General features: G+C 32.2%; 4 protein-coding genes and 4 long non-coding RNA genes across 8 annotated transcripts; 2 read left to right on the top strand and 6 right to left on the bottom strand.

Moving 5' to 3' along the window:
- Positions 1–25,440: 25,440 nt before the first annotated feature.
- On the bottom strand, positions 25,441–30,284 carry LOC134249368 (uncharacterized). The gene is made up of 2 exons (XR_009988262.1): positions 30,187–30,284; positions 25,441–25,822 (listed from the first exon to the last, which is right to left on the bottom strand). It is a non-coding gene; the product is annotated as an uncharacterized LOC134249368 (long non-coding RNA).
- A 12,891-nt stretch (positions 30,285–43,175) lies between these two features.
- On the bottom strand, positions 43,176–45,175 carry LOC134249369 (uncharacterized). Its single transcript, XR_009988263.1, has 2 exons — positions 45,122–45,175; positions 43,176–43,590 (listed from the first exon to the last, which is right to left on the bottom strand). It is a non-coding gene; the product is annotated as an uncharacterized LOC134249369 (long non-coding RNA).
- Positions 45,176–66,124: 20,949 nt separating this feature from the next.
- LOC134249363 (IgGFc-binding protein-like) lies at positions 66,125–67,171 on the bottom strand. The gene has a single exon (XM_062731721.1). It carries the CDS (start codon positions 67,169–67,171, stop codon positions 66,125–66,127), a length of 1,047 nt encoding a protein of 348 aa, XP_062587705.1.
- Positions 67,172–70,564: 3,393 nt separating this feature from the next.
- Positions 70,565–73,295, bottom strand: LOC134249365 (uncharacterized). Its single transcript, XR_009988261.1, has 3 exons — positions 73,243–73,295; positions 71,312–71,443; positions 70,565–70,635 (listed from the first exon to the last, which is right to left on the bottom strand). It is a non-coding gene; the product is annotated as an uncharacterized LOC134249365 (long non-coding RNA).
- A 10,729-nt stretch (positions 73,296–84,024) lies between these two features.
- On the bottom strand, positions 84,025–99,197 carry LOC134249362 (uncharacterized). The gene is made up of 9 exons (XM_062731720.1): positions 99,166–99,197; positions 98,845–98,876; positions 98,567–98,666; positions 98,312–98,423; positions 97,885–98,058; positions 85,846–85,939; positions 85,508–85,590; positions 85,303–85,396; positions 84,025–84,297 (listed from the first exon to the last, which is right to left on the bottom strand). Exons 1-9 carry the CDS (start codon positions 99,195–99,197, stop codon positions 84,056–84,058), a joined length of 963 nt encoding a protein of 320 aa, XP_062587704.1. The 3' UTR covers positions 84,025–84,055.
- On the top strand, positions 93,241–94,308 carry LOC134249364 (uncharacterized). The gene is made up of 3 exons (XR_009988260.1): positions 93,241–93,350; positions 93,558–93,667; positions 93,935–94,308. It is a non-coding gene; the product is annotated as an uncharacterized LOC134249364 (long non-coding RNA).
- Positions 99,198–99,416: 219 nt separating the features above from the next.
- On the bottom strand, positions 99,417–104,879 carry LOC134249367 (uncharacterized). Its single transcript, XM_062731723.1, has 9 exons — positions 104,793–104,879; positions 103,617–103,749; positions 103,178–103,287; positions 102,965–103,043; positions 102,732–102,839; positions 100,717–100,845; positions 100,334–100,394; positions 99,605–99,696; positions 99,417–99,470 (listed from the first exon to the last, which is right to left on the bottom strand). Exons 5-9 carry the CDS (start codon positions 102,786–102,788, stop codon positions 99,450–99,452), a joined length of 360 nt encoding a protein of 119 aa, XP_062587707.1. The 5' UTR covers positions 102,789–102,839; positions 102,965–103,043; positions 103,178–103,287; positions 103,617–103,749; positions 104,793–104,879; the 3' UTR covers positions 99,417–99,449.
- A 164-nt stretch (positions 104,880–105,043) lies between these two features.
- On the top strand, positions 105,044–113,890 carry LOC134249366 (uncharacterized; the record flags this gene model as incomplete). The annotated part of the gene is made up of 16 exons (XM_062731722.1): positions 105,044–105,455; positions 106,943–107,068; positions 107,154–107,251; positions 107,712–107,886; positions 108,024–108,091; positions 108,951–109,026; positions 109,177–109,324; positions 109,817–110,015; positions 110,199–110,346; positions 110,588–110,760; positions 111,562–111,757; positions 111,848–111,925; positions 112,054–112,197; positions 112,471–112,667; positions 113,021–113,324; positions 113,643–113,890. Coding segments are annotated over exons 1-16 (2,717 nt in total), but the record flags the coding sequence as incomplete, so codon positions are not given.
- Positions 113,891–114,986: the final 1,096 nt, after the last annotated feature.

The following is a 114,986-nucleotide window of genomic DNA, read 5'->3' as shown; positions in this document are numbered from 1 at the left end:
TTCATGTTAAAATTTAATATGAAATACAAAAATAATTGTTTCTGGTATATAATCTTTATCCTAGGGTTTTAATTCTTGGTTAAAGTCTTCACGTTTCATGCTTCGTTCATAATAAAGAGAAATTAATATACATATAATGCTTTTTAAAGTATAAATTTCCCTCCATTTCTCTCTCTCTCTCTCTCTCTCTCTCTCTCTCTCTCTCTCGCTCAAAATAAAATTTCTTTTATAAGATATTTTCCACACGCAATATTAATTAATAACGTTATTTTCACCCCCTCTGATACATTTGTCACACATCATTTTAACACGTTAAGGAGTAAGGAAATTGAGTGAAAATCCCTATAATAGCATATGTATAACCCATTTACATCCATGTTAATAAACTCAGGTTTCATTTATTTATTTTAATTTCATTTACTATTATTACTCGAATGAATATGTCATGAAGAACATACATTTGTCAAAGTCTTGAATACAAAATCAATACTATTAGTTAAAAGATATATCTATCAGGAAAGTGTTAATCCAATTTTATATACATTTGAAATATATGTTCATATTCTACAGGTAATTGAACGCATATGACCTTAACAGTTTTTTTCAGATGTTGAGGTTCTTTCTTCTTCTCCTCGTTATCCTCGTCGTTTGCAGCGCTCAGTCTTGTAGACAATGCATTGTCGGAGGACAGCGATATCGTGGAAATTCCATCTTCAAGTCCAATGATGGATGTCTTCAGTATTCGTGTCAATGCTTTTGCAATGGTGCGTACTACTGTCCCGCCTATTTAACGAAGGATATCTGCAGAAATCAGGGAGGAAATGAGAATGGCTGTCGAAACTGCGAGGTTGATGGTAGGAGATACGGGCGTGGGCGGTTTCAGTTTGATAGGGGTTGCTTCCGCTTTGATTGCGACTGTAATTGTGACGGCTCATTCAACTGCCCTTCGTCAAGGACCAGAAACAAATGCTAATCAATAATGGACAAAGGCTTTGATATTTTTGTCATAAAAAATAAAAGTTTGTGCTCTTCAAGTCAAGTTAATTTGATTTATATAGTCGCAAAAAAAAATCAGTGTATAAGTTCTTTCATTTCTATAACTGTATTTAAAGATGGATCTAAATTACTGTAAGTTTACTATTGATTGGATATTTAAAAGTTCATCAGAAGATGACCCTGAATAGGGTTTTCTCATATCCTTGTGTAGCGCTCTATGTTAGTGGATCAAATGATCTGATTTTACTTAGATTGTAAATTTTCCTGTCTAATAATCTAAGTTAAAGTTTAGTATTTAGACGAAAAGAATTAAAGAATGAAAGATACTTGTAGAGAAAAACTTATATCTAGCCCTCTCATGTTACTTGAACTTGCCTTTTTCCCAGCACAACTTAAAATCTTTTCCTGAAAATCTATTTTTAACCAATTTTCTTTGTTCGTTCAATTTCTAAAGAGAAAAATTATTTTCAAATAATAGAATATCATTGTACACTTTGTTTCAGACTATACATGTATCTATGCACCAGTTTCGTTCATTCTGGGTAATTTTTTTTTTCATTCATCTTTCATTTTTTTTTGTTTATATAATTTAAGAACAATGTCGAAGAAACGACAATCATATGTTCCAACAATCATGAATTCTAAATCCGTTTTCGGAGTTCAGAGAACCATTAGTATTTTTTGTATAAGAACCATTGATAGGAATCAGACTTGGAAAAAAGGCTAGCTGTACACCATACAAAGCATATGGTTTGAGATGATCTCCACTTGACATAGAGAAACTTTCAGCAATAAAAACCATAAATGAAAGGGATAAAATGAGATCATTATATGTTGAAAATGAATGTCAACCTATTGCTTAAACATTATAATACCCACTCTATTATTGTTCTCTGACAATTGTTAATTATAAATGTCAGTTAATTTAAAAAAAAAGAAAAAAGAAATATACCTCAGTTCGTGATAATTAAAGCGGCACAGTATGGAATACGGATAGGACCACGCAGTTCACTATCGCATCATCGTACCATCGAGATTTGAGTTCATAGTGCGATGACGCAATAATGCGATGACGATGGAGCGATGAAGCGATAACGATGAAGCGACGGTGCGATAGCGCGATGACGATGACGCGATGGCACGATACTGCGATGACGATGAAGCGATGGTGCGATGGAGCGATAAAGCGTTGACGCGATGGCACGATAGCGATGGTGCGATGGTGCGATAGCGATGATACGATAACGCGATAACGATGAAGCGATGCTCTATCGTGTCATCATCAGTGCTCTATCGCACTATCGTCATTGCATTGTCGCACTATCGCGCTATCGACTCTTTTGCGCATGCGCCATTGAAAAAAGAGATGGCGTCATGTTGTGAAAGTATGAACAGAATACATATCGGAAATAGATCTTACTGGTTGAATTAACTTAACTTGGCATAAAAATTAACCATGTCTTTATTGCCAGACATATAACAAGTTAGAAGATTGTTAAAATATAGTCTGATAATCAAAATAAAGTTGACAATACACTCATGTTGTGAATGATGTAAAAGAAATCGAAATCCGCGTGATCTAGATTTTGGTTTCTAGACGGGGGGATTAATACTGTAGATTGGGAAATAATTACGTGGGAAATAATTACGATGGTTTAACTTTCACTATGTTCGCGATTCATTTTTTTCCGCAAAATTAAACCCATCGTGAATGCTATCATTAACTATTAAAACAAGTAAATGCTTATACGAAATTTATATTAATTTCTTGCATCGTGAAATATGGGACTTATATACTAGTATATAGGTCCCTGGTGAAATTAAACCCATCGCTATTCTACTTTCTGAGAAAGCGTGAAATGTCACTATGTTCGCGATTCATTTTTTTCCGCAAAATCAAACCCATCGTGAATGCTATCATTAACTATTAAAACAAGTAAATGCTTATACGAAATTTAAATTTATTTCTTGCATCGTGAAATCAGGGACCTATATACTAGTATACAATACTAAAATACAAAATAAATACAAAACAAAAGTCTTCCTTCCTCTCTCCTCTTGGTACTTTGTGTTTGTTATTTAAAATATTATCAAATACAAAATTAAAGTCAGTTAATTATTATCACTGGGCAATAAAATCTTTGCTCGAATTAACTACTAGTATCTGCTGAGAATGCCATCCTATCTATATAGTCGATAGAGCGATGGTGCGATGACACGATGTCGATAGCGCGATAAAGCAATAACGATGGCACGATATAGCCTCGCATCATCACTGTCGCGCCATCGCATCATCGCTATCGCATCATCACAGCATCGCTATCGTGCCATCGCGTCATCGCTTTATCGCTGCATCGCACCATCGTCATCGCAGTATCGCGCCATCGCGTCATCGTCATCGCGCTATCGCACCATCGCTTCATCGTTATCGCTTCATCGCTCCATCGTCACCGCATTATCGCGTCATCGCACCATCGACTCAAACCTCGATGGTGCGATGATGCGATAGTGAACTGCGTGGCCCTATCCGGATTCCAAAGCACAGTGAGTCAAAATTATATCTTAATTCTAAGATATCTGTAGCATATAGAGAAAGACTTACGAAAACTATGAGTATATAGCGAAGATATCACAATTTAACTGCAAGAATTGACTGCACAATATAAGTGCCGGAAAAACATAAGGTTGTATCTACGGTTTCGTTGTTTCGTATATGTCAAGGTCGCGCTACTCTTATTTTTAGCTCAAACTTGTAAACAAAATTCAACTGGAGCATGCAAAGGTGAGAAATATGTTCTAACAACTTTTCAAAAAGATTACATCAAATTTTTTGGTCTACTTATATTCATTCGTGGATACCTGAGACCATGGTAACTATGGAAACTTATTCAACACTTTTCTGCGCACGCGTATAATAGGGAGGAAGGAGTACCAGGGTATTTTGCAATATTTTCGTTTTCGGGCAGACAGAAATTATTTTTTCTTTTATTTTTCCCCATTAAAATTTAATTTTTAGGTTCTGAAACCTGTAATTTTCTGAAACCTAATACTTTAAGGAATCGAACAAAATTTACAGAGGTCATGCAAAAATTCTACATTTGTCAATTTTCCCCTTTGTGAGTCACTGTGCCGATTTAACGATTTCGAAATTTCTTAATTATTTTTATAGTTACATTTGAAGTGATATTCAGTCAGAACAAAACATTATTACCCCTTGGTTTGAGTATCATATTACTGATATTTGAAAACCTTGCATAACAAATTTTAAAAAGGAAAAAATCAATCCCTGTTCAGTAACTACCTTATAATTATGATTTTACAGTGGAGCTGCTGTGATCAGTCAGATTTATAGACAATTTTCTAAATTCATTATTAGTTGACCGTAATTGGTCATCATTAAAATGTCATTGGTAGTATAAGTTCAGTTAGATGACATGGGAGATATGCAAGGTGATCGAACATTGTTGCTTCCAAGTTGGATCTAGAGGTAGGCATGTGACTTTATGTTCGAAAGCATTTGTGTAAGCGAAAAAGTATAAAAGCCTCAGATATTACATGCAATCGTAATATTGTACCTTGAATTAAATACATAATATAAAATGTTATCATGGGATCATTTTTTGTGCTTTAAAACTCGTGCATTTATATGGACATGCTTTTTTTTCTTTTATCTGAAAATTCATCTTTAAGTTAGATTTAATTAAGGATATTGATGCACAAACATCAAAATATCAGGATGCCTCACTCTACTATAGAAGGACTTTGAATCATTATAATAGGGCAATTTGCGCCCTTTTTTCGTTGATTATCGTACTCTGGTTTGTAGAAATGAAGTACCTGGGATTATAGATGTCAGAAGTCGGTAACTTGTATTTTTACTGAAAGTTGAGAGTTTTATTTTCTATTCCCGCCAAAAACAGCTGCCAGTTGGGTTCTGTATGAAAATGGAAGTGATTAACCATGCATAAGAAAGTGCCCGATGCATGGTTAATTTGTACGTTGAAATGAGCAAACAAGAAAAACCAACTTTAGATAAGATTATACAAACATTGAAATTAAATTTCTTTAAAAGTTGTAAACGAAGGTTGGTCCAAAAGTAATGTCACAACTTCTATGAAGGATATGGAAATAACGAACAGAATTCAATCTCAACGTCCATTAAAAAATATACAAAATAAGAGCAGAGCAAACACGGACCTCCGAAACATCAGAGGGGGGATCAGGTGCCATGGAAGAGTGAGCATCCCCTGCCGACCGGTCACACCCGCCGTGTGCTCGTTGTCATAATCAGGAAATAACGGAAAAAATCCGTCGTCAATTCAGTGTATAAATAATGGACTAACAATTGGTATGAAAAACGTCAGTCAGCATTTCATTCAATAATAAATTGTAATTGCTGACAAGGTCTTTATATCGACCATAGAATTTACGAAATGATGACTTTAAACGAGACTGTTAATATTCTTATTTCATCAACTTGCTTGTCAATAATTTACCTCGTTTAAGAAATTGTTCATACGTAGAGCATGCTCTTGCGTATCGAATCAACTGAGATATATATACTCCGTATGCAGGTGATAAAGGTATATTGCTGCATAAGTAAGGGAAGTTGACGATAGAAAAGTTAAAGTCATCACGTTTATCATATAGCTTTGTTGTTAGATTACCATTAGTGTCTTTTTCAAGTAAAATATTCAAGTATGAAGCAGAAGTGTCGGACTCTGTGGTATCTTTTATCTCAAGCTCACCAGGATATATCGTGTCGACGTAGGAATGGAAATTATCCTTATTAATTGACAATACGTCGTCGATATATCTAAATGTCGAGTTGAAGGCCACATCAAGTGTTTTCTTCTTTTCACACATAAGATTTTGCATAAATTCTGCTTCATATGAATATGAAAATAAGTCTGCTAATAACGGAGCGCAATTTGTACCCATGGGAATTCCATTAGATTGTTGGAATACCTGGTCTCCAAAAACCACATAGATATTGTCAATCAGAAACTCAAGCATCTTCTTGATGTCAACTTCAGAGTACTTATGTGTGCAATCAGAATCTGTTTTAACAAAATAATTTTTCAAATGACCAATGACGAGGTAAGTAAATTAATGAGTTCCATTTTTGTTGAAGAAGCAGCTGTCATTGATATCAAAAAGCCTGGATTTTAATTTGTCGTGGGGAATTGTGTATAAAGTTGAAAAGTCGTAAGTTTTTAAGCTGTTGATTTTTGTACATGTAAAGTCTTGTGATTTCAAATTGTCCAAAAGTTCTTTAGAGTTTTTAAGTATCCACATCTGATTTACACCACTTCTTGAATATATAGTTGTACAGTACTCTTGAAGTTTTTCCTTCACTACTGTCAATATTTTAGTGAGAAGTAACGAAAGAGGCTTGGTTGAACATTTACTGGAACCTGCAACGTATCTTTGTTTGTAAGGATTCTTATGAAGTTTCGGAATCCAATATATATAAGGTAGTTCAAATTCATTTTGGCTCTGTGGAATATTAAAAGTATTTAAAACTGACAGGTGATTTTGAAGGATTTCTTCCTTAGAAAGAGAAGTATGAGTATAAGTAGGATTACCACTTGTAGAATTAAATCCAAGTTCTTCTAGAATGCAATTTATATAATGATAAAATAAAAATCTATAAAATAAATAAATAATAAATAAAAAAATAAATAAATAAAAATCAATAAAATCTTTACCAGTCGACATAAAACAACTAAATTATTAATGATGAAAGCTACCTTTAATTCAAATCAGAATTTTTTTTTCAATTCCATATGATTTATACTTTTCAAAATATCGGATTTTATAAAATTTGCAATGAAGATAGTTGCCGCACCTAAATAAGGTCATATGACGGAAACAAGCCGTCATACTTTTAACGACGTTCGATCCTGATATGTAAAGTCTTAAACTTTTTTTACCAAGTGTATTTTTAGTTTCTACATACATAGCTTAATTAAAATTCAAATCCAAAAATGGGGGACAATACGTTTCTTTTGGCGCTACAGTACATTTAACATGACCTTTTTGCACTGAAATGTATGTCTTAATTAAAAATTAAATTTTTGACGTTTTCCTTCCAATATCTTTATCCAAATAAAGCATGAAACAAAATGAACTCTAAGTTTGTTTATAAAAAGACACTTAAAAATTGTGACTAAGAAAACGTTTCAAATTGCTTCGCATAATCAAATATTTGACCTTTCTGCACTGATAATAAGTGATTTTTCTGGCATTGAAAATTTTATAAGCAAGAAAATTATTTTAAAGTCTTAAACTTTTTCTGATTTTCAGCAAACAGGTCAAATTTATCTTGAATATTTAGAAAAGATCATCAAAAGTGGGGGTATATGATGTAAATTTTTAGATATTACTAAAAAAGTGTCAATTTTACGTTAAAATTGGCTCTATTTTTTCCCGGATTTTCTGAATATATTTACTATATTTGTCACACTTTGTTGGCAGAATTCATAAGAAATAATTGAATAGATATTTCAGAACCAGCATAACACATTTCACTGCAAAAAAACAGGATTGAAAAATAGGAATCCCAAATTAACAGTACTGTTATAGTTCAAAATGGAAAAACTGATCATTTTCGTCTAAAAGACATTCCGCCACAAAATATAGTCCCTAGCTTAATTCTATTTGAATGGAATTTAATCGCGGTTTTTTCATTGAATATAGTTAAATTTGCACTGTAGAATTCAAATTTAATGTTAGAACTTAAAAATGATGCAGAATTTTACAGATAAAGGACCTGACCAAAATACGCTCAAAATCTCAGGATCGAACGTCCTTAAATGCTTCCCTTCGTTTCATCAAAAATATTTGAGATTCACAAACATGTTTACAAATGCTCTTTCCTGAAGTAAACTTGGTCCCTATCGTACACTCACTCTTTTCATGATTAATTCCTTTGAAAAAATTCTTTGAACAGTAGTACTTAAAATTTCATTTATCGCTCTAACCGTGTTTTTTGACAAAGATACAAGCTATTAAACGTTTCCGTCCACCCTCCTATCTTTTGGTCTTCTTGTCATTTACTGAGCATTTAATAACCAATCAAAAACCTGAATCGCTGAAATCATCTTCACAAGTCTTTTATTTACATTATTTCTCCTGTGAGCCTGTGAGTTTGCTAAAGATTTTCCTTGTAATACAATGCTGATAAAACTGAAATTCAATTTTTAATGACATGCATTTGGTCATATGATCAGACTTTCTTGAGTATTAAAAGCAAACTACACGATGTATTTGGAAAATTCCAATTGTATCGTCACATGACGTCATAGATACGTTATATTGCATTTCTAGAGCAAAGTCTAAATAATGCCTATGTTTCTTTTGTAGCACGACTAAAAACGTCAAATATAAATATGAGAAATATTATTTTACCTCTGTTAAACTTTTACCTATATAATGTTGAGAAGGTAAAACAACTATCGTCATAGTTCACGCATAGCAAAGCAATACCACGGGGTACAGTTTTTGCTATCTACCCTCGGAAAATTTCCATGCAATTTTTGCCTCCAATTTTGATTTCCACGATTTATCTATTGACTGATGATATCATAATGACTTCAGTAGCATTGTGACATCATCAGGATTTCAGATTATTCTTGCAGTATTATCTTGCTCCAAAAAAAATTCAAACCTCAGAAATTATATTATACATCAGTATAATAAAACGCTTATCTACTGGTTGTACAATGTAAGTTGGATAGCTCTTTTATCAAACCCTTGACAGGAACTATTCCCCTCAGGTTTGTTTTCCGTCAGGTAATAGTTCCCTGTCGCGGGTTTAATAAAAGAGCTATCCAATTCACAACCAGTGTATAAGTGTATAAAATATCATTTTTAGAGTTTCATTGGCTACATGTTTAACAAAGTTTACAAATAAATATTGATATTAAATTCTCCAAGATGGGATTTTTTATCTTTTTTCTATCTTTTCGAAACATAACGTTGCAATTTTTGATCGATTGCTACATGTTTTATCGGATGATATACTATAATTCCTTTAATGAAGGGTTGAAAGTTTGACATTTTTGTTACATTATGAATTAGCGAGTGGAAACGTGTGTAATGTAACAGTACTTAAGGAAGCTCTGATCAGTGACAAAAATGCTTTTTGAACTTGGAGAAACATACAATGTATATCATAAAAAGATGTGCATATTTAGTATGATGCATTTTCAATATATGGTACCTGCTTTAATTCTGCAGGAAAATGATCAAAGACAAGAGACTTTGCTATATGTGAGCATATACATTGTTGTTTACTTACACTGAAGGAATAACGGAAATAAGGAATTCAATTATGCCTTTTTAGTCTAATAAGAATATCTTATTTTTGTCTAATACACATTGTGTAATAACCTTAAAGAAGCCATTTTTTTATCTCAATACGCAAGTTTTGAGATTATCTCCCTTGGTGTGCTCTCTCGTTGAGAAGGGGAGTTGGTTGCCGCGTAAACAAACAGGTGGGACAGTTATTTATCATTGGATATATTGCATAATATATATACTGGTTTATCGTAACTATATAATTGTAAGGATGCACTGTTCAACTCGAGAATAATCGAATTAAAGTATAGATGTCATTTTTTTAAAGTAAAAAAAATTGAAACAAAAAGAAAATTCAGTGGATGTGAGACTTTTCAGACGAGGGAAGAGATATATGGACCTCTAATAAATACGGTAAACATGAAACTGATCATTACATGTCGGCAATCTAAATGACACATTGATTTTTTCCCTTATTATAACTTCAAAAAACCCACTAACTTTTGAGAGAATGTTTGACGTACAATCAAGAACATCTTTTAGTTTTTATTAAGACCACGACGTTTATTACGTTTTAAAGTACCCCATAATTGAAAGTAGATATGTAAATATTCATAGTTGAGCTTGATGAAATTATAAAAGGCATCACTGTTTAACATTTTTATCTTTCTATAACATTAAATAAATTTTAAAAGCCATAAATATCGTTCATTTATTTATGCACGTTTGTATACATAAACAAACTGTCCCACCTCCATGCTGAAATGGATACTTTTTGCGCCTCTATCGCAGGAGAGTAACAATCTCGAAACTCGCGTATGCAAAGGGTAGATCACACTTACACTATAGAAATAACCTACATTATACAAATAAAATTCTTAAGTTTGCAAAAGCTTAACTTTTGTTAAACAAATTACATTCTAAAAAGAAAAAATCAAAACGAAATTTGCATGTTTCTGACGACATGATCACGCACGATTACAGGGATTGAGCCTTCTCAATGATGCACACACAATCTCTCTCGTTACACGCACTATCTCTAACGTTACACAAACCATTACGAACATCACACGGACGACTATACACGATTGTTTTGTCAACATTAACGTTGCAGACACTATGATCAGATACTTTAATTGTTTTTTTTACTCCATATGTATTGCCATAACTAAAAATTAAATTTGAACAGATCAAAATCTGGATGATTCTCTATAAGGCCGTTTTGCAGCCTATAATGACTTAAGAATTTTAGATAATTTTTTTCCCTTAAAAATGCATGAATCACTAGGGTAATGTTCCAATTTAATGATAAATGTTGGTTGGTTAATGATACAATAGTGTTTTTAATGATATAGGGTCACAGAGTAAGGAACTATCGGTCCGTATTAGGATTAAAGTAATGGGAAAACTCAAGAAGATGGCTGTGTTAGATAACTCCTACGTATGTCTTAACCACCTTTAACCAACACCAAAATTTGCATGTAATTTCTTATACACATAAAAACTGACTACCAAATAATTAATTTGGTTAAAGGTGGTTATGACATCTAAATAAAAACTCTTCATTTAATTTTTACGATATTTGCAGAAAAGCTAACTACTCACAATGAAGGATATCAATTTATGTAGATTATTTCTTTTTATAAACTTTTGGGTAGAGTACAATTTTCTGTTGATTTACTAAGATGTATATCAGTCAAGCATATTTACTTAAAAAATGTGAACTTTTTACGTAAAAAATCTAAAAATCAAAGTACTGAGAAGACTGGATGTCATGAAATTACAAGTGGAGACGTTTCTTTGCAATGTCTGATAAAAATTTTTTTTCTGTGCTATAATATGTGAATATGAGTTATCTTCAATATTTATAATGATAGTTAAGCTTATATATATATGCTACTTCTTTGAATTCCGTTATGAGTACTACATATATTCTTTATATTTCCTTATGAGTACTGTATATGTTCTAGAAATGATAAAAACCATCTTTATTGAAGTAGTAATATGTATTTATTATTTGTGTTATAGACTTTTTTCCTATGGGTACACAAATAATTTTTATATGGACATTTCCGTAGGAGTTTCATGTGATCGATATTTTGTTAACTGGGTCTAAATGTTGAGAGGACTCAATCTTTTCATCACACTTCTTTGACAGCATCTATTTAAGTTACGAGAAGAGTAGTCCTGTCTTAGAAAATAAACTTGTAAAGAAGAGAGGGATTCATAAATGTAATTTGTATTGATACTTGAATGTTGCTTTTCCCCATTTAAGGATTTTCAACCGGATAAAATGATCATCCACTTAAAGTCAAGTGATTAAGCATAGTTGCATTACTGACCAAGGCCTAACGCGGGCCGGAACCTTTTAAAAAAAATATCAAGCGGACCGGGTTTCGCTTGTCAAAGAGCTCATTTAATGTTGTATAACCAGTAATGCACAACTATAATTATTGGATTGAACTTTTAAATTTATGTAAAAAATCACGTCTTCCCCACACTGTTATGGCGCCATTTTGAAATGCGTTCGATTTTCGATCCCGATTCATATTTTGATTTGTAAATCGCATACATAAAAAATTTTTGTATTTATGTTATTATGTGGTAAAATGAGTTAAAACAAGGTTAATTTTTTATTTAAATTGTAATTTAATAATACAATATTCTTTTAAGCGGGCTGTGTCACCGCCGCATTTCAATGAGTTCGTCTCATGGCACTATGCTAATGTAAACACAGATTAGCACATCCACCACGAAAGGTGTTAATTGCTTTGAAGTAACTCAGGTGTGGCCGGATTAGGGGAAATAATTACCGTTAATTATGAGCAGTTTGGACCAGTATGGCCGTTCGGAATACAGAATAGACAGAATACGGACTACACAGAATTTTTTCTAATGAATTTGTTAAAGAAGTGCATGGGACTAAAATTTATAGACGGAATGGACAAAAACCCGGAGTACTCAGAGTCCGGATTGAACAAATTTTACTGTATATACGAAAAATTCTGATATGAATAGTTGAAGGAACTGTTAAAATTCTACTCCATTTTTGTATGTTTTACGGTTAGACAACGGGGAGGGGGGTTCTCAACTTTTATACATGTAAATGATAAAGTTTAGATGGTATTTTAAACTGGATATCGTGCAACGATACTTGGACACCTCATTTCTAACATGGTTATTTTATGCATAAAATAAGTACCACATCTATACCACATCTATAAAAATAATATATAATTAACTTTACAAAATCTTCTTATTTATTCCTTAGGCCTGATGTATTTCCGACATAAATAAAAAAAAATTGGATCATTTACATTTAGAAACATGCATAGAATCTTGATTTAAATAAACCTACCCTCAATTTTTCAGTAACTGACGCCATTTTTTTATTTCTAAATCACGTGACTTTGATGATCGATTTGAAAAACAAACATCAAAATCATGAACTAGAATGATTATAGTTATATAAAATCACATTTTCAAGTAATTTTATCGTAGGCTGGAAAATGGCCTTATAGAGAATAATCCTTTATATACCCCTAGTTTAAAAATTTGACAACAGATACTTCACTAATTTAATCTTCATCTAATCTTTAATATGAATTAAAAACTAATAGAAAGTATATGTTTCCTTCAAACTTGATGTTTTTTTTTTTCAAATCTTTATAATAACCTTAAATTCAATTTATCATTAGATATATAGGCATACGAAATTAAATACGCAAAGATGGCTGATTGTATCTTTTGCCTCTTTCAACCTTAATTTTTCAATAAAAAGCATAAAATATTTCTTTCATAGTTAATTATCTATATTTGTCAAAGTATTTGTCATTTTTAGAGCAAATTATCTTCAAGTCATAATTGGAAAATAATCATCAAATGTCAGTTGGGGTAAATGCTTACATACACTCATTTGTCCCTGACACGTAGACTTCATTTTTTTTCATTTAAACTTTCGAAAAAAGAGCACGCTAGGGTTATATTAGTGTAGACAGAGCAACATCCTCTTGCTCTTTTAAACTTAAATTCATAATATAACATATGATGTTTGAATCAATTTATATCCACTGAATATTACTACTTTTATTTCTTAATTTTTTTTTTTGAAAATCATGGATGCTAATGAATGCTGTTTTGTTCAGAGATACACTAAAACATGGACACGGCAATTCTAAATATTTCTATATTATTGAAAGGTACCCATTTTAATTCGCAACTCCTTTTTACCACAAAATTTAATGATTCTTTCACAAATTCTTAATTACGTAAATCTGAATCCGATACTTATTTTGGAGTTCCCAAAGCAAACCATTGACATATGGAAGGCAGGAGTATCATTAAATGTGTTCAGTGCTCACAATACCTCTACTTAAAGAATGTATTCTGTTTGAAATGATAAATGATATTAATGATAAGTTTTGACCAAAGAAACATTTTTGTGGATTGTCAAGTTCTTTTATTCAAAATAAAAGGGGTAGAGCGTTGACAGGGCAATATGTATCTGTTAGCTGATGAATCACTTCAGAGGAATTTGTTCCTTTTAAAGTCGAACTTTAAACTTTTATCGCCATTTGTCAATACATGTAACTTCCATGAATTCGGGTCAGACTCCTACGTTTTTTTCGGCAGGGTAAGTCCTTAGAGAGATTCAAAGGGCACTTGATTATTCCATTGCATCTACATTCACAAGTGTATTGAGTGCACCCGAGGTAGAAACTAAACATTTTATTAACTCGATATCGTTTCCCATAGCCATAGCAATCCGTACAGGACTGAACAGTACAGGCGACGACCGCAAGAAAGACAGGAAGAAATAACAACTTCATCTACAAAATTGAAGTTTATAAGTAAATAAGGACAAACATCTTACAATATCAACTTTCAAAATAGGAACAGTATAGATTTTACACGTAATTGACATACAGAATATCGCAAAAATTCAATTACACATGCATATTGATGTACGTTTTGGGCTTTATTGTTCTTAAAATTCATTGATTTCAAAATATTATGAAATTGGCTCAAATACGAGTTGAGTATACATGTATGAATGTAATGATCAAAGAAGAATACGGTATGTAAAAAGAACTTTTCTGGAAAATTGATACATTTCTTAGCTTAAAACAGAAAAAAAAACATCCAAAAGGGCTTTTTTCGGGGGAATGTTCCTTTAGAAAGCTGTGAACACATATAGTTTTCCGTCACTTCCATTTTAAGCTATATATTGTCGTAAAATCCTTTTAAAAATCACACTTAATATATTTGTCAGCGATACATATGCTCCGTATCATCCAGGGTTTTATACAAGGGGTTTTACCATGCTCTGTTTTTTTTAGCTTTAACTTTATTATCTGCAAAGGGCCTGCGTCTCAATCTTCTTCTTAGTTTAAAATTTAGAGTTACTTTCTGTTGTTATGAAACGTCGTGTGGCGCTATTTTTAGCTCTGACCACGTATAGTAGTAAACAAAACTGGGTGATTAATGCAATATCTAGAAAAATAAAACGTTTAGAAAAAAGTACACTGGTCCAAATTTTCTTAAACTTGTGTGTTAAGTTAAAAAAAATAACTTTTTTCTGTAAGTTCCTTCAGAAGGTTACCACCGTTTTGGGCAAATTTTGGTACATTTGTGAGGTAAGATACAGAATAAATACTTTTCAATTTATTATATTTTTTTAACTTTAAAGGGTGTTAGTTATTTCATTGTTTTGTGTTGCAAGATATGGATAAGTTTAAAAATTGAAGATTTGGAAGTGTAAGATGCATTAATGTTTTTGGCTACATTTCGTATTTGAGTAACTTCCTCCATGGTTAAATTTTCAAATGTGGAGAACTCTGATCACCTGTAAAATGTGCACTAGAAAAACTGTTTTGAATGTTCTTACGACACGGAATTCTTTTGATTCAGATGGAATTAGTTTAAATTTCCTACATCACTTCTATTTTATACAATATTTATATTTGCAAATGTTTTCCTTTACATAACACTGCTAAACGAAATGCGTATCTATAACTGTATAATTACTGGTACGGAGTCAAGAGATCATAAATGTGCGTATGGATAAACGTTTGACGTAATTACTCAATGACGTCATAAAGGGTCGACGCGAGTTCAGTGGATTACAACATGTCGTTTGTTTTGAAAATAATGCATTTCACACGTTTAAAGTTACAATCAGGCAAATATAAAGTTACAAATACAAATATAAGTGATAAGGTATCATTTTAAAACATCTATCGGGCTGGTACGAGATCAAATTCATCATAAAGCCCTTCAGACTTTATGGAATTTAATCCCGTGACCAACCCTTATTTATATCTCGATATATGTTTTAAAATGATATCTTATTTCTTAAATAAAAGATAAAGTGCAACATTTGCATCAAAAATATACATTTGGCGAATTGTTTATAGATTATAATGTTTATTAAAGCAGTATTCTTGCATGACTTATCTTTAAGTTTGAAATCATAAACATGTACGATCACAATCCATCAACGAATTTCGCTTTCTAAGAACGAGTGCATTGATGGGCACTTGAAAAACTGACATAAAAATTATTCATAAATAATTCGATCATCATATGGTGTTTTTTTGTGTAATATAGATAACATTTTTTTGGAAAAGAAAGAAATGGAATGATATTTTTCTGAGAAGAAAATGCAATGCACCTACAGGTGTAAATAATTTAACATTTAAAAAAAGATTGAATAATTCATTTTAAAATAATAAAATATACATTTTTATATTTCTTTGAATTACTACAGAGTGTAAACAATTATTTGTATTTCACTTACTGAAAAATCATTCATTCAAAATATTTGACTGATGAGTATTAATGTCGATCAATATGATATTTGCAGAAACCTGTGACTTTATAGCCCTTAAAATGTGTGTGTGTTTTTATGTTTCCGTAAACAAAGTTTCAGGGGTATATAGTTTTTGTCCTGTCTGTCTGTCTAGCTGTCTGTCTGTCTCTCTGTTTGTCTGTTTGTCCGCAAAAACTTTAACCTTGCCCATAACGTTTGATTTAGTGGAGCTACGACTTTCATATTTATATGTCTATTCCTTCATTGGATACCAAGAACTTTGATCCTTTGACCTTGACCTTTGCGATTGACCTACTTTAAAAAAAAAACCTTGACCATAGCTTTTAAAGAGTTTGGACTAGTGCTTTCATACTTTACATATTTGATTCTTATGACAAGACCTTTCATTTGATAACAATAACTTTTACCCTTTGACCTTGACCTTGGAGTTTGACCTACTTTTTAAGAAATTGAACGTTGACCATAACTTCTGAATGGTTAGGGCTAGGGCTTTCATGCTCTACATAAGCATTTTATGTGGCAAGACCTTTCATCTGATACTAATTACATTGACCTTTTGACCTTGACCTTGGAGATTTTTGTACTTAATCTTTTCTATGTTGCCATACGGGGGCATAAGTGTTTTACATACACATCTTGTTTTTAATAGCTTTAATGATATTTTAATTTTTACCAAATTTCATTTAATTTATCAATTATTACAAGGAACATAATATAGCAAAAAAGACAAGCATAATAACCTTACCGGAAATCAAGGTTTTATTTGACATATGCATACCTTTATTACAAGGTCCAGCAAAAGAATAATTGTAAAATGTTTGGGGCTCTTTTATAGTTAACAATTTTCATCTAATATGTATACTATCTGTTCGTTATTTCTGTACATAATTGTATATGTAGAAATTTCCCACCATTCATTTCAAATATATCTCTCAAAATTATCTTATTATAAACTTAATTGAAAAAAATGCATGAATTAACTTAATTTTTCTGTGAATATTTTAACCTTTGCTTTTTCCACATAGAACCTCTTGGACAAACTCAACCTAAATTGTACATGAAAATGGACAGGAAAGCAATGACTGATAAGGCTCTTCCCGTCTCTTTTTCTCTCTTTTCACCATCTTTTCGCTTCTTTTTTTTTTAAATTACTTTGTGTTGAGGACTTCCTCTGAGAATTTTTTTCTGTAACTTTCTTTTCCTACATTATCAGCTAACTGTCGCCCGCGTGGCGCAGTGGTTAGAGCGTCTGCTCTAGAGTCGCGAAGTAAGGAGTCAATCCTTACGTCGCGGGTTCGAATCCCACTGCGGGACGTGGAGACCGGTCCTTAGGGTGAGACTGTATAAACCGATGCCCCGTGTCGCAGTAGGTGCTGGCACGAAAAAGATCCCTAACTGCTCAAGGGCCCTGAAACCGGTCACGGTATCCTAGTGGTACAGCGTTCGCTTCGTGATCGGGAGGCCCGGGTTCGATTCTCGTTCGCGGCGCCGCGTCATACCTAAGACGTAAACAAATGTAGTGAATTTTCCTTCACCAAGCGCTCGGCACTAGAAATGAAAGTCACGGGTCTTTCGGATATGACATTAAAAACGTAGGTCCCGTGTCACGGTAGGCGCTGGCACGATAAAGAACCCTAACTGCTCAATGGCCCTGAGTGCTGAGTATAGGTCTAAATTTGAAGCCCTTCACCGGCATACGGTGACGTCTCTATAATGAGTGAAAAATTCTCGAGAGGGACGTTAAACAATATACAATCAATCAATCAAAGGCCCTGAGTGCTGAGCATAGGACAAAATTTTTAGCTCTCCACCGGCAAGATGTGGGGTCTCCATATGAGTTAAAAATTCTCGAGAGGGACGTTAAACAATATACAGTCAATCCACTATCAGCTAGCTTGCATATCATATGAAGTCTCTTTTCTAGTGTTAGGAGCGATATACTATAACTACATGTACAATATAAAACATACTTTAAAAAGAGATCATTTATAGACAACGTTACTTCGAAATCTTTAATAAAAAAGTTTCTTCTTATTGTGTGGTTTTATTTCGTGTTCATTTTGTATAAAACATGCATAATAAACCTCTCTTCTTTGCAAAAAAGAAAGTTTTTTTGTCCGAAAAAGAAGTGCATATATGTAATATTAATGATTATTTTTGACAAAACACAAATTTGATTGCTGATTGCAAAGTTAATTTATTAAAACGGTAAGAAAATGTAGCTTTTACAGAAAATCAATTGAATCAGTTGTGTCTGTTCACTGCTAAAGGGCAGCAGAAGGATTCGTGTCGTTTGCAGACGTTGCAATATCGCAAATGCTTCACAAACGGATCCACGCTTGTCATTAACTTTGTCCGTCAATCCCCTGACTCCTTCGTTTTCTTCCGCAGGGTATTTTCCTAGTTAGCTTTTTGGGACAGTAGATTATCCCATTGCATCTGCATTCACAAGTGTATCGAGTACATCCAAGGTCAAACGAGTAAGTTTCATCTACTCGGTATCGCTTTCCTCTGCTGTAGCAATCCCTACAAGACTGGACAGTGCAAGCGAGAACCGCAAGGAAGACAGGGAGAAACAACAGCCTCATCTGAAAAAGTTTTAAATAGGTAACTAAATAAATGTATAATTACAAAATCATCCTGCAAAAAAGGAACAATATAGAATATACATGTATTTGACATATAACGCAAGTTTCAATTACAAATTCATAATTATGTACAGTTTTGGTTTTATTTGGCCTTAAAATTTATTTATTGTTTTTAAATATTTATGAAATTTGCTTACATATGATTATATAAATGTGATTATAAGCAAAAATATATGGCATGTTAAAAGATCTTTTCTGGAATAATGGCACGTTTCTGCGCTTTAAAGAGAAGAAAAGCTTATTTCAGGGGTATTTTATATTTGGAAAACAATGACCACTTACAAGCACCGCCCATTTCATTTTTAAGATAATTGTAAATGTTCTTGTAAAAAGAATCACATTTTAGTACGTTTTTAAGCGATGCATAAGCTCTATGATATTATCTATAAGAATAAAAATTGCTGTTTTATAGAACTCATAAAGAAAATATGGAAAAATACTAACAAGTTCGTGACAAAAAAATATGCATGAAAATAATTTTTGTTTATTCATACGACAAGCATGGAATTTCTTTGATTCGGAGAGTGTGAGATTAAATATATTACTTCACTTTCATAAAAAAAAATATAAAAAAAAATAAAAATTGAAGGACCATATTAGCATAAAACTGTATATTCGGCGAATTATCGAATCGGTTTTTGTGTCGCCTGCAGAGTATATCCATTCGGTAGTAAGGGATCACTTTCCCCGGTATCTGTCTGTTTGTCTGTCCGTATGTCAAACATTGTATCTCAAAAACTGTAAGAGATTTAGACCTGATATTTTGCACAACGGTATTCATTGCTTGGCTCTATGGTCATCGACCTCGTGCACCTTCATCTTGTCCTTTGACCTACTTTACTAAAAGGTTAACAGTGCCAATACACAGCATATTTTTGACATTTAAGGGGTAATTCTATGCTATTTAGCATGTAAACTGATTTTCATAAAACGATATGAAAAACACCAGCGTTACAATTCAATTGGCTTTGTCCTTAAACCTACTTTGCAAATAATACCCAAGACCATGTAATGTAAGTGAAGACTTTAGAATTTTGAGAGGGATGTGTTGATAATTAGCATCGATAAATGTTTATAAGCTCATAACACTGTTCTTTAAAACTGTATTATATTCGATAAGCATACAAAGTGATATCTAAATATCATAAAAATACATCTGAATAGGGACCCCACAACGGATCGTGTAAAGTGACAATCGGAATAGACTTTGATTCGCAAAAGACCTAAAATGAATCCAGTTACTTTAGGATTATGAAAACAGGAATTACAACTTGTAATGTGACAAATAATTTTTCATAATGATTTCCAATTATTTATTTATTTGAGGTTTGGGTATCATATTTTTTAATGACAGACTCAGTCTTTGTTTTAAACTATGTGTAGATGTCAGAATTTTTATTCAGTCTTTGTTTTATACTATGTGTGGATGTCAGGAGTTTTATTAGTGCATTTATGAACTACCCTGATAGGTTTTATTGCATGAAATACTGTATATGCTAGTGGCGTATGAATAGCTGACCACTCGTAGATTTCATTATATTTTTAATGAAGCTAAAAGCACGCGACACATGCGTTCCCTAACATTTTTCAGTGTACAGTATTTGTTAGAATAAAATTGTAAGTTTTTTACTGAACGGTATTATGAGCAATGGGTAAAACTGATTAAAATACATAATTCTGGTGCTAAAAGTTCCAGATTACGTACTTCTTTATACAATACCAAAATTTTAGATATCAGGGAGAGCAATTTACATAATATGTACTATAATTATGATAATTCAAAAATGATTCCTGAATGCATGACGAGTTTTTTCCTTTGGTAACATTTTAAAAGATTGAATAATTGATTAAATAAAGAAAATATACATTTTCATAATTCTTTTACTCAACAATTACAAATTTATTGCATGAAACTTACCGGTATTAAAAAATCCAAAGATTTCTTTTTTCTAATTCAAAAAGTACGATTAATATATATTTTTTGTCAAAAAACATATGACGTCATAGGGGGATAGAACTGTCATCAGATAATTTTAAAAATTCTTTGATGATATTTATACTTTTACCATTCATAAATGATTACAAGAAACATAAAATAAAGAAAAAAGATAAGCATAATAACCTTACTGGAAATCTAGTCTTTACTTGACAACTACATACCTTTAATAACAGGGTTCCACAATGAATGAATGGAAAATATTTGGTCATTTTTTTTATAGCAAACCATTTACATTAAATATTCATACCAATTAGTTTATTATCACTATTTCTCAAAAAATAATAGCATATGTAGAAAAAATTCCCACTGTTCATTTCAAATAAATCACTCAAAATTACCTCATATACTTATATGTAATTGAAAAATTGCATTGATTCGTGTAATTTATCTCTAAATAGGTTAACGTTTGCTTTACCGCATCATTCTTGACAAAATTATTACCAAAACATCCCCAAAAAGGGGTTTTATTCGTTCATGTAACTCTCTGACAAACTCAACTCAAATACTTGCACATGAAAATGGTTAGGATAGCAACAACTGATAAGTCTCAAAATATTTGCAAGCTAAGCAATAGTGTGTTTAAGACTTCATCTGAAAACATCTTTTTTCAATAGCTTTCCTTCCCTACGTAATCTTGCATATCATACAAAGTCCCTGTTTAGGTGTTAAGAGGGATACAAATCACTACTACAAAATTGAATATTATTAAAAAGACCTCGTTAAGAGGCAATTCAATTTTTGATGCATAATTTCGGTAAGGCATGTCTTTGTACAAACACAAACAGGAAAGATAAATATTAACTCAGCTTGATTTTTTTTTTGTCATTGAAAAAAGATAATTGCTGAAAGGAGGTGTGGATGAAAGACGCTTCTCGCTACAAGCCGCTAAATAGACTCTTTCTACCAACATATATCTGTGTTTGTAAGGGTTGGGGATCGGATTCCATCAACATCTTTCGGCTATTTTATTTTTAAAATCAAACAACTTTAAATTGAATAGCTCTCTCTTTATACTCGTGCATTTATATATGCTATGAATATGAACGAATATTCGAAGACTCGACTATCTTTTGTTTATACATGTATGTCAACTTTCCACTAAAATTTATTTTAGTCTGTTATTTGTAAAAATTTGATTTTCAGATTGAACCTAATTCCTTTCTTAGTTCACCTGTGTTAGATATATATGTAAAAATGTTTATGAAATTCATAGTTTCTGAATATGATATTTTCAAACTAGATGTATTGATTTTGTTATCAATATCTTGACAAATTTATGTAATTTTTCCCATGTCGAAAAATTAAAAATAAATGAAATGAATAAAAATAAATTCAAATCATGAGTTATGTCACATGAATGTTAATGCGTTATTTTGAGTGAAATATGTTTCATTTATTTGAATGTTTATTGTTATAAGGATTTCTACTCTATTTCCTTGTTCGTTGGCGTACTATAATGCAGAGTGACAATTTATAATATCATTTTGAAATAATCTTATTCATTTGAAGATTACTTTTTTTTAAATTTATTTGTTTGTGAAAAATATTCCCTAAATGAAATTTCAATCCGAGAAAGAGAAAGAGAGGGGATATAAGGAGAGATAATATGTTATACTTTTTTAAGTTCATATTGTTCTTATTATAAACGAAACATTAACGTTAAGCTTTGAATTGCAAACAAAGTTAGAACTTTGAGCTAGAAATTGTACAACAGAAACAAATAATTTCACATTAAAATCTACATTAATTCGATTATGATGACATTTACAAATTTCTTTCAAACATTCTTAAAGACGACTGCAATTAACGCTGTGTTTTGGGTCTTTTTTGCTAGATTTTTGCTTTTAAATCTTTTTTAAACCAGATTTCAGTTCTATATATTTACTACAGAAATCTGTCAATTTGACACCGAATTTAAATGATTGTTAAAAATAATTTTAGACTGAAATACAACAACTAATGTTATGTGTTTTGCCCCTACGGTTTTCCAAATGTAAGAATAGATCTAAAATTTAGACTGGATGAATAACAATGACATGTAGTGAAAAGATCACTATTTTCAATCTCCTTTTTTTTCTGTGTGGTACTAGTACATTTAATTTATTAAACGTGTGAGTCCATCCATGTAAATAAAGGTATTCTTAATCGATGACTGACTATTTAACGGGTTAGACCACAGTGTCCTAGTTAGAACAAAACATGGGAAATATAAGTCACGTGATGGAATTTATTATTCACAAAACTACCTGATAATAAATATCACTTGGTGAATTGTAATATTCAACGTGTCGCAGCCCTTACTACAGAGAGAGCGAGTGTAAGAGGAGGCAGTTTTTGCTCTTTTACACCAGGAGCGCATGTTTATTTATTAATCTCCTTTTAAAGGCGAACACTACTCATAAAAACGAAGTCCGCCATATTTCCCGTTCTTCAACGCTCTCCCTACAATAAGAAACGCAAAAAATCTAAAACCGCAAAAGGAGAATTACATGAGATTCTCAAATGATAACATGTATAAAAACATGAGTAAAATATTTTAAAAACTTGCTTTAACCTAAGTTTTAATCGGTGTTATTATGCTTCAATTTCATTATCATTTTGCATCAGATGATTGATAATTCATGGTTAAAAAAAGAGTTTACAATAGGCACTCCCTATTCAGGGAGTGTGTAAGATACGAAAGGAAATCGTCGTGATTTTCCAGATAATAATGACGTGCACGTGGTAAAAGTGCATGGTGAATGAAAAAATTGAAAAGTTGCTCAAATAGGATAAACTTGTTTGAAAATCCTACAGCTGCGAATGACACAAAGATTATTTTTATACATTGTGCATCGCGCCATGCATCATAGCCTTCTCTGCAAAAACCATATAGGCATCATCCCGTGACAAAAACCCGGTGTATCAGCACGTGCTTCATCTTCAGAGGCCTTCATCTTCACTTTGATGCCAATAATTTCTCATATTCATGATCATTGACTTTTTTACATGGATAAATCCATTGTATGAGCAAATGCATTAACATTTCTTTTAAATTTAATTTTTTTTATATATGTTTTCCTTTGAAGACGGTCTGAAATAAAAATGATCACTATTTCAGCTCTGAATATCCTCTGCTTGCCAAAACATGCGCTGACTATGTATAAAGTTAGGTAAAAAGTGGGCGTCCTCATAATATTACTGAAAAAATTAATATGACCCCAAGAAAACGTATTCGTACATCGTAAATACAAAATTTTATTTATTATAATTAAGTAAAGTTGTAGATTAGATGTTAATCATTCTTGAAATGAAAAGAAAAATGTCTGTTTTGAAAGTTTATTTTTACTCAAAGTTCGCATATCCTTATTAGGTACAATCATCCTTTGTCAATCTTTCATATCAGCTAAAATTTCACCTTATCATTAGGAATGGAAGCATTAAAAAAGCGAGGTCCAATAAACAGTGTCCAAATAAAAGCATGAAGCCTTATTCAATAGAAAAAACATATTTAAGTACTGTAAACCAACTTTTATTCGCGTGCGAGAAATTTTCGCGAAGTTCGCGAGAGCCTCATATTCGCGAATATTTCTCGCCGCGAACTGGCCCTTTGAGTGTTATGTGTCTATGAATAACAGATCCAAAAAGGCTTGATCGCGAAAATTAATCGTCGCAAACTAGTTTACCCCTGCTGAATCGCGAAATAAAGTCGTCGCGAATAAAAGTTGGTTTACAGTATATCATCAGCTCATTACCTATATTTGTCCAAGTAATTACCATTCATAGAGTAAATTACCTTCAAATCAGAAACTTTTAAAGTTCATAACCTATGCAAATTTCATTTGTAAAAATTCTTTAGATGTGTATATTTTTATCCCTGACAGGAAGAGAGAAAACATTTTTTAAAATGTAAGCACGCTAGCATAATATTGAAGAGAGAGAGAGGGGGGGGGGGAGTACAAAACTGCTTTGGTCTTTTCTGGTACCACGGGGTTTTCAAATGGGTAAACACTGCTTTATTCAACCTTTATAGATTTTTGAGTTGTTGCTCTTCTCTCATTGAAATATGCAATGACGTATATTTCAATGCTTAAATTATGACGTACTTGATCATACTTTATATAGTTTATAATATAAATGTGCACAATAAATATAACTATTCACAGTAAAATAAATATTCCTTTCACAGTAGATTTGAATAATTTTGATGCTGTTGTAGAAGAAATTACTGCTTCTAGATCAAAATAATTAGGTGTATTTTTGGTGTATGATTATGCACGATGTTGAAAGATTCATACATGATTACAGAATAATATGACATTGATTTCGACAGAGATAATTTGTTTCAAATTTACAAAACAGCAGATTACAACTTCATCTGAAAAGGCTACAAATCAGTACAGTATCAAGATGTTATTAATAATGTACTATTGTTTCGATATTTATTTTTGTTTTTTTTAATCTGTGTGATACTAAAACTGCATATTTAAATTGTATTCGATATCTGTTTTCTTCTTTTGGGTGGTTTTGTTTCATATCTTCGCATGAAACATGCACAAGAATCAACCTTATCAAATTCTCTTCTTTGCAAATGAAGTAATCCAGATTTTGTTTGAAAGAAGAAATACATATACATGTATGTTATATTAATGATTATGTTTAACGAAATGAAAAAAAAATCATTGAGGATTGCAAAGTTTCTTTATTCAAACTGTAACAAAGGAAAACTTTACGGAAGAAGAATTGAAGCACTTTTGTCTGTTCACTGATGAGGGAAGCATTCTAGGATTAATGTCGTTTACAGGCTTGCGATATCGCACGTTAACTTTGACCACCAATCCTGTGACTCCTTCGTTTTCTTCCGCAAGGTATCTCCCTAGTAAGATTCTTTGGGCAGTAAGTTACACCATTACATCTGCATTCACAAGTATATCTTGTACACATGAAGTCAAATGTGAACCTCTCGTTGACTCGATATCGCTTTCCTCTGCTATAGCAATCCCTACAAGACTGAACGGTGCCAGCGACGATCGCAAAGAGGACAAGAAGAAACGACAATTTCATCTGCAAAAAATAATAGGTTCTGTAACTAAAAATATATGCACTTCAATAAAATATAATGATAATAATAATAATAATAATAATATAATTGCAATAACTTAATTACAAATGCATTATAATCACAGGTAAATGTTAGAAAATAAAATGTTAACCCATAGTATAATAATAACACAAGGTATTTAACTCAGAATTACACTTAATACCCCCTTCTCAAAAACGCATTCATTTATACTTTCAAAAGAAGTGCACTGGTAAACTGTTTATATCCATTGTCTTCTACGAAAATTTATCTAGTACACTACCATATATGGCATGTATGTCTTTGTTTTTTTCCGTAAACAGCGTCAAAACTCTTCTCGCCTAGTGGAAAAGTCGACTCAACCATAAAACGGTATGTGCTGATCCCGCATAGAGATTTTGATTGGCTAAAAATCTATTTCTAAAATTATATCAGATAAAGATTGCAATGTTTTCATGGAAAATCGGATGTAATGAAGTTTTATTTACTCACTACAACATTTAAACACAGGAGATGGATTTTTAAACCCACTCATTTTTTTCGATATTAGCACATACCATTTTATGGTTGAACTCTACTTTCCACTCGGCGAGCAGAGTTGTGACGCTGTTTACGGAGACAAAAGAAAATAAAGATAAGCATACAATATATGGTTGTGTAGATAAATTATCGTAGAAGACATAGCAATAAACAGTTTGTCAGTGCAATTTCTCTGAAAGTTTGAATGAATGCAATTCTGCGGGAGGGGGGTTTTCCGTGTAATTCGGAGTTTGATACATTGTGTTATTATTATATACCCTGGGTTAAAATTTTATTTCCAAAACAAGTGCTTGTAATGATAATGTGCTGTTTGAGATTTCATGTGCCTTAAAGAAAATTTGGGGGAAAAGCGAGCCGAATGACCATGCCTTCTTTTTAGCTTTGCAAAAATGTTTCTTGGGAAACATTAAAAAAATGCGTTATAGAAACACCATTTTTTACTTCAATGGCATAATTCTTGCATGTGAAGAAGTCATACTGCTTGGTGTAACTTTTGATTTTTGTTTGAACTTTTGATGCTCGTATATCATGTGTCAGAATATGAAAATCTTTACCAAACCATGATTTGGAACTCTCAACCCTAAACTGCATGTATTATAATTGTATCTTCATTGACACATTGTTTGTAGGGGATAAATGCAAATGTAGTTCTCGTGAAGACACAGAGTGGGGGCTTTATAGATGATGAGACACTTTTTAATTCATAATTATTGTTTTTATTTTTTTTATATAATTAATTCTTTCACAAGTTTTCTGTCGCCTGCATGGCGCAGTGGTTAGCGCGTCTGCTCTATAGTGGCGAAGAAGTTGAACCTTACGTCGTGGGTTAAAATCCCACAGGGGGACATGGAAACTGGTTTTTCCGCTAAGGCCGTATAAACATACCGAGGTTCTGTACATGTATCGCAATAGATGCTGGCACAAAAAAATCTCTCCCTGCTGAATGGCCCTGAGTGCCGAGTAAAGGACAGAAATTTGCAGCTTTCCACTGGAAAGTAGTGGAGTCTGCATATAAATGAAAGTTTTACTAGAGGGGCGTTGAACAACATACATACCAAAAAAACACAATTTTTATGCGCCCGAATTTATTCGGGGAGTATATTGTTCCTGTCTGTCTGCGTGTTGTCAACTTTAACCCTCGCCATAACTTTTGAACCGTGAGAGAAAGAGACTTCATATTTGGTATGCATACTCCACTAATAAAGCACTTACAACTGACACCAAGGTCAATGACCTATTGACCTTGACTGTGACCTACATGCCAAAAATATCTTTTTCGAACTTTCGCCATAACTTTTGAACAGTAGGAGATAGAGACTTCATATTTGATATGCATACTCCACTAATTAAGTTCATTCAAATAATAACAAGGTCAATGAACTTTTTACCTTAATTTATATGCTAAAAATAGCCTTTTCGAATTTTCGCCATAACTTTTGAACATCATATTTTGCATGCATACTCCACTAAATTAAGTGATTTTAAATGACAGCGAGGATTCTGATCGTGTGACCTTGACTGTGACCTATTTGCTAAAAATAGCTTTTTCGAACTCTGTTGCTTCCTAGTGCATAGTGTTTCACAAACTCAACTTGTTCTTTTTAATCTACAGTTTTTCATTGAATTTTTTAAAGCCTTTTATCTGCTATACAGTAATACTTCATTTTTAATCATTTTCTGAACTTCTTTTGTATCGTGATATAAAACTTTATTTTGACATTACGGCACTTTTTTCTACCTCATTTAAAAAGTATAACAATTTGCCATTTTTTCATAACATGTACTGCATTACTACGATGTCATTTTAAGGTAGTCCGATCCTCAGGTTAATAAAATTAGCAGTTAAGTAATCAAAAATTATCATTAAAATATCTCTGAATCCAAAAAGTAATGTAAATTTGTCCACAGTATTTCTTTTAATTTACACATTAAGGTTAATCATATTATATAGGGAAAATTGTCAAATCTCCAATATATATTCCAAAAAAGCGAATAGAAATATCAGTTATGCATTTTCTAATTGCAAATTGATCAACGAAAATATTTTAGGTTAAATAAATAGGTATCCAGGCATTCAGAGAAATTGTCGTGATTTTTATACTTTTTTGGTATTTTATATCTTTGATTTCCTTCATGTATTATATAATACATAATGTAGAAGGTTTTTGCTATCTTTGAAATAGCACAAATCACAAATCACTTCTAATTTCATATAATGCTACAAAGTATTGATATCTAAGGCTTGATTCAAGAAAATATTACATGTACTTCTCTAAAACTGTATTTATTTTTTTTTCCTTTTGGGGGCGTACAAATGTCAACTTTTTATAAGACCTTTTCTAAGACTTCTATAAACCTTGACTCATATAAAGATGAATAAAATAAAAATTGTTGCATGTTGCATGTTTATTTTTAAGCCTTATCTTTACGCTTTTTAAATTAAATATTAATGTTTGGAGTCATCCTTCCTGGCTGAGAATCGGATATCCTTAAGCTGTTTCTGTCGTTTAATGTTGTGCTCAATATGCTTGTAATATGCTACTATGTCTATGATATTTATCATCACTTTTTAAATTCTTGTTTCTCTTCAAATGCAAAAATGTGGATGACATTTTTAAAAAAAAATACTCGGCTGTTTCGAATTTTGTTTTTTAAAATATAATATATATGTGGAATATTTGAACAACGTGTTTTGTATACCTTATTAATTAATGATGCATCTTTGCCATTTCTTTGATATTTTTAGTTGTGAAAGTCTATTTAAACGTCTAAAGAGCACATGCTATTTGTTGCTCATTGTACAAAAGCCGGCTGAAAATAAAATGTACTTACTTACTAACACACTGACGTCTTCTGCTGTTTGAAAAACTAAATATTAATCGGAATTAATCGGAAAATATTTAAAATGATCCAATTATTTAGAAAAAAAAATCTTTGAACTGCATTTGAAGATATCTAAAACATTCATTAAAATAGTCTTTATTTGTTTCTTTTTCATGATGACGTTCCATACGTTAAAGTGATTTTCTGTCAGAATAGGCTCATATTTAGACTCAGTTGTTGATTAATCGTTTTGCCCTTTTGTCTGCAAAGGCTTGTACAAATATTTTAGAAATAGATGGACATTAATCAACTGTAACAGTGCTTTCAATTAATTAAAGTCCGATCACGGTAGTCTAGTTGTAGAGCGTTCACTTCGTGATCGGAAGGCCCTGGTTTGATTCTTGTTCTCGATGCCTCGTCAAACCTAAGACGTTAATATGGTTAGTGACTGTTCCATCGCCAAGCGCTCTGCACTAGAAGGGAAGATCACGTGTCTTTCGTATATGACCTTTAAAACGTAGGTCCCGTGTTACGGTAGGCGCTGGCACGATAAAGAATACTTGATGTTCATCATCCCTGAGTGCCGAGTATCGGTCTAAATTTAAAGCCTTTTACCGACATGACGTCTCCACATGAGTGAAAAATTCTCGAGCGGGACGTTAAACAACGTAAAATCAATCAATCAATTAATCAAAGATATACGCAACGTATTCTAACTTTAAAAATCTAGCAGTACTGCATATTCTTAGACAAAAAATCAGCATGTGTACATGTACCCAGTGTTTTGAACATACCCAGTTTATCAGATAATGAAAAGTTTTGCATTGTTCAATAAAAAAAAATAACTCAAATTATCAAACATAAATTATAGAATGATATTATTTATTCGATTTTAACATAAAGTTAACATAACGTTAAAAGAATAAGATACGCAATATAACCTCATTCAGAGTTTAGATTTTACTTGATCATGAAATATACATACCTTTATTACAAGGTCCAGCAAAAGAATGAATGGAAAACATTTGGGTTTTTTTATATAATAGATCATTTCCACCTAATATTCATACCATCTGTTCATTATCAATGTTTGTCAAAAATAATTGTATATGTAGAAAAAATTCCCACCATTCACTTCAAATAAATAACTAAAATTTATGTTATACTTAAATTGAAAAATTGCATAAAATTGTGTAATTTCTCACTGAATAGGTTAACCTTTGTTTTTCTACATCATCCTGGACAAAAATACTCAAATATTAGCGGTAAAAATAAATTTCTATTGTTATTTGTGCAATGACCTCTTTGACAAACTCATCCTTAGTGGCACATGGAAATGGTTAAGATAGCAACTACTGAAAAGTCTCCAAATATTTTTAAAAAGCTAAGCACTTAAACTTTAAACCTCTCTCTCTCTCCAGCTTGTCTTGCTTCTTTTTTTAACATTTCACGGTGTGTTTAAGACATCCTCTGAGAACTTTTTCAAAAGCTTTCCTATCCAACTTAGTCAGTTTGCATATCATACGATGTCCCTTTTCAGGTGTTATAAGCGATGCATAACTTCAGCAATATTAAATCTATTTTAAAAGAGCTCATTTAGAGGCAATACTATTTTGATATATAATGTGGATGGGTCCATACCCGTTTAAAAGAAAAATTAGACTCAGATATTTCTTTTTTTTGGAACAAAAAGAAGAAAGATAAATATTATTCAGTGCGAGAAGGTTTATTATACAACTTGAAAATCCTTTGTCAGGAAAACAAGCATATTTCCTGAAAGGAGGTGTGGTTCTCGTTTCAAGGCGCTAAATAGACTCTTTCTCCAACTTTTTTGTGTGTTTGTAGGATTGGTCCACCGACATCTTTCGCTAAATCTAATAACTTTGAAATTGAATAACTCCCGAATCACCCTCTCTGTACGTTCGTGCATACGTATACAGAATGCTAGGGTACCGGTGTGATCGAATATTCGAATGCTCAGTATTGTATACATTTGTACCAACTTTCAGCTAAAATTTATTTTAGTCCATTATTTGTTAAAATTTGGTGTTCAGTAGTTATTTAGATTGAATCTTATTAATTTCTTAATGTATCAATGTTCATTTGATAATACGCTCTGTTAATTGTACAAAAAGAATAAACTGCGTGTGTATTTTTGGTCTACGTTTGGACACATTTTAAAAGATGCCATAATAGGGAAAAAAAGTTATGTGTACTATAACAGCTCTCATATTACAAACAAAACATTCATTGACAACTACAGGTATTATAAGCTCTAAGCTCACTGAGTGATACCCTCGTCTCCCATATGAATATAATGGAAATGTCCATGTTTTTTTTGACGGAAATCCAAAATGTGTAAGATCAAAAAGTAACATGGGAGGCGCACAATGACAATATGTAATAAAGTTCAAGTGAAAGTTTCATCAAATTTTATTCAACGGTAAGATATGAGTTGCGGATAAGAAAAGGGGTACCCCAAAACGTAACAGACAAATGGACCGAGGGACGTTCATACAGACAGACGGACGGTTCTAATAAAAATAAACTGTGTCATACTGTAAAATTTCTTTTTTGAAAAAGTATTGTACATGTATGACATGTGTTTAACATCCGAAATAATAATAATGAAAAGCTAAAAGTAAGCAGTATCTATATAAATTTCTTATTTATTTTGGCGAAAAGACACATCTCGATTGTCAGTAACTCTAGCTCTTTGTTAAAAGGACAAGAAACCTGAATCCCTGAAAATACAAAAAGTGGATCCAAGTACAAAAGAGTGGTACATACAGGCATCCTCTGTTTACTAATCTTAACCACTTTGAATTTTATGCATTATAAGTTTTTGTACGTTTCCCCTGTATGATTTTAAATGAATTATTAAAAAAAATATATTATTAAAAATAGACTGCATTCATTTTAATACGAATAATTAAAATATAGATTGTGTATATAGGGCTGGTACGATTGATTAATTGATTTTATGTTGTGGAAAGTCCCTCAAAGGAATATTTCACTCATAGGGAAATGCTATCGCTTGCCAGTGAAGAGCTACAATTTTAGACGTAAACTCATCTCTTACTGCCATTTAACAGGGAGGGGTCCTTTTCGTGCCAGCGCCTACACGGGACCTCGATTTATAAGTCTCATTCGCAGGAAAAGTCTCCACGTCCCACAATGGATGGTTAGTCAGAGTACCAAGAAGCATATTATTTCACCTTGAATGATTCTTTAGTGTTAATCTAATATAAACATATACCCAAATTATAGTTATCAACATGTTTCTTCCTTATCATATACATCAGCAACAGCCGGAGGATATCAGTAAAACACCATGGACAATATAAGATGTCTTTCAATTTTATTAATTAAATGTTGATTTCAAAAAATGTAATTCAGAGTAATTAAACATAAAATTAATGTAGTAATTAATTAAACATATTGTTCTTTTTGTTGAAAAGAAAAACTTCAAAATCCCGACAGTTATATATCAACACAAGTATCTAGTACTCCATGAAGGACAATTATAAGATCCATCACAGTTGCAGTTGCAATCAAATCGGTAGCAATCCCTATCGAACTGGAACCGACCACGTCCGTATCTTCTCCCACCAACCTTACAGTTTTGACATTGGTTTTCATTCCTTGGCGGACTGCGGCAGTTGTTCTTAGTGAGGAAAGCCGGACAGTGATATGATCCGTCACAACTGCATTGACAGGTATAATGAAGACACCCAATATTGAACTTAAAAATTGAGTCCCCTGAATAAAGTTGTCCTTCCACATTGCAATCTCTACAGGACTGTGCACTGCAGATGATGACGAAGGAAAAGCAGAGAACAAGCAACTTCAACATCTACAAACATTTATTTTCACAATAAGAGTCTCTTTACTTATATTTTAACTTTATAACTATAACTTTATAATTAAGTGTACTTAAAAATCAATACAATATAGAATGTTGGCTATACATATAGTACATTATTCCTCATTCAAAAAGACAGGCGGATGTAACGTCTTTACATGTATAATTTTCACAAAACATTGGAAAGTAGATATCTAATTTACTTAGCCCTAATATGTGACATGAATGCAATTTTGTTGGAGACTTCTTAACAGTCATTTTTTAAAATCAAATTACGAGTACACATTTTGATATATGTGTAAATTTTTTGCATGTAAAAATATATATTTGTAAGATGACAAGGTATTCAGAGTTTAATGTAAGTTTGGATTTCCCTTGCGCTTACCTTTAATTTTCACGAAATCTGTCCAATGTTCGGATTACATACATTTTGCCATCTTTTATAGAAAAAAAGTTATCAATCATTTACCATAATTTTATTTTATGTATGTCATAAAAATTATAATTGGAGGACAAATTATCAACATTTTATTAGGCTATGATATTCGACAAACAATATAAACCTACAAAATAGACAGTTCATATAAATGTCAGTGGGGTAAATGCTTTCATAACAATTTCTGTTTTTGATATTTAGGAAATATTTTGTCATAATCATTATCATGAAAGGTGCGTGTGGTGGTACTTGAGTGTAAATAAAGCTATAAACAGATTAAATGATAGTTGTGAATGTGCATCCAATAAAAATGCCTAGTCGTCAACAAGCTCTTAATAGACATTTCCAGTATAGCGAGCTCGAACTCGGACTGGGACTCGGACTTTACCTGCTGATAACAAAGAGGGGTCGTATGAAAGGTTGAAAAGTTTGAGACGTATCGTTTGTCAAATTGTTATATATAGTGTAAATATTCTGAACATTTTAAATGTCTTACCCTCATTAAATTAGAGAGCGGTAGCATATATTTACTTATGAGTGTTAATACGATTATCTATTCAACATCATTTTTTTTTTTGACACGCACCCCTAAGAATCCCTATATCTATGTACGAGTACGAGCTCGAGACCGCGAACTCTGGAAATGTCTAATTAATCGTCAACTGATTAGGCGGGAATTGCTGTCCACTAATTTGATGTATATACATGTATGAAAAACATACTGAACTGCTTTCCATAAAATGGTTAAAAGACTATAGGTTGAATGCTTTTCAACGAATTTACCATTAGTTGAATGCTAATAATTTATCGACTTCATGCAAGAAAACAGTTGACCACAGTTAAAGACTCCAATTCTTTGTGAAATCTTGAAGAATGTACTTTAATTTACATTTCAGAGTTAGAAAAATAAATCCGCTATATCTTTTCTTTGCTTTGAAATATTAACATAATTATATAGATCCTGGCTGCACTTTCAATGATTACAAGGAATATAAAATACGCAGAAAAAGACAAGCATAATAACCTTACTGGAAATCTAGATTTTACTTGACGTATACATGTGATTACCTTTATTACAAGGTTCAGTGAAAGGTTGATTGTAAACAATTTGTTTTGTTAATAGTTAAATATTTTCATCTAATATGCATACTATCTGTTCATAATTACTGTTTTTCAAAAAATATTTGAAAATATAGAAAAAATTTCCCACCATTCATTTTGAATATATCTCTCAAAATTATCTCATAAATATACTAATTTAAAAAAAATGCATGAATTAGCGTTATTTCTCTGTGAGTAGGCTAACCTTTGCTCTTTCAGCATAGAACCTCTTGGATAATCTCAACCTTAATTGTACATGAAAATGGATAGGATAGCAATGACTGATAAGTCTAAATATATTTGCAATCAAGTTAAGCACTTAAACGTTAAGGCACTTCCAGCCTCTTTTTCTCTCTTTCCCTCATCTTTTCGCTTCTTTATTTTAACATTTTACGGTGTGTTTAGGACTTCCTCTGAGAACCTTTTTTATGTAGCTTTCTTTTCCTACATATTAAGCAGCTTGCATATCATACGATTTTTCCCTTTTCTGGTGTTAAAAGCAATATATAAATTCTACAATATTAAACATACTTTAAAAGAGCTCATTTAGAGACAATGTTTTCTTTAATACCAAATGGGGGTGGGGCAATACCCGTTTAAAAGAATAACACGACTCAAAAATTTCTTTTAGCCAACACAAAAAGTAAAAAAAAAAAACAATGCAAGGGGCAGAGAGGGGACTATAACACAGCTTATTTTTTTTTTGTTTTGTCAGGGGAACATAATTCCTGTCATTTCATGCTTTGCATCTATTTGAATTTCATTAAGTTTTCAAAATGTTTTTCTTTTAATTTTTCCTAAGCTTTTGCAATGTTTATTAGCAGTTGGATTCTTTTCTTAAACTTCAGTTGCAAAAGATTTAGTCTGTAAAAGAGAAAGCAATAATAAAATCTTATAATAAGGTAAACTATCATGGATTTAGTACACAAATACCAATAATAGTTGCTTAAAGAGGTATCACAGCTCATGTGATCTGATACATCGTTTTTACACGCCGACTATAAATAAAATTTATTTTACTTGAAGAGCATAAACTATTAGTTTTGATGCGAAAAATCTCAGAGCCTTTGTTTGTTATTGTTTAGCATAAGTTTCTTGTCCTCGATAGTTGTAAGAGCCGTCACATTTCTGACATTTCTGAGTCGTATTATTCTTTTAAACGGGTATGGCCCTACCCACATTGGGTATTACAGTAGCAGTCAAATTGGTATCAAATTTGAATCGTCCATGTCCGTATTTTCTTCCATCGACCTGGCAGTTTTGACATCTGTTTAGATTTCCTGGTTGATTTTGACATATGTTCTCTCTTAAATAGGAGGGACAATTATAGGAACCATTGCAATGATATTGACAGGAAATCTTTAAACATCCACTGTTCATGTTAAAATAAGAATTTCCTGGATATTGCCACCATCTGACAGCGCAATGCCCACACGTCTGAGCGCTGCAAACGACGAAAGCGACAAGAAGAAGAAGAAGAAGAAGAAGGAGAAGAAAGAACCTCAGCATATGAAAGAATCAAAAGTTGAACGTTCCCACAATTAATAAAAATACTTTTTTTTATTAAAATTATAGTTTTATTATATTTGAAGAAGAATGATTTTATATAAACTAGAAGGTAGCTAACACTTTTTGTAGAGACCATATGCGTGTAATTACCATATTTTCGTAAATATGTAAAAATGTATATGAAATTCATACATTCTGAATGTGATATTTTCACTAGATTTGTTGATTTTGTAATCAAGAGTATGAAAAATCTATGTAATTATTCATATTTCCATGCGGAAAAAATTAAAAAATAAGTGAAATGAATAAAAAAAAATTAAAACATAAATTTAAATGCTTTATTTTAAGTGAAATATATTTCATTCGTTTGAATGGTTGCTGTTATAAGGATTTCCACTCCATTTCCTTGATCGTTGACGTACACATGTACCATAATAATGAGTGACAAATTATGAATAATAGTTGAAAATAATATTATTGATCTGCAGTGCTTGTAAAAATAATTTCTTAACTGAAATTTCATTCTGAGAGATACACAGGTACGATAAAGTTTCCCAGAGAATATCGCAGTGTACACTGTGCATGCACTTCTCTGAACTACAAATGCATGACGTCATAATTGAAAATGACGTCAAGTCACTGCAAACTTGAGCTGTAATGATGGGGAGAGTGTCATAAACTTTACACCGTATTTCAAACTGCATATAAAGTTTCAAAAAGCTAGTGTAAAATAAACGTGTCTTAATCTTTTTCAAAAAATCTAATATATCCGAATAATTTAGATAACTTTGTTTTATTTGTCTTCCTTACAAGACAGCGTGTTTAAGATATGTATGAGAATATACGTTTGATATTTGCCCTTTTGTATAAATACTCTTGGATAGAAGCAGGATTCATAATTTGTGCAAAAAAGAGCCCGACGCAGGTGATAAATGAGGATCAATTTGAGGTCTCTTGTGAAAATTTGTTAGAGAGGTTTTCCCTCCAACTGAACATTGCTTGGGAAAAATGTATGATGGTTTTGATTTTCAGCAGGTGTCGACGTTAGGTGGAAAATACCCTCAGATTTGTAGGTAAGTTGAAGTTATTGTAAAATATTTTGTACCAGAGTAATAGTTTAACTTTTCCCAAGCACATTTATTTACAAAAAAGGTATAAATAATTGTGTTATAGGGCTGCGCCGAAGCGATTTATGTGAAGCACTTTACCAAGATAAAAATGACCGTCACGTGATCAACGAGGTCATGTGATATCGTAACAAATATGTTTATATATAGCCTTGGGAACTCTCTATATGAATTGGCCATATAAAGCTAGGTACATAACTTAAAAATAAAACTTAAAATCGACCTTGCAATGCAGTGAGAGAGAGAGACAGGGAATATGTTGTACTTTAAAAGCATTATATGTATAGAACTTCTTAAAAACGAAATATGAAAGTAAAGCTTTACATTGTAAGTCGTTAGCAAAGCATGCGAAACTCGGGATAAAAATTGTACAATAGAAACGAATTATTATATCCGCACTTTCTAAAGAAAGTTCGGGTATATTGTTGTTACTCATATCCGTCCGTCCGTCTGTCCGTCCGTCCGTCTGTCACACTTTTCTTCCCTGAACTCCTCTTACATTTTACACAGTAGCCTAATCATCTTTTGGGAGATGGTTGGTGGTGTCATGTAGATGTGCAGTAAGGTTTCGGAATTTTGATTTTTCCCCAGGGGGTCAAATGGGGGTCGAAAAATGACGTTTTTTATGCAAAAAGCCCCGTCTTCCCTGAACTCCTCTTACATTTTACACTGTAGTCTAATCATCTTTTAAGAGATGGTTGGTGTTGTCATGTAGATGTGCAGTAAGGTTTTGGAATTTTGATTTTGCCCCGGGGGGTCAAATGGGGGTCGAAAAATGACGTTTTTTATGAAAAAAGCCCCGTCTTGCCTGAACTCTCCTTACATTTAACACAGTAGTCTAATCATCTTTGGGGAGATAGTTGGTGGTGTCATGTAGATGTGCAGTAAGGTTTCGGAATGTTGATTTTGCCCCAGGGGGTCAAATTGGGGTCGAAAAATGACGTTTTTTTTATGCAAAAAGCCCCGGCTTCCCTGAACTCCTCTTACATTTTACACAGTAGCCTAATTATCTTTTAAGAGATGGTTGGTGTTGTCATGTAGATGTGCAGTAAGGTTTCGGAATTTTCATTTTGCCCCCAGGGGGTCAAATGGGGGTCGAAAAATGACGTGTTTCATGCAAGAAGCCCCGTTTTCCCTGAACTCCTCTTACATTTGACTCAGTAGCCTAGTTATCTTTTAAGAGATGGTTGGTGTTGTCATGTAGATGTGCAGTAAGGTTTCGGAATTTTCATTTTGCCCGGGGGGTAAAATGGGGGTAGATTTTTTTTTTTAAATATTTGATATTTTTAATCACCCTGCATTCTAGAACGTCCCTAATATTTTATGTATAAGCTTTAAACTAGAAATATGTCTATAGGACAAGAATGTCCCACTGGATGTATATTACTTATGCTACAGGAAAATTTGTATTAGTGTATAAAGTTTGTTGAAAATATCTCGAACAGTTTCTTTAGAATTGAAACTAAAATCTAAATAAATTGGATGTAGATTATAAATTCTCACCAAATTATGTATAAGTGTATGCTAAACATAAAAATGTCTTAAATTATTTCTTTAAAACTGAGTGAAATACAAGTTAAAAAGGATGGAGGTCAAGGTCAGAGAAATGTGCAAGGTGAAGTTTTTGATGAAATCATCAGCATATTATGTATGAGAAAAATATCTTGAATGATTTAATGAAACTGAGCTTAACACTTTTTCTAAGAAAAGAGAGGTCAAAGGAAAGGTTAGGGCCAAAATGTTAATTGTTGCAGTTGAAAAGCTTACATCAGTATGAATTTACTATTAGCATATGAAGTTTGATAAAACTATAATTAATGGTTTATTTAAAACTTAGATAAACACATATTTTAAAAAGTGAGGTCAAGGTCAAAGGAAAATTCAAGGTCAAAATAAGTTGATGTATTAATAGCTCTCAGCAGTATGTATCAGCATATGAAGTTTGATAAATATATTATGAATTGTTTACTCAAAACTGATCTAGACATTAATTTTAGAAAAGTGAGGTCAAGGTCACAGGAAAGGTCAAGGTAAAAAAGAGTGAAGCATTGTAAAGCTTCCATCAGTATGTATGATCATGTGTAGTTTCATTACACAACTTGAATGGTTTTTTAAAAATAAATCTAAACAGTAATTTAAGGAGGCTAGGGGGTCAACAAATTATTTTTTTATCAACCACCAGTTATAACTTAAATTTTGGGATATGATATCTGAAGCTGTCAACTATCATTTGGCAAAGAAAAATTTCATAAATTTTAGTTTTAAAATTTGATCATTTCATTATATCTTTATATGGAGCTCTTCCTCTAAAGGAGATCAAAATAGTCTTAAAATGGCCACAACCACCCAGCCTCTTTAAAGAAAAGTTAAGTGTAGGTCAAAGGAAAAGTCAAAGTCAAAAAATATTGCTGCAGTTGGATATTTACATCAGTATGCATCAACATATGAACTTTGATAAAAATATCTAGAAAGTTTCTGTGAGCCCGATGGAAAGACAGATGGAAGGGTGGAGGACGGACATGACAAAAACTATACATGTATTCCTAATCATGGTGTGGCATAAAAAACTTGAATCTTTTCACATGTAATAAACATGTATAATTTGAATGCCCTTTTTTTTCTCTTTCAAATTGATCAATTTAAAATGTTATCTTTGGAAAGTAGGTAAAACTTTAAGGTCAAGGTCTCACTTGGGTTAAAAAATCATGGTATATTTAGAAAGTTTCGTGGTAATGTACATGTGAAATATGAAAGCACTATCTCTTATTATTCAAAAGTTATGACCAAGGTTAAATCTATTGTGACAGATGCACATACTAGCTCTCAATAAGATGGACAAACTGACAGACAATTGAGATTTAATGTCCCCTCCCTTTCCCCAAAACGGAGAACAATAATGCCCTTGCTGTTCTTGAGAAGATTTATGATGGAAAAAATCCCCTGCATATTTCTTAAAGCAAATCAATATTGTGTTTTTATGTCATTTTGTTTGTTGTTGAACATCCCTCTCAGGAATTATTCACTCATATGGAGACACCACCACTTGAAAAATAATGAGGACAAGTTAGATTTGAGGTCAACATTCATTTTAGGAGTTTTCAACCATTAAGACATAAAGAAATATTAACTCGATCCTTCCCCTCACCCCTTCCCACACCCCTGTTTGTTTATGTATGCAAACTACTACTTGTTTTTACATTTTAAAAAAAAAATTATACAAATAGTTTAATGTGAGCCATCTCTGAATGATTTTCATTCCTAATTCTAGGAAGATAGGATGACACAAATTCATGAATAAAATGTCAAGTAATCTTATCATTGATGCACTTTTATTTAATTTAATGCAGTCATATTGTTAACATTTCCAGCTCATTAGGAGAGTGGGAATGACCTCCTGGGGTTCATAACCTTTATACCATTAAATTTACATAACATAATAACACAAGAAACAAAATTATGGATAGTCAAATGGAAAAACTTTCCAACTATATAGGAGTCACATGATCATTTGTCATTACAGGGACAGGGAGTGGATTGGGAGATCCCCCCCCCGGAATTTGCAGGACTATAATATATACTGGAGGAAATAAAAATGACTTTGGATGCCCTAAGTGTCCCTACACCCTAGATAACAGACCCAACCATAACTTTTTTTTTTTTTTGCTTCTCAGGAAATTTTGGTCTGGAAACCCCCCTCCCTCCCAGTCCCAGAAAAAAATTCTGGATCTTGTAACTGAATGTAACGGGGGATAACTCTTCAGAATATCAAATTCGTCTATTGCAGCATCGGATGACCTTTGATCCTTTAAACTTGAACCTAACCGTTTGCATTTCAGACTATTTTACCCAAATCTATACCAAAACTTTGTACTTACCGATTGTCATTATTTAGGTCCTGTAATCTTCATGAAATATAATCCAATTAAAACACAAAATGAAATAATTCCTACTGACATATATGCAATGATGTGTATACCACACTAGTAGCCTACTGCACGTGCAGTGAAATCTAGATATGATAATGCCAATGGTAAAACTAGTACTTAAGTTCGGTACGTGACGCAAGCCCAATGTGATGCAGGTGTTCAGATACATGTATAGTTCAAGAAATAAAAATTGAAAATTATCATTTACAAAAGATGTTTTATCTTAACTTTGCCATCTAGGCCTATTTCCAAAAACAGGCAAATAAGGTGTGTTTTTGTGTGTGTGTGTGTGTGTGGGGGGGGGGAGGTGTGTGTGTGTGTGTGAGGGTGTGTGAGGGTGTGTGTGTGTGTGTGTGTGTGTTGATGGGAGAGGGGTGGGGGTTGACTAAATTGATTATGTATATGGCAGCTTTCAAGAAGTTTAGAACTGCCTAACCAAATATAAATAAACTTTGCACATTTTGAAAAATTCATCAAAAACGCTTTACACTAATTTGAATAATATTATTTGTTGTTGATCTATAGATATGAGAAAATAGATTTAAAAAGTTCCAATTATGTGCCAAAAATTTATAACCCCCCCCCCCTTTATCAAACCTAATTTACATCATTAATTTAATTCTGTTGTTTATTTTCAGATTGGTAATGAATTAAGAATATGAAATACCTATTAGATGGAGGCCCATGGATCACATGGTCACCTGAGCATATGATGCTCAATTTGATGAATACATGTATTATGTAAATTATTGAATTATATTGACTTTTTCCTTGGTAAAGCCCAATATGAAGAAGTGTGCATTTAGAGGTAAACACCTTAGTGCGGGTATTACTGTCTCATGACAGCATCTAGTTTCACATCAAATTTTTACATGAATTCGAATCTGATGACAATTATAAATTTCTTTTAAACTTGATTTACTTGTCAATCTTTTCCATTAGCTTAAGAATTGACAACGCAGAGATTAACCGATTGTATTTTTGCACATATCTTAACTTTTACGAGCTCCAATACACAGTGTAAAAATAGAAGCATGAAGTTTTATTTAATAGAAAACCATTACTGCATTTAGTCATATCAACAGCTCATTACCTATTCATTACCATTCATAGAGCAAATTATCTTCAAATCAGAAACCTTTAAAGTTTACGGCCGATGCAGATGTCAGTTGGAAAAAAAATGCTTAGATGTGTATATTTTTATTCCTGGCACGTAGACATATTATAGAAAATGTAAGCACGTTAGCGTAATATTGAAAGGAGATAGAGAGAGAACAATACATCATTTCTCTTTTATGCTTAACATGTACTATGTAGATCATGTATAAATAGATGTACATATGCATACACAGTATTTAAGTCATCAAAATTTCATTACTTTTACTTTTTATTTCCACCACGGTCGTTTCTAAATACTTAGTGCTTAATTCAACCTTTTTAGATTTTTGAGTCGTTTCTCTTCTAAAAATGAAACATACAATGGCGCAAAATTCAATAATACAATATCATGTCGTACTTTACAATACTTGATATCATTATAATACAAATATACACAATAAATATAACTATACACAGTTAACTATCGTCAAATCATTATAGTTTTGATACATTTTTATGCAATTGTAGAAGACATTACTGCTTATTTCAATATAATTTGCATTGGTAGATTTTTGGTGTTTAAGTAGTCACAATGTTGAATTACAATACGATTACCGCATAATATGACATTTACTTCGACAGAGATGATAAGTTTCACATCTACCAGACAGCAGCTTACCGAACTTCATTTGAAATTTAAGTGCTGCCAACCATTACATTATCCAGATGTTAGTGATATTCTACTATTGCTTTGATAATTATTCTGAATGAAACTTAAACTGCAGACATTGTTTTCGATATCTCTTTTCTTATTTTGTATCAGATCCCTCTTCTTAGCAAAAAGAAAGTATTTTTTAATTTTAAAAAAAAATGCATATGTTGTATTAATGATAATTTTTGAAAAAATACAAATTTGATTGCAGATTGCAAAGTTCATTTATTCAAACTGTAATAAAATATAGTTTTACAAAAGAACAACTGAAGCATTTGTCTCTGTTCACCGCTAAAGGACAGCAGAGGAATTCGTGTCGATAACAGTCTTTACAATATCGCAACCACCTGACAGCTGCATCCACCCTCGCCACTAACTGTGATCATCATTCCTCTGACTCCTTCGTTTTCTTCCGCATGGTATTTTCTTTCTAAGACTCCTTGGGCAATAAGTTATCCCATTGCAACCGCATTTACAAGTGTATCGAGTACACAAAGAGACCAACGAGAAAGTTTGATTTCCTCGGTATCGCTTCCCCATGCTATAGCAATCTCTACAGGACTGAACAGTGCAAGCGACGACCGCAAGGAAGGCAAAGAGAAACAGCAGCTTCATCTGCATAACAATAGGTGGCTATTAAATGTATAATTACAATATCATCTAGCAAAAAAGGAACAATATAGAATATACATGTAATTGACATATATCGCAAGTTTCAATTACAAGTGCATAATGATGTATGGTCTTGGTTTTATTTGGGCCTTAAAAATTTATTGTGTTCAAATTTTTATGAAATTTGCTTTCATATGGGTTGAGTATATGAATATAATTATAAACAAAAAATATGGCAGATTAAAAGATCTATTCTGTAAATTTGGTACATTTCTTAGCTTTAAAGAGAAAGAAAAAAAACAGAAAAAGTGTTATTTGTGGGGTAATTTTCATTTGAAAAACAATGACCACTTACAATCACCTCCATATCAATTTCAAGATATATTGTGTTGTAAAATTGTTTGTATAAAAGTCACATTTTCAGTACGATTTTTGGCGATGCATATGCTTTATATCCTCTTTAAGTAAATTTCAATGAAAACTGGTGTTTTCTACAACTCTTAAAGAAAATAAGGAAAAATACATACAATTTCGTGACAAAAAATGTGCATGAGAAAAATTTATTTATTTATTCTTACGACATGCATGGAATTTTTTTGATTCAGAGGGCGTGAGATTAAATTTATTACTTCACTTTCATATTTAAAAAAAAGTTAAAGAGCACATTTTCATCAAAACTGTACATTTAGCGAATTTTCAAAGTTTTTTTTTCGCATGCAGAGCATAACGGTAGTAAGAGATCACTATACCCGGCGTCTGTCTCTCTGTCTGTCACACCTTATATCTCAAAAACTGTAAGAGATTTGGACCTGATATTTTGCATATTTTTTGTTTGGCACTGTGGCATTTGTAAATTGCCATGGTTACCAACCTCATGCCCATTTATCTTGTCCTTTTACCTACTTTACTTACAAGTAAAAAGTGTCAATATACAGCATACTTTTGACATTTAAGGAGTAGTTCACTTAATGGCTCTGGTAAATTAATTTTAAAAATTTGTTTCTCTATAATAATTTTATCAAAAATCAAATTTTTCAACATTTGTCAGTATACAGTATTTGTCAGAGAAAAAATTGTACGTTTTTACTGAAAGGTGTTACGAACAATGGGAAAAAACTGATTAAAATTATAATAAAATGATTCCTGGATGCATGACGAGTGTCTGCTTTTGGCAACAATTTAAAAGATTGAATAATTGATTAAATAAAGAAAATATACATTTTTATAATTCTTTTAGTCAACAATTATTTGCATTAAAACTACCGGTATTGAAATATCAAAAGTATTTTTTTTTTTCTAATTTATGAATTAAGATATATATATATATATTTTGCAAAAAAATAGCAAAAAAAAAAAAAAAAAACATGTGACGTCATAGGAGGATGGAACTGACATCAGATAATTTTTAAATTTCTTTCGATGATATTTTTACTTTTACCATTCATAAATGATTACAAGAAACATAAAATAAAGTAAAAGAAGACAAGCATAATAACCTTACTGGAAATCTAGGCTTTACTTGATAAGTACATACCTTTATTACAGGGTTACACAATGAATGAATGGAAAATATTTGGTCATTATCTTTTATAGTAAACAATTAACACTTAATATTCATACCATTAGTTTATTATCACTATTTGTCAAAAAAATAATACCATATGTAAAAAAGTAAATCAGACCATTCATTTCAAATTAATCACTCAAAATTACCTCAAAAATATAGTTATATGTAATTGAAAAATTGCATTAATTCGTGTAATTCATCTCTAAATAGGTTAACTTTTGCTTTACCGCACCATCCTAGACAGAATTATTACCACAGCATCACCAAAAAATGGTGATATTTGTTCATTATCCTCTCTGACAAACTCAGCCTTGTGCATGAAAATGGTTAGGATAGCAAATGCTCAAAATATTTGCAATCTAAGCATTAAATTTTAAGCCTTTTCCATTCTTTCTCTCCACCTTGTATTCGCTTCTTTTTCTTTAACCTTTAAAGGTGTGTTTAAGATTTCCTCTGAATTTTTTTTCCAATGATTTCCTTTCCTAAATGATCTTGTACGACGTCCCTTTTCAGGAGTTAAAAGCGATACATTTAACTATTACAATTATATGAAATATATATCAAAAAGAGCTCATTTACGGGCAATTCTTTTTTTTTGAAACATGATGTGGGTTGGGGCATACCCCTTTAAAAGAATAATACGACTCAGATATTTCTTTTAACTAACACAAAAAGGAAAGATAAATATTAACTCAACTTTGTTTTTTTTTTTGTCAGGGGAAAAAGATAATTCCTGAAAGGAGGTGTGGGTGAAAGATACTTCTCGCTACAAGCCACTAAATAGACTCTTTCTACCAACTTATGTCTGTGTTTGTAGGGGTGGAGAATTGGATTACTTCTTCCGGCTAATTTATTTTAAAAATCTAATAACTTTTAATTGAATAGCTCTCTCTGTGCACTCGCGCATTCGTATTGGCTAGGGATGTGAACAAATATTCATTTGAAGACTCGACTATCTTGTGTATATACATGTGTGTCAAATTTCGACTAAAATTTATTTCAGTCTGTTATTCGTAAAAAAAAATGCTATTCAGATTGAACCTAATTAGCTTCATAATTCATCAGTGTCCATGCCCCACGGTTGAGGGCTCTTCCGAGTAACACAAGGAAAATGAAGCATATTATTTTTCTTTTAAGTGATTATTTAGTGTTAATTAATCTAATACAAACATATATACCTATGTATGTGTTTCCTTCTAATCATGTACAGGCATCAGCTACAATAGGAAAATATCAGTAAAATAAAAAAAAAAAAAACTGTATGTACAATATAAAATGTTTTTCAATTTTATTGAATAAATGTTGTTTGCAAAAATATCATGTAATCACACATAAAAACCAAAGAAGTAATTAAAACAATGTTTTGTGTGTGTGTGTGTGTGTGTGTTCAAAAGAAAACAACTTTAAAATCTTTGACAGTTTCATATTAACTTACGTATCTGGTCCTCCCATCTTCGTTAGCCAAGGGTTTCCGATCCAAAATCTACTCTACAACCCTTGGCAGATTTGGCTGAAAAATTTAGAACTCGCGCGAACGAATTTGATTGGCTGCGAAGTCCCAGTTTTTACTAATCGACGATTTTCGGATGAATTAAAGTATGTTCGTGTTTTATGCCAAAGAAGGGTATTATTTACAAGGGTTGAAAGTTAGGACGTGATATATGCTAAAAAACAAGGGAGTAATTAATTTGAATTTTTTTTTCTTTCGATTATATATGTTTTCAAGAATTATTGAAAGGACCACATAAGTCCGTGTTCCGCATTTAAAGTGCATGAATTTAAGCCAATCAAATGTCACGGTTCATTGATGGTAATTGATACGGCATCATGTAGAAAGTGTTGTAAAACTCTTGATAAAAAATCCACGAAGAACGATATTTTCTACCACTTTTGAGGTGTGCCCACTGACCACAGCTGAATGAGGATGTTGGGTTAATATTCCACATCAAATTGCATGGAGGACGCCATATTGTTTCAAACGTCATATTGATTTTCGTATGTTACAGCTATGTTCATTGGACAAATATTAAAGAGCTTCAGTGGACTTAATTCAATTACGGCGATAGGCGGCGCAATTAAAGTTCCCGTTTGAAAGGACTAAATCTGCCAAGGGTTGTAGAGTAGATTTCGGATTGGAAACCCTTGGCTAGCGAAGAGGCTGGTCCTCCATGACGGACAGTTGTAAGATCCATCACAATTACAAACACAATCAAATCGGTAGCAATCCATATCGAATCGGAACCGACCACGTCCGTATCTTCTTCTACCAACCTTGCAGTTTTGACATTGGTTTTTATTTCTTGGCGGACTGCGGCAGTCGTTCTTAGTGAGGAAAGCCGGACAGTGATATGATCCGTCACAACTGCATTGACAAGTATACTGAAGACACCTATTACTGAACTTGAAAATTGAGTCTACTGAATAAAGTTGTCCTTTCACATAGCAATCACTACAAGACTGTGCACTGTAAGCGATGATAAAGGCAAATGAGAGAACAAGCGACTTTAACATCTTAAAACATTTTTTCCCCCAATAAGATCTTTTTTACTTAGACATGTAATTTAATAATTATATGTACTTGAAAATCAATACAATATAGAATGTTGGCTATGCAGATTATAATTATTACTCTTTCAAAGCGACAGGGGGATGTAATGTCTTAACATGCATGCTTTCCGCAAACCATTGGAAAGCAAATACGCAATTTACTAAGCCTTGATTTGTTATATGAATATTTCACAATCTTCTTAACAGTCCTCTCTTAAAATTAAATCACTCGTATGTGTAAATATTTTGCATGAAAAAATATAATATCTGTAAGATACAAAGGAGTCATAAATTAATGGAAGTATTTATTTTTCTTGCACTTACCTTTATTTTTCACGAAAAATGTTCGGATTAAATAAATTTTGTCATCTTTTATATAAAACAAAAACTATGTCAATCGTCTACTACCTTTTTATTTCATGTATGTCATAAAATTTTCATTGATAGACAAATTATCAACATATAATTTTATGTTATAATATTTGGAAAATGATGTAAACCTACAAAATTGACAATTAACATAAATGTCAATGGGGAGAATGCTTTCATAACAATTCTCTTTTTAATATTTAGGAAATATTTTATCATAAGCATTATCATAAAAGGTGCGCTTGGTGGTACATGTACTGGAGTGTAATAAAGAGTAATAAACAGATTTAATGATAGTGGTGAATGTGTAACCAATGAAAAATGATTAATTATGAACTAGCTGTCAATTAATCGTCAGCTGAATATGCAAAAACTATTGATCACTAGTTGGATGGATTTTTGAAAAGCAGTCAACTGTTTCGCATATATAAAATGATCAATTTACCATCCGTTGAAAGATTATCACTATGTTGATCAAACTTTGAATATATACTTTAACAATTTCATGCAATAAAACAATTGAAGATTCCGATTTTTGTAAAATCTAAAAGAGTTTACTCTGTTTGACCACTCAGAATTAGAAAATTAATTCCCCTCTAACTTATGTTGGGTTTGGAATAATGACATAATTATATAGCAATTTCATAATTTAAAGATCGTTTTGTGAATGATTCAGCTTGTGCAATCCATGTAATTGATAAAAGTTAAAAACCTTTTTGGAGGAAAAAAAGCAAAAACACATAGCAGAACATCGATAAAAAGATAATTTGATTAATTTTACTCAATAGGTAGCAGATGGTAAATTATTATCATCGTTTATTTGTATGACAATACAAATTGATCTTTTACAAGGGCAAAAACTGAATAATCATGATTTGCCTGAAGAGTTTAAAGATTCGAAAATTGCTACATATATGAACGAAGGATATTGAAATAACGAACAGTATTCAACATCCAAGTCAATAAAACAGTACAAAATAGGAGCAGAGCAAACATGGACCTCAAAAACATCGGAGGTGGTATCAGGTGCCATGGTGGAGATACCGGTCTCTCTCGCCGTGTGCTCCTTGTCATGATCGGGAAATAACGGAAGAATCCGTTGTCAATTCCGGAATAAATAATAGGCTAATAATAAGTATGAAAAACGTACGTCAGCATTTGTCTCAATGATAAGTTGTATTTGCTGACAAGGTCATTGTATCGAACAAAGATAACTTACGAAATGATTACTTTAAGTGAGACTGCTGATATTCTTGTTTCATCAACTTGTTATACCCCCCGCTTAAAAAGTGGGAGGATATACTGTAATCGGCATGTCCGTACGTCCGTCCAGCTGTACGTCCGTCAGTCCGTCTGTCTGTTAGGCTTTGGGGTACCCATCCCTTATCCGCAACTCCTCTTATATTTGTGGCGTCGGTAGTCCAATGGCTAAGTTGCCGGACTCCAAACCGAAAGGTTGTGGGTTCGAATCCTGGCCGCGACAAGCCGACGTTGTGTCCTTGGCAAAGGCATTTTACACGAATTTCCTCACTCCACCCAAGTGTAAAAAGGGTACCTGGCTATAGACAGTGAAAGATATTGTCAGAATGTTAGTGTTCTAGCGCTGATAACGGCAGCTTGCACTGAGAAAGATTCTGGATTGTTAAGGTCTGCTGGGGAAATAATGTATTGTAAAGCGCTTTGAGTAGCATTTATGCTAGAAAAGCGCTATATAAAAACAAGTATTATTATTATTATTATTATTATTATATCAGTGAGTGAAATTTAATGAAACTTTCACACAGTCTTAATAACATATTGCCATTGTGCACCTCCAACTTTACTTTTTGATCCGACACGTATTTTAGGTTTACCATAGCAAAACAAGGACATTGCCATTAAATTCTTACCTATGACGTGAGTTATGGCGGCTTCTGAATAACATTAGATACCACGAGTTATTCCTCTTTATACGTCACTGTAAAACAATATATAGCAAATCATGGACATAATGGGATGCTGGGGGTATCATTTAGTGAGCTCCTTGCTCATAGTTCCTCTAGTTTGTCAATAATTTACCTCCTTGTAGAAATTTTAACGCTAATCTTAAAGCTTCATTTAATTTTTTTTGCTAAATAAAACAATCACAGAAATATTTTGAGCGATTATATATGTCTCTTACATCGTAAAATACACTTGACGCTCACTATACACATCTTTGTAACCAGAAAGAAGATTCAGCGCTCAGTTTGTTTCTAAAGAGAACAGTCAGAACGTTAAATCTTAATGTAATCGTCCTTAGTATAAACTTTTGATAGATATATTATTTTCATCTTCTATTTTTAAAGCTTCAAAAAGGACATATTCTTCATTTTGCATTATCCTTCAACACCTTACATAAAAATATTTACCAATTAATATTCCCCTTTACCTTAGATTTCACTGCTTTGCATACTCCAGAAATTCGAACCATTAAGTACATCAATATGAACAGTTATTACATTATAAATTTCGTTCGTTTCTGTATATTCTTTAATCATCTGCAAGATTGCAAAAGAACTGCGAACGATAGTATTGTTCTCCCGCCTACGTCCTAGTCAACTTTCAGAAGTTAACATATTCGATGAATTTTTAATATTTTTTAATGATAATTACATGTTTTTTCATAAAACATTACTTATTTGGGAAAACAAAGAGAGATAACAAATTTCCAATTTTGGTAAAACTTGTGTATTTTCACTAAAGACATTAATGGAAAACGGAAAATATTTCTAAAACACTAAAAATTTCTTTTTACAGGTAATATGGGAGGATATATTTTAATTGCCAAAAAACGATAAAAATGCTTATTTTCGAACAATTTCAAAGCGATTTACAAGTGAAACATTATATTTTATTGATATATTTATGTTTTATTTATTTTCCTAAAATATAAGAAAATATATAAGGAACATTTAATCATATCCAAGACTATTTCAATAGAAAGTGATGCCTGAAACTCCGATTTCAATTAAAAAAAATATCGTCTACCGTCCTTTTTTCAAGAGCTGGAATTATGGAAAATTTACTGTTTAGCGCTGGTATTAAGACAAGTCATCAATTACCATTGAACTGTTCTTTGTATTAAACAGAGATCTTATGGCCAAATTGCTATTTATATTGAATTAAATGGTTCCAAAATGTAGGCGGAAATCGAGAGTTAGCGTTGTATTTCTTTTAGGATATATAAAGCCCTTTTTTTAAAATTCCAAAACAGTTCAATTTCAAAAAGAAGGTTTTACAATACCCTGACAATTAAAAAATGTTTAGAAAATAAAAGAGTTAATTTCTTTTCTGAAGATTGATATTTTATTTAAAAACAAATCTTTAATCAAAGTATGGTAACTTTGTTTATCTAATCAGTATTAAACATGATTAGACTTGAAATCTGTCATAGCCTATATAAATTCTCTCCAAAGTTGGTATAGATACCGGACCATTTTATCCCTGAAGCTATTGAGTATAAAACAATTGGTACATAATTTTGTATGAAATACCATGTTTTTTATCCTATGACATAGGTAGATTTTATTTGAACGCAAGGTCATTATATAGACAGAATATTTTGCGTATGACTTCATACGAGGAAGTTGACGAGACGATTGCATACTTTTAATGTCTTTATCATCACCATTATGAACAACATCTCCGCCACTTTAACAATGATAGTAGGACATCAATATGTGATGTGTGTAGGGACCTACTGCACTAGCATTTGTAGATTGATATAAAATAAAATGATGAACATGATAAAATGATGTGCAGTAAACGCCTCTCTTATCTTTCCTTTCATCCTGATCTTTTTTTTTTCTAATTTTTAAATAAAAACACCAACACAAAGTTAAGATGAGTTACATTTTAAAGAAACGAACAATTTTCAAGCTTCGCAAATATAGCCACCAAGATATGTACCATTATCACAATAGACATTGTGGAACGTGTACCGCTCTGCAGCATAAAAGAACATGCAGTCTTGAGGAGAACGGTCCGATCCATTAGGTTCTCCCTTGCCAAAGGCGTGATATTTCATCTCAGTCATTTGTCCGTGTTTGATCCATCTCCAATCTCCACCGGTCTTTCTTCTGTTGATGTTTCTTCCCCCATAATAGAAGTGAATCCCTGTCCATTAGAATCCCATTATATAAAGCAATATTTTTTCAAAGTAGTTTTCAAGATTTATGAAAAAAGGTTAGTACAAGTCTTAATCGTTGTATATTAAAGCAAATACATACATGATTACAAAGATGTCAAATTGGTAAAATTTGACAATCGGTTACTCGGACGTATTTTTCCAATCAAGTACCAAGGAACTCGGTAAAAATTTAAATTAAAGTATGTTCTTGAGCCCCAATCACCTCTGTTAAACCCAATAGATGTTATTTTTTCACGTTGATTAGCTTTAATAAACATCAAATCCAACGGAAATGAGATTTGGGGTACAATTTAAATGCCCAGACTTATAAATGGTTAACAGTTTATATCTAAAATCTATTTGATCAACGAAAAAAAGGAAGGCAATTTGTTGTGCAAGTTTATATGTTAGACTAGCGAAATGAAAGAAAAAATGGAGATAAAACGAACAGTATTCATAATCAAAAGTCCATAAAACAATAATACAAAATAAAAGCTAAGCAAAGAAGTGACGGATATTGTTGGGATCGCTAGTCTGATATTATTTCATGCGTTGTTTGTTACTCCCGTGACTAACAACAGAAACTGACCTTCAATCGTTTTGTTCAATGATGTTCAATTTTATATGTAATGGACTTAATTTAACTTAAACGATGTACAATGAAAACAATCATTGAAGTCATCCAAAACTTTAAGACCACGATAGGTAAGAACATCCATTTACCAAAAGAATTGTCGCTAATAACTGTATATATACACAACCACAGACAATAACGGACGTTTTGCAGGTGTATATGGCAATAGGCTAATTACCTTATGCATATTTAGGATATTTTTGACTTGTTTTTTGATAAAATATGAATTTCGATATGAGAAAAAAATGTACGTCCGAGTAACCGACTACCATTTTTAATTTTCAATACTCGGGGGTTCAGTGGAGTACCTAGTTAACCTGGTACTCGTTGACATCCTTAATCATTACAAATCGAGCTAATGGGGAATAATGTGTATTACCTGTATTCATTTTCTTTAAAATCTCTTTCATTTGCAAAGCCTCTTCAAGAGTTTCAAAGTTTGCCAGATATCCACCAGTGTCTAAACATTTAGCCTTAAAGATATTCAGAGAAATATTCAGAGAAGCAAATTGATAATTTTTAGAAGTTATTATAGTTAATGCTCTTTGGCCTCTCCTTTTTATCTTTTAATTATACGTGTACTACTTACAAATGCTGAGTCAGCTGACACTTTATCTTTTCTAATCAGATAACAAGTATCCCAGAGTTTTTGAAACTCGTTTGGGCAATCACCTATGTTCGTGCAAAAAAAAAAAAAAAAAAAAAAAAAAAGAAGAAGAAGAGACCGGTCAAGAGCATAAAATATTATTCAAGTCTGCTGAATAAAACCAATTATCTGTAGAAATTCATTTCATTCTGAAAAATATGCAACATATTATTTACAAAAATTCTCTTTTACGTCTCATATTGCATATAATTTATTCTGTATTTTATTTTATATTGGAATTCAGTTCAGTCTGCTTTACATTAAAACATAATTATATTTTGATTAAAACAATTAAAACAATACCTCCAACAATTTCAACTGCGTCAATCTCAACCCATGAACGGGCCACGGAACAATCAACTTCGATTCTTAGCTCGTTTACAGGAAAATTTACTTTCTGAACAGAATAATATTTCATTAAAAGCTTTTCATTCATCAATTACACACAGCTGCTTCTAGAAATGCGTGTTCAGAATTATAAGAATAAGAAATAATTTTGTTTGGTAATATACAGCTCAACAAACTTTTTAAGCTCACATGGTTTTTCGCACAAATTAAGGTCACATTTTTATAATAAAAATTACTATTTTCGAACCTCAGAACGATGACATGGCCCTACGTTATATTACATATATAATGTCAAGTATAAATGTCCTTTAAAATTATTATCTTAAGTTTCGAAAGTGGATGTTTCAGAGGGGAATTTATCAATAAATGGTACGATGTTTCTACTATAGGCCTCTACCATAGGTTATTTACAAATAATATAAAACGTGCTTTCTTTGATACAATGTAGTTGAAAATTTTAAAATTTCTTCTTAAAGGTGAGTATTTTTTAAAATTCTTTGCTCATTTACCATATTCATCTGGGTTTTGTCGAAATGTAGCACCGAAAAGAGATAACATTGCAGAAAGAAAGCATACTACAGGGTAGGATTATGAAATATTCTTTATTTTTTTAAATAATAAATTGTTTCTATGAAATGGAAAATTCTTATGCTTTTACAGTTTGAAACGTTAAAATTTTGGTGTGGGGTGAATCTTTCATGATTCTAGATTTTAGAAGGTGACTCTGAAAAATGCCACCTTAGTAACATACAAAGCAGTAAAACAGATGAAAAATACTATTATCGCCCTGTGCTAAAGAGCCCGAATGTACAGAAAATTCAAATTACAGTAGCTGTACTGTGCCCGTATCTATGTTTCTGCAAAGAGCTACTGCTTTCAAAAGAACGGACAAAAAGACAGCTGCAATTGGCAAGAAACCACAAAAAATCAAATGGAAATAGTTGTTATTTTTCAGCCAAGAATATATCAAAGATCTAGCAATTGATTTGTATAAATTATGTTTTGGTAAATGAAATAAAACTCAAATAATGTAAACAAATACATTTAAAATGTATTTTGATGTCTCAGTACACAATATTACATTATAACAATGTGACCTTAATTTGTGCGAAAAACGATGTGAGCTTAAAAAGTTTGTTGAGCTGTAAACTGTTATTTATTGTTGAAGAAACAATTCCAACAATCTGTTGGAATTCCCATGGGTACCAATTGCGCCCAGTTATCAGCAGACTTATTTTTGCATCCATTTGAAGCAGAAAATGTTTACGTGAAAAAAAAATAAACATTTGATGATGTCTTCAATTAGGCATTCAGATATATCAACCATTACAAATTAGCAATGGTTCTTTCCATTCTTATGTTGATTTGATATATCCCAGTGGGGTTGATATAAAAGATACTACAGAGTTCGACACATTCGTTTCATATTTGGATATTTTACTTATTAAAAGGGACGTTAATGGTAATATAACAACCAAGATTTGTGATAGACGCGATGCCTTTAACTTGTCAATGGCCAACTTCTCTTACTTATGCAGCAATTTACCCTCATCACCTTTATGAGGGGTTTATATCTCTCAAATGATTTGATTCGCAAGAGAGTGCCATATGTGTGAACAATTTCTGAAACGAGGTAAGATCTTAACAAACTGCTGAGGAAAGAATATCACCAGTCTTGTTTATTGTCACAGTTTTGTAAATTTTGTGGTCGATACATTGACCTGAAGTTATATACAATCTATCAATAAGTCAATTGCTGACTGAAGGTTTTCGTACTTTTTGTTAGGCTATTATTTAAACACAATGAATTGTCGACGGATATTTTGTTATTTCCCGATCATGACAAGAAGCACACGGTATGACCGGTTGGCAGTGGATGATTACTCCTCCATGGCAACTGATTCCAAGTCTGATGTTAAAGAAATCCATGTTTGTTCTGCTCCAATTTTGTAATGTTTAAGGGATTTAAAATATTCGTTTTTCCTTCATATAGCATATTAGGTATTTTTTAAATGGATATAGGATTAAGTTCCTTCAAAAGTTTTTCTTAACAAAATGAGTTCAAAAATTAATGATATTTAGAAAGTTTTCTTTTTTTTTTTTTATAACAGATTAATAAAAGAGTAAATTAAAATCACTGCATAAGGAATCTTAGAACCAATGATAAATAGTATTTATTGATATAAATGAAATTATTTTTTTTCAAAAAGAACTCACTTGTAGTTTGGGCGAAAATATCCTAGACTTCCTGATCAAATGTGCATGAGACACCTTAAAAATTTCAACCCATTGATTTACTTTGTTCTTCGCCAATATCCTTGTGACAGCTCCAGCATGAAAAGTTTCATATATATTAACCTCAGTGATCCACACCTTTTCTACAAATTTGACCTGACAACGTATAAAAAATAATTTTTAAACAGTGTTAAAGAATGTACTTTGTTACTTTGATATGGTAAGATAATTTATTGAATATAAGATTGAGCTACAAAATCATTTATGAACATAAAGTGTTTAATAAAGAATACAACCCATTGATACTACATGTATACATGTCATTTTCTCTGTTGTTTTTGTTCCAGAAAAGATTAAATCCATAACATCTGAATCTTTATTTGACATATATTTTATCTATTGTCTTACCTGTATAAACTTAGCTGTATGAAGTTACATGTACCTATATAAACTTTACTGTTTAAGGGGGCTGGGTGGTCGTGGCCATTTTTAGACTATTTCGATCTCCTTTAGAAGAAGAGCTACATATAAAGATTTACAAACATTATCAAATCTTAAAACTAATATGTATGAAATGTTTCTTTGTCAAATGATAGTTGACAGCTCAGGATATCATATCTAAAAATTTAAGCTATATCTGGTGGTTAATTTGTTGTTTATTTGTTGACCCCTAGCCTCCTTAATCCTACCTGTATAAACTTTACTGTTTAATCTTACCTGTATAAATTTACCTGTATAAACTGATGAGAATTCTGCTGTCCTCTTGCCTGTGTCCATGTTCCTGGAATATCACCATAGCGAGGATAAACATTAGGTTTTTCCAAAATCTGTTTAGCTGAGTATCTAAAAGATTACAAAAAATATATTTCGTTAATTAAAATCATTCAAAATTGGAGTAATACAAATTTGAAAGAAAAATAAATAAAAAGTTATTTTGATAACAGAATAACTTAAGAATTGCTTGAGTAGCCCTGAGACGACTTTAAGATTTACCGGGTTGCGTCGTACTGTGAAGAATATGCAGTTACTTCTGGAGCCCACTGGCGTTTGATAGCTGTAAATATACAAATATATGCATGTGTGTATAAAAGAACAATCTTCAACACTCGCCTAATCCTGATTTTTTTTTTCGTGGGGAGGGGGGGGGGGGATTTCAAAACTCTGCCTTATAGGGTTCAATCTTAATGTCCCTTTAATTAAAGTTCAAACGGTGTTAGTAGAAAAAGTTTTACTATTTATTCTTATATTTTATCGTTCAATATTTTTATAGTTTTGTTATGCGTATTGACTTAAAAGATGTACATTTTAAAATAACTTTTTTATAAATTATATTTTACAAGTGAAAAATTTTCCACCTACCTTCTGTTGAAGAGACGATAAATATAAAAACGCACAACACAAACATCGTAGATTTTTTTTTTGCCCACACAATAATGGTATCTGTTATTAGTTTTGCTGGAATATTAGTAACATATAATTTTATCATGTGTCGGAGCTCTACTCTTGTTTCATTTTAATGTCTGTATCATATTGTTGTAACAACATCTGATTTGTATGCAGCTTCAAAAATTGCCTTTTTAGTTCTATTATTTTAACATTTTGTTCTACAGTAAAATTCGTTCCTTTTTTCAAAGAGGAGATCATCGATTTTGTCTAAAATAAACACAGAAAAAATATTATACAGGAAATCATGATTATGGTATAGTAACGGCTATTTTTAAGCCAAAGTCCTACACAATATCGATTTATAAAAAGCATGGTCAAGATATCTATAATATAAAAATATGTATAAACCTGTTTTAAAATTCAAAAATTACTTCTTTTTTTTAAATTCAGCGATGCTCTATCTTATTGATGGAAAGCATAAAAGGAATATATGCCAGAAAATATTGGTTAACTGGTTAAAGTTTTGAAATATACATCTAAGAAATCATACTTTGTAATCTTTCGACACCAATTTTTCACTCCTTTCTATGTTGTTTGAGTTTCCACTGTGATTTTAAGTAAGTAGAAAGTTTCCTCAGATTATATCACATAATTCAAGTGATTTAAAACCAAGACTATATAGTTTCAAATTTGCTTTTTTCCCTAATTCTTTCATTTATTACCAGTTACCTATCTTTCATTCAAATTGCCGAGAAACTGATACATGTATGAAAGTTGAACATTCAATTAAAACCAACCTTTTTCATACTTACAATTTCAGACTTCTAATACCAGACAAAAAATGTATATAGATATCACGTAATATATAATTTTATTTGTATTTAGAGGCAGAATATTTAAATAGTTATGTTACAAGATTTATAACTTTTTGTAGACTTAAATGATATGAAAAGAAAAATCTGAACATTTGTGGGAAACCAAATAAGCTAAGTATTGTTCAATTGTACTTGTCGGCGACATATGAAAGTGTAGACCTTCGTAAATATTGTTAACGTTTGCGGGGAAAATCAATTTTTCGTTAATTTTTTTTATTGTATTCAAAGCAATAAGCCAAAATAGAAGTTTCTAAACTGGATTTAATTATTTTTTCAATAAACACTTCAGAAAATTTGAATTCACGGAATTATTCATTTGTTAAATCAATAACATCAAATAGTACGACTTTTCTGCAATCCATACAACTATTCCTCACTGTAAATTAAAAACTAGACCTGTTTAGTCATACACAACTGCTCCTTTAAAAAATTGGAAATTTTTGTATCTCATAATTGGTAAAAAAAAATTAACTTTGCAAGGAATCTGCAACAGAAGTACACTGTCTATAAAAATCATGCGCGGAACTAGAGGGGGTGACCCCCCCCCCCCCCTGGAATTTACAAGGTCAAAAATGTATATACTAAAGCAATAAAATAGTTACCATGGACCCCCCCCCCCTTTAGAAAAAGCTGACCCTATGGTAAACACGAATATGTGTGAAATGGATATGAAATGTGAAAGATTTGAGGCACTAGAGGTCAAAGACTACCCCCCCCCCCCCCCACGAAGCATGTTTTTTTTTACGTCTGGTCGATTTTATTTTTTTTATTTTTTTTGATTGTCAGGAAATTTCTGGGATTGGAGTTTTTATTTTTACTGGGGTGCCCCCCCCCCCCCCCCCCCCCTGGAAAAAAATTCTGGATCCGCACCCGAAAATAATATTACATGTAAATGGATGCTGACGTTCCCCATTGACATTATCAATGTAGTTTTCGGATCTTCAAACGAACTGTTAGAATTTCATTGGCACTGATTCTGCTTCTTTATTAGCCAACATTGTTCCTATGAAGAAGAATTCATTCAGATGCATGAAAAAAGGAAACACCTGGAATGGCCATCAGCTCGATGTTTAGATATATCGACCACGTTTTCTAACAATAGTTACTTTCATTCATAGCTCTGCTATATAAATCCCAGTAAAATGAAATAAAAGACACCATAGAGCATACCAAATCTGTAATTAGTATATAAGAAAACATCTACGTAATAATGTTACAAAATGGTATATTTGGGTAGTAAATATATTCAAACAAAGGGAGGTCACTTCACTTCAACAAGAACCAGAACATGTATTGTTACAGTACTTAAGGTATTTCAAACATCCCATGCAAAGCATGCACCTAGAGCGCTTTTAGTCATCTTCGAATTTTACAACTGTTTTTTTTTAGGTCTTTTTAGGTTTAATTCATATTGGTGGTCAATAAGTTGGTACGCTTTCCACAGAAAATCTTGAATCAGTTCATTAAATAATCTTAATTTTTCCCCCACACTATTCTGCAGATAGCATTTCATGGCGAAGACGCGCGATTATTAAAATGCTTCAATATATATAATATTTCCTGTCATCCACTTCTTGGTAAATTAATTGCACTGTTTACTGTCATTAGCCCATTAGCTAAAAGAAAGAGTTTTGATCATCTAATTTCAAATATCTTTACATTTCATTGCATGCTTTAATACTCTACTTGGATTTACATTAACCTTTCCTCTCTCTAAGGGAATCTGACTTGAAGTTTTGATAGGTGCATTTCAAAATTCACATGTCCTTGGCATGAACATACGAGTACATGTATGTTTTGGTTCCTATGTCAAACATTAAGGTTGTATGAGTGTGAGCAATTTGCATAACACAAATTGGAATGTAAGTCGCATTCAAAGTAATGTAAATAAAGGTGTTTATATAATTAATAATTCAAAATATTGTACATTTAACTTTACTACTTATGTTTTTTTTAATTAAAAACGAGTATTAAAATATCTGCATAAAATATATTCATTGTCATCGAGTACGTTTCGTATTTTTACGACAACTGACCCGTTTCCGATCTCCATAATAACGACATCGCTGGATTTCTCGAAATGATGAACAACGGAAAATGGGACGTGCCAAGGGCAGCTTTTCCACCCGCAAAGGGATTTTTTTAAATACATAAATCAGTCAGATGCAGAAGTTGATGTAGTGTCTATTCAAAAAACCGGTAAGGAAAAAAATATCGGATACATGTAACACGCCGTACACGGTTACGGGGGCTCAGAATTACACCTGTGACTGTGTGTCCATATTTCAACAGTCTTTTAAGAAGCGTCGGTTTTATATATCCAAGAGGCTAGATAATGTCTTAAATAAAAGTTTTGGAATTAGGCTGCACAGAATTAGGCCTAATATCAACGAGAAATCAACTGTATCAAGATATGCTGAGCGATTCAGTGATCATGTTGCTTTGTTGACAATATTTTTTTTTTCTTCTAGATATCCTTAGAGTTCTTCCCCCGTTGTGAAATAGAAAGTACATAACCCGGCATTTTACATGTTTTATACTCGATTCTCATTATATCGCGGGTTCCATTGCATCGCGGTATTTTCCAAAAAATTAGATACATAGCTCATATCCTTTTTGTTGAAAAATCTATCTGTCTGTCGTCTGAAAGTAATTTTTTGTGATGATTAAAAAGTATGGAACATGCGTCGGAAGTTTTTTAATTCAAATAAAACGTAATTTTACAGATTTCCATTTCCCGTTTTTATCATATTTAGACCTCTGAATTTATAATCTAGTAAAATCCATAATAAAGTTCATGTTTTGAAAGTTTTAGTTTGTATTATTGTTAATTTTCTATGTAGAATTACATCGTAAATTTAAAAATAAGAATTGAAGTCCATGCCAACCACAAGTTTCCCATGTTTTCGCATACCGCGATATTATGAGACTCTCCAATTTAGGAGGTAAATAAGACTTCCGGTTTTAAAAATAGACTACAAATTTACCGATGCAAGCTTGGGAAATATAAATTTGACGCTATAAAGTTTGGCCATAGTTTGGTTTATGATTATCATTTGATGAAAGTTAAAGTAAAAAATTTGAATTACACTTTTTATGCAAAAAGTTTAAGTATCGCGATATAATGAGACACCAGTATATATGTAAATAAACTGCTCGAAGATTGCAAGGAAACTAATCTGTAATGTACGTTGAAGCAAAAGTTTGAAGAATTTTTGATTCATGTAAGAATAGGAGGGATTTTCTGTTGGAAAATCTGTCTTTAAAACTGAATAAAATTTATAATACTAACTCAAATTGTGTTGAAATCTTCAAACAAAAACGTGTCAATCCTTCATCTAGGCATATATTTACACATTGTGATAATTCAGATAAGGCCATAATGCAAAATTTCAACACATATTTTTGATGGTATGGGGTTTTATTTCAGGATCATTTGATACGTAGCACAATTTTTTGTCATTTACGTTTGTTTATAAATACTCGTAACATGGAGAGTCAAGGAAATCCAAAGTCTTGTCCTAGTGAGTATTGAGTGTCAAGATCACATTTGAGGTCAAATCAGTATACTTTCGGTCAAATTTCAAGAAACTTATAGTCACTGTGTTAAAATTAAATATACTGAATTCATTACTGATAATTGTACATACAGGTATGAATCTTTTTCCAGTTAGGGGTATGATATTAGTATCAAGGGAGGGCATACTGCTTTGCAGCTGTCTGTTGGTCGGTCGGTCAGTCTGTCGGTCCACCACTAGTTTCTGTTTATTTCTTTGCAGGAGTTGCACATGTTCAAATGAAATTTGGTATACAGATTCATCATAAGAATATCTAGGTCAAGTTTTGTTCTGGATAGTAAGATCAGGGCATTTTTTTACAGAGTTATGTCCCTCCGACTTAGAAAAATTCCAATTGTCTGGGGAAGGGGGTAATAAGTGTTTTACAAACGTATATCTTGTTCATGAACTTGTTAATATTCAAATATCCTTGTTATTTTACAGGCAGCAGAATACGTCTACAAACGAAATTAGGGAAGAAACATCGCAAGCTTCTGGATATGCTGAAAAAAAGAGTTCTCATGATAAAGACAAAATACCAGCAACAAGAGTTTTTATGGGTAATTTTTTTTACCTTCATCATGGAATTTGACTAACTTTTGAAAAACTTTAAACCAGGGCTTACTAATGAAACTGATTTTGAAATTTGACCTACTTTTGAAAAAGTCAAGTCAAATGGATAATTTTTAAATAGGAGTGATGCATCTCTAGACTTGTAGGTATTCTTTTGTATTGTACATGTATATACTGTATATGTTGTATTTGGTAGGGGAGTATAACGTTTATTAACCCATGTTTACACCTTTATCCCGTTGATATAGCTCATGTGATATCGTTTTCGTATCCAACAAATGTGACGTCACAATGGGTTTTGCGTTAGCGTAATGAAGTAAAATAAAGTGGAATCCTACATAAAAACAGTGTAAAACATTGATTTTGGTGCATAAAACAAAATGTAAAACATTGGATAAAAATTATCTTACATAATTTGTAGTTAGATATGATTTTTATCCAACTCGTTGTGTGTTGTTATCCCCTCGCCAAGGCTCGGGGAAAAAAAAACCCACACAACTCGTTGGTTAAAAATCATATCCAACTTCAAATCATGTGAAATCCTATATTTATACCATGTCTCTTCTAGTTAAGCTTACCTAAATTTATGAAGATGTAATATAATTTATTATTTTATTGTACTTTAACCCGAGAATATGCTACACATACGAGGGGTTATCAAAAAATTCGTGGACTGAGGCTGTAAAATTAGTACTATGTTATCTGAGCTTACAAAATTTATAAGGAACATAAAACAACAAAAACAAACTAATTCAGAGAATTAGGGAAAAAGTAAACCATGCGCAGTTTGGGGGTGGGGTGGGGGTCGGATCCCCTTGACTGAATTTGTATAATTATTTAATGTATACATGTATACTGAAGCAAATGAAATATGCCAATATGGATATAAAGGTTTGATTGCTTATTCCTTATTATGTGTATAGAAGATTTTTTTTATAGGGAATATTTATCACACTGTAATGATGATTTTGAGTTTGTACAAGCCAGACCTCATATTTTTTTTCATTTCACATGAATACTATCATTTAGTAAAAAAAAAGTATTTCGAAAAAAAAAACTGAGATCTCCCTGGATGCGAACCCGGGCCCTCTCCCATGTGAAGCAAGAGACATACCACTAGACCACGGAGCCGCTTCAAACTAGCGAAAATTATATGCAAAGATGAAAGCACATACATGTATAACATTCACGTTCGATATTGTCAAAATTTTACATAATGCATGATATCTAATTTAACCTTTATTAAACGGTTCTAATAGATGCAATAAGAATATAAAGTCCACCGAGAACCTGTTTTATACCTAATAACTCTCCTCATGCCCCTGTGCTAAAAATAGCGACATGTAATACAATAAATACTAATAAATCAAACGGGGCGGGACACTTTGAGAGGGGTGAGAGAGGTTCTAGGGAGTTTTGGTATAAAATTACATTGCAAAAGCTCAAAATCTACTTGAAATATCGCCCGAAAATGATAGTGTTTCATATAGACAGAATGTATAGTATAAATTTACAACCTTGAACTTTGACCTTTTGACCTCAAGATCAATAGGAGTCTTTCCTGGGCCACAGGGAGTTATGTAAAATTTCATTGCAAAAGCTCAAAGAGTTCTCGAGATATCGCACGGAAACGAAAGTGTTATAAAAGACAGAATTTGCGAATTTATGACCTTGACCTTTGACCTCAAAATCAATAAGGTTCTTCTTTAGTCCATAGGGAGTTGTTATGCCAAATTTCATTGCGAAAACTCAAAGGGTTCTCGAGATATTGTGTGGAAACGAAAGCGTTACAGACAGACAGAAAGACGGACGGACGGAAACACCCAAATTAATATCCCCCACTTTTCAAGTGGGGGACAATGAAGAAATGTTGAAAAATTTAGCTTGATACGTTCATTATTTCCCAAATCATTATAAAAGAAAAACGAAATTATACATGTATGATCACCCTTGCACTTTGTTTAGTGACTTTATCTATTCAATGCCCGCTTCTTCTACCTCGTACACTTATTTTGATAAGATTACCTAGTAAGGACTTCAACCCGTCTATTCTTATGACTTTTCAATGTCATGAACAGAAGTTTTCAATGCATATAATATTCATACATTTTATACATTGAATTTGGAGAGATCCTCGCTTGATTGTGCCATCATATTTTGTTTTTTGGAGTTCAATATAGCTAAAACACATGATCAAAATCAAAATTTGACGTGATAGATTTTTCAAATCTTGACTACAAATCGACATTAATTTTGCATTCTTTTTTCTCTCTGAATCTATTTTGGCATTAAGAGCAATAATCTGGATGCATATTATTTCTCCCTAGCCAGTTTAAACATTTCGTACGTGTTTGCCAGTTTTTCCAGGGTCAAAATTTTATAGAATGTTGAAAAAAAATCCTTCCCCCTTTAGACGTCATTTTCAATGCAATATTCGTTTCGATACTCTACGTAAAATTTACATTAAAATTTCATAGAACTTCCAGAATTAGATAAAAATTCCGTATTCTAAGAAACAATAGTGTCCCAACACATACCTGAATAACGAGATTTTTGGATGTCAAATAATCATAACAAAATAGTTTATCTTACTTACACTTAGGTCGGAAAAAAACGTCGTTTTCGAGGTTGCGCCGCCTGTACATACCATTGCTTACAAAAACTTTACTAATTTATTTGAAAATCAATGTTATGATTTGCGCTTCATTTTATAGAGAGAAAAAATGATGATAAATAAACATTTTAAAATTCATTGATGTACATAAAGCGGTTGTTATTTTATGGCGCTGTCCACGAACTTTTTGATAGCCCCTCATATACTACAAATTTCGGCAATCAATGGAGAAAACCACTTCAACCTGTACATATTTACATGTACTACAAAGACTCCAATTCGTCAAAAACTAAGAAAAATAACTGGAATTAGGACCGAAGGGAAGAAAATTCACCACAATGACAAAGAGGTGAAAGCAGTAAACATAAGGACAGGTCTTACAAGCTTTTTGGATTTTTTGTCTACCGATGACAGTGTGTTGGTACTTCGTCATAATATAAAAAAAAATATCTATCGTGTTGAAAAGATCGCTATGTAATTTGTTTTCAGTAACATTGATACTCTTATCCGAGACATCCTGAGTTGTATCAGCAGCATACATGTGAGATGCTGATTGTTTTAAGCAGTCTGGGTAGTCATTGACATAAAGGATGAAAAACATGTAAAGAGTTGTAGTAACAGTTCATTCGCCAAGCATTCGGCATTAGAGGTGAAAGTCACGTGTCTTTCGGATATGACCTTAAAAACATAGGACTCTTGCCATGGTAGGCGTTTGTAAGATAAAGAACCCCGAATTGCTCAAATGCCCCGTGTGCCGAATATAGGTCTAAATTTCAAGCCCTTCATCGGCATACGGCCACGTCTCCATATGATTGAAAATTCTCGATAGGGAGTTAAAAAATATACAATCAATCAGTCAGCATATATCTAAACCACCTTAAGTTGTTGATTTTAATGGTAGGACTAGAAAAGAAAAATTGTTCGCTTGGAGACTTTTAACTTTATTCAGTTGAAGCTCTTGCTAAAATTTATAACAATTAAATGTAAATTTTGAAAAGTCCATAAAGAAATTTCAGTTGTTTCAAATTATTAATTCTTATACGAAATTCCCTGCAAATCCATAGGAATCTAGATACCGGTAGCCAAAGACAAGTACACCAAACGGAGAGCCCGATGTTGAAGCTAGATTCAAAACACCAGGCAAAACGTCTACGGTTAGAATCGATCCTATCCGCCCATCATTCAGAATATTGTCGTCTTCAAAGAGAATCGTTGTTTGTTTTATAGCTTGTCCATTCAGTCGAAGATCAGATTTGGAACTTTTGTCGATCATAATTGTTACGTAATTAGTAAGGTAGCCTTCAGGAATAGGGATGGTGTATTGACTTTTGGTCTGAGGAACTTTTGGAATCTTAACCATGTATGGAGAACCAGAGTTACTATTATTCTTATTCCCTTTTACAAAGCTGGTTACTGAGGCACGGGCTTGAGGGATGTAGATGACTGCTGTTTCGTTCGTCCTCAATGTAAATTCAAAAGGTATTCTAGGAAGTAGAATAATGTCGTGCCGGTCATTACCTACTAAAATGCTCGCTGTCGTGCTCGAGGACTCGTCAGTCATTATGATCAAACGTGATCCATCGCTATTGAAATCAGCTGGTACAATGTACATACTGCCCCATTCTGTAGTTGGGGACATTTGTTCCATCAAATGACTACATCTTATCGATTCTGGAAACATGTTGCATCTATTTCCAGAAAACACCGCCACAGGTTTAGAAGACTCGACTAAACTTCCCGATAAATCCAACCCGAACTCCAGTTGTATGGTCTCTAAATTATTCAGGCGGAATGCATAGGGTTCTGAAATGCTTAAGTTTGTCTCTGCATAATAAACCATTAGGTCTACCTTAACTAATGTGTCGTCCTCCAACGCAGCAATAGCGAATCCACTGTTGTAAATAGGATGCTTTTCATCACGAGGATCAGAAGACACTACCAAATACCGAGTGCCGAGTTTTTCGACTGGGGAAATCAGAGAACCGTCATTGGATTGTGAATAGTTGTTGTCAAAGAGAACAAGGGTTATAGCCTCTGTTGAGCGAATTTTCACGGCTTTTGGCTCTCTCTCTAAGAAGGCCATTTCCATTTCAGGAGGTAGTGTAATTTTAAGTTGGGAGGTAAAGAAGAAGGTTTGGTCAATGGCGGACTTAAGGGAAGAATTCAGATTGTTTGATGTGGAGATTTCTACGGTTACTGGAGTATTTGTTGTCATGTAAATTAGTGACGATTGATTGGATGCATAGTAGTGGTTCCTCATAATCATTAACACGTATTCGTGTTTGAAATCACCCTCAAATTCTACAAAAGTAATTTTCCCTTAGAAAATAATCTCCAAATGGAGGAATTATTAGAGAATATTAAAATAAAAAAATCTTGATTAAAACAAAGACGAAGAGAAAAAAGATAACAAAAGACACTTTCTAAATACATGTACGTGTAACATTATACATCATAATTATGCAGATCTAGATGAAAACTCACTTCTTAAGCTTTTCATTGCTATATCGGGAATAACTTACCAGCGGGCACGAACATGATATGTAAGGTGAAGTGATAGACCACAGACTACTCTAGTTCTATATTTACCAACTGGTGCATGAAATAAGATTTACCAGTATGAATATTTGAACCTAAATCAAAACTTTTTATCTGGAACTGTTGATTTTTTTTATCTTCAAAGTAGACTTAAAGTGAAGGTACATGTATATTTACCTCAAATTACGATATTATGATGCTAAATTATTTTTTTTAAAATACTAGTATTTTATAAGGATTGTATATAGTTATTAAGTAGATGAGCATACGTGTACTCGATATAAAAAGTTCAAGATAGGAGTCATTGAATCTTCATAATATCATAATATTATATATACAATATAATACATGTATTGTATAATTGAATATAAGTGTTATTAGTCCTTTCGTTTTTACATAAGATACATTGTCTTTTTGTGTTTGTGTGAGAAGCAAATATTTAACCTCATTTTACAGAGGGACATGATCGATACGTGACTATTCCTACCAAAACAATTTTCCTTGAGTAAAGAGATGTAAATAGATTGATGTGCATTCCTGTACACTGGTATAATAATGGTATCTTGTTATTTTAAACTCTTCAAAAACTCAAACAGGACCAAGTCTTAATAAAAATGCCAATAATTGCTACCTGTACAGTTCTGTCCTGTCCATCCTGTGTTACACGTGCACATGTACGACGTGTCTGTATCGGTACACGTTCCTCCGTTCTTACACGGCATAGACTGACATGCAGATTCCTTTTCTGAAAAGGAATGGTCAAAGATAATAGATTTTATGATTGTTCTACAGATTGAAGTTAGCAATGCATTGTCATTGTCTTAAACATGAACATGACACATTACTTATAGCTTTGTTATACTGTACTTGAAATATCATTTTTAGATAAAAATACAGCCGTCTTCAACCTATTCCTACTTCAAAAAAAAATCAGTTCTACCTATTCCCGCTTGCAAATAACCACACATGGTTTGATAGTTCATTTGCTTTTTATAGCAATTAAGATAATTACATTTAACCTTTTATTTACCTGTATTTTTCACACTTAAAGTCAGAGAAAAAAAACAGATTTAAGAATTTCAGAAATTATAGCAAATATGTTTAAGGGAAAAATATGATATAATGCATTTAAATATCTACTTTTTAAAAACATTTACACCTTAAAACAAAAAAAAAGTTCAAAAGAATTCATAAATAAATAGACAAAAGGAAATAATATGATTTAATTGAATTAAAATAATTTCTGTGCTTATTCATTTTAAACTTTGGTCCATATGTGTAAATATGTTTGAAATAATTCACATGTAGCAAAAGGGTGTACTACTAAGTTTTCAGAACTTATGCCCGACACCAATTTGTGAACCTAAACCATCTTAGGAAGAGTGAATTAATCAGTATTTATGCACTGATTAGGTTTATACAAACCCCTTCCCACATAAAATTATACCTATTACAAATGAATTTTTAAAAGTTGAAATGGGTGGAAAAGATCAATATACATGTTATTATTTCTTATAATGAGTTGTTTGCTAGATGCCCCCCAAAAAGAATTACTTTTTCTCTCAATCACAATGTTGTTTTATATTCTTGTCTTCATTCATTTGAAATATGTTTCACAAATCTCAGTACTTTTATATCTAAGGAAGCTTGAAAACGTATTTATGAATTACATTCCAGTTAAGTATTTTTCCCTACTTGCAGTTGGCTGTACGGTGTTTAGAGTTTGAGATGTTATTAAAGACTTTTGCCGAAGAACATACTGTAGTCAAAATTTAAATTCCTTTTATGAGATTTGTGTTTAAAGAAAAACTCTTTGGGGAACACTTTTAAGCAAATGCATGTATTTTCATTGTTTGCGAAAAAGTACACCACTTTGTGTGCGGTGAGGCATGGATAAGTATGATTACTTCACATTGTTCTTAATTATTACCAATCAATTATTCTGTTAACCTGAACTGGTATTCCTTCTTATTTCATTCAAGAAGTAATTGTCTGGCCACATATACCCCAAAACTTTGAGAAGTCCGACTGCAATTTCTCTGAAGGAGACACATCTTGGAAATCGATTGTTCATGCATTGTTTCCATAACTATCATTGCACAAAAGGCTAATAAAAAGCTTACATTATCTGAAATAGCACCCAGGGTATTTCAGCAAGTGGAAAATAAAGAAAAATAACTCTTCCATTAGAATCTTTGAATTCAAAATTTTTTTGATGCATCTGATATTTTCCATTAATACACATTTTCTCAATTTCTACGTTATACTTTGTTAATATATTTAAGCACATTCTAACTGTAGATAGTGCCAGCACCTGCTGCGACAGGGGACCTCGGTTTTTACGGTCTCCTATGAAGGACAGGTCTGCACGTCCTACAGTGGGATTCGAACCCGCAACGTAAGGGTCAACTCTTTACTCCAAACTCTCGAGCAGACGATCTAACCACTGCGCCACGTGGGCGACCTGTAGTTGAGTGTATTATTGAAAATTTTTACCCCAAGAAAGCCATTGTCAAAAGAGGCAAAGTGGTTTTTGAGGGATGAAAATTTTCAATGTTACACTCAACTACATGCAGTATTTATTATATTATTGTGAATGTTTTATACAATGTACAAATACATATTACTGTGAACCAATGCAAGTGCATCACGTCTGCGCAGTCAATGTTTTTTTAATAACACCGGTCGTCACTGCGCAGTCAATTTTTTTTTAATAACACCGGTCGTCATGCAGTGTTTACTGTTGCTACGCTTGAGGGCGTGGCTTCATTGTTCAGCGGGCAATAGTATCTTATAACAAATGTTTATCGACAAATCAGATTCAACAAATTTACATGAAAGTATGATATTAAATAATGTCGACTGAACAATCTTCACCTAATTTCTGACGACAATCTGTTCCTGTCCAACGAGGCGGACATCTACAATAACGTGAAGAGTCCGGTTTGATACACAGCTTTCCTTTGTAACAGATTCTCCGATTCCGCAAGCAAAAATCACGTCCTTTACCTGTTGAATATTACAAAAATGTAAATGATGACGACACAATGCTTATAGATGTCGTACAGATTAAAAAGTGAGTAAATAATAGGTTTAATCATTACATATATCTCTTCCATGTAAACTGACTTTTGATCTTCAAGTTTACCTCTGAATATTTGCTCTTGCAAATGACACCATTTGTGCAATGCATAATTAAGCCTGTATAAAGACAAGTTCCTCACATGACAGCAAATTCATTGTTTTGTCATAAACGATCAATATAATTTCAAAATAAAATAAGTAGACGACCTGTTCAACCTATTCAATTTACATGGGTGAGATTTGAAAAAAATAAACCATTTCATGGGCTTAAAACAAAAGTTGGCTAGTATTTTTATTAAATGAATTATTAATGTAAATTTTAAAAAGGTTTCATTTAAAAAAAAAACTATTTGGAAAAAAAAACATGGGTTATTTTGTGTTCCAATGTACAATAAATGCCTGTGTGATTAATTGGGTTTTGAACACGTAACCAACCCGTATTAAATCTTAAAATGTGTTGTAAAATTAAATATAACACGTCTGCTCTAGCATATGAAATGTATTCCTACGTCACAATGACTTCCGCAAAAACGTTTTTAATCCGCCTCAATTTGTACAGATGTACAATGAAAATAAAAGATGTAGAATAAACAACCCTTACCTAACTTTTGACGACAATCTGTTCCTGTCCAACGAGGTGGACATCTACAATAGCGTGAAGAGTCCGGTTTTATACACAGCTTTCCTTTGTAACAGATTCTCGAATTCCGCATGCAAAAAGCACGTCCTTTACCTGTTGTATATTACAATTATGTTAATAATGACGTCACAATGCTTATAGATCTCGGATATATTTAAAAATGGTTGATAAATAATAGGTTTAATCATTAGATATACAAACTCTTCCACGTAAACTGACTTTTGATCTTCAAGTTTACCTCTGAATATTTGGACTTACAAATGTTTTCCCTTAGATAACACCTTTGTTGCAATTCATATTAAACCCTATATAAAGACAGGTTCCTCACATGACCACAAATTAATTGTTTTGTCATAAACGTTCAATTTAATTTCAAAATGAGGAAATAAGCAAACGACATGTTCAACATATTCAATTTACATCGGTGAGGTTTAAAGAAAAAATTACATGGGTTTAAATTATAGAACTCTAATATTTGAAATAAATCACTCATAAATGTAATTAAAAAATCTCATTTTTAGGTAAACTATTGGATATTAACATGGGTTGGAATGCGATCAAATTTACCATAAATGCTTACGGGATTAATTGATTATTTGGGTTTTGAACACGTATCCAACCCTATCCCAATAAATATTTAAAAATTAAATGCCATACGTCTAAATCTAGCGTATAAATTATAGTGCTACGTCATAATGGCTTGCGTTAAAACGTTTTAATCCGCCTCATTCTATATAATTTGAATTTATTGTACACGGGCAACTATTGTATTATTTATCTTTTTAACAAAAAAAATTAAGCTATAAGTCTAATAGTTACCTAATTACATTTAAAACTGCAGCGCTTAGATTGGAAAAGTTTAAATATATGCTGGATTGGAAAAAAATCAGTAAGACTTTTTGTGGATTTAAGCAGTGTTTAAGGACTCTATAACAATTGGAGTATTCGTATCATTACATTTTTATCTATAATAATAATATTATATATGATCATGAATTCTTAAGTGTCACATATTTTCCCCATTTGAAAAACAACAATAATTTCATTCGACACTACGTTGCCTTCGAACAAAATCAAAGTACTCAGGAGTACAGAACCGGGCTTGTTAACAGAGTAGAATTCTGTACATGAATCATACACTCATATTATATTAACAGATAAATAACAAGAATTTCAGAAACTGGAAGAATATGTAACACAAACAATTTAAAACATAATAATGATACTAAGAAAGTAAGGGCTTCAATGACATATAATTATCTTATTTTAAAAAAAATAAAAAAAATTATGAAAACATTATTTTAAAATATCAATATAAATTATAAGACAAATAGGTTTTGGGTCCTAGCTAAAACCACAATCCGAATTTATCAGGATCGAATTAACCTGGAACAGCCGAATGTAAACAAACAGGCCAGTCCGGTTATCTCTCCTTCTTTTCTTCGTCTTTGTAGAGAACTAGACTACGATAACATTGAACATCAAAAACCCTTATGCAAATGAACTATAATGTTTGACTTAGGACTGAACATTTCAAAGGCATTGCTACTGATGTTTATTTGTATAGATGTAACTTCGTTTTAATTTAGTTGCTTTATTTAGCGTTTGTATTATCTGATTATTGTATTATGTGTAAATACTATATTTTTACACGTAACTTTAATTTGGCGACTATGGGGTGGACTTCCTGACTTGAACAGGCTGACATAAGCCGGCAACTGCTCTTTGAGCAATAAGCCCGGCTAATGAGAGGTGCCCTATGTAGACCAGTGCAATATTTTCACCTTCATTTCTTTACAATAGTATTTTTCTAAGTCCAAAAAAAATTTCATTGATGTAAAAAGAGACCTTTAGTAAGTAATATTTCAAAAATATTCGATTTCTAGTGTTACCTTTCTTTCTCCATGAATTCTTCGCTAATATGACAGAGACCATCAGAAAAACCTGGAAAAAGAATGAAAAGTGAAGCTGCTCAATTATAATCATAGTTTAGGTAACGTTTTTCATGTACATTTTTTTCTCATTTATTAAATAATAAAATAGTAGTATTTTTCATTACTAAGCTAATGTGTCTTAAGGACACTTGAATGAATAAAATACTGAGTAATATCTATCATTATGATTTTTAAAAATACCTCTGATATTTTGCTGTCTATTAACAATTTTAGAACATTGTTTCTTTTAAAGTTCACATATTATAACAAATTAAAAAAGACATTATAATATAAAAAAAAAAAAACAACTCACCACAAATAGGCGCAGAAACATCTTGTTAGAAGTGTGTGTTGCTCAAGAATTGCGTTAATGTCTTACTTTTATAATTATCAGCAGAATTCTAATGGGGAAATATGTTGCACAGCTGTATTAAACCAAAATAAGCCACGAACACTTTTATTATCATATTAATTATTTTGCTGAATATGAAAAAAGAAAATTTAAATAATTGATACAGAAAAACAATTAATGAATAATCTGCATAAATTTGTTTTTTTTTTATTGCTGATACCACACAATGCAGGGTTTAAACCATTTTCAAAATGCTTTTCATCAAAAGATTCAACAAAGTTTCAAAAGTTTCGATGAAAAAAGTAGATTTTAAACGCAACCCATTCTACGGTTATATCTTGATTTCAATAGAACTTGGTACAAATTAGGGAAACAACAGAAACATTATGCTTTTAATGTGAAAAAGATAAAAACAAAGTTCAAGATTTAATTTTACTTCTAGTCTGACACAAAAAAAAATTAATATGAAGATAACGAACAGTCTTCAATCTCAAATGTCTATTGAAACCACATAAATTTGGAGCAAGGAAAACAGGGACCTCTAAAAATATCAGTTGGATCAGGTGCAATTGAGGAGTGAGCATCCCCTGTCGACCGGTCACATCCACCGTGTGCTCCTTGTCCTGATCGGGAAATAAAGGGAAAATTCGTCGTCAATTCAGTGTGTAAATAATGGACTTATAATTAGTATGAAAAAAGTCAGTCAGCATTTTACTTAATGATAGATTGTATTTGCTGACTAGGTCATTGTGTCGACCCTAGAACTTACGAAATGATGACTTTAAACGAGACATTCTGCTGATATTCTTGTTTCATAAGCTTGTCCCTCATTGATTTACCTCGTTTTAGAAATTATTCATACATAGAGCCTGCTCTGGCGTACCGAATCAACTGAGAGATATAAACTGCGCATGCAAGTGATAAGTGTATATTGCTGCATAATTAAGTGAAGTTAACGATTGAAAAGTAAGAGTCATTACGATTATCATAAAGCTCTGCCGTTAGATTACCATTAATGTCTTTTTCTAATAAATTATCCCAATTTTAATAAGACGTGTCAGACTGTGCGGTATCTTTTATCTCAAGCTCACCGGGATATAACGTGTCGACGTAAGAATGGAAATAACCATTGTTATGGACAATTCGTCGTCGATATATCTAAATGTCGAGTTGAAGGTCACAGCAAGTGCTTTCTTCTTTTCACGTAAAAGATTTTAAACAAATTCTGCTTCATATGAATAAAAAAAATAGGTCTGCTAATAACGCTGCACCATTGGTACCTATGGAAATTCCAATGGGTACTTGGAAGACTGGGTCTCCAAAACCACATAGATATTGTCGATAAGAAACTCGAGCATCTCTTTAATGATCACATCAGAGTACTTGTGTTAACAATCATATTTTCTTTTAACAAAGTAATTTTGCAAATGACCAATGACAAGGTAAGTAAATTTACTAATTTCATTAAAAAAGAAGCTGTCAACAATGTAAGATCGTGTGGACTTTTATTTATTATGGGGAATAGTTGAATATCAGTTGAAAAGTCGTTAAGTTTTTATGTTGTTGATTTTGGTAAAGTTTTGTGATTTCAAATGTTGGAAAAGTTCCTTGGAATTTTTTTATCCACATCGGATTTACACCACTTCTCAAATATATTGTTGCACACTTCTCTTGAAGTTTCTCCTTCATTACTGTTAATATCTTAGTGAGAAGTAAAGAAAGAGCCTTGGAAGAACATTTACTGGAACCCGCTATGGATTTTTATGAAGTTTCCGAATCCAATATAAATATGATAATTCGAATTCATTTTGAGTGTTCACCCAACCGAAAATATCTATTTGTACTATACCAGTAATTTCGACAATATTTAGCACAGCTTGTGTTTATGAATTCATCCTATCAAACTTTATTCAAAATATCATCCATTGAATATAAATTATAGATTAGAATGAAAAACAACTTATTTCTCATTAATAACGTACACCAGGGTTCTCCTTGCGTCGTTTAACGTGGCGGCCCCGCCAAAGTTAAATTCATGAGCGCCACAGTTAAAAAATCAGCGCCATAGTTCCGCCACGGTTAAAATATTAGCGTCACGGTAAGATTTTTATCGTCAGTAAGATTAATATGTAAATTAATAAACCAAACGAATTTCAAATTATAAACATTTTTTCAGCTTCTTATGGAAAACCATTTAATTTACTTTTATCATGCTAAGCAGAGCCCATTGTTTTCTTCAACAAGCAATTATCTTCAAGACCTAGCTGAACTCTTACATGAAAAGAGAGATCTTTTTCACAGTATGCATTTAATTTGGCAATATCCTAATCTCGTCTTACACTATGTTTATACCATATCGATCAATTGCTTTTATCATTAAATTTATCTATTAATCTGCCAAATAATAAATATCATTTGTGTATTGAACTATTGATTCATAGGGGTTGTGTTTTTTTTTAAATTTATTTCGTGGTTCCTTCGCGACTTTGGTCGCAAAATAACCGCGAATAATAGCACTTCGCGTACGTCTTACGCCACAGTTAAATTTGAAATGATGGAGAACCCGCGTATACATTTTATGCTATAGTCATTTTCTAAGTGTGACTAAATAGTTTGAAAATCAATAAAAATAATAGCAAGTAGCCAATTTACCGGCCGGGGTGTTAACGAAGTTGCATAGGATATTAAACTGTTAACGGCGTTAGAGTTCCGATGAAGAATTGTAAAGAATGCAGCGCCGAAAAAAAAGATTGCAAAGACGAGGGCACGAACACACCAAATATGATGACTTCGCAATGGGCAATATAAACTAGATGTTTCTAAAACAGATTCTTCATCTGCTATCTGTATTTGTGACGCCATAATGAGAATGAGGCAACAACGCCTTGTATTAAGGGGGGACCTATGTCGTTCTACGTCAAAGCAGCGTTATGTGACGTCACAATAGCGACGTTTGCTTTTACCTGTTGACTTTTGCAACTATGATATAGGCTTAACATTGTTAATAATCAATAATCTACACAATTTACAAAAAGAAAATTTATACATCATTAATAACAGTTTTATTCGATTAATGGATTTTGTAAATATTAGAAATCTCTTCCTTTGGTTGATAATTCATAGAAATTTCAGTTGTGAAAAAATACCTCGATAATTTGCTGATATGAGTGCAAAAAGATAAGATAAAATTCAGCAAAGAAAGTGGCTTAAACCAGGGAAATATCTTTTAATTTTATGTTTACCATTAATTGTATTTTCTAAATAAAACTAAGAAAAAAATTAAGAAATGTACTTGTACCTATATTTCCTTATTGATGAGTTCATTTAGATTTAATTGAATAAAGTCATTCCTATGTTAATTCTTGTAGGTGTTGGTTGTTGACGAGGAAGAACGGTGGGGAGGGGGGTGGGGTGGCAGAATGATTAGAATCAAAAAGAAAATATCAAATCAGTGTAAATTGTAACTAATCAAAGCAAAATCCTTGTTTTCCGCAAAATAGTTTTATATTTAGATGTTTGCTAGTGCTTACTTACCTTTGTCTTAGTGCAGAAAGGTCAATATTTATGACACAAGAGTACGAAAATAGAAGAAAACTTTATATTTCTCGTTTATTTTATCATAAAGGTATACTGTTTTCTTTATTAAAACGAAGACATAATTTATTTCTTTCAAAAAATATGCATTACAACATTTTCAAACAAAATTTTTTTATGATAGTACCTTTTATGCATGTCGGAATTGTCAAAAATACGACAAGAAAAATAGGGTAATACTTACTTTGTGCTCCATTATGATATTTCGTGTGAGATCAATTACAATTATTTTGCCTTCATTTTAAAGATACAAGTCATATAATTTAAATACCTGTTGATTTTGAATGTGATTTGACATTTTTGATTCTTTTTAGCGTATATTTGGGGTAAAAAATAATGTCTGAAAATAATCTATTTTTAGCATTTCACGCTGTTTTTACACGTGCTCCTGTGTAAAAATAAGCATATAAAGGTATTATTTTTAATACCTCAAGATTAAGAGCAAATGGCCATGAAAGAAATGTCAAAGTTTTGAAAATATCACACAAAGACTTTTCTGACATAGGTCCCCCCTTAAAGGCTATTGAGCATTAGAAACGTTTTTAAGAAGGTTTCAATGTTTTTTAGCTGGATATTGAACTTATTTGATGAATTATACAATGTTTTTTATGTTTCACGAATGCAAAGCATAAATCATTTTTTTTATTTTAAATCTTATCTATTACATTTTCTTTGATTTTTTTCCCTTTGCATCTGTCCATTCAAGTACAGAATGCCATAGCTGTGACGTGATAGTTGAGCGGTTGAGCATCATATCTTAGTATCTGTGAGATTGACAACATCGTCACATGGATTTCAACAACTCATTGAAAAAAAAATTAAGTTCTTGTCCGGATGGGATACTTTCTACTGATACCTCATAACAAACCAGGATCTTATTACAATACTCTACTCCCTAAGGTACATGTATTGTAGATTCAAGTTTATTTAAATCATGACCCCTGGGAGGAGGCGGGGCCACGAAGGACGATCAAAATTTTACATTGTAATATACAGGTAAAAAAATATTTCACAAACACAGCAAAAAACTAGATGCTGTCATGAGACAGTAATACCCGCACTAAGGTGTTTGCCTCTAAATATACACTCCTACATACTGGGCTTTAATTCCAAGTAAAAAGTCCAAATAATTCTATAATGTACACTGAACATGTAGTCATCAAATTGAGTATGAAATTCTCAGACCCTGTGACCATGTAACCTATATGACTCAGATCCTCATTACCAGTTTGAATTTAATTAATGATTTTAATTAGATTCTGATAAATGTTTTGCTCATAATAGGACCTTTTTAAATTTATTAACCCCCCCCCCCCTCACGCCCCCGACATCACAAACACATGGCACGTATGTGTTATTTTTTTTTTTTTATTTTTTTTTTTGAATAGGCTAGATGGATAAGTTTTGTTAAAACATCGTTTGTTATGAATCAATTTAGAATTTGTTCTTGTACTATACATGTTTACATGTAAACACCTTTTGGAAAATTAGATTAAGCACCACTCGGCACACCTCGGCCGATTCCCACTTCATCTGATAAGGCGATGAAATCGACCAAGGTTTGCCGAATGGAATAGAGCACATGCTGCAGTCTGGTGTGCATTGGATTAATTCGTTTTGTGTTATAATTGGATTATATTTTATGAAGTTGACAGCTAGGACCTATGACGGTTGGTAAGTACAAGTTTAAGTATAGATTGGGGTAAAATAAACCAAAATGATTAGATTAAAGTTCAAAAAGGGTCAAACATCATCGCATGCCACACTACACGAATTTCATATTGTGAAGTTATCTCTCGTTGTGGATGTGACATTCAGTTACTGCCAATACTGGTGCAGATCCAGATTTTTTTTTGGGAGTGGAGAGGGGGTTCACATCTCAGTCAAAACATTCAAGCCCAGAATTTCCTGACAAGCAGAAAAAAAAACTGAAAACAAATAAACAAAATAAAAACAATGATAGTGGGGTCGTGGGGTCGTGGGGTCAATGTTTTCTAAGTAAGGAGGAGGATGTCCAAAGTCATTTTTTATCCGCTTCAGTATATAGTATTTGAATAACAAAGCAAATTCCAAGGGGTGGGGGGAGATCCAATCTCCCGAACCACTCCCTGCCCCTGAAATAACAATCGATCTTGAGACTCCAAAAGGGTAGATTTTAACATTGCCCATAAGTTTTATGTGGATTGGGCTATCCACAATTGGCTTCCACATTTCATAAGTTAATTCCTTGTGAGAAGAATTTTATTTGGGTACCATGAATTTTCACCTCTAGATCGCTTGACATTGGATTTTTACACATTTTTACAAGAAAAATACCAAACTTTAAACTTGGCCAAAATTTGATCAGTAGGTGCTAGGGCTCTCATGCTTAACATGTGTATTCATTGGAACTTTCAACAGGTATAAATATGTTTGACATTGACATTAGAGTTTGAACCACTTAAAAAAAAATTAACCTTGGCAATTAACTTTTGAACAAGGAGTACTAGGGATTACTTATTTCACATGTGTATTCCTTGTGGCAAGACTTTCTTCTGATATCAACAATTTGAACCCTTTGACCTTTACCTTTGAGTTTGACATATATTTGAGAAACCTCAACCTTCGCCATAGGCTTCCATACGGGGGGAGAGGGGCATCACTGTTTCACAAACACATCTTGTGTTCATTATTATTTGGTGGTGTCTCTATATAAGGGAAAAATTCCCGAGAGAGATGTTTTCATAACAAACAAACAAAAAATCAATAAAGAAAATATGAAACATGAATATGTTGGTCATATCTCTGCATGAAAAAAAAGAACAGCCTTTCAAATATTGTAACCATTGTAACCCTTTCAAAACACTCATTTGAGCTTTTCTGGTTTCCTTATCATATATCGTTTGTTGTCCATCTGTTTGTCTGAAAACCTGTTACATTTTTAACTTCTATAGAACCACTGGGCCAATTTTACCCATTTCACATAGAAATATGTATATTTGTATGTCAGTCTGTCCATCTGTCTCAATAAATTTAACCTTGGTCATCACGGTCATATCTATTGAATGAGAAGAGACATGGCATTCGTATTAAACATATGTATTAGTATTTACCTGTAAGAATGGCATGATTTTTTTTAAATGTGACCTAGAAGTTTGACCTTCTTGCAAAAAAATTGCATTGTTTTCAATTCATCATTTTGAACATGTTGTTAAGGCATTCATATTATACTTGCATGTATATTATTACCTGTGATAAGCCTCCCCAAATAAATAATGACTTTCGACTCTGTGACCCTGACCTTGAAGCCTAATCTATTTTTCAAAAATGTTGCATTTAATTATAACTTTTGATTGAGAGGAGATATGACTTTCACATTTGACATGCACATTAATTACTCATAAGAATTCAAGATGTTTCCCAGCATACGATGCTTTTTAACCCCTTGACGTTGATGTTTTAGCAAATTTTTAAAATATTTAACTCTCCTTAAAGATGATTAGGCTTCTGTGTAGAATGAAGAAGGAGTTGTTGGAAGATGGGGCTTTTTGAATAAAAAAAACATCATTTTTTGACCCCCATTTGACCCCCCGGGGCAAAATCATAATTCTGAAACCTTACTGCACATCTACATGACACCACCACCCATCTCCCAAAAGATGATTAGGCTACTGAGTAAAATGTATGAGGAGTTCAGGGAACACGGGGCTTTTAGTATAAAAAACGTCGTATTTCGACCCCAATTTGACCCCGGGGCAAAATCAACACTCCAAAACGTTACTGCACATCTACATGACACCACCAACTATCTCCCAAAAGATGATTAGGCTACTGTGAAAATGTAGGAGTTCAGGGAATAACGGGGCTTTTTGCATTAAAAAAAATCATTTTTCGACCCCCATTTGACCCCCCGGGGCAAAATCATAATTCCGAAACCTTACTGCACATCTACATCACACCACCAACCATCTCCCAAAAGATGATTAGGCTACTGTGTTAAACGTAGGTGGAGTTCAGGGAAGATGGAGCTTTTGCATAAAAAACGTTATTTTTCAACCCCCATTTGACCCCCAGGCAAAATAAAAAATTCCGAAACCTTACTGCACATCTACATGACACCACCAACCATCTCCCAAAAGATGATTAGGCTAATGTGTAAAATGTAGGAGGAGTTCAGGGAAAACGGGGCATTTTGCATAAAAAAACATCATTTTTCGACCCCCATTTGACCCCCCGGGGTAAAATCAAAATTCCGAAACCTTACTACACATCTACATGACACAACAAACCATCTCCCAAAAGATGATTAGGCTACTGTGTAAAATTTAGGAGGAGTTCAGGGAAGAAAAGTGTGATAGGCCGACGGACGGACATGAGTAACAACAATATACCCGAACTTTCTTTCGAAAGTGCGGGTATAAAAATTTCACTGACACAGCTAAGCTATGATTAATCATATTTACATGGAAGCATCCTCATGTAGTTCTAATTTAAGTTCCAATTATTACGGCGGGGGGTGGGGGGGCACAGACTTAAAGGGTAAAATACCATAGTTAGTCAAATAGATATACAGGCGTCTTTGTTAGTGTAGATTCAAGTATTCAAGTTTGTTCAAATCTTAAATAAAAACACACACACAAAAATATGTAATATTCTACCACTTGTTTACTGAATGTTCATCAAAATTGTCTTCGTTAGTTCTTGCACAAAAGTTGTTATGGCAAGTATTTCATTCATCGTAATTTGAAAAATTTCAACGCTTAATTCGTACAAACTGCTAAATTGTCCTCGTAAGCTTTGCTTTTGTATAAACATCCTAAGACCAGGACTCAATGCATGAGATACGTACTCTAGTGTTATCAAAAATACTCGCGAGAAATGTGCAGAGGGTTACAAATCCTACATCATTTAAAGTCAGAAATTTTTTACCGGGTGGTAAAATACAGGTGAGGGAGGGGCTTATTTTGTACAGGTGTGAATGCCTTGGGGGCTAGCTGTCTACCTGTGGTCATCTGTCCCCATTCCCTATACACAGGAAGTGATTTAATACACAGCGAAATACCCCAGGTGTCAAACTTTACCTTCGTTGGGGATTTTGAGACAATTTCAAAATTAGAAGTAAAAACGGTTTTTTTTCAATTTTTTATTGATTTATATTTTACTGTTTAAAAACACTCATACCTATTTTAAAAGATACTATGATATCATACTATGAATTCAAATATTAAAACAAGGATTGTTTTAAATGTTATTGTATGTGTTAATTTCCAGAAAACAATTACTCCAAATTAGACTTAAATTAGACTTAATGCATTCATCCCCAGGATCCCATCTATTAATTAAATGAAATGAGGGCCGTGTGAATTACATTTAACACAAAATATCTGCAGTATATAAGTCTATTTTAGCCATGATAAGGCTTGGTCACCATGAAACTTGCTTGTTAATTTATTTGAATAAAAAGGAAAATGTAAGTGACCCATGATTAGAAACATTTTTTAGTTTAGTTACTTTACACAATGCTGCTCTAAACTTTATCAATAACATTTCAACTTTACCATTAAACATATTAAAAATATTATCGAAATTTCATTTGAAAAAAGTGTTTGTACTAAAGTTTAATGTTTTGGCTTTAAAAATGCATATCATATTTTTATCTTTTCAAATACTTAAGGTATATTTAATTCATATATTATCAATCTATAAAATTCATAGTTATACAGTAATTCTGGATACCATGTTCAGTAAACATCAAAGGATAAAAAGTTAATTAAAAGGTGACCATGAGTCCCAATCAAGGTGTACAGGGTATACACAAGGACTAGTAAGTAACTGTCAATCAAGTTCCAGCATCCAATGATGGTCCTTCACGCACTTGACTGACAGGGCTACCGAGACCAGGTATTTTTGAAGGCGGTGCTTAAAATCTCTGCCTTTAAACCCTTCGTAAATGTGTGTATGTCAAAAATGAAGTTATATTCTGGCTATTGAATTAGGGAAAAATATCTCCTCATTGGTAATTGGTTCCGTTGATTATGATTTAACGGTCGCAAACTGAGTTTCCCGGCGACACTTCTAAAACTGTTAAATAATAAAGTTTAGGGCATCATAATTATTTTTTTTATTTTTATCAATATTTTTACATAACATGGTTGTCGGAAGCAAATTGAATGTGGAAGGGGGGCTAATCAAAAGTGGGGGGGGGACTTAACCAGCAAAAAGAGGTAAATCCCAATTTTCAATGCCTATATAATGTCTATTTTTGGAAAAAAAGGGGGCTAAGTACCCCACCCCACCCTAGCCCCCCTCCTCCCACGGTTCCGACGCCTATGCATAATTGGATTGGACATCAGACATAGCCCATATAATTCTTCTCCAAAATTGAAATACATACCGAGCAATTGTATACATAAGATAATCTAGCTATTAAGCATACAATAATTGGTGCAGGTAAAATTCTACCCTGTGATAGATTGTATTTGCAAACAAGGTCATTTTATAGACAGAAGAATTTGGGGAAAAATTACAAGGTAATTAAAAATGAATGCAATTGTTGATGTCTTCATGATCCCCATTACCTTCAACATAACCTCGACTGTAAGCATAAGAGCAGGGCAACAATATGTGAATTTTGTAGGCACATACTGCACTTACATAATTTTGTAGTTTTATATAATATGAAATGATGAACGGAAATATGTGCAGTAACTGTAACCAGCAACAATATGTTTAGGACGACAATATGTACCGCCCTGCATATCTAATCCTTTCCTTTTTAAAATAAATAATGAAAAAAAACTAACGCAATGTTTTAAAGGAACAACATTTTAAAGACACGAACAATTTTCAAGCTTCGCAAATATAGCCACCAAGATATGTACCATTATCACAAAAGACATTGTGGAACGTGTACCGCTCTCCTGCATAAAAGAACATGTAGTCTTGGGGAGAGCGGTCCACTCCATTAGGTTCCCCGGCTCCAAAGGCGTGATATTTCATGTCAGTCATTTGTCCGTGCTTGATCCATCTCCAGTCCCCAACGGGTTTTCGCCTGTTGATGTTTCTTCCCCCCACGTAGAAGTGTATCCCTGTCCATTAGAATCCGATATAAAGCAATTTTTTCAAAGTAGAATTTATTATTAATAAAAAAAGATCATGATTATACTTAATTATTTTATTTTAAAGCAAATACATACATAATTACTAAGATGTCAAATCGGTAGATATTTGATAATCGGTTACTCGGACGTATTTTCCAATCGAGTATCAAGAAACTCGTTAAAAATGTAAATTAAAGTATGTTCTTGAGCAACATTCACCTATGTTACTTCCCAAAGCTGTTTATTTTTTTCACGTTTATTAGTGTAAATAAATATCGAATCCAATGGAAATGAGATTTTTTGGAATTAATTTTTTTTTTATCAAATCAAGACAATAGACACAATTTTAACACTCAATCTTACAACTGAATAACAGTTTATATCAACGCAAAAGGGGGACGATCTCTTGTGCAAATTTGAGTATTAGACGAAAGAAATGAAATATAAGGAGATAACGAACAGTATTCATTATCAAATGTCCATAAAACAAAATACAAAATAAGAGCTAAGTAAAGAAGAGACGGGCGTTGTTTGGATCGCTAACCTAGTCTGATTTTATTTCATATGCTGATTGTCACTCCCGTATACGTTAAACATATAAGTGAAAGAAAACAGACTTTCAAACTTTTGTTAAACTGTGTTCAAGTTTATATAGTAAACTTAAACAATGTTCACTAAAAAAAATCATTAAAGTCATCCAAAATTAAGGACCATGACAGGTTAGAACAAAAAAACACAACCACAGTCGAAAACGGGCGTTTTGCAGGTGTGGATGACGACAGACCAACTATCGTACGCACATTTTAAGTTATTTTTGATAGGTTTTTAATAAAATAAGAATTGAAATATAAGAAAATAATGTACATCCGAGTGAGCGAGTACCATATTTTTAGTTTTCGATACTCCGAATTTCGATTGAGTTCCAGTTAAACGGGTACTCGTTGACATTCCTAATAATTACAAATGGTACTAAGGGGGTATAATATGTCATACCTGTATTCATTTTGTTTAGAATCTCTTTCATTTGCAAAGCCTCTTCAAGAGTTTCGAAGTTTGCCACATATCCACCTGTGTCTAAACAATTAGCCTTAAAGATATTCAGAGAAGCAGATTGATAATTCTTAGCAACAGTTATTGTAGTTTATGCCCTTTTACCTCCACCTTTTACTTTAATAATTGCTATACTTATACGACTTACAAATGCTGTGTCAGCTGACACTTTATCTTTTTGAATCAGATAACAAGCATCCCAGAGTTTTTGAAATTGTTTTGGACAGTCACCTTTAATTTGTTCGTGCAAAAAAGAAGAGAAAGGTTAAGAACATAAAATATAGATGTGATTTAACTCTGGTGAATAAAACAATTATCTGTAGAATTTCATTTCATTCTGAAAAATATATGACTTATACAATACAAATCAATACAAATTCTCTTTACGTTCCATATTGTACATAATTAACTTTGTATCATATTTAATATCAGAATGGAGTTCAGCAGGCTTTACTTTAAAACATGATATTTTGATTAAAACAATACCTCCAACAATTTCAACTGCGTCAATCTCAACCCATGAACGGGACACGGAACAATCAACTTCGATTCGTAGCTCGTTTACAGGAAAATTTACTTTCTGAACAGAATAAAAATTCATTAAAAGCTTTTAATTCCATCATCTATACACCAATTGCTTCTAACAAGGCATGTGTAGAATGTTAAGAATAAGAAATAATACTGTTTGTTATACATTGATAAATACGAGGGTAGTTCGAAAAGTTCGTAGACAGCTGTCATATCTTTTTAATTTGACGTCATATGTTATCCAAATTTGTTAGAAATATTTTAACAATAAATTCAAGTGATACATGTATATATTAATTATGACAAAATATTACGATTGATTAAAATCTTATCAACATTTTAAAAATGCAAAAATCGGATCGCGGAGCAGGTCAAAATTTAGTCAGTTACAAACAATACAATAAATAATGTCTATAGTAATATTCTCTGAAAAATGGAGGAAAAACGAAAAACTACCTAAAAATTCAAATTAAGAATTGTTACATCGATACGTGTACCACATTATGGTTTTATATTTTGCTTTGTGGAAAAGAAATCAACTTTAGAAGATAAGTAGTCCTTATTGAAGACGACAAAAACGATGACGTTTTAGAACTTACGGGGCAGCAGATACCGAAGCAATTTTGTGTTTTTCTCAGGTAAAATCCTGAAAAAATTCTGAAAATGTTGAAGGAATCAAGGAAATACATAAGCGAGTTGTGCATGTGTGTACAAATAGTAGAGGCAATATTTGAGCGACAGAGACTCTGTATCGGATGAGGATGACCTGTGAAGAAACGGTTTTACCGTAGACATCTTAATAAAACTTTAAAATTTGAAACGTAGATGAAAGACAAAGGCGCTTCAGAGTTGTTTATCTTGTGAAAGCAGAGTTAAGTACTAAAAGAAATTAAAACCAAATATCAAAGGAAATTATACAATGAGATCAATTCTTAAAAAATAAATGTCAAGTATTAGAAAAAGAATTTAATGAATGGGCATTGGAATATTCTGTGAAAAATGTATAGGTATAGTATCTATTATAAATTCTCGACGCTATATGTTGACGCTACATTGGCGTTTTGTGTGCTCCGCGGGTACAAAACATGTTGGTTTTAAAATGAAGTAAATTTATTTGTGTTATATCGAATGGAATGAAACCCTCATCAACACAACAAATATTTTTACATATTATAATGTGCTTGTTTTAAATTTCCAGTGAGTAATTAAACGAAGATGGACATCGTCCACGAACTTTTCGAACAACCCTCGTAAAAACTCTGATTTTACGCACATGTACGCTAAAGCTGACATCAAAAAATGCTTGAGTTTCTGACTGACAATATCTATGTGATTTTTGGAGACCAGGTCTTCCGACAATCTATTGGAATTCCCATGGGTACCAATTGCGCCCGTCATCGACAGACCTATTTTTTCATGAAGCAGAATTTTTTCAAAATCTTTTACGTGAAAAGAATAAAACACTTATAAGAGAAACACCGATATCTTCGCAACTAGGTTAAGGGCTGCCAGATGCATATCAGTCTATGCAGAGCTTCGGAAAATCGATTATGACGTCACGGTGAAACTGCACAAATGAATCTCGGCTAATAAATAATAATTTTCTTTTTCATACACTTTTACAAACGGTGATTTCACCTTATAATTGTAGACATAAATTAATGTGTAACTTATCTTGGATGTAATATCAAACCAAAATTGATCTCGCTGTACTGACAAATATGACGTCATAGACTAGTTTGACACGCAGTTTCTCTGCACTTGAGACGCAGATCAAGCTATTATTGAATCTTGTAGATGTGAAATTGTATATAAATAAGTGTGATCTGACTATAAATAAGTCATATTTTTGAATGCATTAATAAACATTTCACAGTTTTATTAAATTGAAAAGAATAGACCTCTTATGAAGCCGCACTCGTGCATTTTTATACACAAACGCACTACAATCACAGGCACAACCCCTCGAAAATCTCAAAAGTTCAACGATATCCTCTTAAGCATTGAATTCATATTTTGGGATGTCTTCGGTCCTATAACACAACTGGCCGTGCCGACAAATTATCATACCGCGCTAACGCGGTATTCAATTTGTCGGCACGGCCAGTTGTGTTATAGGACCGAAGACATCCCAAAATATGAATTCAATGCTTATATTTACATTCTCTAATTTTCCTTTACTATATTTCTTTATTTTGTTCATATTTAATGTGAATTTAGCGCCCTTCGGTATTGGTGTGCTTAATTAACGTAATAGCCGTTCGTGACGTTGCAAAGCCGTTTGTGACGTTGGAAAGTTAAATAACGCAAATAAACATTGCGAGGAAAAAAATGACAAATTAATTTGTAATGCACATTTGTTGTATTTTATGTTAATTTTAAAAGGGTAGTTTTTTTAAAATGAAATTGAGTCAAAACAATATTCATTTTGTTGTTCCTAAATTTTGAAAAAGCATGTAGTTCCTACTGTGTATTCTAATGCGCGGTGACTAGGTTTCGCGTGTGTTATAGAAATTTGAACGTCGTGGATAAATTTCTAATGGAATTTATAAAGAAAATTACACTGAATGTAAATATTTACCTATAAAATATGAAACTTTGAAAACATGTAGCTATTTTACCTACTGTTTTGAAAAGTGCTGGGAGCAACTTGTGGGCGGATGATTTTTTGGGTAATTTTACATTGTTTCAATGTGTATAGTGCACATGCACGAGTTTATCAAAAGACGGCTATTTTTGATATAATTCCTGGGCTTGGGGAAGTTGCTCCCAGCACTTTTCGGGTTAAGAAATTTGTCTTTAAGAAAACACAATCAACTTCTTGCTGAAAAATTATCCGTATATCGTTGAACTTTTATAATCTTTATGTCCGTATAATTTTTTTTCTAATTTTAACCATGTCACGTGCAAACAGCTGGTGTACGTTAGGTCGCTTGGGCCAACTCGGTTGTGACCCCATACATACATATGCATTAGTACAATAAATTCCCACTAAATTAAAACTCATGCTTATAAAATAAGAAATCAATATTATATTGATTTTCTCGCAATATTTTAAGGCACATTTCCTATGGACGTCCTTAACATAGCTGCGTTACGAACGAACGTTACCAAAAACTGGGATCAGTCATTATAGTTTATTGTATTCACGGTTGCATTATTGAATTCTTCAATTTTATTGGGATTTCGATAGATAAAATCCCCACAAGATACCTCAAAGCGAGGTCTTGGCGAAGTGGCTACCGTGACACTATAAAACATGTCAATGGACATTTAAACGAGCGAAGGGAAATGAAAGGAAAATTTAGAAAATGTCATTCTGTGGCATGAAATAAATTATTATAGTATGTGCGGATCTAGTAAGGGTCGAAAGGGGGGGGGGGGTTACTTTACGAACGGCGGTGGGGACAATAAAGAGTTATGGTCTGAGACTAAATTTCAAAAACCCCAAAACTTTAAAGAAATTCTTGTTCAAAATACTATATGTTGCGAATAATAAAATTAGTATGGCTTTAATACACAGGTATTATAGCCATTATAGTATAAATCTAGGGGGTTGCCCGTTCTTAATTTGTCGGTTGGTAAAGCTTCTTCATACAAACATGCATCTTAAAAATCTTCATATAATTCTCACGGGTGCTAGTGGACTGGACTCTCCCCCCCCCCCCCTTAAAATCCCAGACCCAAATCTATTTTTTTAATTTTACTGTAAAAGCTGAAAGTCTTCTCGAGATATTGTTTGAAACAAAAGTGTTACAGACGGACAGAATTAATTATAAGAATGGACAGATCGAAATTAATATCCCAACTTTCAGGGGGGGGGGGGGGGAGGGGGTCGGTGCAAAAATGGAAGTTAAGTGAATTGTGTTTTTGACATAATTTGAGATATATGAGAGCCCCCCTCCCCCAACCCCTGGAATATATATAAATCTGGGTCCAAAGATATTTTTGGCTTTCTTTCATTAATAACATTTACAATTTACAACATACAAAATTGATACCTGCAGTTTAAAAGTTATAGGTGATTTAAGATACTACAGGCATGATTTTTTAAAAAAAAAAATGAATTCTATATACTTTTTTGGATTGGTCATATGAAATACATTGTAAATATGTACTAGACGATTAATTTATGAAAGAAGACAAATGTGAATATTTTGGGACCCTGTATATATGTATATTGTGCGTGGGTATGGGGAGGTAGTCTGGTCTACAAGCAATTGTGATAAGCATATGTGTGCACGTACTTTTGAAGGATGCCATGAAACTATGACAACTACGTTTTCATAGTATTCACACTTTTAAAAGTCCGGTATCCTTTTGTTGGTATTCTAGAATCAATCTTTTTTCTTTTACAACAGGATGGTGAATACCCGGGTATATATTTTTCCTTACAAATGAAGCAAGTTATAATTTCGGTTATAGTTTTTATATGTATTTTGGACCTTCGGTCAAAAGTATAAAGTTATCTTAGAATTTTATATTTTGATAATTAATGCAGAATAAAAAAATAATGACATAGTGGAGCATAACTTGAAGACAAAGAACAGAACTTTACTAAGAAAAATGCGCCACCCTAAATAAATACACATTTTAGGCCTTTTTTATAATCCACATATATAAACAGATATACATAATGTACACACGTTCGTTTTTGGTATCGGGTTTGTGGGGGTGGGAATAAGCCCCCCCCCCCCCCTCACCATAATGAAGTCGATAAATAAACAAAGTAATATAATAGAAAACGTAACTACTGTTTACTTGTGCCACCTCAATAAAAAATCCTCCCAAGGAATTGTTTGGTAGTGATTCCAAAATAAAAAAAGTTTGGTTGTGCCCCCTCCCAACTGAGATTGCTTGGTTCATGCCTGTTACATAAATAAATTAAAAACAGCCCAAGATAATTTAGTTAAGATCGCCATTTAGTACATCATCTAAGAAGATACTGTCTACCATGAATGCTCGTTTATTTCTTTGAATTGATATTTTAATAAATTTAAAAAAGAATTTCTCTCTCTCTCTCTCTCTCTCTCTCAATACAAAACAATTTAGAAAGCGCAATACCTATTTACTAGATTGCACGAATTTTTTTTACAAGCTGTAAAAAGTAACCTTTCCCCATATGAACAAGGCGCACACTACGAGTAGTTTGTAAACGTTTAATCTCTGGCGCATGACAGAAGTGTTTCCTAATCCGTCTAAAGTATTACAATGTATGGTGTATTTTCTTCTATATGTTCGCTTTTTTAAAACATTGTAAGTGATTACAATTAATTTGACATGAGCAATTATCAAGTACAAAGTGGTTAAAACACTATCCGTTCTATTTTACACATATACTTATTTCTTCTGATTTTAAACTTTATATGGGTGCAATCACTGGTCCCGAGAAAACTATCGAGATACGGAAAGTTAGGGCGAGTTACGTTCGTTCGTAACCCAAACAAAAACTTTTCTTAACAAATCATGCCAAAATCACATACAAATCATATCAAACTCACAAATTCATGATTTTGAACTATGATTTAGACATGATCCATTTAATGGATCATACTGAAATCATAGGTGACAAATAAGGAAGTATAATCCTTGTGTGGTTTGTTTCTGGGGAATGAGTCTGCTATGATTTTCTTGCGATTCTGACATGTGCCATTAACTTAGAAAACAAATGAACATGAGTTTGAAATGATTCGTTAACTTTAACTGCTAAAAGTTTGTGATTTTGATATGGTTTCTTAACTTTGTCTTTAAACTCCATACGAGTTAAACATGATCTGTTAATTTCTCTGTTGAGAATCATGAGTTTTATATGATTTGTTAACTTTGTCAGAATTGGCTGTATGATCCTGATATGGTTTGTTAACTTTGTCATCTATGATAGGTGAAAATGCAAGCTTTAAATTCACTCTAGCTTGGAGAATCAAACAACATGCATACATCAATAAAAGTCTTATTTAAAAGAGAGCAGGAAAATTAAGTTTAAATAATTAACCCAGCAGGCACGCAACGTTGTTTCAACGTTGAAAGGAGGTGGAATATAGGTTGCAACGTTGATCAACTATATTTCAACGTTGTTTCAACGTTGAGGTTTCAACGTTGAATCCTCAACCTTTTTTCAACGTTGAAACAACGTTGAAGCTGCATCATATTTTCAACGTTGAATGTTCGTCGATATTTCAACGTTGAAACAACGTTGAGGCTGCAACATATTTTCAACGTTGAATGTTCGTCGATATTTCAACGTTGAAACAACGTTGAAGCTGCAACATATTTTCAACGTTAAATGTTCTTCGATATTTCAACGTTGAAACAACGTTGAGGCTGCAACATATTTTCAACGTTGAATGTTCGTCGATATTTCAACGTTGAAACAACGTTGAAAATTCAACATGTTTTCAACGTTGAGTATTTTCTGATATTGTAGAGTTAAAACAAGGTTTAAAAATGCAAAGTTGACTGACTTGATTTCAACGTTGAAACAACGTGCAAGATGCAACATATTTTCAACTTTAGGAAAGTTAGGAAAATTTAACGTTGAAACAATTAAGGGGTAACGAATATTGAGCACTTTAGTTTTTAAGTTCAAAATATAAAGGTGTCTAATTTAACTCTAATCCATGCGATTTTTCGCAATATACACAAAGCTGCATGCATTGTTAGAAAATTTTATATATATAATAATTATACTTAATAAATGAAACGCATGCATTATAAATTGATTTACTCAAAAGAGTTGTGCCAATAGCTAGTACCATTATAAGATTTTAAATATGAGTTTATATGAAGCATGGCATATACATTTAACACTTCATTATAATTATGTTTCAAAAAAAGTTTTTTTTCAATAAATTGTGAATGCTATTTTTTTTTTATATATCTATAAAATATGTCAAATATAAGCTGTTAATAAATAATTTAACATCTTTATCCAACATCTCACTGTAATTCCATGTTACTATAGAATTAATAAAAATAATTATTCAGAATTAATGTTCTTAAAGTAAGACTCATATGGATCCGTGCCGTATACTCTTGCACAGATTATACATATACAGAGCGAATCTAAGAAGTCTTAAAGCTTATTTTATTAGATTTTGTTTTCAGTGTGTATTAATTCTATAATCTTTCTTTTCACAAAATATAAAAAAAATTCAAATAAACACATAAGAATTTTCACACTGACAATTAACCCCGGTCAAGTTGCATTACTTAAGATCCACTCCCCAAAAACCTTCAAGATATCAGATAAGGAGTGCCTCTCGCTTAGCTGGTCAGTTTCAGTGTCAGGATAACCTTGTTATGCAATATTCTTGCTGGCAGAGAAAAGCTGTTTGCAGCTTATCTAGGTCAAAATTTGAATTCAACTGATGGAAAAGAAGTGCGCGTTTCTTTGCTGTTCATATTTCATGTGTTTTTGAAGCTATATACACAAGGATTAAGGATGGAATATCAACTTTTGCTCAGTAAGTATTATTTCCTTTTCATGAATTTAAGAAATTCAGTTTTTTAGTATCTGTTCATCATTTAATTCTTGTTTTATAAGTATATTTGAAATCTGCGTGAAATGCACATCCTTGGTTCCTGTTATGTGTTTTGTTGATATTCATTTGGTTATGAAATATAAGCTAGTATACAGTAACTAATATTTTATACAATTTAACTAATTGTAGTTCGCTGTAAGGTTCAATCAACCAGTTATGCAGGGAATTGATTGTATAGTCAGCCTTGATTGAATCAGATTCTTCTCCCGTGAAAATTATACAAAGGAATGCAACATTTTGTAAGTACACTATGTATATGTATGTCTATAACATTTTTCTTTTAGTAATAATTATTTATAAGCATACACATACGAATTTTAACATAAAGTCAACATTAATTCTTTTAATCATGTTAATTAAATCCAAGTACCGGAATATATTCCTTTGTCTGATTTTTTTAAATCATTCATGTATATTTATTTTTATCATTTGATATAACGTGTTACATGTGTACGTACATTTTATCGAACAAATGGCTTTAACATCTTTATTTCTTTTATCAATAGGCTTTTGCTTTAGAGGGTGGATTCTCCTGTTCATTTCTTTCATTCGTGGTACTTAACTCTATGCGTGATTAAAATCAATGGATCCGCCACTTTGTGGAACTTAGAAGTGTAAGGCATATGCGTACTTCGAAGGACCTGGATGTGATTATTGTGACCCACTTTTCCCAAGGAATATAAATTTTGTCAAGCAGTGATTTTTGAGATTCAGTGATTGAATCCGAATTTGTGTTTGTCTTAAAAATACATGTAAAATTAATTCTCTCACAATCATAATACTTGATTACAACCTATATAAATATTACGCAACTTGAATAAATTTTTTTATTAGAATTTGAAATGTATTTGTTTATAAAGCAAAATGTAATATGAATTCAACGTAATTTCAACCAAATATCAATGTTTCAAAGTACATCCGAAAAAATTTCAACCAAATCTCAACCTAATTTCAACCAATGTTCACTTTTGTTCAATGTTGATATTTGACGTTGAAACAACGTTGAAGCTTCAACGTTGCCTCAACTTTCATTTGCAACCAAAAATCAACCATAAATCAACCAAAAATTCAACCCATTTTCAACGTTTATTCAACGTTGAAAATTGACGTTGAAACAACGTTATGTCTCAACGTTGCCTCAACTTTCATATGCAACCAAAATTCAACGTTGATTCAACGTTGAAGTGCAACGTTGATTCAACGTTGAAATGCCTGCTGGGAAAATGCACACAGCATGTACAGGTATAGTTACAAAAACAATATTTTTTTTAAGTTGAATGAAATGACAAACAAATACAATAATTCATATTTAAATTAGCACACATGTATTTGTTTTAAATAACGCAGCCAAGATTTTATTAAAACTCTTTCTCTTCATGTAGTATTTGCGATCCACTCCCAATCTAACTTTGAGGCATTAGATTAGGATTGGATCACTGGTCAGTTTCAGAGTCATAGTAACCTTGTTATGCAATTCTCCTGCTGGGCAGACCGCTGTAGTACAGTGGTTTGCAGCTGATCTAGGTTACAATTTGAATTCTGATAAATAAGATGTGCGCGTTTTCTTGTTGCCGATTTAAAAGAAAAGCCTTTGCATCATATAAGCAATAAAAATAAGTGCTGGACTATTAACTCTAGATCTATACTCGGTGAGTATAATTCATTAATTTTATCATTGACCTTTTTTTTCATTTTCTAGTTTCTACCAGCAAGTGCATGATTTATTTTTTCTTTGTAAATGTGTAGAAGAGACATGGCAAAGCTTTACATGGATTTGAATTGAAAACTTAACTTAAGCATCAAATTGACCTCCTTGATTCAAATATTTGTTGTGCATACATGTTAATCGTTATATAAATGTTTATTTATAAAAATGAAATTCTTTTGCAGCTACCGACATTTCCATTTTCATGATTAACATCTGAGTTGCATTCAAATTACCAAATTCAAAAGACCCGCCTTTGGTGAAGACAAAATTTGTGTATGTAAATAATATTACATTTCAACAATAGTAATCTTTTGGTGATTAATCTAATTCTTTTCACTAATGCAATGGGGAAAGTACTTAAATATTTCATATTTTGTTGATCTAAAGATAATGATATGTTGATCGATAAATTAATACCACTTTCTCTACGTTTCTTTTCAGGGTGCTGATATACACATATAAAGAGCTTATATCAGAGGATAGACTACTTCATTGGAAGCCCTTTCAGTGTTTGTGATTCTGAATAATAGATCCACCACTCCGCTGATTTTGTAGTGAACAAATGTTGTAATTATATGCTTTTGCAGAATCATACTAAGCAGTGATATCAATGAGTTCCGGATTATTCTTCAAGAAGAATGGATTTCTGTGATTCTGTTCCTATAAAAATCAGTGAATAGTTTGGATAATGTTTTATATTTAAATTGTCATCTTATTAAGGAAGATCATTTGTTGGGATTATATTTATATGACGTCATGGTTCATGTGACATATGTGTAAAATATTTTTTTTTTATTTTTGGTAACTGAAATTATTTATCAAATATTAAAGAGAACTTTATTGCAAATATCAAAGTGTTTAGTTAAATTGTATAAGAAGTCGAATTTTCCTATGAGTTGTTCAATTTAACAGATCATACCAAGATCATGATTTTGATACGAGTTGTTAGCTACAACAGATCATACCAGGATCATGGTTTTAATACGAGTTGTAAGCTACAACAGATCATACCAGGATCATGGTTTTAATACCAGTTGTGAGCTACAACAGATCATACCCGGATCATGGTTTTAATACCAGTTGTTAGCTACAACAGATCATTCCAGGATCATGGTTTTAATACGAGTTGTGAGCTACAACAGATCATACCAGGATCATGGTTTTAATAAGAGTTGTTAGCTTCAACAGATCATACCAGGATCATGGTTTTAATACCAGTTGTTAGCTACAACAGATCATACCAGGATCATGGTTTTAATACGAGTTGTTAGCTTCAACAGATCATACCAGGATCATGGTTTTAATACCAGTTGTTAGCTACAACAGATCATACCAGGATCATGGTTTTAATACCAGTTGTTAGCTTCAACAGATCATTCCAGGATCATGGTTTTAATACCAGTTGTTAGCTTCAACAGATCATACCAGGATCATGGTTTTAATACCAGTTGTTAGCAACAACAGATCATACCAGGATCATGGTTTTAATACCAGTTGTTAGCTTCAACAGATCATTCCAGGATCATGGTTTTAATACCAGTTGTTAGCTTCAACAGATCATACCAGGATCATGGTTTTAATACCAGTTGTTAGCTTCAACAGATCATTCCAGGATCATGGTTTTAATACCAGTTGTTAGCTACAACAGATCATACCAGGATCATGGTTTTAATACGAGTTGTGAGCTACAACAGATCATACCAGGATCATGGTTTTAATACGAGTTGTTAGCTTCAACAGATCATACCAGGATCATGGTTTTAATACCAGTTGTTAGCTTCAACAGATCATACCAGGATCATGGTTTTAATACCAGTTGTTAGCTACAACAGATCATACCAGGATCATGGTTTTCTTGCTAGCTGTTTAGTTTAACAGATCATCTCAGAACCATGATCCATTAGCTCATTTGCATGTGAAATTTTCCTATACCGAAATCATATCAAAACCATGATTTACACATGAGTTGTTAGCATGATCCGATAGGCTGTTTTTTTCTGTTTGGGAAGATGTCGGTGTTTCTCTATTGTGTTCTCAAACGTCTAGATATATCGACGACGAATTGTTAATTTCCAATGGTTATTTCCATTCGTATGTCCACACGATATATCTTGGTTTCTTGATATAAAAGATTAATTTATGAGTTTTTTTTATTACTGTTCATTATCTCCATAGTTTCATACCACAGATTCTTACATTTTCATATTTCGTAAGTTCTGTAGTCGGTACATTGACCTTATCATTAAATACAATAAAGTCAAATGCTAATTGAATGTATTCATACTAATTGTTAGGCCATTATTTTGATAAACTGAATTGTCGACAGTTGTTCTGTTATTTCTCGATCATGACAAGAAGTACACGGCGGATGTGACCGGTTGGCGGGGGATTCTCTTACTCCTCCATGGCACCTGATTCCTCCTCTTATGTTTAAGAAGTCCATGTTAGCTCTGCTCCTCTTTTCTGATGTTTAATGGATTTCGATATTGAATAATGTTCGTTATCCCTACATATGGCATAGATTTTTTTAAAAAGAATATAGGATTAAGTTCCTCAGAAAGTTTATCTCAACAACATACGTTAAAAATCAAATGATATTTAGAAAGTTTTCTTCTTTTTTATGACAGAGATCAGATTAATAAAAGAGTGAATTAAAATTAAAACCACTGTATATCAGTGGAACCTCGGAACGAAAGATATATAGCACTTATCAATATAATTGAACAGATATTTGTTTAAAAAACTCACTTGTAGTTTTGGCGAAAATATCCTAGACTTTCTTATTAAATGTGCATGCGAAACCTTGAAAATTACAACCCACTGGTTTACTTTGTTCTTCGCCAATATTCTCGTGACAGCTCCAGCATGATATGTTTCATATATATTAACCTCAGTGATCCACACCTTTTCTACAAATTTGACCTGACGATGTACAAAAAATGTTTTTAAAAGAATATCAAATAAAGTACTTTGTTACTTTGATATGTTAAGATAAATTTATAGAATCTAAGAATGAGCTACAAAATCAATTATGAACTTAAGTGTTTAGCATAGAATATATCCCATTGATACTACATGCATGATTATCTCTGTTTTTTTATTCTGATTAACAAACTCAATAACATCTGAATCTTTATTTAATTAATATACATGTATCTTATACCTATTGTTTTACCTGTATAAACTGATGAGCATTCTGCTGTCCCCTTGCCTGTGTCCATGTTCCCGGAATATCACCATAGCGAGGATAAACATTGGGTCTTCCCAAAATCTGTATAGCCGAGTATCTAATCGATAAGAGAATATATTTCGTTATTTAAGATCATTAAAACATAAGAATAATACATGTAATTTTTTTTTAATTATCAAAAAGTAATTTTAATAACAGAATAACTTTAAGGTTTGTTAGGCAGCCTTGAAATGAAGTTACCGAGTGGCGTCGTACTGTGAAGAGAATGCTGTAACTTCTGATGCCCACTGGCGTTTAATAGCTGTAAATATACATACATATATGTATAAAAGAAGGATTTTCAAAACTTTTTCAAATCTTTTTTTGATGTTTCAAAAACCTGCCTAATAGGACCCAATTTTAATGACCCTTTAATAAAAGTTAAAAGGCATTGGTAGAAAAGTCTTACTATTTTCTTCTCAAAACTTTTATTTTATTTAATATTTTATCAATCAATATTGTTTTGGACTTTGTTATACTTTGTGACTTAATAGATGACTTCAAATTATTTCTTGAAATATTTTTTAATTTTTATAATGAAATATACACAGGAAAAATGTCCACATGTGTTAAACATATGTTAAACATGGTTTAACATATATTTTTTACACATGTAAAACACATAAAAGGAGCACACGTGTAGAGGGTGTTTATTGTTACACATGTTAAACATATGTTTTACATGTGTTAAACATATGTAAAAATCAACACATGGTATATTTCTACATGTGAAACGTGTGTTAAACACATGTTTTACATATGTTATACTTTATATGTGAATTATACGTGTATAATATTACTGTTGGTGCTTCTTATTATTATGCTTCTTCATTCCTGCCTTTCAAAAAAGTTTCATGGTGATTGAAATATTTTTCTGTAGCAATTGTTAGCTAATGAATAAGCAGGTCTTCCTTGTAGTGGTTGCATGGCTCTTTCTTGAACAGTATACAATGTACAGTATACACAAACTCAGCTCTGCTCATACTTCAGTCTATAATAACTTTCCTTGAATGGATAATATATTGAAATAACAAGTTAATATTGGTTTCAAGTTCTTTATTTCAGGTTAAATTAACATTTCTTTTTATTGTTCTCTTTCCTGCTCCTACAATTTGGAGGAAAAAAAATTTATTACTTAATTTAGAAATTAGAAAGAAAAAAAAAGAAAATAGAGCTTTTGGGTTATACTTATTGCATTTAAAATGTCATAATAAAGTTCTAATAATCAAGCTGTCTTACCTCTCGATATCTCTTAATTCTCTTCTCCTCTTTCTCTTGGAGAAGATCCCAAATATTCTGGCGATCGTCGCCCAGAATAGCGTCATAGAAATCTGAAAAAAAAAAGAAAAATGAATTGTGCATGATGGTGTTCAGTATATTATATTTACTCATGTAATAATTTTAACTCCTATAGTGCCCCCCCCCCCCTTCCAAGAAAGGGGGAAGACCTAATTTGTACACTAGGTCCCGAGGACATTGCTTCCATATTGATATGACTCATCTGGGCTTTATCCTTCTTCAAAAAAAGTTTCTGGAAGAGATTTTATCCCTTTTCAAAAAAAGTTTTCGGAAGAGATTAATAATTAAATATATTTCGACATTTAAAATATAAGCACAGTTCAAGAATTAAGATATGATTTTTAAGAGCTGAATAAAATCAATTTTTCTCCAATTCTAATTCATTTCCCCTTGGAAGGGAGTGCGACACTTCATTTAAACAGAGATGCTTTGTTGAATGTTTGGTTGAAATCGGTCCAGTGTTTATGAAAAGAAATCAAAAGTGTGAAAAGTTCATGACAACTCTACACAAATTTGATTTGACAGAGAAGCTCTTATGAATCTTCATCTTAGATTATATAGTTCATCTTTAACTTTTTTAGCACAAATTGTATTTGAACATTTTGACTGATGTAACAGGAATTAACTTTTTTCTTTATTATTCAAAGTGAATTCATTATACACCCTTACCTTTAAACTCAACCCAGAACTTGCAGGTCTCCTGGAACTTTTTGCTCACTAGGAATGCTCTCTGAAATGTAAAAATTTTTATTTTAATATCTTATAAGTAAATAAAAAAATAAATATCACCATTTGGCATGCCTAAACAAAGAGTGCTATTTAAAATTCCCAGCATAAGCAATGAGTAGTTGAAGAGAAAATTTACAACGAAAATTAAGAATGAACTGCAGACGCATGGACATTGGACACATATTTCCCAAAACTTTGGAGAGGGAGTGTAAAAATATCTCAATAACTCATAATAGATTGATTAACTTAGGTCAAAATCAATCCCTATACAATGTTATTTTATCTATTAATACAATATCAATTTATTTATTATTGAGACTTACAATTGCAACAGCCATCCTCATTCTCTTCTGATCTACAGGACTTTCTCCTGGTGGAGTGAAAGGCCTGTACAAATAGTTGCACAGGCCTTCTAGGGAGAGTGCTTGGATATCCATTGTGGAGTGGAACAGCTACAAATAGTATATAGAATTAAAAAAAAATTATGTAAATAAATTATACTTATTGCATATTTTATATCTATATTTGACTATAAATGGTGGTCAGCCAGGTATCATATGTTCACTAGTGGCCAGTTAGCTTAGCTGGTAGAACACCTGACTGGAGTGTCAGGGGCCCGGGTATGAATCCCAGTCTGGTCCCCTGTATTTTCCCCTCTCCTGTTACATATATATATATATATACATATATATTTATATAGTAAAAAAAAAAAAAGAAAAGAACACTGACAAAAATGCTCATAAGATTATAATGTTTAGATTCTAAGTCAAAAAATTAAAATTCATTAATTATTGCAGGCCAACCTTTTCTTTTAAAGAAAGTTGACAAAATTATATCAATGATTTTAATTTATTTACAATTTTATTGTAATAATTCAAGCAGAATTGATAAGATGAGGAATGTTTTTTAAACCACAATTATGCATGTATATTTACAAGAAAATACACCTATTTAAACACAATAAAAACAGTAAAGGTTTAAAGCAAAGTGGATATAATTTTCTTTAAAATACACTTAACAAAACTTCTAAGTGTTCACTTTAATAAATGTCTTTATTTAAAAACTACTTTATAGAATGGTATGATATTTTCAAATTATATCAACAAATGAGTCTTCTAAACAATTGTGGAGAGAAAATTCAATATCACCGATGAAAACCAGTGTTCCGTGACGAAGATTAAAAAGAATAAATTTGTACTTTGCGGTGTGTGTTTTGTGTAATAAGCATCTTTTTGTGATCATTATCAATTTTTAAAAACTGGTTTCAGTAAAAAACACAAAACATTGGTTAAATGACCATTGAGATAGAAGATAGAGCCGTTGGAATGTTGCCATCTTGACCATCTCTGTGCCACGTTTCACTCACTTTTATTTTAGTGCTTAATTGTACTTGATATTACTTTTAAAAATTGTCAAACAGTATCAAAACCCATTTAAACACATTTTTCTATAGGCTGTGATCATTTTTAATCACTAATTTATCACAATTTGAAAGTTTTTGACAAAATTTAACCACACCGGAAGTGACCTTGATCTTCTTCTGATGAGAAAATTTCGTGTCACACCAGATTAAAAGAGTGTTTAAGTGTCCTGAAAAAATGTTAGAAACATGGAAACAAATAATTTCAATCGTAGGGATATGATACGAAATCCGTGCTTAAGACAGTGTTATATCAGCTCAAAGGTCTAAATTATCCTTAAAGCGGCGCGCTAACGTGCTAAAACCCAAGGATAATGACCAAAAGGCATTTGTGTAACGATAAACTGTCAAATTCTCGGATATGAATCCCATTGAACACATTTGGGATTTTAAAAGAAATGTCAAACCCCCCCCCCCTTTTTTTCTCACAATTTCAATGGTTTGGAAGGATCTATGCAGTACATGTAGGTGTGGCAGCAGATTGGTCAATCTCCTATTCAGGGGTACATGGTATCCAACAATAAAGATTGACTTGTAGTAATTAGAGCGAGTAGTGGGTCTTACTCAATCGAGATTTTTTTTGTGTGAATTTTCATTTTGAGGGTACACCATTTTCTTCACACTTTGTTTAAAATTCTGAGGAGATACTTACATGAAATTTACGCAACATCAAACTTAAATATAACTCTTTAACCAAGAATTAAAGAAATTATTTATTCTTCCCATTTGTTCTTTAAAACTTCAAAAATGTTAAGTGAACACTTAGAAGTTTGGTTCAGTGTATACATGTGTTTTAATTGTCCCTGATACTGAATTACTTTCACTTTATAATGAGAGTGTTTTACTTGATAAAAAATATAGTACATGTAGTAATATACATTCAATTTCAGGCAAATAATTGTATTACATTACACATACCATCCTTCTCAGCTGGTTCCGCAGCTGGGTAAATTTGTGAGAAGCGTAGCTGCTCATAACTTTGAATTTATGTGGGTTATGATCCCCAATATACTGCTTCACCTCTCTCTGCACATAAAAGTCATACAGATTATATGTACAATTCTGAACAATTGATAATAATAATCGTATCTTTGATATATATCGCCATGTTAAAAATGCTTTTTTTTTTATTTAAATTTATATACATATACCTTGAAATCCTCATTCTTGGTATCTAGCCATGGACATGCACAGTTCGAATTGTCCCTTCAGGAATTGGAAATATGCTTTCTATAAAATTTAACATATACACGTTAAAACTTGATGACATTGCAAATACATACACAGGGTTGCAAGACATTACAGGCAGTTGCCAAGTTCAATTTAACACAATTTAACATTTTTAGTGCTTGTATTAAACTTACATGAAATCTCTGGTCTTCTACCCTAAATTGTGCATCTTTGGTGTCTGGCAGTCTTGTGGAAGTTTTCTTTAGTTCATCTATACTCTCTCTGAGATGTTTAAGTTCTTTTACTACAACAATTTATATCATACAAATATTCTGATCTATATAATTTAATTATGACTGACTTAATCAGTGAATGTAATCACTTTGTGTTCAAATCATAATCAGTCAATCTACTCATAACCATAGAGCAAAGCATCATGAATGTTGTAAAAAATTGACTGAAGTAACATTTGATTGTAAAATTTAAAATTAATTTAGTCCTTATCACTAATGATAATGAAATGGCAAGGAAAATATTTTTAAAAAATATGGCATGCATCAGAAAAATTATTGGATCATTCAGTGGGTACAACTATTATCTTTTTGCATAAATTAACATGATTAATAAGCTCACAGATATCTTTCAGTAGCTTTTCTGATTGGGGGATTAAACCTTGTTGTCCATTTATGGCATTATTGTCGCCAAACAAATCCTGGCTGACTTGCGACATGTCCTCTGTTTCGCTGACATAGGTTTCTTGAGAGTCCTTTTAAAACACATGTTAGAGAGATTGTTACATGTACACAAGAACAAATAATTTAGCATTTAAAACATTTCTCATTAAGACTTCAGACCATTAACTGGCAAAATTGAAAATATACAGCTTACGTAATTTCTATCTGTTACGATCAAAACATTTAGTGATAGACAATGACAATGGCACAATTTATTATGAATATGTTACTATGAAAACTACATGTATAGATGATTAATGATTGATTTGATGTGCTATTATATTGTTGTTTTATTATATTTCAGGGCTATAATAACATTTGTATTACATAAAGTGCTCACTGTGTCGAATAAATAAGACCTGAACCCTGACAGAGGCGTGTTTGTGTTCTTGATTACCACCCCCTGTTACATTAAGGGGCAAATATTTTATTTCTGTTTGATAAATATATGTATTTCTTTGCAAATTTGTTCAACTGTTTTCATTGAGAATAAGAATAAAACTTGTGCACTCTTATCATCCTAGAAATGAAATGCATGTATATTGTCATGTTTAGCCATGACCTGACTCGACAATTGTTTAACCCCCCCCCCCCCCCCCCCAACTAGAATCAAATATCTCCTGAAAAAAATCTTTGTCTTCAATGATCTTTCGCATTCTTAAAATTATCGTCGATATAAGCTAAAACTCATGTGAACTTCAGACAATATGTATTCAATAAGTTGATTTTTGGATCATACATGTCATCTCAATCCCTTAATTGTTGTCAAAACATAGCCCAATTTGTAAAAACAACACGGGTGTATCCCTCCAATTAACATTGATATTAGTCATCTAATCAACTATAGTGCAAACACTAAATCATTAATAAATGCAATAGAAGGCAATAGAATCAAATCAAAAATTAATTAAGACTAAATAAACATTGTTCCTGGTTTGAGAAAAATGACACAAGTTCGTAATGGAAAAAATATATGTCACTGAATGTTTTGTCACAGATAGAAATGACGTAAGCTGTATATTCCCAATTTTGCCATTTAATGTATTATATATAAAATCAACATATTACAACTCACATAAATGATCTGGGGCACTTTCGGCATCTTGATGATCTTCGATATTTTTACTTATCGTCTGTCAAAACTCGTCATAGTATGACGTAAGACAAAAACATACAGTGTTTCCGAGCCCGATCTAGTCTTGATGTTCTCGAGTAAAAATGTACTTTCAAATACATTATCTGCCTAAAAACGAATCTATATAAATCAGATTAATTTTTTTACCGTATTTAATCAGAGTTGCGAATAAAAGATCTCATCGTCTACACAAACTTTATGATTGTCGATCACAATTATGATCGGGTACAGAATCTCGTTAGACAGCTTCGCGGGGAAAACAAGATGTACGCCTGCGAGAGCTGCGGCTTCAAATCCACAAAAGAAAGCAACTACATACGCCACTTGTCAACAGGCAAACACATAAAAACATCTCTTTTTCTGAAAGAAGACCGCGACGTAGAACCGCCTGACGGAAATTCTTTTTCGGACGACGAACATCAGGACATTCGTCAAGAACATGGCGATGACAGTTCAGATGGCGAAGACACTCAAGACGGTGATCATGGTGATAAAGAGTCTGGTTTGAAGGAACAGTCACAGGATGATAATCCATTTTTTCCATTTAATAATAAGTTGCACATGCTTTTGTATGTGCTAAAGAACTCCCCCACACATTCCGTGGTAAGTCATAACAGGGACTTGTAAACTTTGTGCCTGGTCATCTAGTGATTTTACCAGACCTGGTCATAAGTAATAAAATTTTGAATTGTTAAGTATCCTAAATAAACACTTCTTAATCAATGCTCATATTAAAAAAAAAATGTTATTCATTTTAGAATGCACATTTTCTAGTAATCCGAGATTCATTTGAATCTAATCTTGTCTTATTCCTGATTTTTATTTTGTACGTGACATGTGCAAATGTCAGCAAGGATTACAGTCAGAGGAATCTCAGATTCTAGCTGTTTATGATTACAAAAGCATGATTGATCAGATGTACACCATGATATCTTTTGTTTTTGTATATTGAATTTCATTACGCACAATGTAAAATTCAATCCAAAATTTAACAGTATTGTGAAAAATCTGTAAAAATGACTTAATGCATCTAAGTGATAATGCAGATATTCATAAAGTAATTAAAAAGTTTAGCAGTGTTTAAACTTACAAGACTTGTAGGTCTAAATGTAAACAATTTCACAATTGAATCCCGATCTCAATCAGATAAAATTAATCAGAGTCAGACACTCTGCTCAGCTGTTATTTTGACCTATGGGAATTGTTAGCAACCTATTTACTGTAGAAGTACATTGATCTTTATTCTGTGTGGTATTACTATTAATTTACGCTATGTACGTACTCACAATTTTTCTGTGGAAATTTGTCCAACTATACTTAATATAAATGTATGGCATATATAGTGACAATCTAGAAAATCCGTGTAATATTCTACCCGTGGATTAACACGCTTCCCCGCAGTCACACATTTTAACGCATTTTACCTTTTCCTATTTCTAACGCAAAATCACACATTTACCGTTTCCCCGCAATCATGCATTTTCATGCACTTTAAAAAGTTCATTTAATCTTCAGTTTTTTGCCAAATTCCAACTATTTCATACTTGCTTGAATCTCATGAAATAAAAAAAGTTATTTTCAAATTAAAATATTATTTCAGAATATTATTTATGCTTAAGGTCAAGATCTAGTAAATGAAAGATGCCTACAGATTTCTGAAACTTGAGAAATAAATTCTTTTATTGATGTTTTACAACTTTAGCTTGGTCAAATAAGGTGTTTCAGGGCTTAATTTGTAGGTAAACAAGATGAAAAACTTTATTTTAAACTGTCATACCCCCAAACTATGCTAAATAAATTATTTTCCACCGAGAAACTGGATAATAAACAAGTTTCATTTTTCATTTTTTTTCAAATTTTGGAAGACTTTTGATTCAATTCTAAATGATTTTAATGACAGTACAGCTAGGGGGCTCTTATTTTCTGACAATCAAAGAAGACCTAAGGGGTGCTTATAGGGGCAGGGGCGGTTAATAGGGATTATACGGTATTTTGTACATGACTACTGATTATTTATTGTGCTATTAAAATCACAAACATTGCATCTAAGATGTAAATGTTCATATCTTTTTTTATTGCTTTCCTTTCAGAGCAATGAAGTTGTGAAATTTGTAATTTACATTTTAAAAGAGGCTGGAGTGAAAGAAATACCAACAATGCATGATCTGGAGGAAACAAGGTTTGGAGATTTGAATTGGAGGAATTTAGTACAGGAGGTATGTGGCTAAGTCAGCTAGATGAGTGAAAATCTTATATTTCCTGTTTCTGTTTTGCATAAAAAAAATACCGGTATTGTTGCAGAATGAAGCCAATGATGGTACCACTTTTTGGAGTCTGAAGCCATCGGAAATCTTAAAACTTTTCCTTGCAAATCCAAAATATGCAAAAGATGTTATTAGGTGAGTAATGAAGTCTTTTAAATGGCATTCTGTTCTCAAATGTTTTTCTTTTGTACTTTCTTTTTAATATTAAGGTATAATTATTTCAAATCCCAGCATGTATTTTCAAAGCTGCTGTACAAAAAATAAAAATCTTTTGCCTACCTAACTATCGACACAACTTGAGAATTTCAGGTCAAGTTCGAGGGAAACCAGCATATTTTTAATGATGGTCTCACCATTTTTCACTCATCAAAAACTATCTGTGTACATTGCGGTAACATTGATAACTATTTCTGGAAACAAAGGCAGAAATGTGATATTCTTTTTTTTTTTTTTCAGGTCCACCACTTTGCATGGTCATGATAAATCATTATATAAAATTTTCATCTAAACTGGATTATTTATGTCGTACAAATCTGTACATAGTAACAGACACTGTAACTGTTTAATTTGAAAGTTGAAATTTTTATATTTAAAGGTTACCAACTAATCAGAATAATCATCCCTCTGGAGCTGAGAAATGGAGGAAGGACATCACATTTCACCACTTGCGAATTGATGATGTGTCTTTATTTACTGGTAAAATGTATACCTACAGGGACAACAACACTGGTGAAGAGCAGCATGGAATGTTGAAAAGCTTCATAGATGAGGTACGTCCATGTATTTAGTTACTATACAGAAATCAATTAATTCTTATTCACAAATGATATAAGTAAGCCTCCAGAATACTGCTTCTAACATCTGAGTAATCATACCATTTTTATTAAAATGTGTCATATTTTAATAGAAAGATGTTATCAAGGGAGTTATACAGCCATATGTGATAAACAGAGAAAACAATGCCTCTCCTCAAAGGTTTGTTTAATTAGACAAAATATAATTTAAATAAAATATAATTTAATTTTGTTTATTTTCTAGTCTCTCATTGGTTGATTTCCAAAAAGGAACACAGAATAAAACATAATAACCTGGTTTGGATATGGGGACACATCCCCTTGACAACCAGCTGATTCATCTGTATCTATGCAATCCCACATTTCCAGTCCATGGAATTACATGGAAAATTCCACATTTAATAAATGCACCTTTAACTTTAAACAGTAGATTGATCTTACCTCATGTAAACAAACATCATGGCTGCTAGATCGGTACATCAGTTATTACGTCCCCTTGTTTTCAAATCCCTTCTGTTACTTGGGATGTATTATTGAGCAACAAATTTGAACTCATAAAAAGCAGTACAATTTTACATCCACAGTTGTTTAATTATTTAAAAATTAAATTATTAGGAATGACTCTAATTCTTGGCCAAATTATTCAGTTAATTCCTGGTTTTGGTCAGTTTACTGACCCAAACCAGGTTATAATTGAGTAATTTGGCCAAGAATTAGTCATAAGAGTCATTCCTAAAATGAACATGTGAGTGGAATTTTTTTGTGAGACTTACAATTATCAATTTGTCCCTTAAAATCAGCATTTAATTTTTGAAACTTCATATGAAGAGAAAAGTAAACCTTAAATAGTATGAAATAATATTTGACTGTACATTGAAATTAAAATTTTGTGATTTCAACGCCTTGATTAATTTTCAAATTGAATCCATGCTATAATTTCCGCTTCTATGGTACATGTACATGTATATAGAATCAGAATGTCTAGAACCAGGTTTATTCTGGAAGTGATTTTCAATAAAGTTTTTCTTTCCTTTTATTAGGGATGTGAATGATATCAGGCCTAGTGAAGAGACAATAGAAGTTGATGTCAAACACCTTAGAGAATGTACAGAGCAAGTATGATCATTATTTGTGATAAGACCTACACAAGCAGTATTTTATTTTGTTATAAAATCCTAGTAGATGTTGACATGTTAGCATGTAATATTTAAATTTGTTCAACTGCATTTAAGCTGGATAAGTAACACAGTTTAATTTTGCATATAGGCCTTTTGCCAGCATGAAAATTTGTCTCCATTTGTTGAGAGCCTATCGCCAGTTTGGACCTTACCAGTTAATATTTTTATCGATGACACCTCGGCAAACAGAAGCAAACGATGGCTTGGCCTACATTGCATCCAGATGCAACCTACAGGTACAGTTATGTTATTGGAGTAATAACATTTTGTGCTACTTCACTCCTTCATTAGGTCCCCCCCCCTCCAAAAAAAAAAAAATAAATAAAAAATTGAAAATAAAAAAATTATAATCTGTAAAACTTTTTTATTTCAATTTGAAAATTCTACAAGAAAGTTCATTTTATTTTTTAATTTTACCTGGTATTTAATTTAAAGTAAAGTGTGTGCAATAAATGTCTTATTCCTCCTCCCCCTTTAAAACTTGAAGATAAATTCAATTAGTCTTTGAACTTAACAGCATTTCAAACATTCTGTTCAAATTTATTAATGAATATAAGTACAAAATATGTTGCAATATATTCAAAGTAAAATATTGCAATATATCGCAACACTCGCACTACCCAACTCTACAACAAAACTAAATTGGCCCTGTCAAATGTTGATTCCGTGATAAGCAGCATATCAAAATGTATCAAAATGTATAAATATCTTATTGTTTTATATTTGAGTACATTTACACAACAGAACTCTTTCAAAGAACGATAGACTTGCTGTTTATCTTAATCTCAGTTTGCTTTCTTTTAAAATAGGATTAAAGCTTCCTCTTCGACAACAACATGATACAATTTCCCTTTTATGTGCTTCTGAAAAAGTGGAGCCCATGACTTTGATGAAACCTGTCATCTCGGATATACAATCATGTAAAAGGTATTTGATACATTTAATGCATGATTATGTTTCAAAATAACTTAAAATATTGAAAAAAAAATATGACTCAAGATCTTGAAATGAATTGGACAAGAGGATCAATGAACAGTATACATCAAAAAATGAATGGTTGGTAGTATAATGGGTATTTACTGAATGAAGTATATGTACTTATTTTTTTAGGGATGGCATTTCTGGTTTTGATGCTTATAGAAAGGAAGAATGCATTATAACGACAGACTTAAACATAATTGTCGCAGATTTTAACATGCAGTCTTATCTCTGCAATCATCTTGGAGCCTGTGCTACAAAATATTGTCCACGCTGTTATGTAAGCCTGTCAAACATTTTTTTTTAATTTTTTTTTAATTTTTATATGTTAAGCAAAAATTAAAAGTAACTTCATGAGAAATGATTAATTTCATGCTGATTAATTAATGCATTGTTTAGTTTCACTGACGCATACTTTCACCAGTTTATAACACTTTGACTATTCATTCGGATATTTTATATATATAGATATCAAATAATCATTTGAAATAAATTAATGATACATAATAATTTGTGTTTAGGCGGATGTAGACCATGCCACAAGTAAAGCCAGAGAGAGGACTCCATCAAAGACGTTAACCACAATTAACAGAATCAATATGAGAAGTATGGAGGCAGACAAACGGAAACTAAGACAACAAACTGGTGTCAAAGAATATGAAAATCCATTGTGGGACATAATTAATCCACACAGGTATTTAGATGAAACTTAAATCTATTAAATACTTCCTCCAATGGACCCTTTTTCTGTGACATATTTTGCCTAGGAGTTATTCCCCTTAACTGCCATATTGTAGGACAACATTCCCAGATACCTTCATTATTCAACAAAGTTTAATTTCTTATACTGGTTACTGAGGTAAATATAGCACTATTTTTCTTATGAATACACATTTTTTATAGCCTCTATTAATTCATGATTATAAGATTTCAAATATTTTCCCTCATATTTTTCTTGAATGCATGTTTAAAAGAGATATATTCACTGCTTTGCCTTACAAGATGGTGGCTAAGGGGAATAACTCCTAAGCAAAACATGTCATAGGAAAATGGTAAATATGTGGATGTAAACATGTTCCTGCTGGAACACCTCAAATAAGGTGCCATGCCTTCATTTTAGGGGAGATAATGAAGTGAAAATTTGGTATTCAAATTTGTTCAAATCATGACCCCCAGCTAGCTACCAGGGAAAGAATGGGGCCTCAATGATTGAACATAGTTTTGCATAGGAATATATACCAGTTCCTCCAAAAATGACCCAAATTGTTTTGCCAATCTTTTTTACACAACTTAACATAGGATTACTCGGTTTTGTCTGATCAATGCCAGTTTCTCACAGTGAGTCATGTGATTGTTCAACAAGAGATGATTACTAAAATATCAGATCCCACTTGAAATACTAGTATATATTATGCCCTGTTTGCATTTTTTTTTTGTTTGATAGATTTATGAGATTGAACATTGTTATTTTAAATTGATCATCTTTTTCATTTAGGGATATACCAGTGGGTTTCCTCCATCTGATGCCATTAGGCCTTACTAAACACTTGGTGAAGTGTTTAACAGCATCATTATCAGACGAGAAAGTTGAGAAGCTGCAAGCTCACCTGTCTTCACTGACAAAGCTTTCTTTTGCTAACAAATTTTTTGCTTCTTTGGACAGTCGCCAAGGCAAGGACTTCAAGCAATATGTAAGAGTTTTATAAGAAAAGAAATTTAAGTGTATAAGATATTTACCAGAGGGTGTCATTCATTTATTATTTTGTTCTTGTTTGTTTTAGCTACAATTTGCTCCCATCAATTTTGCCTATGTTGGTATTCCTCGTCAGTTTCTAAAAATGCTGAACACGCTTGCACAGGTAAAAAATAAATCTATTCATGATGCATTAACTAATATACATTGCATCTATTGGATATCATTATTATTTACCAATATTATTTGAAAGCAAGTATATATTTATTCTCTTCATTATGCATGTCACAATAGATACAACAAGTCCTACAGAAAGACCAGTTTACAGAGTCTGACATTGAGGAGGCTGAACATCTTATCAGCAAGTACCTTAACCAAGTTGAGACCCATATACCAGATTTGAAAAGGAAAGCAAAGACTCACCTCCTTTGTCATATGGTAAGTAATTCTCTACTACAACAGCACCCTTTTTGATTATGTTCAAACAATTAAAATAATCATGGAGAATGACTTACGGCATTGGTGAAATATATTATTCTATTTCATTTTTCAACACTGCGAAAGCAAACCATCTTAAGTAAAGATTTGAATGTATTTAACTTTAGTTCATATGCATTTCCAGTTTTCTTTGAGGCAATTTTGAGCAAGGCCTTGTAGTTTTAGTTCTAAAACTGTGAATTTTTAATGACATGTTTTGTTATGATTTTCCAGGTAGATGACATCAAGAGGCATGGTCCTCCAAAAGGTTTCACTGAGGATGGCTTTGAGAAAAACCATGCTTCCATTCGGAATGACATTTTCCACCAGAACCAAAAACAGAGGAGTAGAGATACTGCCATATCCTTCTCCCACATGACATTGCTGAACCATATAATTTCTGGTGGATATTTTCCACAGAACAATGATTGGTAAATATATATTATAAAATCAGAGTCACAAAACAACACATTTATTAACTGGACCCCTATCCTTCCATCTGTCATTGAGAGACATCAATCAAATTGAAGCTTTCATAAGTAGACTTGTAAAGTACAATATCATTTACAACCAATATACTGGTAGGTATAAAAGAAAATCACCATTCAAGTTTCCATATTTTTGTTTTTATTATCTGTCCTTAAAGGAGGTACACCTTCATAAATATCTCTTGTCAGAGATCTTTGTAGCAGAATTCTAACATTTCTGTTTGGAAAAGTTAAAATTAATGAACAATAGTGAATTATTGAAAGTCAAACAATTGAGAAAAATATTGTTTATTTAGGGTGTGTTCAGGACATGGAGCAAAAGACTTGGGTCTACAACGGGAGGTCCTGCAGTATATGGGTAGATCCTTACCAGAGGAGGAAGGTGCAGTGGTCGTAAGGAAGCTGAATAGGAAGCCGAATGGTAAAGCCCTTCCAACCCTACTCGAAGAATCCACTCTTCTTCAACTCTGTACAGATTTGGATGTACCCTACATTCCTCCAGAGGAAGCCTGCATTTACATTGGCAGTGCCATTAAGACACAGAGGAATGAGTTGGCCAATGTTGGTGATGCTTTAAAGTATTATTCAGCAGAAAGTGAGGTAATTCACTTTGTGATTGAAAGTGATGACAACTAAATAATCATAAAATTATATTATATTCAATTGAGCTTGTCATTTATATAAGGATTAAATTTAATAGTCATGCAAGTGATTCTGTGTAAGCTGGGTGATGACATTTCATGCTTTACAATTAATCCATCTGAATTATCGTGGGTAAAAACTCATTACTTTGAGAATTGAGAGATTTTTTGATAGCACTTTCAATTAGCCCATGCCTGATTCTCAGAACCTGGGGATCGGAGTACCTTAACTTGATTACCATAATTGTACCAACATAGATTTTCTTTATGTTTACAGTCCATGGTTGGAATTTTTAAAGAAGCACTAGTTGTGAAGAAAAAAAGAAGTGCAGAGATCATATATGCCGTAAAAATTCAGATTTTAGAGAAAGTTGGTCGTTCCCAAGAAACAGGATGTCCACTTTTACAACTCAAGGACAGACATATTTATAAGCATCCTTGTAAAATTATTCAGTTGGAAGAGGTTTTCCACAACTGCAAAGATACTAAGTGTCCTGTACAAAAAGACAACATCAGTAACACAATGTTTGTCAAACACAGAGATTTCAACTCCTACATTTTAAATAGATTTAGGTTGTAAAACTCTTATTCATTTAAGAAGGCCTTCACAGGATTTGATCATGTGACCGACCCACTTCAATTCCCATTGAAGTTTATAAGCTTGTTATTTATTACTTATATATACATTTGAGACAGACAATTGAATATTTTTGAATTTAATTATTGCACTAACCGTCCGTATTAGATTTTGAAAAATGACGCAAGGTGTAAATCGGCTTGCATGGCGGTTACGGTCATTTTTTTAATTCATGTACCGGTAGATATTATTGCACCGTGTGATTAGGTCAAGTATTGACCTCTGACAAACTTCATACAGAATTGAATATATTTTTTCTCTGCATGTTCATGAGAGCTACCACAAATGTATATATATGGAGTTAATTTTCTCAAATGAGTGATAATAGAAATTTACCTCAAAGAGTTGTTCATTTGGGGTCTTGGCATGCTTACATCATGTTTCCTATTCTTAATGAATGTTTTGATGTTTCAGACTTGTAAAGGCTATGTTCTTGAATATTTTTTGAATTTATTCTTTATGAACAATGGGACATAACATTAGTAGAAGTCAAATATAAGTATTTAAACTTTGAAAAGTGTTTTCATTTTCTTTTCATAATGTAAAAGGAGAATCATTCAGAGAAAGAATTTCTATCTTTCACTAGATTATGGTTATTTGAATTTTCTAATTTATTAATTCTATATAGGGATTACAAACGAAAAAAAGGAAGAAAGAAATAGCTAAATACTAGTATGACTGGAATATATATATATATATATATATATATATATATATATATATATATATATATATATATATATATATATATAGTTTTGTGCCATGCGGATTGTGGGTTATTTTGCGTCTTTTTCACTCACGTTGTGGGTACCTTGTATGGTTTATGGGTCATTATATATTGACCCACAAACCATGTGCCTAAAATTTTGTTTATGACAATAAATTAGTAACTATATTCATTTTTTACAAAAAAAAATTTTTGACCCATAATTACACAATCAAAAAATGACCCACAATGCAATTTTATATATATGAAATCTTACC

This window comes from Saccostrea cucullata, unplaced genomic scaffold (genome assembly GCF_032062105.1).
Source record: "Saccostrea cucullata isolate Sc308-1 unplaced genomic scaffold, CSIRO_AGI_Scuc_v1 ctg2627, whole genome shotgun sequence".
Classification (NCBI taxonomy): Eukaryota; Metazoa; Mollusca; class Bivalvia; order Ostreida; family Ostreidae; genus Saccostrea; species Saccostrea cuccullata.
Note: the sequence above shows the minus strand (reverse complement) of the source record. Positions and strands in the feature narration are given on the sequence as shown.

What these genes read in the sequence shown, in the direction of transcription:
- LOC134249363 (XM_062731721.1), bottom strand. Translation starts at nt 67,171, where the DNA reads ATGGCCTTCTTAGAGAGAGAGCCAAAAGCCGTGAAAATTCGCTCAACA.
- LOC134249362 (XM_062731720.1), bottom strand. Translation starts at nt 99,197, where the DNA reads ATGAAGAAGCATAATAATAAGAAGCACCAACA. An exon ending in CGCAGTTGAAATTGTTGGAG is followed by an intron (nt 85,591 to 85,845) that starts GTATTGTTTTAA and finishes AACAAATTAAAG; the next exon opens with GTGACTGTCCAAAACAATTT. An exon ending in TGTCAGCTGACACAGCATTT is followed by an intron (nt 85,397 to 85,507) that starts GTAAGTCGTATA and finishes AATATCTTTAAG; the next exon opens with GCTAATTGTTTAGACACAGG.
- LOC134249367 (XM_062731723.1), bottom strand. Translation starts at nt 102,788, where the DNA reads ATGAGCAGCTACGCTTCTCACAAATTTACCCAGCTGCGGAACCAGCTG. An exon ending in TGAGGATGGCTGTTGCAATT is followed by an intron (nt 100,395 to 100,716) that starts GTAAGTCTCAAT and finishes TTTACATTTCAG; the next exon opens with AGAGCATTCCTAGTGAGCAA. An exon ending in GAATTAAGAGATATCGAGAG is followed by an intron (nt 99,471 to 99,604) that starts GTAAGACAGCTT and finishes TCCAAATTGTAG; the next exon opens with GAGCAGGAAAGAGAACAATA.